Source organism: Gopherus flavomarginatus, chromosome 4 (genome assembly GCF_025201925.1).
Source record: "Gopherus flavomarginatus isolate rGopFla2 chromosome 4, rGopFla2.mat.asm, whole genome shotgun sequence".
NCBI lineage: Eukaryota > Metazoa > Chordata > Testudines > Testudinidae > Gopherus > Gopherus flavomarginatus.
In genome coordinates this window covers 167,030,720-167,173,193 of record NC_066620.1, presented here as the reverse complement: position 1 = coordinate 167,173,193, position 142,474 = coordinate 167,030,720, and the positions used below count along the sequence as shown (strand labels likewise).

Here is a 142,474-nt window from a genome sequence, read left to right as displayed (position 1 = left end):
ACATTGACAAGGTTGACACTGTGCTCCAAATAGAATGTACCCCACAAATATTTCAGAACTGGAACCTGCTTAAATGTAGGTTTCCAAAATGAGTGTGGTGATATAGATAGCATCCTGATGAGAAGCTGGAAGCTCTTGCCAGTAGTAAATTTTGGGCACCTGAGTTAGTGTCTGACAGTAGCCTTCGGTGTATGTCCCCATTTCTCCCTGTTGTTGGCTTTAAAAAAGAAGTGCGTAATTTATTTTTGCATGCATTACTTCTGCTGCACAATTAAAGCACTGATCAAACTTGGTATGTATTCTGCATTTTAATAAAGGAAGAAAATCAGAACATTTAGATGTACATAAAGTGGGTGTGTCAGCAATTTCTTACCAATTTTTGCCATGCTACAGCGACCTCTGAAAGATTTCATTGAGGAAGGGGTTAGTCCCTATATAATCAAAGTAGTTAACACAGAATAACTTTAAGAAAATTAACTGAGTTCTAAAAAGTACCACATATACTTGTCCATAAGCTGAATATTTTTGGTAAAAAAGTGACGCATCAGAGAGCGGGGGTTGGCTTATAAATGGGTCTACACTAAAATTTGATGATTTTTAAACTCTATGGAATCATTGAATATCTAATACAGGGATCAGCAACCTTTGCCACACGGCCCGCCAGGTGGGAAGCTGCAGCCAGCACATCTCTCAGCCCGCACCTCTTCCCGCTGCTGCCATTGGCTTGGAGCAGCGAACTGCAGCTAGTGGGAGCTGCAATCAGCTGAAACTTCAGATGCGGCAGGTAAACTAGTCCCTGGTGGGCCGTGGGCCAAAGGTTGCCGATCCCTGATCTAATACATTGTGGTTTGTTTACTTGGAGCATCTGCAGGCATGGAATGGCGAACCGTGGCCACAGGGAGCAGAGGGGCTCCATGCCTGCGAACACTCCAAGTAAACAAAACATCGTGACCCACCAGTGGCTTACCCTGACGATTCAGGAGCCAAAGTTTTCCAATCCCTGAAGTATATGGTCGGCTTATGAAAGGGTCACAGTTTTTTTTGCTATTTTTACCTGTCCATTTTGGGGGGGTAGGCTTATAAATGAACAGGCTAATGAACGAGTATATATGGTAAGTGATTTTAACATGGCATTGTCAGGAAAGACAAGATGCTTTCAAGAACAAAGAAAGCATTACTGAGGTAGGAACCTGGTGGTCATAGGGAAGGAGGACTGGGAAGGCTGGAACTGGTTGGGCTATAACCTTTTAACCATCATTGCCTCATGACTACTGGTTAGTAAAGGGCCATTCCAGGACACAAGTGGATCAACAGGTCAGCTTGATAAGACCCTCATTGGACAGACTGGGTCTCCTGTTAAACACTCATAAGTCAACGCTCACCCACATTCAGAGAATAGAGTTCATGGTGTGGTGTTAGACTCAAGGCAAGCCAGAGCATTCCTACTTAGGTTACTGTGGGGGAAAGGATCTGCGGTCAGACAAGGAGCTAGGCCGAGGCAAGGGGAAGACTGGGAAGCAGTAGGGATGAGCAGGGGATATGGAGACTGATCGGACTAGGAGCTGGGGTGTGAGGAGACAACAGAAGCTGTCTGGGCAAAGAGACTAATGACAAGGGGCCCTGGAAGAGAGGTAATGGGGGGGATGACTGGAGGTTGGAGTGGGAAGGGGAGAGACAGCTCAAATGAGCATAGGGGAGCTGGGACTGGCTGTGCAAGGAGTCAGTGTGGGTGGGGAACTGAGAGCGGGGGGGAAAGTGGGTCTTGGAGGGAGAGCCCAGACTGGGAGATAAGGGCTGGTTGGGCAAGAAGACTGGAACTGGTTTGAGAAGCTTGAGGAGTGCACCCTGGGACTAGTTAGATGAGGAGAAGGGAAATGGAACCAGGAGCCAGTTGTGGGTAAGAGACAGGACTAGGAGAAGGATAGGTTGGAGGGGCCATGCTTGCAGGGATCAGGCAGAAATGATTTGTGACTGCTAGAGAACATCCCCTCCAGAACCTGAAACAGAACCCAAGCTTCCCAAGGGCTTGTCTACACTGGCCCACTAAATCAGTACTGCTGCAATTGATGCAGCAGCATCTATTTAGTTCTTCTTCGAGTGATTGCTCACATCCATTCCAGTTAGGTGTGCACACCGTGCGTGCACGTTCGTCGGAAACTTTTTACCCTAGCAACTCCAGTGGGCCGGCAGGTCGCCCCCTAGAGTGGCGCCGCCATGGCGCTCGATATATACCCCTGCCGGCCCACCCGCTCCTCAGTTCCTTCTTACCGCCGTGTCGGTCGTTGGAACTGTGGAGCGCGGCATTGCTGTCCTCCACGTCCCTAGCTCTCCTTGTTACTACCGTTATTACTACAGTTGTTAGTTAGTCGTTAAGTATAGTTAGTTAATTAGTTGTAGTGTAAATAGTATTTGTATATAGTTGTTCGCCGGTCTGGGCTGTAGCCCTTCCCGGCACCCGGCACCGGGCTCATGCCTGGTTCGCCGGGCTTTAAGCAATGTGCGGCCTGTAAAAAGCCTATGCCAACCAGCGACCCTCACGACGCGTGTCTAAAGTGCCTGGGGGAATCGCACAGGTCGGACAAGTGCCGCATTTGCAAGGCTTTTAAGCCCAGAACAAAGAAGGAGAGAGACCAGAGACTCAGGACTCTCCTAATGGAAGCGGCACTTGACCCAGCAGCTTCGCAGGCCATGATCTCGACGCCGGCACCGGATCGCACCGGCACCGGAAAGACTCCCCGGCACCGACCTTCCCCGGCACCGGGTGCAGAAGCGAGACCATCAACGTCTGCTACTCCAGCCAGGCAGACTCGAATGGAGCGCCCGGCATCGACATCGGCCGCGGCACTACCGGCACCGTCGACTCCGGGCCCGGTGGGTCCGTCGAGTCCGGTACCGCCAAGCTCCCCCATAAGATCTGGGGTTGAGCTATTGGTCCCATCTACTCCGGAGACCTTCGCCTCGGCACGGGACCTTATCGCCCTGACTGAGTCGACTCAGCCGCCACCCCCGGTACCTCCGGTGCGGGTAGCATCTAGGGGCAAGCCCATGATGACGGCACCATCTCGGGACTCACGCTCGCGATCGAGGTCCCGACGCCACGGTCGCTCGAGATCCCGCCGCCGCTCGCAGTCCCGGCACCGCTCCCCTCGGCGGTACCGGTCGCACTCGCGGCACCGATCGACCTCCAGACGGTCACGGTCTGACTCCAGCCGTCGATACCGGCACCGTGACTCTAGGAGCCAGTCTCGCCGTCATTCACCGCGCCGGTCGACCTCCCGGCACCGAGCTGGTGGCAGGTCCCGGTCCTGGTCGACCTCCCGGCACCACGTCGGTGGCAGGTCCCGATCCCGGCACCGAAGCAGCGGCCGGTACCGGTCCAGATCCCGGCACCGAGACAGAACCCGGTCCCGATCCCGGCGCCGCTATGACTCCCGGTACCGATCCCCGGCACCGAGAAGATCTTCGGTGCCGAACCACGCAGACTCTTATCAGCCGCGGTCGGCCCCGCCATGGCCTTCTAGACAGCCGTCGGTGTCATCTCAAGCGGACAGCGTATATGCGCTGGGCACCGACAGACAGGCGGCATTATTCCAGGACCCTCCGCAACAGGACCAGGGTCCGCAGCAGTGGGGGTTTTGGACACCCTGGGTGTACCATCAAGCCCAGGGCCCCCAACAGCTTCCTGCTAGGCCTGCAACAGCGGAGCACAGGGTGCCAGAGGCTTCGTTGTCTCGCCCCCCTCCCTCCCCTGATGGAGAGGAAGGATCGAAGCAGCAAGACCCTGGTCTTGCTCCTGAGACAGAGGCGAGGGCTGAGGGGGACCCCCCACTGGACACTTTCTTGCCAGGGGTCTCCTCATCCTCCTCCCCCGACGAAGCGGTGGCTGGCACTTCCTCCAGTAGCCCTCCTCCGCTAGATCTCAGGGCACACCAAGACCTCCTTAGGCGAGTAGCACAGAATCTGAGCTTGCAAGCCGAGGAGGTCTCTGAGATCGAGGACCCCATCGTCACCATCCTCTCATCCGATGCTCCCACCAGGGTCGCCCTACCCTTCATTAGGACGATCCAGGCCAACGCCAATACAATCTGGCAGTCACCGGCCTCCATCCCCCCTATGGCGAGGGGCGTCGAGAGGAAGTACATGGCCCCCTCCAAGGGCTACGAGTACCTCCACGTTCACCCGACACCGTGTTCCCTGGTGGTGCAGTCGGTGAACGAGAGGGAGCGCCACGGACAGGAAGCCCCAGCCCCCAAATCCAAGGAGGCCAGGCGTATGGACCTCCTCGGCCGCAAGGTCTATTCGGCTGGGGCCCTTCAGCTCAGGGTTTCAAATCAGCAAGCCCTTCTTAGCAGATATGCTTTTAACTCATGGGTGGCAGCGGACAAATTCAAAGAGCTGCTGCCACAGGAGGCCCGCCAAGAATTTGCGGCCATTCTGGACGAGGGCAAGAAGGTTGCACGAACCTCGTTGCAGGCCTCTTTGGACGCTGCAGACTCGGCTGCCCGCACCCTCGCCTCGGGGGTAACGATGCGCCGCATCTCCTGGCTTCAGGTCTCTGGCCTTCCACCGGAGCTCCAATACACCATCCAGGACCTCCCGTTCGAAGGCCAGGGCCTGTTTTCAGAAAAGACAGACCCCAGACTCAAAAGTCTTAAAGACAATCGGGTCATTATGCGCTCCCTCGGGATGCACACGCCAGGAACGCAGCGCAGACCCTTCCGGCCACAGCAGCAACAGCAGCGTAGGCCATACCCCCAGTTCCGCCAATGGCAGGACCTTAATAGGCGCCGCGGCAGGAATGGAAGGCGTAGACATTCGGGGAACCAAGGGGGGCAGAATCAAAGCTCCTCTAAGCCCCCGCCTGGGCCCAAGCCTTCGTTTTGAAGGTGCGCCCGAGGGCGCAGTAACAGTTTCCCCCACGGATCCTTCCCCCCCCGTTTTCCAACCGCCTTTCGTTTTTCCTCCCGGCGTGGACCCAAATAACATCGGACGGCTGGGTCTTACGCACGGTGCAGACGGGATACCGCCTGCAGTTTATATCATTTCCTCCTTCCCGCCCCCCTTCCTCGTCCCTCTTCAGGGACCCCTCTCACGAGAAATTCCTTCGGCAGGAGGTACAGACGCTCCTCAACAAAGGAGCTATAGAGGCGGTTCCGGAAAACGAGAAAGGCAAGGGGTTTTATTCCCGCTACTTTCTGATCCCCAAGGCCAAGGGAGGCCTCAGGCCTATCCTCGACCTGTGAGAGCTCAACAAGTACCTAGTGAAGTTGAAGTTCCGCATGGTATCCCTGGGGACCATTATCCCATCCCTGGATCCGGGAGACTGGTACGCCGCCCTCGACATGCAGGACGCTTATTTTCACATTGCCATTTGGCCACACCACAGACGTTTCCTTCGATTCGTGGTGGGCCGCCTTCACTACCAATTTGCAGTCCTCCCATTTGGCCTTTCTACGGCTCCGAGGGTATTCACAAAATGCATGGCCGTCGTTGTGGCACATCTTCGGCGCAATCGTATCCACGTGTTCCCTTACCTAGACGATTGGTTAATTCGGGGCACGTCGGAGCTACAGGTTTGCAGCCACGTCCGCAGGATCACCGGCCTGTTTGCTACCTTGGGCCTCATGATCAACGTAGACAAGTCCACCCTGCTCCCCACGCAGAGGGTGGAGTTCATCGGGGCCGTCCTGGACTCCACCGTGGCCAGGGCTCTTCTGCCGTTACCAAGGTTCCAGGTGTTGTCAGCGATCGTTCAGCGATTGCGGGCAGCCCCCTTAACATCAATACGGACATGTCTAACCCTGTTGGGCCACATGGCAGCATGCACATTTGTGACCGGTTACGCTCGGCTCCGCATGAGGCCCCTCCAGTCGTGGCTCATCGCACATTACCGGCCGGCAAGGCAACCACTAGACATGCTGATCACAATCCCCCAGGGGGTGTTGGATTCTCTCAGCTGGTGGCTAGACCAGTCCGTAGTGTGTGCGGGGCTCCCATTCCACCCACCCCAGCCCTCGGTGTCCCTAACGACGGATGCCTCAGATCTTGGCTGGGGGGCCCACCTGGGATCCCTGAGAACACAAGGCCTGTGGTCCCCGCAGGAGGTGAAGCTGCACATCAACATGCGGGAGTTGAGAGCGGTCCGCCTTGCTTGTCAAACGTTCTCACCAGCTTCGGGGTCGTTGTGTTGCGGTGTTTACCGACAACTCGATGACCATGTACTATATCAACAAGCAGGGTGGCACCAGATCCTCTCCCCTATGTCACGAGGCGATGCAACTCTGGGACTTTTGCGTAGCCCACTCCATTCACCTCACGGCTTCCTTTCTCCCCGGAGTACGGAACACGCTGGCGGACTGCCTGAGCAGATCCTTCCTTTCACACGAGTGGTCCCTTCGCCCGGACGTCGCCCTCTCGATCTTCCAGAGGTGGGGTTATCCCCGTGTGGACCTCTTCGCGTCCGGGGGGAACAGGAAATGCCAGGCGTTCTGCTCTTTTCAGGGCAGGGAACCCGGGTCTATAGCGGATGCCTTCCTTATTCCGTGGACGACCCACTTGTACTACGCGTTTCCCCCGTTCCCGCTGGTCCACAGGGTCCTTCTGAAGGTGCGCAGGGACAGGGCCCGCGTGATCATGGTAGCCCCGGCATGGCCCAGGCAACATTGGTACCCCATGTTGCTGGACCTGGCCATAGCCGACCCAGTTCCCCTGCCCCTTCACCCGGACCTGATCACCCAGGAACACGGGACTCTCTGTCACCCGGACCTGCAGTCGCTGCACCTAGCGGCGTGGTTCCTGCGTGGCTGACCAGTTCTGAACTGCGCTGCTCCACCCCGGTACGGGAGGTACTCTTGGGCAGCAGGAAGCCTTCCACTAGAGCAACATACTCGGCCAAGTGGAAGCGTTTCTCCTGTTGGTGCGTGGAGAAAGGTCTCCGCCCGATGGAAGTTTCGGTGGCCAATATTTTAGACTATATTTGGTCCCTCAAACAACAGGGCCTGGCGATATCGTCCTTGCGGGTCCACCTGGCGGCTATCTCCACCTTTCACCCGGGTGGGGATGGCCGCTCCGTTTTTTCTCACCCGACGGTGACTAGATTCCTGAAGGGGCTGGAACGTCTATACCCTAACGTCCGACTCCCTGCTCCAACCTGGGATCTTAACCTGGTGTTGTCTCGGCTCATGGGGCCCCCCTTCGAGCCGTTAGCTACTTGCTCCCTACTCTATCTCTCTTGGAAGACTGCCTTTCTAGTAGCTATCACCTCAGCTAGACGGGTGTCGGAACTCCGGGCTCTCACGGTAGACCCCCCGTATACAGTCTTCCATAAAGATAAGGTGCAGCTGAGGCCACACCCTGCCTTTCTCCCCAAGGTGGTCTCAGCCTTCCACATCAACCAAGAGATATTCCTCCCGGTTTTTTTCCCGAAACCTCACTCGTCAGGCAGGGAGCAACAGCTCCACTCGCTTGATGTCCGTAGGGCTCTCGCGTTCTATGTGGAGAGGACCAAACCGTTCCGCAAATCCCCCCAGCTTTTCGTGGCAGTAGCGGACCGCATGAAAGGGCTTCCCATTTCTTCGCAGAGGTTATCCTCGTGGGTAACGTCCTGTATCAGGACATGCTATGACTTGGCCCACGTCCCTACGGGCCATGTGACTGCGCATTCTACCAGGGCGCAGGCGTCGTCGCTGGCTTTCCTCGCCCGTGTGCCCATCCAGGAAATCTGTCGGGCAGCGACCTGGTCATCGGTCCACACCTTTGCTTCCCACTACGCCCTGGTCCAGCAGTCAAGAGAGGATGCGGCCTTCGGATCTGCAGTGCTCCATGCCGCTACTTCTCACTCCGACCCCACCGCTTAGGTATGGCTTGGGATTCACCTAACTGGAATGGATGTGAGCAATCACTCGAAGAAGAAAAGACAGTTACTCACCTTTGTAACTGTTGTTCTTCGAGATGTGTTGCTCACATCCATTCCACACCCTTCCTCCTTCCCCACTGTCGGAGTAGCCGGCAAGAAGGAACTGAGGAGCGGGTGGGCCGGCAGGGGTATATATTGAGCGCCATGGCGGCGCCACTCTAGGGGGCGACCTGCCGGCCCACTGGAGTTGCTAGGGTAAAAAGTTTCCGACAAACGTGCACGCGCGGCGCGCACACCTAACTGGAATGGATGTGAGCAACACATCTCGAAGAACAACAGTTACAAAGGTGAGTAACCGTCTTTTCAGGTAAAGCGCTCTCCTGGCAACGTTAGTACTCACCTTTTGTCTGTTGGGGAGGTGAAGTCAGTGGGAGATGCTGTCCCGCTGACATAGCATGGAGTAGATACCTTGTTAGGTCGATGTAAGCTATGTTGCTCGGAGTGTGTGTGATTTTTTCACGCCCCTGAGTGATGTAACTTACATTGACTTAAGCAGCAGTGTAGACCAGACCTGAGTTTCACCATTCCTCTGCTGTCAGGAACGATCTGTGAAACCCTTTGGCGAAGTATGGGTTTCATCCCCATCTAATGCTGGTCCACACAGATGTGTAAGACTACATTTTAGTCAGAGGTATTTTTAGTAAAAGTCACAGGCAGTAAACAAAAATTCATGGCCTATGACCTATCCCTGACTTTTATTAAAAATACCTGAGACTAAAACTTGGGGGTGGGGCTGGGCAGCCAAAGGCCCTATGGGTGCTGTGGGAGGGTGGATAGTGCTGCACGGCCAGGGACCCCTGCAGATGCTGGAATGGGGGTGGCGGCAGCAGCATGCAGCCTGGGCCCCCCACTGGTGCTGGGGTGGGGAGGCAGGGCCAGTAGGCTCCCTACCTGCCTCCGCACCTACCCCCAGCAGCAGAGTTTGGGTGTGGGAAGGGGCAGAGAGTTGGAGCATGGGACAGGGTGAGGTGGGATCTGGGTGGCACTTACCTGGCTGGAGGGCTCCCCGAAAGTGACAACATCCCCCTTGTCCAGCTCCGTATGAGGTGGAGGCGTGGTCAGGCAGCTCTGCGAGCTGCCTCCGCCTGTAGGTACCACCCCCGAAGCAGTTCCTGGCCAATGGGAGCTGCAAAGCCAGCACTCTGGCCGGAAGCAGCATGCAGAGCTGCCTGGCCACACTTCTGCCTAGCTGTTGAGCGAGGGGGGATGTGTCTGCTTCTGGGGAGCAGCCCAGAGCCCAACTCACCCCATCCCATGCCCTTTCCCCCGCCCACACCCAAACTCTGCTGTTGAGGGTACGGTGGCCCAAGACTGCCCCTGAGCTAGGTGCACTGGCTGCTGCAGAAGTCACAGAGGTCATGAAAATCAGATTCCGTGACTTCCATGCAGGGCCGGCTCTAACTTTTTTTGTCACCCCAAGCCAAAAGAAAAAAAAAAAAAGCAAAGCCCCACTGTAACACCCCCCCCCCCCCTGAGTGCCACACTGGCCAAGCCCTCCGCCCCCCCCGAGCGCCACGCCGCCCAAGCACACCCCATCTCACCCCCCCCGAGCGCTGCCCAGCCGAAACAACAAACAAACAAACAAACAAAAACCCTCCAGTGCTGCCTAACAGAACCAAAACCCCCCCCAAAAAACCCGAACACCGCCCCACCCCAAGCACATGCTTGGTCGGCTGGTGCCTGGAGCTGGCCCTGCTTCCATGACCTCTGTGACAAACTCACAGCCTTAATGATGACAACCTACATTTACCCTGATAGCTCAATTGAACTGAGATCTGGATGGTGGATCTAAAGATTCCAATTCTGCTGATGAACTAAGTGGAGATCAATGTGATGCCACATGCTGCAATATCTGTTGAATCAGATATCTGTTTAATGCCATTGTTTTCCACTGGATGCATGCCTCATCCAATGCATAGCATGGACTTGCTCTGGGGATGAAGAGTGGTTGTATAGGATAGGAGGCTGTTGTCTCTGAAGAGAGAGGATACTCTCCTGATTAATGTGATTGAACGCTGCCCTAGAGAATTGAATTTGCTGCCACAGAGTTCCTATGTGATTGCAGGCAAGTTGCTTTGACCAAACATTTCACAGGTGGTCACTAGCTGTTTGTTCCTCATTTTCTAGGTGCCCAAATTGAGACTCTGGGATTGGCTCTGCAGAAATACTTAGCAATCAGAGCTGCAACGAAGTCAATGGGAGCGGTTCTTTGAACATAGAAAATGCTATAGAATGCTAAGCACTCTGAAAAATCAGGTCTCAGGTGTCTCAAATTGAGTGTCAAAAATTAGTGGACACTTCTGACATAAATCTCTGTGCCTCAGTTCCCTATCTGTAAAATGGGGATAATACAAACCTTCACTTAACAGGGGTGTTGTGAAGATAAAATAATGTTGTAAAGCAGTTGTTCTCAAAGCTGGTCTACCGCTTCGTCAGGGAAAGCCCCTGGCGGGCCAGGCCAGTTTGTTTACCTGCCACATCCGCAGGTTTGGCCGATTGCAGCTCCCGCTGGCCGCGGTTCATGGAGTCCCTCGGCCCATGCTGCTTTCCGCAGCCCCCATTAGCCTGGAGCGGGGAACCGCAGCCGGTGGGAGACGTGATCGGCCAAACCTGTGGACGTGGCAGGTAAACAAACCAGCCCGCCAGAATCTTTCCCTGAACAAGCGGCGGACCAGCTTTGAGAAGCACGGTTGTAAAGCACAGAGATACTGTACTGATGAACACAGTAGAAAAGCCGATGAGGAAATAAATAATTTGCATTCAGAGGAGAGTATTAATAGTGTATTGTAAATAAAGCATAGGGGCCAATCACTGAACAACAAGAAAATAAAATATTGAATAGCTGCTTATTAAGGGAGCACTGTTCATCTGGTGCACTGAATGAGGTAGGGAGCTTATGGAAAAAAATACTATGTGATCATATAAATAAAGAAAACTCAAAAAGGGGGTGAATTATTGCACAAGCATTTTCTAACTTTTGAGCACTTCACCATAGTATTGTTCTGTTAACATAGTTTTTGTGTGTGCAATATAAACATGGGTTAGGTTGTTTTAAACGGTTATTGAGTGACAATATTAACCTTTTGATTAGCAAAAGGAAATATTTTAGAAGAGTGAAACTGTTGGAGGTGTCATTTAATATTTAAACAAGCACTTTCTGTGACTGTTACCTTTCTTTTAAAACCTAAAATATTTAATCAGATGGTAAGCTGTTAGGGGTAGGGCCAGGACTCCAAATGTATTTGTAAGTGTTTAGTGCAATGGAATATGGATCCGCACTGGAGTTAACTATTGTAATAAAATAATAATTAGTAATTATCATTTGCAAATTTTAAATCAAGTATTGAAATGATTTTTATGGGTTATGTTGTGGACTGAAGCTGTTTTGAGGCATTGCTTTAAAAGATCAGGTAAAGAGAGTTTTTAAAGTTATGATTTAAAATTTTGATATGATGATTTGATTTTGTTAATTTCAAATTTATGATACAGGCAGATAAATCAAGCAGAGTTATCTTTTCCTTTTCAGGGATGCATGCATAACTACCACTAATACTGATCGTTATTCATGTGCACTGAGGGGAGAATGTACTGACAACCATTACATTTTGGATAGCTCAATAATAGCAACACATTACTTATCAGTGGGAAATATCTTCATGAGGCAATGATGGTTAAAAGGTTATAGCCTGACAAGAAAAGATAAGGACAGCGCCAACAGATCAAATAACCTGCTGTAATTTCTGATGTGAAGTAGAACAGTTTCAAAGTGTATCTGGAGAAAACCAGATACCATGATGCTCAGATACCACAGTGATGAGTTAAGATATATCCAGATAGTTAGTACAAACCTTTCAATCCATCTTCATTTTGCACTATCCTGGTCATTGTAACAAAGCTAAACAACAATTGTATGAAAAAAAAAAAGAGCTATAGAAAATCAATAAAGGGACAGAGGGAATTTTTCCATTATTATGTGACCTTCCTTTAACACAGCTGTAGAACCATTCAGGACATGAATGACATAGTTAAAAATACTTGACTTCCCCAAAAGGAAGTCAGAAAGCATACAGAAATGAACAATGCAATTTCTCCATTTCTAATCCTGCTGAAATGACATTACTGTACTGCAATTTTAATAGACATGGGAAAGATTTTGGTTTTAATGTCTTAATAGTCATTTATGTCAAACTAAGCACCATCCATTCCCCTCACCATTCACAGTGTGTGGTGTGCAGGGGAACCAATTCATGGAAAAATCTGCAGTGGAAAAAAAGTATAGAAAAAACAGATAAGACCAGGATGGTTAAGGAACTGTACTAAACAACTGACTTCTAGCCCACTGAGGAAAAAAATGCAGCTTATCATCTGCAGGGAAAGTCTGCAGAAAATGAATGCTGAGGTAGCATTAATTCCTACTACATTCTCTGTGATTCCCATCTTGAGAGGGAGGTGGGGGATAGTAACCACTGGGTATGTCTACACAGCAATAAAATCCTGGGCTCTGAGACTCAGAGCCATGGGTCTACTGACTCGGGCTCTCAGGGCTCATGCAATGGGGCTAAAAATAGCAGTGTAGATATTCCTGCTTAGGCTGGAGCCGGGTCTCTGAACCCCAGCGAGATGGGGGGGTCTTAGAGCCTGAGCAGGAATGTCTACACTGGTATTTTAAGCCTTGTAAACCTGAGCCCCTTGATCCAAGCTCTAAGATTAGCTACTAGGGGTCTTTTTTTGCTGTGTAGTCAAACCTTTATCAGCATAGCAACTGGTCCATCATGAGGACTGAAAGAAACATTGGGGAGAAGAGATGGAAATCCCCATCTGCAGCTGGCCAAGATTTACAAGCTGGATCCCTGTGAATCCTTAGATCTCTATTTCCTTTTCAGTCCTGCTCACGCTATATCCTTGCCATGGACTGAAAAGAAGTTCTTGGCACAAAAGTACCTTTGCAGAAGTGGGCCCTAATTCCTGCCCCCTTCCTATACATTTCACTCCTAGCTTTTTTAGATGGCTCATTGCTGGCTTCTGAAAATCTTTTTCTTATACATCTAACTCCCTGTACATTAGTTGAGGCTGTGAATTCCACTGGGTGGCAGAACACCTAGTAAATTAGCAACACCTACATTCTCTTTGTGAATCTGGCCAATACTGACTTCAATAGGGCCAATTCACCCACATATTCTTCACTCACATTTCATTTTGGTAAATTTAGAGCTATCTTAGAACTTTTCTATTGCAGTGACTGGAAGCACATTCATTTGGAAGCCCATTCCCTGGGGATGGGGAAGCTTTTTTGACCAGAATTTGGTAGGAAGATGTGATTTGTTGAGAGAGGAATGTGCAGTAGCAGTCTTTGCACTGAATAAAGCAGGAGTCCTTTACACTAGAGTAGAAAGTAGAGTTGAATTTGGGCTTATGGGGAAGATGATGTTGAGATCTGAATGTGGGACTGAGTTCCAGAGAAAAATATAAAGGCTCGGGCTTTGTCCAAAAGGTATAACAGTGGAGTGCAGTAAGATTTATTGCACTTTAATGTTTTATCTTATTACTTATTGTTTACTTAAGTGTTCAACAAATATTTTGATTCTGTATTTTGGATTAAGTTGGATGATACATTGACATTATAGAGAAAATGAAATACTTCTCATTTCAAAAGTAAATTGGGGGAGGCAATGCTACACAGCAAAAATTTAATGTTAGACATTTGTAAATCTGCAGGACCTGAAAAATTGTATTTTGGAGTCTTAAGTGAATTCTATGAACCACTAATGTTGACATTTAACAAACCTTGGTATACAGGAGAAGTCCTAGAGGATGAGGGAAGGGGGAATTAATGTTAGAAAGGGTAAATGGGTAATATAAGTGAATTAACTGACAATGATCCTGGGCAAACTCACAGAAAGGCTAAAATGGGATACAATCAGTAAACTATTAAAAGACGGTAGCATAATTTAATTCTAATTGGCATGGTTCGGGGGAAAATAGGTCTTGTCAACAAATTTGACAATTAACTGTAACCAGGGAAATGTCATTGAGCAGGTCTGTTTCCAGTGAGGTCCCACAAGGATCAGTTCTTCGCCCTATGCTATTTAACATTTGTATCAATGAGCTGGAAGAAAACATAAAATCATTAATAAAGTTTGCAGATGATTGCATACAAATTTGGGGCATGGTAAATAACAAAGAGGATGAGTCACAGATTCAGAGCAATCTAGATTGCTTGGTAAACTGGGCACAACCAAACAATATGCATTACAATATGGCTAAACATAAATATAGACACATCTAGGAACAAATAATGTAGGCCATACGTAACTGCCTTTGTGGGTCATAACTGCGAATATCAAATTCAGGACAAACTGTTGAGAAATAGGGATGATAACCACCAGTTTTGTTGTTGTCATGGTATAGTTCCCCAATCTGAACCTTAGAGTCCAAAAGTTGGGGTACCAGCATGAATGCCTCTAAGCTTAATTACCAGCTTAGATCTGATAAGCTGCCACCAATCAGGAATTCCAGTGCCTGATACACTCTGGTCCCCCCAAAACCTTCCCTGGGGACCCTCAAGACCCAGACCCCCCGGATCTTAACACAAGGAAAGTAAACCCCTTTCCTCACCGTTGCCTTTCCTAGGATTTCCCTCCTTGGGTTACCCTGGAAGATTACCGTGATTCAAACTCCTTGAATCTTAAAACAGGGAGGAATGTCCCTTCCCCCCCGCTCCCCTTTCTCCCTCACCCAGAGGCAAAACAGATTCAAGCTCCGTGAATCTAAAACAAAGGGATTCCACCCTTCTCCCTCCCTGTTAAGTACAGACTCAATTCCCTTGAGCCTCAACAAGGGAAAAAAATCAGACAGGTCTTAAAAGAAAAACTTTTAATAAAAGAAAAAAAGGAATAAAGAAAATCACTGTAAATTCAAGATGGAATATTACAAGGTCTGTCAGCTTCTAGAAACTGGAGAAAAAGCCTCCTCCAGCAGAAATACAATTTAAAATACTTCCAGCCAAATACACATTTGCAAATACAGAAACAATCAAAAGACTATAACCGCCTTTCTTACTAAATTACTCACTATTCTGAATATATAAGAGACTGTAGCAGGGAGATTGGCAAGAAACCTGGTTGCACATCCAGTCCCTTCCAGGACCCAGAGAGAACGAAGCCAAACCCCCAAAACACAAACAAAGGCTTCCCTCCACTGAGATTTGAAAGTATCTTGTCTCCTGATTGGTCCCCTGGTCAGGTGTTTGGTTCCCTGTTTGTTAACCCTTTACAGGTAAAAGAGACATTAACCCCTAACTATCCGTTTATGACAGCTGTGTATTTCCCCTACAAGATATACAAACCAGCAACAAAAGTAAACTTCAGTTTCACCACACTGGCTAACAAGAAGTCAGAGAAGCAGTTTTCTGAGGCATTCCAGTCCTTGCATCACCACCAAGGACACTGGATTTAAAGATGAGTGGTTCTTTAAAACCCATGTCAATATACAATTCAGATCTTACCCAAAAATCACGCTGATGCAAATCTTTTAGTACAGGGGAGGCAAGCTATGGCATGTGTGCCGAAGGCGGCACACAAGCTGATTTTCAGTGGCACTCACACTCACACTGCCTGGGTCCTTTTTAAAAACCTTATTTACTTTACATACAACAATAGTTTAGTTATACATTATAGACTTATAGAAAAAGACCTTCTAAAAACGTTAAAATGTATTACTGGCACCCGAAAGCTTAAATTGCAGTGAATAAATGAAGACTTGGCACAGCACTTCTGAAAGACAGAGAGATTGGAGAGAAACCTGGTTGCACGTCTGGTCCCCCTGAGCCCCCAGAGTGAACAACAACCAAACACTAACTGCACACACAAAAACTTCCCTCCCTCAAGATTTGAAAGTATCCTGTCCCCTGATTGGTCCTCTGGTCAGGTGACAGCCAGTCTCCTGATTTTGTTAACCCTTTATAAGCAAAAGAGATATAAAGTACTTCTGTTCTATTAACTCCTACTATCTGTTTATGACAAGTCCATTCAGTGTAGATGGGTGTTTCCCATGGTCCATTGTCAGTTGAGTGTTCCTTGATGAGCCACTTAATTTGAATAGTCCCTCCAAGATGTGCAGGCTAAATACCTTGTGGTCTTTACCCCAGTAGCAAACATTTAAAATCCAGGTATAGAGCCAATACTCATAACTTCAAATACAAAAATGATACATGCATACAAATAGCATAATCATATTCAGCAAACCATAACCTTCCACAGACACCTTATTTGACAACCTTTGTACAAGATTTGTTGCAAATATATAACAACAGTTGCAACAATGCTCTATAGGGTCATATTTTAATCAGATAACATCATACCATACTTATAGAACGGTGAACTCTATCCTGGGAAACAGTGACTCTGAAAAGGATTTGGGGGTCACAGTAGATAATCAGCTGACTTTGAATTCCCAATGTGACACCATGGCCAAAAGATCCTCGGAGGTATAAACGAGGGTGTCTCAAGTAGGAGTATTTTACCTCTGTGTTTGGCACTAACGTGACTGCTGCTGCAATACTTTGTTCAGTTCTGGTGCCCATAATTCAAGGATGTTGATAAATTGGAGTGGTCTCAGAGAAGGGCCACGAGAATGATTAAAGGGTTAAAATGCTTTATAGTAAATGATAAGACTCTAAGAAGGCAATCTATTTATCTTACCAAAAAAAAGGTTAATGGGTCACTTGATTATAGTCTATAAGTATGTACACAGGGAACAAATATTTAATAATGGACTCCTCAATCTATTAGAAGAAGGTATAATGTGATACAATGACTGGAAGGTTGGAGCTAGACAAATTCAGACTGGAAATAAGAAATGTTTAATGGTGAGAGTGATTAACTGTTAGAACAATTCACCAAAGGGCATGGTGGATCCTCCATCAGTGACAGTTTTTAAATCAAGATTGGATGTTCTAAAAGATAAGACATTATTTTGGGGAAGTTCTATGGTCTGTGCTATGCAGGAGGTTAGACTAAATGATCACAATCATCCCTTCTGGCCTTGGAATCTCTGAATTTGATTTTTTTTGTATGAGATTTTAAGTCTATCTGATGAGGGTAACTGACAACCTTTGCTAAGGTGTTGGAGTTAGTACTGCATGACATTATTACTAAAAAATTTAGCTTAACAGAAAATCAATACTGCACATATTAAGTGGATCAAAACTGACAGATCTTAGTCATTCTAAATGGAATGATCCACCAAAAGTGATTCTAGTGAGGTTCTACCAGGGTGTGGTTTTTTTTGACCCAGTGCTATTAAACATCTTTATCAATAATTCGAAAGAATACTGTTATGATGGAATCTGGATGAAACCTCCTTGAAGTTGGGGGGCATGACACCTGCCCTTCATTCAGGATAAATGTCAGAAGCAGTTGAGCTCCTTCTTGGAGTAAGATACCTTAAACAACAGAAGCCACCGCACAAACCACAGGCCACATGCAAGGCTGGTTAAAAACAGAGCTATGTGGGTGTAGCAGTTTTGATGAAGGGGTTTGTGTGTGTGAGCAGAAACAGCCAAGAAACAGAGAAGGCAGCGAGCCAAGGAGACTTCCTCCCTGAGTCATTTCTCTGGCCTGGTTTACACTATGATTTTAGGTCGAATTTACCAGCGTTACCTCGATTTAACCCTGTAGCCGTCCACACGATGAAGCCCTTTTTTTCTACTTAAAAGGCTCTTAAAATCGATTTCTTTACTCCACCCATGATAAGGGGATTAGCGCTGAAATCGGCCTTGCCGGGTCAAATTTGGGGTAGTGTGGATGCGATATGACGGTATTGGCCTTTGGGAGCTATCCCAGAGTGCTCCATTGTGACGGCTCTGGACAGCGCTCTCAACTCAGATGCACTGGCCAGGTAGACAGGAAGAGTCCTGCGAACTTTTGAATTTCATTTCCTGTTTGGCCAACGTGGCGATCTGATCAGCACAGGTGACCATGCAGAGCTCATCAGCAGAGGTGACCATGGAGTCCCAGAATCATTAAACAGCTCCAGCAAGGACCGAACGGGAGATATGGGATCTGATCGCTGTATGGGGAGATGAATCCATGCTAGCTGAACTCCATTCCAGTAAACGAAATGCCAAAACATTTGAAAAAATCTCCAAGGGCATGAAAGACAGAGGCTATAACAGGGACTAGCAGCAGTGCCGCGTGAAAATTAAGGAGCTCAGGCAAGCCTACCAAAAAACCAGAGAGGCAAATGTCCGCTCCAGGTCACAGCCCCAAACATGCCGCTTCTATGATGAGCTGCATGCCATTCTGGGGGTGCAACCACCACTACCCCAACCCTGTGGTTTGACTCCATCAATGGAGCAGAATGCAACACAGAAGTGGGTTTTGGGATGAGGAAGATGATGAGGAGGTTGAAGATACCTCACAGTAAGGAAGCAGAGAAACCAGTTTCCTCAACAGCCAGGATCTGTTTCTCACTGTGGACCTGGAGCCAGTACCCCCCGAACCCACCCAAGGTGGGTTCCCAGACCCTCAAGGCGGAGAAGGGACCTCTGGTGAGTGTACCTTTGTAAATATTATACATGGTTTAAAACAAAGCGTGTTTAATGATTAATTTGCCCTGGCAGTTGCGGCCAGTACAGCTGCTGGAAAAGTCTGTTAACGCGTGTGGAGATGGAGTGGAAATCCTCCAGGGACATCTTCATAAAGCTCTCCTGGATGTACTCCCTAAGCCTTTGCAAAAGGTTTTTGGGAAGGGCAGCCCTATTCTGTCCTCAATGGTAGGACACTTTATCACACTAGGCCAGTAGCATGTAGTCTGGAATCATTGCAGAAGAATTGCAGCGTATAGTCCCAGTGTTTGCTGGCATTCAAACAACATCTGTTCTTTATGTGTTATCCTCAGGAGAGTGATATCATTCATGGTCACCTGGCTGAAATAGGATGGCTTTATTAAGCGGACATTCAGAAGTGCCTGTTCCTGCTGGGCTGTTTGCCTATGGCTGAACAGAAATGTTCCCCACTGTTAGCCACATGGTGAGGAGGGGAAGGGACAGGGGGTGTTGGGTGTCATCCCAGAGAATTGGGTGTGTGTTGGGGGGTTAGTTGGGTTTGTGCTACACGTTAACCCGGAAACTGCAGCCCCTCCTTTTAAATTGCCAACCCATTTTAAATGGCCAACCCAACAGCTGCTTGGTATGGGAAATGAGGGCACTGCTATTTAAAACCATTCCCATGTTATGAAGCTTAAAGAAGCCAAAAAACTGTGGCTTACCATGGCTGCCTGCAAGCCGAATTCTGTTGCCTGGCCCTATGTGAGTGATCTCTCACACCAAACCGGCATACCCTCAATAAGAGGCAAAATACGACCTTGTAACAAAAGCACGTGTTATGTAATGTTAACAGCAAGGTTTACCGTGAAAGAGTGTACACATTGTTCTATAAAATGTGTCTTTTTAACTACCACTCTCCCATTTTTTCCCTCCACCAGCTGCATATGTTTCTCTAGCGAATATTAGAAGGCAAAAAAAATGCACTTGGGATGAAATGTTCTCTGAGCTCATGCTGTCCTCTCACACTGACAGAGCACAGCATAATGAGTGGAGGGAGACAATGTCAGAGTGCAGGAAAGCACAATATGAACGTGAGGAGAGGTGGCGGGCTGAAGATGATTGGTGGCGTAAGCTTGCTGACAGAAGGCAGGAGTCAATGCTCAGGCTGCTGGAGCATGAAACTCATATGCTCCAGCGTATGGTTGAGCTGCAGGAAAGGCAGCAGGAGCACAGACTGCCGCTACAGGCCCTGTGTAGCCAACAGCCCTCCTCCCAAAGTTCCATAGCCTCCTCACCCAGACGCCCAAGAATGCGATGGGCCGCCTCCGGCCAACCAGCCACTCCACCCTAGAGGATTGCCCAAGCAACAGAAGGCTGGCATTCAATAAATTTTGAAGTTTTAAAGTGCAGTGTGCCCTTGTCCTTCTCTCCTTCCCTAGCCCTCCTGGGCTACCTTGGCAGTTATCCCTCTGTTTGTGTGATGAATTAATAAAGAATGCATGAATGTGAAGGAACAATGACTTTATTGGCTCAGCAAGCGGTGATTGAAGGGGGAGGAGAGGGTGGTTAGCTTACAGGGAAGTAGAGTGAACCAAGTGGTGGTGGTCGGGGGGAGAGGGTTCATCAAGAAGAAACTAACAGAACTTTCACACTGTAGCCTGGCCAGTCATGAAACTGGTATTCAAAGCTTCTCTGATGTGCAGCACGCTCTCCTGTACTCTGCTAACTGCCCTGGTGTCTGGCTGCACGTAATCGGTAGCCAGGCGATTTGCCTCAACCTCCCACCCCACCATAAACATTTTCCCCTTACTCTCATAGATATTGTGGAGCGCACAGCAAGCAATAATAACAATGGGAATATTGGTTTCACTGAGGTCTATCTGAGTCAGTAAACTGCACCAGCATGCTTTTAAACGTCCAAATGCACATTCTACCACCATTCTGCACTTGATCAGCATATGGTTGAACAGCTCATGACTACTGTCCAGGCTGCCTGTGTATGGCTTCATGAGCCATGGCATTAAGAGATAGGCTGGGTCCCCAAGGAAAACTATAGGCATTTCAACACCCCCAATGTTTATTTTCTGGTCTGGGAAGAAAGTCCCCTCCCACAGCTTTTGAAACAGACCAGAGTTCCTGAAGATGCGAGTGTCATGTACCTTTCCTGGCCATCCCACGTTGATATTGGTGAAACATCCCTTGTGATCCACCAGTGCTTGCAACACCATTGAAAAGTATCCCTTTTGATTTATGTACTCACTGGCTTGGTGCTCCAGTGCAAAGATAGGGATATGGGTTCCGTCTATCGTCCCACCACAGTTAGGGAATCCCATTGCAGCAAAGCCATCCCCTATGGCCTGCACATTTCCCAGAGTCACTACCCTGGATATTAACAGCTCTTTGATTGCATTGGTTACTTGCATCACAGCAGCCCCCACAGTAGATTTTCCCACTCCAAATTGATGCCCGACTGTTAGCTGTCTGCCGTTGCAAGCTTCCACAGGACTATCGCCACTCACTTCTCAACTGTGAGGGCTGCTCTCATCTTGGTATCCTGGCACTTCAAGGCAGGGGAAAGCAAGTCACAAAGTTCCATGAAAGTGCCCTTACGCAAGTGAGAGTTTCACAGTCACTGGGAATCGTCCCAGACCTGCAATACTATGCGGTCCCACCAGTCTGTGCTTGTTTCCAGGGCCCAGAATCAGCATTCCACGTCATGAACCTCCCCAATTAACATCATGATGTGTACATTGCCGGGGCCCATACTTTGTGAGAAGTCTATGCCTATGTCCTCATCACTCTCGTCACCGCGCTGCTGTTGCCTCCTCGCCTGGTTTTGCTTTTGCAGGTTCTGGTTCTGCATATCCTGCTGGATAATGTGCGTAGTGTTTATAGCGCTCATAATTGCTGCAGTGATCTGAGCGGGCTCCGTGTTCCCAGTGCTATGACCTTTGTGCTGAAAAAAGGCGCAAAACCATTGTCTGCCGTTGCTCTGACGGAGGGAGGGGCAACTGAGGACATGACTTACAGGGTTGGCTTATAGGGAATTAAAATCAACAAAGGGAGTGGCTTTGCATCAAGGAGAAACACAAACAACTGTCACAAAGAATGGCCCCCTCAAGGATTGAACTCAAAACCCTGGGTTTAGCAGGCTGTTGATTTCACAAAGGAAGGGAGGAAGAGGGGAGCAAATGAATACAAAACAAATCTGGTTTATTTCTTGTTTTGATCCACTCCATCTATCTTATACATCCTAGGCTGGCAGCAGACGGTGCAGTACGACTGCTAGCCATCGTCATCTCCTGGGTGCTCGGCAGAAGACGGTGCAGTATGACTGCCAGCAGGACTGAGTCTCCATGACATGAAACTTGAAAAGGGAATGACCTGGCTGAGTCACTCCCATGTCTGCCCAGGTGCCCCCGACCAACCTCACTGAGGTCAGCTAAAAGAGCACCCAGGACTACAACGACAACCACTACCAATTGTAATACACCATCTGCTGCCAAAAGGCAATGAGCTGCCGCTGTGTAGCAATGCAGTACCACGTCTGCCAGCACCCAGGAGACATATGGTGATGGTGAGCTGAGTGGGCTCCATGCTTGCCATGGGATGGTGTCTGCACAGGTAATCCAGGAAAAAAGGCATGAAAATTGTCTGCCGTTGCTTTCACGAAGGGAGAGGGGGCCTGACGACATACCCAGAACCACCCATGATACTGTTTTTGCCCCATCAGGCACTCATAGGGATCTCAACCCAAAATTCCAATGGGCGGCGGAGACTGCAGGAACTGTGGGATAGCTATCCACAGTGCAACGCTCCGGAAGTTGATGCTAGCCTTGGTACTGCGGACAGTCTGCCGACTGAATGCACTTAAAGCATTGTGTGTGAGGACACACATAATTGACTGTATAAAAACAATTTCTAAAAAAACAACTTCTATAAATTCAACCTAATTTCATAGTGTAGACATACCCTCTGGCTCAGCTAGGTTTATGGGGGAAAGATAGTACCCACAGAGTGGAAGCCCTGTAGAAATTCAGAGAATGGATTATTCTCTAGACTTCACATTTCAAAACTTGTAACAATGCAGCAACAGACAAGACTCATATTATACCAGACAAACTAAGAGCAAATCCTCCTCTAGCTCACTACAAAAGCAATTTTCCCTCTCTTAGTAGTGACACCTCCTCATCAATTATTGAGAGTGGACCACATCCACCCTGACTGAATTGGCCCTGTCAACACTGGTTCTCCACTTGTAAGGTAATTCCGTTCTCTTCATGTGTCAGTATATTTATGCCTGCATCTATAATTTTCACTCCATGCATCTGAAGAAGTGGGTTTTTTACCCATGAAAGCTTATGGTCAAATAAATGTTAGTCTTAAGGTGCCACCGGACTCCTCGTTGTTTTTGTGGATACAGGCTAACACAGCTACTCCTCTGATATTTGATGCCTTTGCAGATGAGCGTGCTGGTGGCTTAAATGATTCACAAACCAACTCTTCTGTATTTAAATGGCAGATTTTTCTGGTCTACTAGCTAAGACTGCAGTTTTACTTATCACATGCTATCTACCTGGTGAATAACTTGTTTCTGGAGAAGATTAACATGGGAAGAAGAACATGTGCTACAACAAAAGTGTAAATATCCTGCTGAAACTACACCTGCAATGTAGATGTTGTGTTACCAACTCTTATGAATTATATCACAAGTCTTATGATACTTGGTGTTTTTTCTGTTTAAATATCCAGGTTCTAGTACAATGAGATCATGTGAGAACTTTAGCTTTAATTTACTTATCAAAGTAAAGCACATATCTAGCTTATATGGTGGCAGAGAAAAGCTTGGGGAACATGAATCTTCAGGACTCCATCACCAGAAGAGAACCCCAAAATTACTTAAAAAAATGTCATGATTTTGATCACTTGGGTTTGATAACATTGTTCAGTGTAAAAATCTGTATTGGCAGGATTATTCTTTGGCAGGTAATTTGAATGCCAATTAGTTATTTATAAAAGCTTTTCAGATTCATCTTAAACAGTTTAAAATCTCTTGTATTTAACATGAATCTGTTTACCAAGTCACTGTGTAGTGCTTCTCTTTTTGAGTGTCTGGCAGCTGAACAATACCTAAATTAATGCTTTAAAGAAGCCCTTAGTTTGACTGCATAATGCTGTCTGGGTTCTAGTAAAACATGCATCCCTTTACATAAGAAAAACTTGCACAAGTGTAATTATCTGTGTCAGTCCCTGCTAGTCATGTGGCACTGTATAACCTGGCCCAGTACCACTCCATACATACACCAGTCTGCCCTGACGAGATTCAATCGCTAAGTTCTATCTACATGCTTTCCTTCCAAGCCATCTGGCTCAGGTAGAGGTCAGTCAGTTTCTTGCTCTTGGTCTATAGGGCACAGCCACTGGCTCAGTCCTTTTGTTTTAGCCCTTCTGTGGGATGCTATTGCACTAGGAAGAAATCTGTGTCACTGAGACCTCCTGTGCCTCCCAGCGGCTTGCATGCACGGTGCAGAGCTCCACCTAGGCTGTTTTGGGTGGCTAGTTTAACCCCTTTGGGGCTAACGTGGCAGGAAAGCAGAAGACACAGGCTTAGCAAAGAAGTTTCTTAACCACAGTTACTTTACTGTTAAAACATTCAAACGTTCAAAGTTCTTTGCAAACAAAAGGCTGAAACTAGGCCCGCCCCGAGACGGACTTTGCACCTGTTGTGACTGATCAGTGTATCCAAGATGTGAAGGGTCGCGACACTGCCCCTTGCATGCGCGGTCACCGACCTGGGCTGAGCTACCCTCTCCCCCAGTTCTCACATAGAGTCTCACTACTAGCAAGGCCCGGAGCTATCTTCCCCTCTTCCCTAGGGGCCTCTGCGCGGAAAGCCCGCGAGTCCACGGGGAGGGACCGGGGCTCAGTGCCCTCGGGGACAGTCGGCAGCGGCCGAGCCCCTCGCCCGGCCAGGGCAGCCCGGCCCCACTGCTCAGGCGGCGCCCGGAGACGAGGCGGGGCTCGCAGCGGGATCCCGCTGGGTTGTGCGGCGGGAGCTGGGCGCCGCTGACCCGCCCAGGGGGAGCCGGAGGGTTACGTGCGAAGCTGCACACCCGGGCTGCAGCGAAGCGGGCGCCGAGACAGCTCAGTTCGGCAGCTCTACCCTCTCGCGGAGCCCGACGCGTTCCTTCGGTGCTCGACCCCTGAGACTGTTACGCATGCGCCTCGTACCCTGCCTCTAGTAAACACTGCGGTCACGTGAGCTGGCCTGCGCAGCTCCGCTCGCCTCGCGCACGCGGCGAGCGCGTACACGGGCACGCGGCTGTCGGCAGCGAGCGCCAGGCCGAGCGGGAGGGACTACCTGAGGCAAGGGTCGGCCGGGGGGAGGGTGGGCACCTGCGCGCACCCCCAGCAAGGAGCGAGGCGCGCGCGGGCGCGCGCTGCCACCGCCTCCTCCCGCGCGGCCGTCGCCGTCCTCCTCCCGGACCTGGGCCGCGGGGCAGCGCTGGGCGGCGGAGCAAGGGTGAGTTACCATCGCCGGGCCACAAGGGCGAAGGGCGGCTGGGCGGCCGCGTCGGGCCCCTCCGCCGTCGCCTTCTGGGCCGCCTAGGCCCGAAGCAGCGGCGCGGCCTGGCGCAAGGGCCTCTGCGTTGGCTGCCATGGGCCTCTATCAGCTCCGGCGTGAGGCCTCCGCCCCGCCACCACGCTGGCGCTGGCCAGGGGGAGCCCGGGGCCGCTGGGCACCGAGCTAGAGTCGCCTCCACCCCTTTCTCGGGGGCGGCCCCGGGACGTACTGCTCGCCCCGCACCAAGCTGGAGCCGGCCCTGGCTACCCTCCCGCCTCGGCCTTCTCCTGCCCCGTGCTTCTCCTACCTTCCCTGGGCCTTCTCCTACCTTCCCCGGGCCTTCTCCTACCCCCCGGGGGGGCGGGGCATCTCCTACCCTGTGGTTCTCCTACCTTCCCCGGGCCTTCCCCTCCCCGCCCCCCGGGGGGCATCTCCTGTCCTGTGGTTCTTCTGTCTTCCCCTCCCCGCCCCCATGGGCTTCTCCTGCCCCGTGGTTCTCCTATTTCTCCCCCCACACCTCTGCCCCAGGCCATCTCCTACCCTGGGACTGCTGCTCTTTCCCCTACCTCTCCTGGGCCTTCTCCTTGTGGTCCTCGCCCCTGTCCCGGGCCTGATGCCTTCCCCCCTCCGGACCTTCCCCTGCCCTGGGCCTGCTGCCTTTCTCCCTCCCCCACCACAGATCTGTGCCTGCTACTCTGCCCTCACATCTGTCCTCTGAGGTCTACTACACACACTTCCTCTTGGGCCTGTTACTGACCTGGGCCTCTTATCCTTGCCTCACTCCTTGCCCTCATGTCCTACACTCTTCTCTCTATCCTTCTCCCCCTACTACTGACCTGGGCCTACTATACACTCCTCCGTGCTGCTGACTTGGGCCTGCTAGACCCAATCCAACATCTATTGCTGTTTCTCCTCCTCCCAATACACACACTATACCAGCACCCATTACTGTACTTCCCCAGTACACACTATGCTGCCAATCTGGATGCTGCTATACCCTTCCGCAGGACCAATTGCTGTACCTCCCACTCCTCCATACACACACCACCCATACTGATCTGAGCCCCTTTTCTAGCACCTGCCTCTACACCACTGCTGTCAGAAATCCTGCTGCAGTTATCTTTTGCCACATACATTCCTATTCCCATCAATCCCAGATGAGTGATGATTGGACCTTCTGCAGCTCCTCTCACTCCCCACAGTGCTTGCTCAACCACCCCTTGCTATTCCATTCTGCCCCTCCCCCAAAAAAAAGACAACCTCCAGTGACTCAGACCCTGTTATTTGCCCCCTGACCTCCACTGATTTATTTCTCCCCACCATACTCCTAAACCTGACATCAGAACAGACAAAAATCTCTGCATTAAGCATCTGTGTACAGTACTTCTTGTGGGGGTTACAAGTAAAAGAGATAAGGGAAAATAACCCACCTTTACTGCCCAGATGAATGGAGTTTGTCAAAATGTCATACACATTATGGTAGCCATTCCCAAATTAGCATATATACCATGTGACCCTTCCTCACTGTCTGTATTCTGAAAGACACCTTGGACCTTGGAGTGAGGTATTTGGAAATGGAGTTGCTCTATTTATGGGTAACTCTGATGAAGTGTTCTGCAGAATGAAAGCTGTAGAGGGTCAGCACATAATGCAATATTTATACAGAATAGAGTATTCAAAGTTTAATTCTTGTACCTGTGTTTGTATGTTTTATAAATAGATTATTTGATTTCTGGACACTACAGATTTTCTCCCTCTTTTTGTGGCTTTTAAAAATTAATACAAATTCACTGAAACTAATAAATGTTTTTTGTGCAAGTGTAAGTATTACAATAGACTTTAAAGAGGGTAAATAAATGTGTAACTCCTCCCAATTAAAATAGTAGATTTGCACTTGAATTGGTTTAATAAATATATTAAACATACTAATAAAATTATTTTATGTAGTTAAGCATTTTATATATAGGATCATTTTAAAATGTTGGGTTGGGTTTTATATTACTTGGAATAATTATTAAACTGCCCAATAAATGGGTGAGGATGTTATGTTTTACATTTACCTGTAATAGTATTCCCACAGCCATGTATGCCGTCTCTCAGCCATCCTTTTCTTGAGAAGCTGTAACTCTATTTTCTGTACAAATTACTTTAGATACATTCTAAATCTGGATTCAAAACCCATTCTATTTATTAGCAATCATTACCATTTAGATTGGGGAAAAAAGCCTGGATGACTTCACCTATATGAGCTACAATATATTGCCCAGTCAATTAACCTTGCAAGTGCTCGTTACCTCTAGAGGTTAACAGGTGTAACATATCAGTACTTGTAGGATATTGGATAGATTTAACACAGCACAGTCACTCGCTGGACTGTAACTTGTTGAATTACTGTCTCAAAATAATCTTAATTGAAAACTTCTGTTTTGAGATCTTTAGTTATAGCCTAGATCTATTATATCCATTACATTCCCATTATTTCCTAATTATTAATTTAAATTGGCATTGGCTTCAGCAGTAGACTGAAACTGACTTAGACTGTAAATAAAGGGTAAACTGGAACAGTCCAGTTTGGTGCCATATAGAATTATTTTAGCCCTGTTTTTAGTTTAAATAGGTGAAGAAATGAAAACTAATGCAAATATTCAGTTTACAAACTATACTTAATCAAGGTGTGGCACACACCGGTAAGGAAAGGAATATGTGCAGGAGATACAAAACGTATTAACTTGCATTTGGGAAAATTGATCTTATTCATATGGGAAAGTTTTGGAAATCAATGAGGTCATAAAACATTCTGTTGCAATGCAAAGCAGTTTGGATATGAGTTTACATTGTGATCTGATCACAAAACTAATTTAAAAAAATGGATGAAATATAAAAGAGGCATGGGATAATACCCTTGTTTGTATTGCACTAGAGAAACATCATCATACAGGGGAACTTACATAGGAGCTTTTGAAAATTCCAGTAGGCTGCATCTTCAGGTGCCTAAATATTTTTAAAAATCTGGCTCTGTGTAGTTCAGAACAACTGTTTATCAGAATGATGTTGAGAAGTTTAAAGGAATTTCTGAACAAAATTATTATGGGGCTGGATGGATTGACCTATTAGCACTAAAAGAAATATGTACAGTTTGACATGTTATGACTAATACTTAGCATTTACAGCATGTACAGTTTTTAAAAGCTTTATCACAAGTTTTTGACAATTTTGGTGTAAAACCCAAGGAGAATAGCTATTTAGTATGGTTAAGGAGTATAATGAGTAATATGATAAAAAATTAATATAGAATACTTTAAAATGGATGTAATTGTACATCATCTTGCTGCAAAAAAAGGGAAAGAGTCATTTTGTTGAGTAGGGAATGGGTGGTAGCAGGGGCTAATCTGTTCAAGGTAGAACATTGCTGGTGGGATCTTGTAAGTGATTTTGAAAGGTTCCACTTTTGTGAGTACAGTCTTTCTCCTTTCTTTCTTCCTCTCCAGCTCCTTGCTATTGTTAAAAACATTATATCTCCCTTCTGACTGAAACCTTTACCTAGGTCTGGTTTATTAACATAATTATCTTGGATCATGCTTACTGGATCTCTTTGTTAACGAAATACCCTAAAATACCTTTTTGACTGCCTAGGTGCTTCCTTTGAAGTACTGAGGAAGCTAGTGCTAAGGGGTCTGCTGTCCATCAGTGATGAAAGGCTGGATGTTCAAGATGGTCATATAAAGAATTCTATCCACTTTAATTAGTTTTAAATGACTTAATTATGGAGTCATAGAGTTTAAGGTCAGAAGGGACACACATCACCTAGTCTGATCTCCTGTATATCACAGGCCACCAATGCCATCCAGCCCCACATACTAAACCCAGCACCCAACAACCAAAATTAAACCAAAGTATAGCAGCCCACAGAAGATTAGATTATTATGTGCCACAGGGAGAACAGGCAGGATTAAGGTGAACCAATGCCCAAGGCCCCTGCAGTGACATGGCAATGAGTAAGTGAGAGATACCAGGTAATCCTGGCAAGTGACCTGCACAAGAAGGCAAAACCTCTCCAAGATCACATCCAATGTAACCTGGGGGATTTTCCTGTGGGGAAGTTCCTCCCTGACCCAACATGTGGTGAACAGTTAGACCCTCAGCAGGTGAGAAAGAACCAGCCAGCGAGTACTTGATAAAGGATGCTTGGTGCCCACCTTAGAGCACTGGTCCAACCTATCCAGTGCTCTAGTTCCAGCTGTGACCACCTCTGATGCTTCAGAGGAAGGAGACAAAACAAACAAACAAAATCAGAATAATACTGGGGGATAGATAGGGTGGGGGAAGGAATCCCTTCATGACCCCTGCAAGTGGATGGCTGAAGCATGAGCATTTTAGGAACATAAAACTGGGACGCAGACTGGAAGTTAGCTCCCGGAGCTGCTGAGCACTGCCCCTTCCCATTACAAGCAACTGTGTCATACAATAGCACTCATAAATTTGTCCAGTTCTTTCTTAAAACTAATTAAATTGTTTGTCCCAAAAATATCTGTTGGGAAGCCGTTCCAGAAACTCTGACTTGTCAGGCTGTTGACATTTCAACAGCTCTACCATTAGCAGATGCTTCTGGTAGACTGATTTATAAAGAACTTCAAGGTAGGGGGAAGAAAGAGAAGAGCAGGTTAGGAGAGTCAGAAAACAATGTGATGAAGAGTAAAGTCCAGTAATACTTGATGCTAAAATAAGGCTAATTTCCCAAAGCTAAAAACAATTGAGTGAAATCAGCATGTAAGAATTTAATTAGAAAAAATGTGAATGGTCATTGGGAATAATTTAAGAACACCTCACTAGATGTCCAAAAAGACACAATTGAAGAAGCAGGTGCACAGGTTGCAAAACTGATCTGGTTTAGAGGGAAAGTGAAGGCAGCTGTAAAATAATAATATATAACAAATGGAAGAAAGGAGAAATTGATGGTAATGAATATAAATCAGGTGCTAGGAGTTGTAGAAAACTGATAAGTGAAGCAAAGGGACACCGAGAAATCTGTGGTCAGCAGAATTAAGGACAATAAGGAGTTTTCAAAATATATTAGGAACACAAAGAATTCTAACAATGATGTTGGTCCAGTGCTAGATGGAAATGGTAAAATTATAATGATGCAGAAAAGGCAGAAATGTTCAATAAATATTTCAGTTCTGTATTGGAGGGTGGGGGGGAACAGAAGCTATAGTCTTATCATATGGTAATACTCTTTCCATTCCACTGGTATCTCTGGAGGATGGTAAATGGAAGTTACTGAAGTTAGCCATTTTAAAATCAGCAGGTCAAGATAATTTGCATCTAATAGTTTAAAAAGATCTTGCTGAGGCACATATTGGACCATTAATGTTGATTTTCAATAAGTCTTGGAGTATTGAGGAAGTTCGGGAGACTGGAGGAAAGCTAATGTGCCAGTTTTTAATAGGATGACGCAGCTACTTATAGGCCTGTCAGCCTGACACCAATCCCAGGCAAGATAATGGAGTGGCTGAGACAGGACTCACGTAAGAAAGAATTAAAGGAAGATAATGTAATTAATGGAAATCAACATGGGTTTATTTGAAATAGAGCCTGTCAAATTACTTGATATCTTTTTATGTTGAGATTTCAAGTTTGATTGATAAAAGCAAGCAGGGCTTTGGAGTGGAGCCCGGAGCTGGAGCCCGGAGCAACTCCGGAGCAGTGGAGCGGCAGGTTTTTGCCTGGAGCTGGAGTGGAGCCAGAGCACAGCTCCAAAGCTCTGGCTAAAAGTAATAATCTTGATGTAATTTACTTAGACTTCAGTAAGGTATTTTACTGGGTACTGCATGACATTTTGATAAAAAAAACATGAAATAATATGAAATGAACATGACATGAACATGGCATGCATTAAAGGGGTTAAAACTGGCAGGCTAACTGATAGGTATCTAACTGTAAATGGGGAATTGTCATGGAGCGGGTGTGTTTCCAGTGGGGTCCTGCAGGAAGTGGTTTTTGGCCATATACTGTTTAATATCTTTATCAGTAACCTGGAAGAAAACATAAAATAGTTACTGATAAAGTTTGCAGATGACAGATGATGCACAAAATGGGGGCGTGGTAAATAATGAAGAGAACGGTCATTAATTCAGAGTGATCTGGATTGTTTGGTAATATGGGCACAAGCAAACAATATGTGTTTTAATATGGCTAAATATATACAAATATAGGCAATACTTAACAGGATGGGGAAGCATCTATCCTGGGAAGCAGTGACTGTGAAGAGGATTTTGGTGGTGTGTTGGACAGTCAGCCTAACATGAGCTCCTAGTGTGGTGTTATGGCCAGAAGAGGTAATGTGATCGTGGGATGAATAAACGGGAATCTTGAGTAAGAAGAGAGGTCATTTTACCTCTGTATTTGAGCACTGGTTATCTGCTGCTGGAATACCGTGTCCAGTTCTGGTGCCCATAATTCAAGAAGGATGTTGATAAATTGGAGAGGGTTCAGTGAAGATCCATGAGACTAATTAAAGGGTTAAAAACATGCCTTACACTGATGCAAGGAGCTCAATATATTTAGCTTACCAAAGAGAAGGTTAAGGGGTGACATGATTATAGTCTATAAGTATGTACACAGGGAACAAATATTTAATAATGGACTCTTTGGTCTACCACGGAAAGGAATTAACGCAATCCAATGGTTGGAAGTAGAAGCTAGACAAATTCAGACTGGCATACGTTCTTATTGGTGAGAACAGTTAACTGTTCATGATATGCTCTAGGAATTATTTTGGGAAAGTTCTGTGGTCTTTATTGTACAGGATTTCAGACTAGATGATTACAGTTGTCCATTCTGTCTTGGGATCTATGAATGAAAGTAAGGGACTAAGTGCTGGGCAAACTTCTCCCATACAGTGCGGCCAATGTGCCTTAGACCTGACCTACAACTATACTAGTATTGATGGTAATCTTTTGAGTAGAGACTACTATTAGGCACATTTTTTTGATGACTTTGTGATTGGAATAAAATTGAAGAACAACTGGAAAGAGACCACATTCAGCCATGTTTCCACCTAGCTTTGTATCTTTTTTTTTTTTTTTTAAAGGACACTGCCAAGGTAAATTTTATAACTTTAAAACTGTTTTCCTGTAGTTTATGTAGGAATTCAGATGCTTAACATAAATTGGTGGTCATACCAAATATTTTTTTCTCTGTGATGTGAATTAGTTGCTCTTGATTATTGGACTTGAGGCAGAGTGGTCCAGTGGATAAGGCACATTGGCCATGGAGTCATGAGACCTGAGTGGTGTTATCCATTCTGACACTAACTAAAGCTTTGTGACCTCAAGCAAGTCACTTCACATTTCTATACCTCTGTTCCCCATCAAACATTTTGTTTCTCGTCTGTTTAGATTGTAAACACTGTGGGGGCATAGACACTTGCTGTGTGTCAGTCCAGTGCCTGGTACAATTAGGCTTTCTCTCAGTTTGGGCCTCAGAGCACTACTGTAATACTAATAATAGCTTCTAGCATTAAAATACAAACCAACAATAACTTGAATCAGAGGAGTGTCAAACCCAAATTATCTTTTTGTTTGCTTTGATTATAAAAGGACAGGTGGTTTTAAAACTTACTTATTTCTACTGAGTGTCTCCTCTCTGAAATGAAATTTGTTGGTGGATGTGATGTAACCAAGGTCTCCCAGGTTGCCATCAATCTGTGGTAGCTCTGGACATTTATAATCCTGGGGGTGGGGTAGGGGGGAAGGTAAACTAAATTTAATGTGATAATTACTTCTTCCACTTGGCTTATTTAAGGTACAGTATGCAGCATAAGGTTTAAAAGGATTTTTCTGTTTGGATGTAGTTAATTTCATACCAGCTATGATGGAGCTTTCTTCTTTTGCCTCCCAGTCTAACATTTTATCATAGTAGGACTATATGCCATTTGATAACATTTTCTGGCCTTTATTGTGGAGTCTGCATATAGGGTCCAATTCGTTTCCCATGATTGCGTACAGACGTTTTCTAAAACTGTGGTCATTGACCAGTCTCAAGGCCAACAAAGTCCTTGTTGAAGAGGCTGCATTGCTTAGTGTATGAGACTTAGGCCCTGGTGCCGCTATTGACTACATATGGGCACATGGATCTACCCCATCCAGTGACTGGGCCTTAGTACAATCATATACTCTACACAAAATATGCACACTTGTTCCAGGGGACTTCATTAACACGATGCAGAAAAATATTTAAAAATAATAGAACTAGTTATATCTTATCCTTAATACATTAGGAGTCCACAGCAGCAAAAGACTTAGTTGATTAGCTCAGCTAATACTATTGTCAACATTTAGCATTATAATTAGCAGTTACGTAAGGAACATCTTAAACCTCTGTAAATTTTGCTTTTTCCTTCAGTTTAGGTTCTGCCAGTTTCCATTAGTCATAGCCTGAGTTAAATTTGTTATACATTAAAAAAAATGAACTCGATTCTCTGTTTTCCTCTGAGACCACTTGACTTCAAGTTTCATACAATCAAACTTCTGCTAATATAAATTTAGGAATATAAAATGAGTGTTGTGAACAAATATATGCAGAGCAGTCGCAGGTTAAAAAATGTTTTAAGAAAGGTAAATTATAGTTAATATCAACTAAGAAAAATATGAAACCTGATTTACATAATAAGCTAACAGTAAGTGGAAGTAGACTTTTAAAAAAAAAAAGCTCACACTTAAAGAAAAAGGCAACTAAAGAATACGTTACAGTTAAATGTATCCAAAGAAAATCCAGAATATGTAAACGGAAAGTATAATTAAAGACAATAGTGTAATTTGAGGAGGACTATTGTAATCTATAACGTTCCTTGCAGACAAATACACTTAAGTGGAGTTTGTGTGGACACCACCTTCCTTCGATATTATGCTTTTTTTAAGCTGCCTTGAAGGAGAAGAAATTCCTTTCTCTTGGAAATCATAATCATTATGGACTACTTTTAATGTAATTCTGGATGGAAGCTGTGCAGTATCAATCTTTGCCACACTGAATAATACTATAACAGTATTTTAGTCAAGCACTCTTTGGGATACAGAGACCTCAATTATGCTTATTTTGTGGCAGAAAAAAATGAATTTTACAAGCTGGAAATAGGGAAAATGGGAAAGGACAGGTTAAAGCAATGAGACAGAGTGAGCATTGGCCTGCGAAACCCAGGGTTGTGAGTTCAATCCTTGAGGGGGGCATTTAGGGATTTGGGGCTTGGTCCTGCTTTGAACGAGGGGTTGGACTAGATGATCTCTTGAGGTCCCTTCCAACCCTAATAATCTAAGATTCCTAGATTTTAAGTTAGCTGAAACTGTGGAAGATTAACAGGTTCCTACAATAAATATTTGTGGACCTGGAAATACATTTTTTCCCCTAAAGATAACCTAGAAATTAAGGTTGAAAATTAAAAAAAAAACAAAAACAAAAACAGTGATGTTAAAAACAGCCATTAACCCCTAGGAGCAGAAAATTGCCTTGTTTAGAACAGAAGTATAACTCCTAATTTTGCTAATGCATGGAATATACTCTCATTGGAAGAATGTTAAAAGTAAAACAAAAAACTTCTTCAAAATTCATATTCCTTAGGTGCTGTGTGCAGGGTAACTTATCTGCAGTAGATGTTTCTATATAATATTTGTACAGTGTGGAATATAGATTCTGAAGGACACTGACAATGAGATATACAGGTATAGCAGAAAAGTTCAAAACTTCTATTACTGGAACAAATGACAGTGAGTCAGAGTTGAATCATACTTTCATGCCTGTTTTCCACCCCTTCTCCCCCAAGGGTCTATGACCTATAATCTTAATTGTTGATCTTGCTTTTGAGGACATAGGTTTTTGAATGTTAAGAATATTCTGTCCGTATGTTTTTGTTACAAACAGGATCTGTAGCTGAAGAACTTGATGTAGAATTGCACTCCAAAATAGAAGCTTTTGTGTGTGAAAATTAAGACTAGCCTGGTTTTTCTGACCAGTTAGTGTCGTTGGCTGTAAACATGGCTTGTGTCCACAAACGTAATTAGCTATTGTGGCAGCTAATCATGTTTGAATCCTTTTAAGAGACCTAGACTGGTGCACGGTTCTTCAGCATTATCTACACCAAGTTGTTTTTTTTTTTAACCCCATGGTTGAATTCGTAGTTTGTTCAACTTCTTTAGTGTTGGCAACATTGCTAGGATAGGGTGTCCAGTTTGCCATCTTTTTTAACAATGTGCCATTTAAAACTACTCCATGTGCAGTATGTTAACAATGGTTCAACTGTATTAGCAGTTACCATGTTGTGAACAACCATGTCACTTGACTGGTGCGAACAGCTAGGGGAAACTTAGAAAACTTCCTTAGTGTGGAAAAGGCATAGTGGATTTCAGTGTTGTAAGTGAATTCTAAATCCTTAACGCTTTTGAGCACTTTGTGTCTGCACATGCACAACTATTTGTAATAATGTATGAGCAATTCCATTGCAGTTACACATTCAGGGCAAATTTCACAACCATTGTGTCCTGTATCTGTTGTTAGGTATCTTTTCAGTACTAGTTTATAAAGGGCTGGTATTACAGGAGTAGCATATTCATTAGTCTTCTAAGTAGAGTTCCACGATGCTATACTCCCAATTATTTTCTTTCTTTGAGCTATTGGAGCTTTTTTAGTTTTATGCATATAAATTATTTTATAAGGTGCTATGTAGATACAATCATAAGGCTTTTTCTTGTTTTAAAAATTAAAAAATATTTTAATAGCATGACTGTGCTGTGTGTAGTAAGATGAGGCCCTGAAACATAAACCCTTATTAGAGGCCCAGTATGAGGCCTGAGGCCTGAACTAAAGTAATGGTCAAGACTTTGCTAACATAAAGCAAAGTTAAGCTGTGAGCCAGAAGCTGGTAAGGCAAGGGCTGATGCTGCAAAAAGAGACATATCTAAAAGGTACTGGACACCAGATATCAGAACATTCACATACTTGTACGCTCCACACAGATAGCAAGGAACAAGCTGACGCATCCCAATGACAGGGCCAAAAGAGTAATGTAATGGATAGAGTTGTTTTGTTCGAACCAACATGTACAAGGTGAGAGGTGGCAGCTTACTACATAGAGGGGTTGCACCTCAGTACGTCAGGAGTGATGTGTAACTTGTTTGTACCTCCGTATAAGAATGCACCTCTGAGTGGATGTCTTTGTCCGGCCTAGGGGGCAGTGGAAAGTCCCGCCACTGACTGAGCCGAGTCCATTGTCAGGGAGCACATAAGTACTAGCTAGCCGCACCTCAGCAGCACCTTGGACTTGGTTTTCCGGGGAGCTGGAGACTGTTTCTCTTCGAAAATAAACCTGGCCGACGTGCCTTCATACCTTACTAGAGTCTGTGGTCATTGGGGGTTCTCTCGGGATCTGCTGTGTCAGCTATCTGCGCAGAGCTGGGGCAGCACGCAGAGGAAACATGCACACGCAGCTGATTGATATCAACGTTGAACAGAGCAGAGCACCACACTGGTAACATCTGACAACACTGTTTAAAATGATAAAATACAGACTCATTTCTAGATTGCAAAAGGCTGATTTAAACAGCTCAGATTTTAAAAACATTTTACTACACAGCATCTCCAGTTGTTTGCTACTTCCTCAAATGCCTGTTTTGAGGCTTCTACTGGGAATTGGAACAACAGTAGGGAATACTAAAAGTGGACGTACTGCAGCATTGTTTATTACTAGCCAAAATAGTTAGTGTAGACACGCCACTTCGTTAACAAATTACTGTTGTGTAATTCTCTAAATAGACAAGACTTCTATATCAGATTATAACACAGATTTTTTTTATTGTAGGGCTGGTATTGCCTAATTCTTTCTGGGTGCCTGGTTTGGCTGGTCTTCCTTATTTCCAGCTCTCTGGTCAATAGTACATCCAGAGTGTGTTGTCTTTGTGCTGCTTTGTGTGCATATCCTCTGGGTTCTCCTTCCTCTGCTGAGGCACTATGGGATAACTCCCCAGATTTTTCCCAGACTGCACAGAAAAAAGCAGGGATTGTGGTAGGTATGGACTCAGAGTAGATTGACATAGTTATATTATAGGGTAAAAGCAGTTTTTTGGACACATTCCACATTGTATGTGTGTCAGATTAAAGTATTATGAATTTGTTACAAAACGTGGTTGAATTTGTAGTGACGTTGATCCGTACCTGAATATGGCTAAATACTGTAGTGTTGATCATTCTAACAGAAATGTGCAATGTGCTTAACTATTGCTGTAAGCAGGAGTAAGTACTGGGTTGAGGCAGGTGCTTAGTGTCAAGGGTTGCTGGAATGAAGGGCTGGGAAAGAGCTAAGTCTCCACATCCACACAGTCTTGTTACCCCACCTTAATTAAAAACAATAATCTCTGATCTTGGTTATGAGGTGAGGAGAGAATGAGAGGATATGCATCTTCTTCCCTTTTCCAAAAGCCTCAACTACTTTCTGGCTGCCAAAACCTATAGTCTACCAAAATCTTACTGTGTACCAACTTTCCGCTACCCATCTATTGTATATAGCCTTCTCTGTATCCCTGTCTACTTGTACAATGCAGTTATCTGTCTTTGCTCCAAAAACGTGGAGCATACTGACAATATGAGGACAATATAACATTAACATTATATTAACTGTTCATTTTTAATATTTAGTTAAATATTTACTTCACTTTTTTATCAATTACTGAATCTGCAGCAGAATTTTCAATTTGTCATACTGAAGTATTACAGAAACCAGGACAAGTCTTGTCACATAATATAGGTGTAGTTGCTAGTAGGTGCAGCTTGCTAGTAGAATACACTGGGGCTTGCTTGTACAACATAGCAACTTAAAGTTAGTAACAGATAGTGAAATCAGTGACAAAATTCTCATTGACTTAAGTGGGGCCAGAATTTCATCCAAAGAGCTTTTGTTTGTAGTTTACTGTTGAACATAATAGGTGAAATATCTAAGGTAAGCTTTTTTATATATATATCTTAAAAATATAGCCAGGTGTACTCTTCCATGGCAGCTTTTTGCGTGGACTAGAATGAAGTTCTTCTCCCTCCAGTTTTGGGCCCAGTCTTGTTAGCTGCTGAGCTCCCTCTGGTCTGTTGTTTTCAGTGGGAATTGAGGATAATCAGATCTTTAGTTTTCAGGGTGAAGAGATGTTGCTTCAAGACAGTTGGCACAGATTTGGTTGGTCTTGATTTTTTTCCCCCTTATTTAGTTGAGGTCCAGCTAGTCTTTCTTAAAGAGAATCTTTCCGTTCACTGTATGTGTATATAAATGCCAGTACTTCAGTGCTGATAGATGAGCCTGCAATAACAACCTAGTCTGTATGTGCTGATGGAAGGAAAGAAAAAAAAATTTTGTTAGGTTTCCAAGGAGTCCATTCTAAGCAATACACAGAAATTTGTGACAATTCTAAAGTATCTTAAGCATTCTTTAGAAAACACAACCACCAGAACAGCTTGTTGGTTTCTTAGGTTATTTACAATTTGTAGCTTATTTTCTTATGGTATTTTTCTTATCTTTCTATAGGGCTGAAAGACACACAGGAGTCTTCATGGATATAGTTGATACATTTAACCATTTAATTCCTACTGAACACTTAGATGATGCCCTATTTCTAGGATCCAACCTGGAGAATGAAGTCTGTGAGGATTTTAGTACAAGTCAGAATCTCTTAGAGGATTCGCTGAAGAACATGCTCAGCGATAAGGATCCTATGCTAGGATCTGCAAGTGCCCAGTTCTGTTTGCCTGTTTTGGATAGCAATGATCCCAATTTCCAGATGCCTTGTTCAACAGGTAAATCTTACAATTTTTTAAGATTACAATTTAAAATACTTAGTGCCATCCCTTTTTGCTAATGTAGAAAATGGTGAGTTGGGGTTTTTCCCCTTCTATTTTATGACTTAGGCCCCAGGCACTAAACACAGGCTGTTCTTTATTTCATATGAAGGCATCTGTAATATTTATCTAGGAAGACTCTGTTTTGGTGATGGGGGGGATGTCCAGTCTGGATCACAGTTTTCTTAGGCTTGTCTTCAATATGTGTGTTTTTTCCCCCGACTGAAGCAGTGTTAAGCTTTGCATAAGTACTACACCTAAAAGTAGCAAAAGTAGCCAGCTGCCTTCAGAATTGCAACTATGCTGACTTAGCAGTAGGAGTGCTTGAATGATGCAAACTATTCCTGAGAGCTCTGAGATACTCTGATAATTCTACACTTTCTAGTACTCAGGTGATACCGGATCCCAAGGTTTTCTGCTTTGATTGGTTTCAAACCAAGCCATTGCCATCGCTAACAGTGTTCTTTGTAATAGTTGGGATATATTTGAATTAGAACCAGTTCACAGCAATTTTTAAAAGAGGAATACCATTGTTTAATGGTTATTGAAAAGTGTATTGCAACATTTTTGAAAGTTATTAAAAGCCACTAGTCCAGTTTTTAATCACATTTACATTGACAGAATATTTACATTGAATTTATTGTAAATCTAGCCCACTATTCATGCATCCTTATGATTAAAGGTTCAAAGATTTCGTGTTTGATTGATACTACAAATAGAATCTTCAGATGGGTAACATTACTGAAATTTCAGTAGTGCTTTGCAGTGTTTGAGCTATAGATATTATTTCATTATATCAGCATTTTCAGATGTTCAAGTACTTTAATCAGTTTTTTCCAACCTCCTTTCCTCCCCCCTAAAAAACATAAAACCATTTCCTCATCACAGTGAGGAAGTGAATTATGTTACTGCAGAACCTAGAATAGACTCTCATCTTAACTCAATTTTCTGTTTTATAGCTCCAGCTAACAGATCAGGGAAAGTAACAAGGGCATTTCTAGAAATCAACTGTAAAGCAAAAACTAAATATTTTGACCTTTACTGCGTCTTCGTGACTAAAGACAGCCTCAGATAATATCTTCCCCCACACCCTTCTTCCTTCTCCACTCCCCCATAGTCCCTCAACCTACAACGCTATCCCCCCCCACCCCCAAAAAAAAAAATCCTCACTGTTTTTCACATTAGACATATGAAATCCTCACTATCCTCCCTTTTATCTCATGGGCTTTGACAAAATTTGGATCATATGAATAGTAATGATGTGCAAGTCTGTTATCTGAGTTACTGCTCCATTTCCTCCAGATATTGCTGGGAATGCTGAATCTTATCCTAAGAGATGTCAATATTGCACATCCTCTTGGGTACACGTGTTCTGCATAGCCATGTGTATATAAGTGTATACACAGGCTATACCTATCTTGTAAAGATGTGAGGAAACCTAGTTGTAGAAAGATTAGTAATATGGGCAGACTTCATCAAAACATCAGTATGCAAAAAATTCATTTCAGGATGAAGGCTTCAGTTCTTCTAATCCAAGTAGTAGTCCCTTCCTCTCCCCCCTGCACAAAGATTTCTTATGCTCATGTTCCCATGTACTTCATAGCAAGCTGAAGCTAAATTCTTTAGTATCATCCCTGGATTCTGTGGCACTATAGTGGAAATTCTGTGACAGCTGTTTTTTTAATTTATAAGTGGAGTTTTTAATGAATGAAATGTGAAAATGAATAATACAATAAGGACAGAAGAACTTATTTATATTAAAGTCCATTTGTTTTGTGCTGTTCCTACACTTGTATTTCTCAAGTATTCCAAATATTTTTGTTTTAACAACTTGCATTGTAGAAATTCAGGACAAAGCTGGAGGATTTGGCAGCTGCATGGAGAGGAGTTGGGGCTTTTGGCACAGTAGCTGGATGTTTTTGCTATAATGGTCAGAAGTGGTAATTAACACGGATATTTAAATTTCAAGCCTACCATGCCATTGAAAAAAATGACTCAATTCACCCTTTTGACAGCTATTGTTTCAGGCTGTCTGTAGATTTGAGTTGCATTGGTTTATACTCGGTTCACATTTTCATGGTTTTCTTTCAAACCCTAAAGGCTAGAAACATACTTCAAAAAAAAAAGAAAACTTAAATTTTGGGGTGCAGTTCTGTCATGCATTGAGGCTTCAATGGGATAATGGTATGCAGCCAGTCTTGTTTTTTCTTTATTGATCTCATGGAAGGCGTATCATATTCTAAAAGTGATCTTACACCAGCAGTTGCTATGCTTTGCAGTTGAAACAGCCAGTATCATTTCCAAGCAATGTTTTTCTGCTAGTCCCCACTCACTGAGTGTTCATGTAGCTGATGGCAGATTTGGTAGTCTGTGTGAGAGACTATGCAGCTCTACTGTAACCTGGACTAGCTATTGGAGAAAGTAAAGTCATGCAAATTGACAAGTTTCAATGTGCTCTGCACCATCAAGGTCCTGGGGAACACTGAGAGTCCATAGTGAACCATCAGAAGAGTTCCCTTAACACATCACAGAAACGCTTGTATCTGGGAGTTCTATTCAAAATTAACATGGTCTCGTAGTATTGGCTGAGGAGAAATAAAACAAAATTTAGGCCTTTTATTGAACAATTCCTCACACCCTTTTAGGTATCGGCATACCAGTGTCTTCTACTGCTCATTGTGATGGTGGTTTGTGTAGAACAATCTCTATACTCCACCTCTGCCTCCTTCTAAACTTCCTGATTAGGCACTGAAACTACCAGATACAGGATATTGGATCATCCGTTGAGAGTGCCTCTAAACTTTCAGAGGTCCATTAGAAATGATCATCTCATCATCTCTTCAAGGGAAAATTTATAATAGATATTCCAGCAATCTATAAATTTATTGAGAGATTCCAATCTGAACTCCCACCCCATGACTCAGTCTCCTTTCTTGTCATTCATGTGGAGAGTAGCCAACGCCACAATGACTTATCTCAACCATCAAGACAGGAAAAAATTGAAGCCAAAACAGAGGCTAGAAAGATTCCTGCATTTGGGTCTGCACCATATTGCCACATATACCTGCTGTAAGACCAACAGTAATCTGATGAGGGAAAATGAGAGCTAACCAAGCAAGTTTTTGAGCAGATTTCATTGAGATGGTTCCTTCCATGTGTATGCCACTTCACAACTCAGTCCAACAGAAAGATAATTACATTCTCCTTCTCGCATTGACAGCCATAGGCATGAAAAGAACACCCTATTATTCTTCTGTGTCTCCATTAATATTACCAGCTTTTCTCTTCACATCCAGTGTAGGCCGAAACATCAGTGCAAACTTCAGTGATCCTGATCCAACTTTCCTAAGATAGTGCCCGTGCATATATCAGTATGTCTACCATGGCTACTTCCAGTCTCTCAGGACCTCATTCACCATAACAGCTAGACTCACCCACACCTTAAGTGTCTAATGCTTACTTCATGGAACCTGTACGGTCATACTTCTTAAAACATAGTTACTCTTGAGCTGGTTGATTCCCTCCTGAAATTCAGAAAAACTTCCTCCCAAGCAAGTTTTTAGGAGCATGTGGGGGATCTGGTATTTATGGTACATGAGGAGGAAGACGAGAGTCAGTCTACAAAAGATATTCCAGACTTCTTCTTAGGTGGTATTTTCATAAGGGTCGCTACTTGGAAAGTGAAAGTGTCTGTACTGAGTGCGGTACATCTGACCCCTTCCCATTCTGTCCAGCTGATTCATCCTCCATTCTAAAAGGAGGATCACTTCAAGGACTATTGAATATAATGGAAACATAATCTAGTATTGTGGTCACTTACTAAATCTTGTTTGGAACCACTGAATGAAATGTATTTATGGTTTCTGACTAAAGTTTGCCTTCTTTTGAGCAACACATTGGCTAGATATTTTAGCACTATTTGACTGTTTCCATTAAAAGCAACCTTACCTTCATTTTCCCACGGATACGGTGGTTCTGAGGCTAGTTTGGTTCTTTAGAGAAATTGGGTCCGTCAGTTAACCAGTCAGTTTTCTTTCCCTAAATTTTCTCATGTCCTGGCAAAACAAAAATGCTTTATGTGTTTTCAAGGTAATAAAATTTGGGTTTGCCAAAAGTAAATGATGGAGGAAGTGTCTGCTGTATTGATTTTGATTGGTATTACATCTGGGACATTGAGGATTTTGATGCTTTGCTGTACCCATTTCTATCTCTAGTTGACAGTTGACCTTCTTTTCAACTTTGATTGAACCTCCTTTTGAAGGTTTAAATGCTTACTCTTATGGAGTACAACTTGGTGGGCGGAGAAACATGAAACATCGAGATTTCAGGGCAGTTCCATTGATGTGTGTATCATTCATTCATGAAGCACTAAAAAAATGATATTCTTCATTTTTTTTTTGCCTCGGCATATAGTCTTTTGTTCTTCCTGTGTTGCTCTCATTTGAAGGCCTTCTGTTTTAAGAATAAAATACATGGTAATGAATTCAGTTTCTTTGTACCATTTGGCTTAATATTTCTACTTCAGACTGTTTTAACTTTTTTACTTGAAATTGTTGGAGGATGTTCTTTATTGTTTGCTACTTCCAAACTCAACAGAACAGCAGATTACCATGACTGACAATTGTGAAGTCAGTTTCCGTATTGTAGAACTGCCTTTTCTAAATGGGAATTCAATGTTCCATCAAGCCCCACACTGGATTATTACTTTGGCTACTTCTGAATGTTTGGCTGTACAGTGATGGTAATTTGATCCTTCTCTTAAGATTTTCTGCTATGAGAGAGCAAGAAGATGGCAAATCTTACATTTAATACTTTTTTTGGGGTGAAGGAGAGGAACAAGTGTCCAACCCGATGTGTTAAGATCTAAATGGTTTTTCTCTTTTAGTTTTTTTCTTCCTTAGTTTTGGCAATGTTGACTGGGGGACATCGTTAGCACTGTTCATTGAGTGTCTCTACAGGGTGTTGACAGGCAGATCATCTTTGATCTCAACGAATATACTTTAAAACAGAGTGGAGGATAAATTAATATATGGAATTTGGATTGTTGGTGTAAATTATATAAGTAGTGACTTAATTTGAAGATCTATGGAAAACTGATTTCTTTCTCTAGCAGTTAAAGAATAATCTTAATTCAGATTCTTGCATCTTGGTATTGCAGATCACTCTAAGAAATGGCACACTAGTATAGGAAGATCCACTTTCATTTGCATAACTTCAAGTTAATGAAAGCTTTATTCACTTGAACATTAATTATTCCCTGCTTTACAAATCTTTCACCCAACTCTAAGGCTTGCACAGGCGCATGGTACAATAGTTGCTGCTTTCCCTATTAGATCCCCTCACTTTCTATGTTGATGGCCTATTGCATCAAATCAAAATATATAACATGGTAAAAATATTAAAAGTGCAGCTGCTTGTGCAGCATTTATAGCATATGTTGAAGTCAAACTTGGAGCAACTTAGATATGTTTAGTATCAGAGGGTAGCCGTGTTAGTCTGGATCTGTAAAAGCAGCAAAGAATCCTGTGGCACCTTATAGACTAACAGACGTTTTGGAGCATGAGCTTTCGTGGATGAATACCCACTTCCTCAGATGCATGTAATGGAAATATCCAGGGGCAGGTATATATATGTGTGCTAGCAAGCAAGCTAGAGATAACGAGGTCAGTTCAATCATGGAGGATGAGGCCCTGTTCTAGCAGTTGAGGTGTGAAAACCAAGAGAGGAGAAACTGGTTCTGTAATTGGCAAGCCATTCACAGTCTTTGTTCAATCCTGAGCTGATGGTGTCAAATTTGCAGATGAACTGAAGCTCAGCAGTTTCTCTTTGAAGTCTGGTCCTGAAGTTTTTTTGCTGCAGGATGGCCACCTTAAGGTCTGCTATAGTGTGGCCAGGGAGGTTGAAGTGCTCTCCTACAGGTTTTTGTATATTGCCATTCCTAATGTCTGATTTGTGTCCATTTATCCTTTTCCGTAGAGACTGTCCAGTTTGGCCGATGTACATAGCAGAGGGGCATTGCTGGCATATGATGGCGTATATTACATTGGTGGATGTGCAGGTGAATGAACCAGTGATGGTGTGGCTGATCTGGTTAGGTCCTGTGATGGTGTCGCTGGTGTAGATATGTGGGCAGAGTTGGCATCGAGGTTTGTTGCATGGATTGGTTCCTGAGCTAGAGTTATTATGGTGTGGTGTGCAGTTGCTGGTGAGAATATGTTTCAGGTTGGCAGGTTGTCTGTGGGCAAGGATTGGCCTGCCACCCAAGGCCTGTGAAAGTGTGGGATCATTGTCCAGGATGGGTTGTAGATCCTTGATGACTTCAGGACCAGACTTCAAAGAGAAACTGCTGAGCTTCAGTTCATCTGCAAATTTGACACCATCAGCTCAGGATTGAACAAAGACTGTGAATGGCTTGCCAATTACAGAACCAGTTTCTCCTCTCTTGGTTTTCACACCTCAACTGCTAGAACAGGGCCTCATCCTCCCTGATTGAACTGACCTCGTTATCTCTAGCTTGCTTGCTAGCACACATATATATACCTGCCCCTGGATATTTCCATTACATGCATCTGAGGAAGTGGGTATTCATCCACGAAAGCTCATGCTCCAAAACGTCTGTTAGTCTATAAGGTGCCACAGGATTCTTTGCTGCTTTTAGATATGTTTGCTCCTGCTGTTACCATGAGTTAACAGAGATGGAGGAAGCAGACAAGAACAGTATAAAGCAGCAATAATGGTGTTTTGTTCCTAATAATCAGCACCTTTCCCCCCCAAAAAAAACAACAAAAAAAACTGAGGTAAGAAAAAATCAAACCTGCTATGGAGATGTTGGAACCACAGTTTGGAATTATCTTGTCTCGTGTCAAAAGGTATAACCATCTCCATTTAGTCTAAGTAATTTTTTTAATATAATGGAGGAAAGAATTATTTTACTGAACATATAAACCAGTGAAGATGTGTACATTTTATAGTTCAGTTCAGAGTTTTGAACGTAATTTGCTTTTTCCCTCTCAGGATACTGTGGAAGTCTTGGTTTTTTAAATATTCCATTAATGAAGGAATAGCAAATAGCTGTAATTCTTTATTTTTGTAGAAAATGATTTTTTTTGAAAGTTGTAAGTAAAAATAAATAGTTACATCTGTATGGTTCAATTAACCACTAATATGAGACATAAATACATTACTGTTGTAGTTTTAAAAATTCTTAAATCTCAGTAATCCAAAGTATTTTAAAATATTAAATTGATTGCCGGTATTACATCTTTCTGTATGTTCTATTCTACATCTTACTCAGATTTTTTCCCCTTGTCTTTCCATTTTATTCAAATTGCCCATCCCCGTATAACCCACTTGTCTTTCAGACATGAAAAAAAACCTTGTTTTTTTGGTTTGGAAAAAACAAGTGTTATGTTCTCTTCAGTGATTTTCACTTTCCTCCTCTTGCTTATTTAGTGTTGTTGATCTCTCCATCCTTACTACTTCTCTTGCCTTGCTTAGTATCAGTTTGTGTCTGTACTGTAGCCCTTTGTTTCTTCATTTATTTCTGTTACTTGTTGCTATCTTTGCCCTTTTCTCAGGTCTCTGTCTTTCTCAATATGCATTTCTACTCTGTCACTTTTTTCTCATCACTTTCCCAGCAAGATTCTGTGTTGAATGCTCCTCATTCAGTCTCAGACAGTTGAAATAGTTGCATTGCAGCTCAAGTGGCTTGAAATTAACAAGGTTCTATGGTGCTGATTCCCCTATAAGATGGAAATTGCAGCACAGAATCTTTTAGCATGTTTTAGTTCCTATGCTCCAATTGAGGGTCTCTAGTATCTCGCAGCAGCAGTTGCATATTTCCCCTTGCCTCTAGTAATAAGAAGGGCATTAATTCTGAACATGATACATACATCCTGAGCACAAGTATCAGAAAACCTGGGACATTAATGCAAGCTCTGAGAAGCACTCCAAAAGTATGTTTCAGAAGTTATTTGACTAAGCAGTTTTCATTCATCATCTCATCTTTGGGGAAGGAAATGTAATTCCACATGGAAGAGAGAGTACTTTACATGTAAGATTAATCTGAAAATAATTGGGTATATTATAAACCAAGTGCAGAATTATTTGTATAACATTTATTCAACTGAGCATGATGTAACTACTATTATCAGTTTTGTGGCATACATAAGTGTATAAAAAAGCTTTACTGAACAGAGTCAAAATATTGTTGGGTATATGAATTTATATTTGAAAGCTGATACTGATTTGCACAAAGACATGTCTTCCAGCAATCTTAGGCATGCAATGCCAAAAGATTGTCAAAATACAAATTGAATAAAAGCCAATAGAAGTAAATTACTGTTGGTTCTGGAAACTCTTAACTCTAGCTTCCTGATTGATTATCCATTGTCCAGAATTAAGTTCAAATAGCAAATTCAAGTGTAAATCTTCTCAAGAGTCACATTTATTGTTTGCACTTTACCAGGGTCAATCGGTGTAATCAGGCTGCATAAAAACTGTCAAATATTTTGTTAAAATATTAATTTTTTCTCCCTTCATGGTAGAAAAATCAAGGGTGGGTGACCTCCTGCTGTTAAAGCTTGTCTATTGACCATTGTTCGGTTAGCTATATCAGTGTCTTGCAGTTTATGCCTTTTACTTTTGGAGTATCTCAAGAGAATACTCAACATTGAACAACTTTCACAGATTTAATTAAGTCTTTTTTTCCCCTTGTGAATTTTGCAAAAACAGAGTTGAAAAAAGATAGTTGATACTTTCTGATGGGACAGTCTACAAATTTTAATGGTTATTTAAGTCCCTTTAACAGCTGCTTTCTCTAATTTTCAAGACAAATATATTGTGTTATGTCACAGTTTCAAATAACCATTTTTAACCATTTATCAGAATTTTGTAAAGATCCTATTTGTCATATAAATTAGTCTGCCTTGAAATGCTTCTAGATAGCTTTCTACTGTTCAGGCAGTTGTATCAGTTATCTGGAGTCTGTGCTGTATTTGTTATACCCTGCTACTTGTTCTGCAAAATCACTTGGGTATTTGGATTGATCTCACAGATTTCGCATCCCACAGGGACCAGGATTCATTAATCACACATAGGATCTTGGGATAGGAGAGGCTACCATTGCAGAACCATACTTAGAGAAAGTGAGGAGAGTGACTGGTACAGTGGCTTGTCTGCCTCTTAGGAAACCTATGTTCAGGAGCAACCTCTGGGATCCTTCTCAGGTTAGTGGAGGCTAGGAATGTGACAGACTATGTTCTCAGTTTCTGGCTGGAAGACTAGTGCATGCTGTGCTCAGTGCTTTTCCTAGTGGCATTAGCGACTCTCAGATGCAGATACATGTGATTGGAATTTAAAAATTAAAAACTGTGTCCTGGAACAACAATGTGGCTTAAACTGTCTGCATTTTTGGATCAACCCTTTCTACTGTTCTCCTTTTCTTCACTTAGGTGGGAATGGATAGCAAGGGACAGCTGATCCTATAAGGCTTGGGTACCTTCTCATGTTGTTGTTTTTTTAATAAAATTAAAATAAAATAAAAGTGAGTCCACTGCAGGTGGCATGACTCTTTGACAAGGACCTCGTCAGAAATGATAAGCTTTGGGTGATAGCTTTTTCTACACTGAAACTGCCTCATATGAGAATTTTCTATCTCATGTCCTCATTTTTCATTTTGATTGTTCTCAAATGCCCCCGCTTATTTCATTTTATTTTTTTTTAATCTGGCCATCCCCCTTTTCTGGCCCCCACCCTTCCCAACCTCTTACAACTAGATACTTTTAAGTTTTAGGCTTTTTTTTGTTTTTATTTTTTTCAGTTATTGGTCTTGATGATATTATGGATGAAGAAGGAGTTAAAGAAAGTGGTAACGATACCATTGATGAAGATGACGTAATTTTACCTAACAGGAATTTAAAGGACCAATTGGATGACACTTCAGTCAAGTCACCAAGAAAATCACCACGTTTAATGGCACAAGGTGATCATTCAAATAATGCAAAGATTTGCATCTCTGGGGACATTTGGGGGGCTTACAACTTTTTTTCTCTATTTTAAACTTTAGGTCAATGTTGTTAATCACTTGGTTGTATGAAGGATAATATAAATATTTTGAAATTATTTTTCATCAGAACTATTTTAACAGCATAAATGTTGTAAACATTTAATGATTTTGAAAATATGGACCTATTGCTAAAGGTTCCAAATAACTCAGTTTTGGGGCATAATTTTAGTGAAGGAGGTGATGATGCCATTAACCTGACCCACTTAGAGAGGTTAGAAAGATCTGAATTATGACCCAGGTAAAGAGGTAAGGTACTAATTATTAGAGCCATTTTATATACTCAAACAACATTGAAGTAAACCATTGACTTCAAAATTAGTGTTTTTAGGCAATCTGACCAATATCAGGCTGTGTCTCTGTATAGTTCAGTATTCTATTAAAACTTAGAATTTTTGGAAGTACATTATTTCGTGTAAGTGTTATGAGTGGGAGGGTGAGGGAGATAAGAAAATACATCAGAGTTGAAGCGGTATAGATTGAACTGCATTTTAAAACTACTTATGAGATTTGGAAATGCCTGATTTATAATATACACAAAGTAATTTTCACAGTTTTCTTTAAATAAAAAAATTTGATTTGAAATTCAATACATTCTGTAGGTCATTATTTTCAATGTTTTTGCTGTTTCCTTTTGTGGATTTTAAGTAAGGTTGTTATCTTAATAATAGTTTGATCTTGTATAAAAGTCATTCATCCAAAGATCTCAACGTGCTTTACAAATGATTAACTTCTAAAGTATAAGAGTTCACATCAAATACGAACTTTAATGGATGTTAGATTATTACTTTAAGAATCCCAAGCGTAACTACTGTGTTTTTGTTTTAGTAACAAGGTGCCAAAACTTTATTTGTATGATAGTTTCTTCATAAAGAGGTTAAAAAGACAATTAAATACTCTTCCTATTTCAGTGATATTACAACTTTTTAGATTTAAGAAATTCTGGTTTCTTGCTTGCTATCCATCTCGCTTGCATGGCCATTTACATTTGTCTAAACAGTGACAATGTCAAATTGAAATACAAATATTTTGTATTAGTTTTAAATTTTAATAATGTTTCTTGAAATCAATAAACAATTAGTGATCTAACATTTTGTCAGTTAATATTGTAAATTAAATATTTTGTAAGTTAAATTTTGTTGAGTCATAAATTATTTTCACTGTAGTCTAATCTTGTGTTTGCCAGCAAAAGAGTGAAATATACCTAAGAGATTCTTTTTTTTCTTTAATAGAACCAGTACGAAGTTTGCGGCAAAGTACTATAGCCAAGCGTTCAAACACCGCACCTCTTGCTAATAGCAAGAAAGCAGCTGTAAAGTCTGGATGTGCCCAAAAGGGAGGACCAAAACAGCAAGACAAGAGTCAAACTAAACAGGAAGACATTAGTACGCCAATGAAACTAGAACATCTTAAAGAGGTTAGGCGTAGTAGTAGACTATCTGGTCAGACAGAGGAAACAGAAGAAGCATTACCACTTTCTCCAAATAGTTCAAAACAATCTGTTTGTCATGAAAAGATGGATGAAGTAAAATCTGAAACTTTCAAGCAAGGAAAATCAGATGAAACGTTCCATGAATTAAGAGGTGGTTCTCTTTCAACAGACACTTGTTCTTCTACTGAAGAAGCAGAAAGCAAAACAGAGACTGTTACAAAAACTGGGCTGGATTTTGTAACCTCTGCAAATAATGAAGCTAATAAAGTAAAAAATATCGATATATTTAAAAATAAAGTGGATGAAACTGTGGTTGGTGAAATAGGTTCTGATACATCCTCAGAAGAAAAGACTGAATACAAAATCAAGGAAACAGAGGAGAAACCTAAAGAAAATGACCAAAGGAAGATAAGTGGAATGACTACCATTTCATCTATTACAACAGTTTGCATGAATTCAAGTGACATCCGTGAGACCACTTCAGTTCTGTCGAGAGCAGTAGAAGAGAAGACAAAATGTAGATTAGATCCACTGACTACTGTGGAAGCTTCTGGTAAAAATGTTATGTCATTAAAAGACTGTAAAACAGAGTCTTTAGATGACCCTAAAGAGGCCGATAAAAGTGTTAATCCTTCTAGCAAACACTTGGACAGTACAGAATTTGATAAAACAGCCTTGAAAAGTACTATTTCTGCTGAAGCAGGAAGCAATATTTTAGAAAGCAGTATTGATCATGATTGTCCAAGCCAGAATGTACAGCAGCAGGACAGCTATATTAAAATGGAAAGATATGAGGCAACAAAAATGCAGGATGATGATAGAATTTCAACAAAAAGTCCCAAAACTGTGAAGTCCAAACACATTAAATCTATGTTACAGATTAAACAAAATTTGACTGCAGGTGCAGGACGAAAATTACTCACAACTAAACAACAAATAAGCCATTCAAAAACAAGAGTTGGTGTTAGTGTTTCAAGTTTTCACAGTGCATCTTCAATAAGTCTGAAAAGGAGTGCAGATGAACAAGAGAGGTGGCAGCATTTTCACAAAACAGTTAAAGTTAGGAAAAAACAAATGGATAAAGATGTGAAAGCACAGAGCTTTGATATGGGGGTCACAGTGAAGAAGCAGACCCATACGTTGGTGAAAAAAGTGTCACGCATCCAAACACCTGTGCAAAAGAAATCAGTTCAGAATGTGAGTGACAAGTCTCTTAGTCACCAGGGATGTTCAAAAGAAACCCACCATACTGTCTCAGCGTCTGTACATCCACTGTCAGGTCATTTGCTACATCAAAATCAGAAACAAACACAGAAACAACAACTTGCAATTGCACTTAAAACAAATAGTTATGTAAAAGAAGAAAGAGAGACAAAAGAACCCACAGGTTTAGAATATTTGAAGGAGGATGAAAAAGAAAAACTGAAATTGAAAAAGATGGAGAAGAATCTTCAGCCTCGCCAGAGAAGAAGCAGTAAAAGCCTTTCACTTGATGAACCTCCCTTGTTCATTCCAGATAACATTTCTACTGTAAAACGTGAAGGCTCAGAACATACCTCTCCAAGCGAAAGCAAACATGTGTGGGTTCCCACCAAGCAGTGCGGTTTTTGCAGAAAGCCGCATGGCAACAGGTGTGTGTGGTTTGGGATATACAGTGTTTTTGTTGGTTTCAAAAGATAAAAGTGCTCTTTTTATGTTCAGGTTTCTGCTGCTGTTCGTGTCGTAGTTCATCTTTGTCACATCAAACAAAAAAGCAGGCACAACCTTTCTAATGGAAATCTGTATCAGTCATACTATGAATTGCCTACCTGTGTACCGCCGCACCCTTTCGCTCCAACTTTTAAAACAAGCACAGTAAAGGCTGTCTTGGTCAAAAGAAAATATTACTAGAAGAAGTCTGTCTTTTTTTATTATATGAATATATAATATCTGCTTTAGCAGGATATGCAATTCTGCTAAACTATGTTAGGTAGAATAGAGACATCTTAAAACTCACCGCCTTGGAAAAGATCAAACCAAGGCTTAAGTGTTTCAGAGTGATTTGTAATACTTATTTTACCTGAAAACTGGTAAAAGTGAATGTTACACTCTAAGCTAAAAGGGTCACGATCAACTTAAAAGTCAAACAATAGTTTGAAAGTGTTTTTTTGTTATAACTGTTTACTATGCTTAAAAGATTAGGGAGAATATTTTTTCTCTTTTTAGTTTGCTTTGTTTGTTAGTCAATATCATTGTTTTTGTGAGTCTTTCATACAACAGTGGGGGAAGAAAACATTTAAAAAAATGACAAAGCCACAGTTTTTTTAATAGGACTTGCATGCAGGTGTGATATTTGAAATTGTATTTAGCTCACTTAAAAAAAATGGATAACATCTAATGCTAACGGTGTCCTCCTTTCACTGAATAAAATGTTCATTTTCAGCATATTATGGATGGAGTGAAACAAGGCATTATGTTCTAATGAGACAGAAGTGTTAGTTCAATAACATGAGTCATTTTGTCTCATTTTTTTACAATATTGCCACAATTATATTTATGAAGAATTGTTCTTATTTCTGACTTTAAAAGTAGTTTTGCCTATCTACCTTTTGAACTAAATGGAGCATGAAGTGCTATCACTACCAATCAGATGAGTGTCGAATCAGCCCTTATCTGTTCACTTTATAGAAATTCCTATTATTCTACGAATACTATAGAACTCCATTTTTCTGACTGAAACAAATATGTAATTTCGTTGATTAAAGGTTATATCATATTTAAGCATTTGAAGGACCATACTATATATAAATTCAACATTTGGATCCAAGAAATGACCTTCATGTTCCAGAATTTCATGATTACTTGTCAGAACATTCATGAAGTGTATGTGTATTTTAATATTTACAGTGCAGCTAGAGTAATCTGCAAATTAGTAGTTCATGTGAGGATGCAACATATAAAAGAATAAAATAATAGAAAACTAAATAGTATTGTAAGGATTTTAAGATTATTGTGGAATACTTGATTGAAGGGATACTGTCATGCTTTAACGTATTTTTTTAACAATCTTTTTACTATTAATTTTGTTGACTTAATATTTTTGTTGGGATAATCTGGACTCCTTTTTGCCATTTATGCTTTTTGTGTTTATTGTTATTTCACTCAGATTGGACAATGAATGTAGATTCTACTCAGTTTCACGTTCGCTTTATTATCGGGTTCTTATTCACTAGCACATGGTGCAAGTGTTTGGATTGCAAATAAACTCAGTAGAATGTTTAAACTTAATCAAATTGCTTTAAATACATAAATTGAAATGTTCTGTAAACACTTTTAATGCAAAATACAAATTTTTGGCCTAAATTATTTTGACAGCGTCCCTTCAATTGATACTGAATTGAAACGTTTCTGTGTTTCTTATCTTTTTTGTGGATGTTTAAATTTTTTTCTTACTATTCTGAATGTCTAGTTAGTAAGAGACCTTCAAAACACGTTGTTTTAAAATTAAGCTGGTGAAGTTCAGTTGTGGCTAGCGAATCTGATCACTAATGGGCAGTGAGGGGGCTGGCACTTAAGGTGGAATGAATTTGATACATTTCTACTTTGATTCAGAGCTTTCAGTTTAAAATCAAAGTTACAAATGTTTAAAACTTAACTAGGAACAGGATGTCGCAGGGAATTGTAATGGGATAGGAAACATTTAATTTAGACAGTATGTTTATATACTGCGTGTTGGTACATTATGTAGTGCAATGGGGAGCCATTTTTATTTGGAGGCCTTTAGGTGTTACATTGTACAAATAATATATTCTCTAGTTCAATCACCATTCAGGTTGGCAGGACACAGGAGTTGCTACCATCTGATAGCTGTTCAGTGTCATGAGTTTTGTGGTGTCAGTCCATTTCTTTTGGACAGATTCCTGTATCAGTGAATTGTTACTACAGTTGGCACAAATCGAAACATTCAACAGTATTAGCAGAAAGGTCCAGGATCAAATTGATGCACTGTTGCCCATGCTTGGTGTTTTTTACACACACACACACACACACACACACACACACACACACACACACACACACACACACACACACACACACACACACACACACACACACACACACACACACTCTCTCTCTCTCTCTCTCTCTCTCTCTCAGTAGTTTTTACAAAGTGAAAAAACAAAACTATTAGAGCATTTATGTTTTTGTTTTTTGAATTACTTTATACTTCATTTTGGACTTGCATGTTTAATTTTAACATACATCCTTAAAGTTTTCATCTCAAAAACTAGGTTGAGCTTAGAATAGAAGAGGAAGCAAAACTCCTCTTTAATATCTTCCTAAGCAGAGACTGTGTGGTGTTACATTATTTGTGCTTGTTACTGCAGCAGTAATTAAACCTGCTTTTAAAAGGGACAGCAGCTTAAGAACTGTACCTCTCTGAAACGTTTTTACTGAATATTGTTAAAAGTATAACACACAAGTAGTAAAACTGAGAAGGCTCCAAAAATTGTTTACTTTGCATTTAATGACATTTGTTTATTCAGTTTCTCCATTTTCCCTGTATAAGCAGCTAGTTTAGCCAGTTTTCCCTCTTTTATGTGTGACTCATCGCATAGGAAAAGGGAGAAATGGAAAAAACACTTCAAGTTGGGAACTTAACTAATTTTTTTAAACTGACTAGATTTTAAGTTCATGGTGTTGCCATGGTGTTGCTTTTTACAATTCTCTAAATATTGTTAGATGTTGCTTGTCAATTCTATGTTGTAGATGGTATGAAAAACAAGAAATGGAACTGAAGTGGAGTCCCAAATTAGGAAAATGTGTGCCAAGAGCTTTCTAATTTAGGACTAGCAAGTTTGGTTTCATGTTAATGAAATACAACTTGAATTAAGGTTGGAAAAGTTTTCATTTTAACATACTATGCAGACTGAAATTGCCCCCCTGTACCAGAAGTGCAAAACTAAGGTTGCAAAAATTAATCAGTTAAGTCAAAAAATACCAAATGTTGAGGTTTCTCCTTCAGTGTTAATTTGGGATTCTCTTGCAAGTACAAGGATCACATTTTGAGGTATTGTAATATGGGCTCTCACAATCATATGCTAAGCTGGCTGTGTCTGCTAAAATACAATATATCCTCAGAGTTACGGATATCTCAGGAATGGAGGCTGTTTGGAACTCTGAAATTAATGCATCTGGCAAAGTGGGTATTCACCCGTGAAAGCTCATGCTCCAAAACGTCTGTTAGTCTATAAGGTGCCACAGGACTCTGCTGCTTTTACAGATCCAGACTAACACGACTACCCCTCCGATATCTAAAATGTTCCTAACTTTGAACAAAACGTTATGATTCTTTCAAAAGTTTATAACTGAACATTGGCTTTATACAGCTTTGAAACTTTACTGTGCAGAAGAAAAATGCTGCTTTTAACCAACTTAAAAGAAACAAGCACAGAAACGGTTTCCTTACCTTGTCAAATCTTTTTTTAAACTTTCCCTTTATTTTTTAGTAGTTTTAATTTAACACAGTACTGTACTGTATTTGCTTTTTTTTTTTTTTTTTTTGTCTCTGCTGCTGCCTGATTGCATACTCTTGATTCCAAATTACGTGTGTGGTTGACTGGTCAGTCTGTAACTCGGTTGTTCTTAACTCTGAGGTTCTACTGTAATAGTAATCAACTAGTTAACATTGTTCATCTTCAGGGTCAGTACCGTATTGAGATTACTGGACAGTTCACCTTTTAGGACAGAATGCTGTCATTCTGCTACCAAGTGCAAAGGTAAAATACGTGTACTTTACACAGGGGACCTAAAAGAAGTTGATTGGAATGTAGAACAGGAGTCCTTTCCCTCAGTGTGGATAGGCTTTATAAATATGAAAACTGTAGCAGGATCAGTAATAGAAATTGGAGCCCATGCGTATCTTCTGCTGGGGGTTGTGCCTGTTGGTTTTTTTTTTTTTTTTTTTTTTTAATAACACCTCTGCATAGTTTCTATACATGGTGTCTCTTCCTCTTACCTCACCACCCTCAGTGGAACCAAGGTAGTAGCAGCATGCTTTGGATCTACTTTATGGGGGGAGGGATAGCTCAGTGGTTTGAGCATTGGCCTGCTGAATCCAGGGTTGTGAGTTCAATCCTTGAGGGGGCCACCTAGGGATCTGGGGAAAAATCAGTACTTGGTCCTGCTAGTGAAGGCAGGGAGCTGGACTCGATGACTTTTCAAGGTCCCTTCCAGTTCTCGGAGATTGGTATATCTGTGAGGTGTGGAGTGGGGCAGTTTTTGGCATTAGTACTATTGTTTCATTTTGTCTGCTGACTGTATTTTATTGATTCTATTCAAAGTGATATCTGCAGTGTAACAACTAGATTTTTTTTTATAAATAAAAAATGAAGTTCTTCAGGATCTGAAGTGCTGCTTATGGTATTCTGCCATGTAGTTGCCCATTTCCACCACATATTTCCTATTTGTTTTCTTGGCTCAATGTAAACTGTGAGGTTTAATTTTTTTTAATACATATCATAATATGTATATGGGGTATTCCATGTGTCTGAGTTAGTTTTAATGAGAAACCATAACTTTTTGGATTTCCTAACTTGTTAGATTTTGCAACTTTAATCCTATATTAATGCTAAGGTGTCGTTCCCCGCCCCCGCCAATCAATAACATATCTTTATGTATGATTGGAGCATTTGTGTGAGGAATTCTTCCTTCCACTTTCTGTAAATGCTGTTGAAATGGTCTAGTTTCTGGATTTTGATCAAGTTGAATATACTTTCATGGCACTAACAGAATAGGAAAAATAATAAAGGGACAGTAGTTCCAAGTTTACTTTTTTTCTGAAGGTAGCTTGTATGTCTTGCAACTTATATAAGAAACAAAGTTTTGTTTTTCTTTATGTAGAACCGGATAAATCCTGGAATCTGCACACAGAAGGAATGCTATATTCATTCCTGTGCTTGTAGAAAACATAAGACCCTACACAGCATTCTCCCCCCTCCCCGTTATATTGTTTCCAGTGTCCCTGGCTTTTACATTAGTGCCTAAGATCTACAGGCTTTGGGGTTTGAACTCTCTGCCTTTTTTACAGGCTGGCAAATCCTAACCATATATTACAAATCTGCTGGAAGCTTCACAAGGGAAACATTGCAAACTGTCCTCTCTTCTGGCCCCCTTGATTTTTTTCCTTAATGGATCAGGGCTCACCAAATGCCTAGTTAATAAATTAAATTACCTACTGTATGTTGTTTTTACATAAGGAGAACCTTGATTGGAAGAACTCTTATCATTGTAATGAAATTGCAACATCAGTGCTAGATTTTAAAAATGTGTCTTTCAATTCTTTTAATTTTTTTTCACATGACTTTCATTTCCTTTGGTTTGAATGTTATGTATTATATTTATTTACTTTTTTAAATCTCTGCTGATACACTTGGTATCTGATCTTGTAGTTTATGTTTGGACAGATTGCTGTTCCAATGCAGAGCCAAATGAAAGTAATTAGGATTATGTGCAGCAATCTACCTGTATGTAACAAATTGCAGAATCAGGGCTTTAGCTGGATTTTAAAATAAAATAAGTACAAATCTTAAAGTTGCACAGGAAGGCAATTTGAAAATGCAGACGTTAAGGTTTAGTAAACATCTGATGAAGTGGGTTTTATCCCACGAAAGCTTATGCTCAAATAAATTTGTTAGTCTCTAAATTGCCACAAGTACTCTTGTTCTTTCTGCTGATACAGACTAACACGATTACCACTCTGAAACCTGTAACCTTCTAACTTCTTGTGAGTAAATATTCTATATAAGTGGTCTCATAATATTCCGCTAATAGATTTTTTTCGAAAACAGTAAGGAAGACTAGTCTTCTGTCTAGTTTATTGTGAAGTTGGAAAAATATTTAGGCTTAAATTTTTCCTTGAGAAATTACACAGTTTTCACTTAAAACAATCGCATCCATTACTGTGCGGAAATAATATTTAAACTGTATTGATACTTTGAGGTTAGGGGATATGAAGCATATAATGCATGCATACATACATAGTAAAGAAAGAGAACAGGGGTGGCCAAACTGCAGGTTGTGAGGTTCATGCTGCTCTTTTACAGTTAAAAGTGTGGCTCGCAGAGCCTATCTAATCCCCCTCCATTCTCTGCCTGCCAGACTTGAGAGAGGGGGGAGCTCAGGGCTTCTGCGCTACGTCAGGGTGTTGGAGATAGGAGTTTCTGTGAGAGACAACTGGTGCCTGCTGAGAGTAGGGAGGGGGCACAATTTAAAGGATCAGCCCCCTCTCTCACCCCCAACATCTTGAGTCATGCCTTACTCTGTGTTCTCTCCCTGCAGCTCCCAGGCATTAGCTCCCTGTGAAGAGGTGGCAGCAAACAGCTGAGTGCTGCAGGGAGGGGCTGCTGCTTTAGCTCCATGGGGAGAGGCAGCAGCTCTCCCTGCAGCTCCCAGCTGTTTGCTGCTGCCTCTCCCCATGGCCACAGCTTCAAGCTTGCTGAGCATGGCAGCATCATGTGACCAAGCGGGGCCAGCAAACCCTTGCAAAAATTGGGTAGGGGGGAGCATGAGACCCCATGTGCCTGCCCCCACGTGTTACCTCTGGTAGCGGTGTGTGTGTGTGTGTGTGTGTCTCTCTCTCTCTCTCTCTCTAAGGGCTTCTGCCCCACGGAGCATACTTGCCGGGGCTCAGGGCTGAAGTCCCGAGCCCTATTAGGTGCACTACTTCTTTCGAACTTCTGAAGATTGTCATATGCAGCTTGGAGGGTCGGTAAGTTTGGCCACCCCTGAAATAGAATATTTATACACATAATGCAGCACCATAAGGGCTTTTCTCTGAGAGATCATTATGGCAGTGGATCAGAAATAAGTTCTAGGTTCCTGTAGGGAAGGAAAGAGATGAAGACCCTGCAAACACTTTTTAAAGTTAAGCATACGTATAAGTTTTCAGAATTGGGCCTAAATAGTTAAATGAATGAGTGTGATGACCAGAACTTAAAACAAGCATGACACACAAGATATGATTTATATTTGTTAATTGAGCACAAGTATACAAATGTTACTCATGTATAGCTATTATGGAAAATCTGTTTAATATGATAGTATAATTTAAAAACAGTGTTGTAATGCATAATCACCAGTTGGCAGAGTTCTATACGGTACACACTGAATATTCTGACACTATAGTTTTTTGTATGGGCACATACATTATTTGTGCTAGTTTAGATCAGTAGGAAATAAAATTAGAGACACTATTAAAGTTGGTATTCGTAGGCCTACAAAGTAAAGGAACATCAATTTGAAAATCAAATTTGTCTGAAATATTTTTTTTGCTTTTTTAGTTATATGTAACACCTAAGGCCCTGATCTTGTCATCGTAGTTCTGCTCGCCGGATTGGTGTCTAACATTACTGAAAAATTAGAGAATATATTTTTGTTTTCAGTTTCATTACTTTTTGCATTTGACTTCACTTTATTTGGTTAGGTTCATCGTTTTGTTGATGGTGCTGTCTCTCTCACTATGCTTTTTTGTTTTTTGCTCTTGACCCTGCCCTTTCTTCCTTGCTGAAAAGTTCTTTGTAACATTTGACATTCAGAAGGAAGATTTTCTTCTGATTTTTCTTCCTTTAAAAAAAAAAATAATAAAAGTCAAACTACTTAAAGGTTGTTCTGTTGAAACTTGGTGTAAAAAAATAATAAATTGACATTGCTCTTTTGCCTTGCTATGAGTGCCATCCAGAAGATCAGATGACACATTTTTAAAAGCCAAGTTGTTCCTGCTGCTACAAAATAAAAAATTCCATACCTAGACTTGCAATGAACAAACCAATGCAGGCACATAGATGCTTTGATGACAAGAGAACATGTACTGATTTATTTACTGGGGGGTCTCCTCAAAAGTGAACTATCTTTTCAGTTAGTCTGAATCAGAGCCCACTGAAGTCAGTAGTCTTTCCATTGGCTATAGTTGCTTGTTAGAGTGGAACATGCAGACTCCTCTAAAGCTCCTGTGAAGATCTCTGAAAATGTGTGTGTATCAAGGGGATGGTTGACTAAGAGTGCAGTCATTCACCATTAGTTAATTCTTCACCTAGCTAGATCTCTATTAATTCAGGAAAAAATAATATAAAAATTGCTTTCCATCCTGTCTCCTGCTGAGCTGTGCAATGTGATTCAGATATAACACAACTGAGCCAGTGATAGACAAATTGTTTCATAAAATAAATTTCCAGAAGGTGAATGAATCTTTATACTGAGACTATTTTTAAAATAGGACTGTTAAAATATTTCTTTCATTATGTACACATGGAAAATAATGATGGTTATAAAAGTTTGGAGTGGTTTTTAAATATTTTTAAATTAACTAATTACACTTTACTGCTGTTTTATTTTCCTTTTTTTTCTTTCCAAGTAAGCCCCCAATTCTGCAAACATGCATGTGCTTAATTTTACACACTTGAGTAGTACCTTGATTTGTGTAAATTTTTGAGATTGGGGCCTTGTTCCCATTAATAGAGAGAATGCTGGAATGAAACACTGTTGCAAGACAGCAGTAGTGATTTGTTGTCCGTGATCTCCTGTTGCTATATACTGCAAATATAAAATGCTAAGCAGATGACTTCCAGTAATAATAATGTACTTATTACATTTATTAACTGTATCAAATGATGCTGAACACTGACCATTATTGATCTTCATTTTGACTGATTTATAGAACCGTTTCTGGTGTGTGTGTGGTTTTATTAATGAGTACAGTTTCTAAAGCAAATGATTTATGAATAAACTGACTTCTGGCTGATGTATTTTTAAACCCTTATTCCTCAATAATTGTCAGCCATTCAGCAATCTGCTTTGGCTTGAACACATTCCATTTGTTATAACTAATGTTAGAAAAATTACAGCCCAGACATTTTTATCTTTGAAATGAATCGTTAAGCATGAGCTTTCCTTCCTCTAAATCAATGTGTATGCCAAGAGATTTGAAAAGATGTGCTAATCCTGAAGGAGATAATGGAAGGTTTTCATTACTCTCGATCTTTTCTTAGTATAATCCAATTCCTTTCTAATATTAGATACTTCAAGTGACTGTATCTCTTCATTTTGGTATATGGAGACAGGCAGGCATCCCTCTCTGAGAGGAATGAGATCTAACTTTTTTTTTCCACTCAGAAGTTCTATTGAATTAAAGGAAGTGACTTCCGGGGACATGAATATTTCTATATACCATCAGCTATTTTGTGGTGATTCTTATTTATTACTGAACTTTTAAATTAAAATACAAGCAGTTCTGACCATTTGAGATGGGATGATTTAGTTCGTGTTGGTCCTGCTTTGAGCAGGGGGTTGGACTAGATGACCTGAGGTCTCTTCCAACCCTAATCTTCTGATTGTTCTGTGATTTACTCAATATGTTGGTGTGAATTAATATTTCAAAAAATATTTCTTTCTCTTTCAGCTTTACATCTTCCAGTCCAGCCTTACAACATGGGTAAAGTCCTCACACTTCAAACTATGGAGCAGTCTACGGTCATAATTTTTGGTGTTAATAGTCCAGGATATCAGAACATCTTCAATCACAAGTCTGTGACAACTGTGCAAGAAGAAATCCTTGATCCTTCACACCAGGCCTCAACCCTCTTTGACTCCTTTATTAATCTTTGTGCATTATCTAGCTTCTGTATTATCCAACCATAACTCCTATTACCTAAACTAATTTTGTTGGTGCAGAAAAACACCCATAATGTGCATAAAGATTAGAAAAAGATGGAAAATCAGATTATTCCCATTCTAGTGCTCAAATAGGAACCTTTATTCCCTTTCTGTCAACCCTTGTGACTATATGGGAAATAGCTAGGTCATCTGTGTGCCAGAGTTGAAATTTCTAGTGAATTTTTTTTCTGATTTGCAAATAAATAAATGCATTGAAAAAATAATTTAAAATGAGTAGCAAATTTAAGACTTGTCTACACTAGGAAAATAAGGAGCTGCAGTTTACCAGTGGTGCAGATTCACTGGTAGAAGGAGTAGAAGTTCTAGTGTAGGTAGAACACAAATATATTTATTACAATTCCATCTCTGAGTAAGATTAGACAAAACAGTTGTAAATGTAAATTCCTGAGGTACAGCCTGCATAATTGCTACTAAGAGTGGAGAGTTACGAGGTACCAGATTTCCTGTTTTGGGCACAACCTTATAGCCTTAATTAGTTTATAGGATTCTTTTTTGTGCAATCTTAAATGCACTAAAAGTTGGGTCGTCTCATCAAGTTCTCAAAAAAACTAATTAAGGGTACCTCTGTCACCAGATAGTTGTTTCTTTTGATAGTTCACTTCACTCCAGACAGTTCAGAGTGAGATCATAACAGAAGTATACAACATTCATCCTGATTTGAGAATGCTGTAGGCTCTTGTCTGAAGAGAGAGAGTCTTATTTTGTCTGTATTGATCTTTAACCAATAGAAAATATGCCACTGACAGCATATATTTCTCCAATAAACCACAAATATCTGGGGCTTTGAGGAACAGTTTCTCTTTTGAAAACTGCCTAGGCCCTTGGATGTATTTCATGGTTTGAAATTATCCTAATTAGATATAAAAACAATGAGGAGTCCAGTGGCACCTTAAAGACTAACAGATTTATTTGGGCTTAAGCTTTCGTGGTTAAAAAAACCCACTTCTTCAGGTGCACCATGCATCTGAAGAAGCTGATTTTTTACCCACGAAAGCTTAAGCCCAAATAAATCTGTTAGTCTTTAAGGTGCCACCAGACTCCTTGTTTTTGTGGATACAGACTGACATGGCTACCTCTCTGATAACAGTTTAGATATAGTTAGAAAAATTAAAGATTCACTTGAAATGTGAAACTTGCCTTATTTTCAGTATTGTTAAAGAGTGTTCTAGATTTTACTAGTGTAGGTTTCAGACAGGCCAAATCAAAGTTATAGCCCTCGTTTTACAGAATAAGCTCTTTCAGATTAACAAAGCTGCCAGTATTCAAGGCTCTGAAAAATAAGACATCATACTGAATGACCTAGCTCTTAGACCTGTCCACCACTCTACTTTTGAAAATAGGTAGCCTGTTAGAACCTCAGAGGACCAGGTCCTGAGAGCCTTAACTCCAGAGTTGAGGGTGCTCAATAGCTTTTTGTGTTTAGGACCTTGGTATTCCTCCTGGGAAAGGAACAGTGCTGACCACATATCAGTCCAAATAATATTCAAATATCAGTCTTTGGAAATCCTTTCTCCATGCTTGATCATCTTAATCTGTTTTCTTCATGTAAAAAGTAATTAAAATGTTTGGTTATTTTCTTAGTATCTCAAAAAACTTAACGGCCATTAGTTGCAGAAAAATTCTCAGATATAAAGCCTGTAGTTTCCTTGTTCCTTTAAAAAATCTGAAGTTGTCTGGTCTTGCATTTAACATGCCTGCATTTCCATATCAAACTAAAAGAGCCTTAAACAGTGTCTAAATTTAATTCCACTTCAAGGCGAGTCACTGCTGCTGGACATTACAATCCTTGTTTCCTTCAAATTTTAACTGAAATGAATTAATAGTGCCTTGGTACACCAAAAATGGATATAAACATCTTTATTTAAACATAAGGAAAATTAAAAATTTGGATGTTTGCTTTAAAAAGTCTTTTTTTCAATTACAGTGGAAACATTACATTGTTTTCTTATATAGTGCGGGGGGAGTTTTTGTATCCATTTTTGGTGTCCCAGATCTTGACCAATATTTTCTTATGTGAGGCAGATGTCTGTTGTCTAAGTGGAACATATTCCTGTGGATCATTGAATTGTAAAACAGAAATTCATATTATGTATACTCCCATCAGGTCTGTGCCCTAGGATTGACAGTAAAGAACAATAATTTTCAGGATTTTAACTTCCCTTCAATCTCTGTCTGACTCTGAGTATGCTCATGAATATTTTGGTTGTGGTTGGGATGAGGCTCTGAAAAGTGATTACCTCCAAGCCTAACCAACTTTCTCCTGAAATCTTCATTTTGCCAGAACGTAGATCTGAAAATACTCATAGTAAACTTTCAGAAACTTGTAGCTTTATGATTGGAACCGAACACATCAATGAGTGCTACTTGCCAGCATGTTTTAGGCAAAATAAGTGTTCATGAACTAAGTATACACAAACAATAGTGAAAAGATTGCTTTTCCGACTCACAAACCAGATAACTGGATTATTTGCAACAGGAAAACAGTCATGTCAAATAAAGTTGGAATCTCAGAGAAATTAGGTAGTTGGAAGTAATTTTTTTTCTCCTAAAACTTCTGGACCTAATTCTCCTCTTAAACCAATTTCACGCCTGTATAACTCCATTTATACTGATATAAGAGTGATCAGAACCAAGACAACCCTATTGACTAACTTCCTACTCTAGGGTCTCAATTTTCTAGTATTAGACAAGCTTTCAGGTTTTTTGGTCTTTTGAGGTTCCTGTAGTTTCTTAGACCAACTGCCAGTGTCTCATAGCCATCTGGAATGTTTACCTTCAGTTTCCTAGTGAATGGGAACCAAAGAATTTCCAAACCTCTCAGCATAATTTGTGATAGAAATATGTTCTTGCAAAGTAGGTGAGTCATCAAATAGCTTCAGCATCGCAACTGTGATTGGAAGGCAGGTATGTGAATAGGAATCTGGTTGAGGGGGCCACTTAGGGATCGGGGGCAAAATGAGTACTTGATCCTGGTAGTGAAGGTAGGGGGCTGGACTTGATGACCTTTCGGGGTCCCTTCGAGTTCTATGAGATAGGTATATCTCCATATTTCTTTCTTCTTCCTTTCTGGTTCCTTGGGATCTTTTGACAAAAGGGAGTTGGTAGAACTCGGGTCTTTCTGGTTAGAGCAGATTAGGGTTCGCAAATCATTATATTTATCTTCTAAAGCACTTGCCTTAAAACCATTTGAGCTGATGGTCAGCTTTGCACTGTATTACTTTAAAATTAATGTTGTCTTCTATTTAATTAGTACAGATTCCCTGATCAAGGTGCTCAGCATTAAAGAACCCATCTGCACTTATAAGGGTATTCTTGTGACCAGTATAGATTTAATTCATTGAAAATTTAACTCCATTTTTGTTTTCTAGACTCTTAAAAAACAAAATAGAAAAAAGCTTAGAAGGGAAGGGAAAGATGGCTTCAGACATGAGAACTCTGAAATTTCATATCAGTTGAATAATGGTCCTTAGAGTTAGCCTGTCTCAGTGTTAAGGCAAGGGGTTATTTAAAAAAAATTAAAATAAAACCAAAAAAGAACCACTACATGCGTTCATGTATTAAGTCTCTGTAGCTTAGGGAGAGATTGTTTTCTACATTCTTCAAAAATAATTTGACTTGAGTATTGCACCAGATGGGCGGAGAATGGAGGACTTCACAATATACCAAAATACTTGCAAAATCATAACCTTGTTAGATACCCATGGTCTTTGTAGACATTAGAAAATTGATGTTATTAACTTTAACTAAAGTTATCTCTGCACACAAAATACAAAAGCAGATCTATGAGAAGATCAAATGAGATGATGTACATTTTTAGCAGTCTACATTTCAGGTGTTGAAAAGTTTTCTCAAATGTCCACTGACTTGGGTGAGTAAATGTACAAAGTTTTGCAATGTAGTGGAAAAACATAGCATGTCCATGAAAATGATGGCCAAATGAGCCGTGGTTTGAATCTGATGAGCCTGTGCCCCATAAATCTACAGAAGAATAAAGCAAAATGTAACAATTTGCTGACATGAGTCATACATAGTTTATTCTATCAGATTTTTAATGGCTTGAGGTTTAAGTAGTGGATTTAGCTGAGTTCATTGTCAAAATTTTTGAACATTTTCTTTATGCTTTGGTAGCTTATGCTAGTTCAGTATTTGAGACATTGCCTATTGCCAGGATGGATTCCTTGATGCCAGTGCAGAGTTAACTTTTTCTCATCTGAGCATATTATCTTTTTAAGTCTTGTGTTCATCAGTCTTGAGAGCCTTCTTTTACTTTCCTATGACTTTTTCTCTAAACTGTATTCCTAAGGAGGATTTCTTTGTCTGTGTGGAGTTATGGGTGGGAATTCATGTTGAGGTTGTGATCTCCTGGACTATTATGCCACACTTGCTCAGTTTCGAAGATCTAACCATGTTTAAGGCTGGAGTAATGGATGTAAAGCTTAAAATGAAAATAATTTATCAGGTAAGAACAAATTGCTCTGTTTTGATAAATTATTTAACAAGTAGGCTATAGTTAATATGAAATTCTACCTCCCCCTGTGCATTGATTGATACTGTTTTGTTTTATTTTCAGGTTTATGGTAGGCTGTGGTAGGTGTGATGATTGGTTTCATGGTGACTGTGTTGGGCTGAGTCTTTCTCAAGCACAACGAATGGGAGAAGAAGATAAAGAATATGTGTGTGTGAAATGTTGTGCTGAAGAAGATAAAAAAACAGAATCTTGTGATCAAAATATACTGGACACTCAACTGAAACTTGAAGCATATAGAGAAGATAGAACAATGGAATGTGAAAAACCTGGGATGTCAAAGCAAACTCCCACTGGTAATCCCAGTGTAACAAATGAGAAAGCTAAGCAGACAGATGATACAGTCAAGCACAAAGTCAAAATTTTTAGACGGGTAAGGCTTATTTAAGATGGTTAAAGTTCCTTTAAAAATATTCTTTACTATTTGAAATACTGTAGTACTCATTCCTTTCAATTAAAATAATTCCCCCCAGGTTTATAACTCTTCATAAAACTTCAGTTTAGGCTAAAACTTGTCATCTAATGTTCTGCTGTAGGCATACTGTTCCAAGTAGTTCCTTTAAATTGGTTTGGCTATTTTGAAGTGAGTACTATTGCTAAACTGCCATTACCTTGTTTTTTGTGTGTGTGCGCGCGCGCACACATTGAAAAATATGATCTTGCAAACCCTCCCCCATCTTAACCACTATCCTGTAATAACCATTATCTTGCATGGCAGCTTCTGGAGAGGAGGAAGAGCCAGCTTGCTTCCCGGAAGCAAGCTGGCTACTTAACAGAGATGAAGGGGCAGTATAGTTCTGCAAGAGGGAAAATTCCTGGAGATGTTCTCGCTCCCAAAGAGGGTCAGAGCTCTCCCAGTGAATACATGTCCAAAGTTTGGTGGTGAAGGGTGATATTTCTAAAAACTTTTTCAGTTCATAATAATAAAGATCTTATTTAAATTTCCCTTCTGTTTAGTTGCCAACTCCATCTATCTCAGTACATTTATGTACCTATGCACCAGGGCTTTAAACACTTGATCAGAATACTTCATGATCTTTCCTTACTACTTTTTGTTTTTTGTGTCTTGTAAACCAACTTCCCAGTTAACTTTTTTCTGGATGTAATTAGTTTAGTCACCTCTCTCAATGCAGTCATTCTTATATAGCTATCTAGAGCTCATGGATTTCACTGCCCTTTGATATAATACTCAATTAAAACTGATGGGGCTTTTTTTTTTTTTTTTTTTTCTCCACCCAAAGGATACTATTACCTTCTCATTCTGTGTCCTGTTTTTTAAATTAGGTCATATTCCTTATTAGGAATTTGCCTAATACCAGGTGACATTGTTTAACTGATCACCCCAGAACTAGTCCCATACTACTTAGGAGGATCAGTGTTGGGTTTGTATGTCATGTTGTATTACTTTGGAGAATTGGGTTAGTGGTTCAGCAAGTATGTAGCCCAGTTTGCTATATTATACAATGCACACATCTTTTAAATGTCAACGTGACGGAGACATCAAATGAAAGCAACACTTTAGTTTTGTTTGTTTAAGCAATTTAAGTTTTTTTTTCAGCATTGTGGATTAAATCATAAATTTAATAGCAGAAGGGAAAAAAGCAGTTTCCAGTTATTTTCTGTATCTCATTTTGACCAATCAATACCTAATGTTTAAAGCAATTAAATGGCTTAGTTTAATTAGAGTTATTCAGACTCTTTATTTTTAGTATATGATTAAAATTATGAATGTGATAGTTAACATTTAGTTAAAAAAAACCAACCCTAATTTATATTCATTGTAATCTGTATATACATTATATTAATTAGAATTCAGCTAAAGATCACCAAAACCAGCATGTAAAATTAACTAAGTGGAAATAAAACTACCTCAACTTTTAAGGCATGTTTCATGAATCCTTCTGTGATGCCCATTCTAAAAATGTACATTATATATTCCACAGATTACACTGATTTGGTTTGACAAGGGGAGTGAGGTGATATCTTTTATATTTCCTCACCCATTTTGTCTCTCATATTCTGGAACCAAAATGGCTGTAACAGTACAAATAGCAACTGATTTGGTTTGGTCAGTTTTAAAGATTAGAATCCTTAGTTCTTTAAACAGAAGATTACAAATTCAAGTTTTTAACTAGTCTGAATTAAAATGTTTTTAAAATGCTTTTTCCAAGTATATTTTACTTTTATTCACCTTTTCTTTTTATAATGTAGCTATTGAGAAAGTTTTATGCGTTCTTTATATGCCCATCTTCATCTTATCGTTTTACAGTTCACTTGGTGGATTTAAAAAACAATAAGGTTATTCAACAGAATAATAATAATAATAATAATAATAAAAAAAAACCTCTTTGAGCCCTTCTCTGGGATCTTAAATGGGAATTAGACCTTTTAACATCCCCCTGCACTCATACTAACTGAATTGAAGTCAGTGGAAGTCTTTAAATTGAGATTTAGAGAATACTTTTGTTTTTCCTTTTGAGTAATATTTATTTCCTTTCTAACTAGGTCTTATTTGTTGTGCACATTTGCCAGGTTTATTTCACATGAGTTATTTCGGTGACAGGTGTAATCTATTTCCACATATGATATACTTAAAAAAATTTTAAACAGTTAACTGAGAAAATACAGCTGCTTTTACCTAGGAACTTACTGCATGTTCTCTGGGATTCTACCCTGGTAATACAACGGTTAAACACTGCTTCGTGGTAAATTGTGACATCTTTTCAATAGCTTTTTAAGGAGCATGTCTTTATCATCCCAGTTTGAGATTTTTATTATACAACATTCTTATTTTTAAAATATACTTTGGGGAAGATTTGTAGCAGTTAGTTCATCTTCACATTTGTTACCATACTAATATGTTAAAGTATTTGTTTCAGGAATCAGGTGATGTGAGGAATTTGTCAGAATGCAGAGATTCTGATAGTAAAAAAGGGCAAGTTCCTATTCGGAAGATGGGACAAGCAGTTATACTTCCTCGTCGATGCCCTGAAGAGAAAAGTGAAAAAATAAATAAAGATTCTCTTAGTGTTTCTTGCTCAAGTGAAAAGACTGCAAAATCAGGTAATAAGACTCCAAACAGCAACTATAGTCAGCAAGACATGAAAGTTCTTTGTATAGCAGCGCTGCTTACATTTTGGGCCATGGAACACTTGCTTGTGGTCTGCAGAGAGCAGGCTGTTCATGTCGTGCTGAATCTTTTTTTTTTTTTTTTTTGATTCTTTTAAATGTTCTTTACCAGTTGAAAAAAGCATGAAAAACTTTCCTAATGTTACTTTTCCATTTAAGCAGCTTTTATAATTGCTGCACAAGTATTATATGATTGTGAATGGAAGGAGAGGTGGTCTATGCTAGCAAGAATGGGAGAGGAAATGCTCATAGGGCTTGGCTACACTTGTAGTTGTGCAGCGCTGGGAGTTACAGCTGTCTTCGTACAGCTGTGTAGGGAAAGCGCTGCACTGTGGCCACATGCGCAGCATTTGCAGCGCTGTTGGGAGTGGTGCATTGTGGGCAGCTATCCCACAGAGCACCTCTTCCCATTTTGATGTTGTGGGGAGGGGACGGAAGGGTGCGGGTCATTCTGCTTCCTGTCCCAACGCCCCGTGGTGCATCGCTTCACATCCCAGCAGTCACTGTTTTTCTGTCCACGTTTGGCGCCATTATAAGTCTCCCAGCGGTTTCTGTGCAGCGCGATTTCTGTGGGAAATGGAACCCGGAGCTGCTGAGGACTTTGCTGATGAGTGTCACCAGCACATCACGTTTGGCAGTTGAACCATTCCTTCAGCTCCAAAGTGACAGTGAGGAGTCCGGCGATGATATTGATTCGCCTGACGCGTATGACACTAAAGTGCTTTTGGCATTAACAGAAATGCTCAGCGCCATGGAATACCACTTCTGGGCTCGGGAAACAAGCACTGAGTGATGGAATCACATCGTCATGGAAGTCTGGGATGACGAGCAGTGGCTGCAGAACTTTCGGATGAGAAAAGCCACTTTCATGGGACTGTGTGAGGAGCTCGCCACCACCTTGTGGCGCAAGGACATGAGATTGAGAGCTGCCCTGTCAGTGGAGAAGCGAGTGGCTATTGCATTCTGGAAGCTGGCAACTCCAGACAGCTACCGATCAGTCGCGAACCAGTTTGGAGTGGGAAAGTCGACCGTTGGAATCGTGTTGATGCAAGTTTGCAGGGCCATTAATCGCATCCTGCTAAGAAGAACCGTGACTCTGGGGAACATGCAGGGCATTCTGTATGGCTTTGCACAAATGGGTTTCCCTAACTGTGGAGGGGCGATAGATGGGATGCATATTCCTGTTCTGGCACCACCCCACCTAGCATCCGAGTACATTAATCGGAAGGGGTATTTTTCTATGGTTCTCCAGGCACTTGTGGAGCACTGTGGGCGTTTCATTGACATTTACACAGGCTGGCCTGGAAAGGTGCATGATGCACGCATCTTTCGGAACAGTGGCCTGTTCAGGAAGCTGCAGGCCAGGACTTTTTTCCCAGACCAGAAGATCACAGTAGGGGACGTTGAAATGCCCATTGTGATCCTTGGAGACCCTGCTTACCTGTTAATGCCTTGGCTCATGAAACCGCATACAGGGAAGCTTGACAGGAGCAAGGACCGGTTCAACTACAGGCTGAGCCGGTGCAGAATGACTGTGGAGTGTGCTTTTGGCCGTTTAAAAGGGCGCTGGCGATCTCTTTATGGGAAGATAGACTTGGGGGAAAGCAGCATCCCTGCAGTTATATCCGCGTGCTGTACCCTCCATAATATTTGTGAAGGGAAGGGTGAAACATTCAGTGAGGAATGGACCTCCGAGGTTCAACGCCTGGAGGCTGAATTTGCACAGCCAGAGAGCAGGGCTACTAGAGAGGCCCAGCACAGGGCTATAAGGATTAGGGATGCCTTGAGGGAGGAATTTGAGGCTGAAAGCCAACTGTAATGTTTGGTGCCTTGCACTGGAGTGAAGTGCAGTGGTTACAATGATTTGCAGTGCCTGTTTTTTTCCTGGGCTACGGTATCTTACACTTTCTGCAATAAAGAAAACTGTTTTGAAAGCCACGAATTCATTTATTGAAAAGAAAATAACTGAAAGGGCAGTGGGGTGGGGTGGGGAACTGTACAGTCAGAGGTTTGAATATGTCCTGTCTGGAGTGCTGTGCAATGACTGCTGCACTTCAGGATGAAAATGCTGCACGGTGATGGGGATTGAGTGCAGAGGGTAAAGGTCATAGTTTTCAGGGCTGGTAGGTGAACGTACAGGTGTTGGGGGCAGCTGCTGGTGGTAATAACCTGGATACTGGAGAAGGGGGTTTTGAGCTGACATTGGGGCACAAGGGAAAGAGCTTTGGGACTGGGAGGGGGGCCGCACGGTAGTGCTCTGCCTGCATGGCTATGAGTGATTGGATACAGTCCGTTTGGCGCGCCACGATGCTTATCAGCTGCTTCGTGCTTTTTTTCTTAGCTACTGCCTTTCTCCTGCTTTCTCTTTCCCTCCACTGCTGCATTTTTTCCCTCCAGTCCTGGAGTTTTTTACTCTCTCTGGTAGACTGATTCATAATTGCTTTCACCATATCTTCTTTGCTTTTTCGTGGCTTCTTTCTCAGATTTTGTAGCCTTTCAGCGGTCTATGATCCAGCCAGTGAGGTATTCAAGGACACTGTTGTTAGGAAGACAAAAATTGAAACATTTAACAGAGAGGCAGCATTGTGTATAATCACAGTGAAGGAGTTTACAGTCTCACTTTAGCATACTTTCCACATACCAACCAGAGCACAGAGAACACACAGCAGCGAAGACACACAGCAGCCAAGAAATGGTGAGTAATGGGGAATGAGTGCAGGAGTTAATTAATCCTGGAAGATATCTCGCTGCTTCCCAGGTGGGGGAAGATATCATGGAAGATATCTTCCCCCACCTGGGAAGGGGGACTTATTGGATCAGGGCTGTACTGGGGTTTCATTGCTTTGGGGAAAGCAAACTGCTGCAGGGGGACCTACACTGAACACTATCCCAACATTTTTCACAGGAGTTAATCCTGGAAGATATCTCGCTGCTGCGGGTCGCCTGGGAAGAGCGGGAGGGTCTTCTACAGCAATGTGGATTCCGCCCTGGCCCCTATGCAGCTTGCCTGTGTGCAGCAATGGTCCCCCCACCCCTCGCGGCACAGTGGCGCGGACACATTATCCTGACTGGGACAAGGACCACAGTGGCTCTCCCTATAAACTTGCGCAAGCGCATTACCCACGCTCTGGCAGAAACTTTTGAAGAGATTACTGAGGCCGATTACCGCGACGTGATAGACTACATCAATGGGCTGTTCCACATCTAGGCATGCATGCATGCAGCCATAACCCCTCCTCCTCTCCCGAAACATTTTCATCCTGAAAATAAAAGCTGCTTACCGGGAACCTGCTGCTCTGCTTCTCCTTCACCAAGTTCCAGCTGCTGCGACTGGCTACCTTCCTCCTGGCTTGAGAAGAGCTCCTGGCTGCATGCTTCCTGGGACTCCGGGGTGTCTCCCCCCACCCCAGTACCCTCACTCTCGGTTTCCTCCCCCCCTCCTCTCCCCGCTCTGAACTCTCCATCGTGGTCCTCAGATTGGCAGTGGGGTCACCCCCAAGTATCGCATCTAGCTCATTGTAAAAATGGCAGGTTGTAGGGGCAGAACCTGAGCGGCAGTTTCCCTCACGGGCTTTGCAGTAGGCACTGCGCAGCTCCTTTACTTTAACCCTGCACTGCACCGTGTCCCGGTCATGGCCCCTTTCCATCATGGCCTTTGATATCTGCCCATAGGTATCATAATTCCTACGGCTGGAGCGCAGCTGGGACTGCACAGCTTCCTCCCCCCAAACACTGATGAGGTCCATCAACTCGCCATTACTCCATGCTGGGGCTCGTTAGGCGCATGGAGGCATGGTCACCTGGAAAGATTCACTGATTGATTGCACTCCACACCTTGCTGAGCAAACAGGAAGGGGTTTTTTAAAATTACCGGGGCATTTAAAGGGTGGGTCACCTGAGGCCAGGGCAGTAGAGTGCGAACTGATGAGCAGCGTGTCTGAACAGGCATTCTGGGATACCTCCGAATACCCCGGAGGCCAATTGCAGCACTTTTGGTGGCCACACTTAAGGAGCAGCGCTGCATCATTGGCACTGCAATCCTTATACCGAGGCAGAGCAGGAGTAAAACCAGCGCTGCAGCCAGGGAGATGCAGTGCTGTATGTGCCCCGCAAGTGTGGACGATGAGTAAGTTGCAGCTCTGGTGGTGGGTTTACAGTGCTGCAACTCTCCAGTGTAGCCAAGCCCATAGTCTGTGAAATTTGGACTACATTGAAAAACATTAAGAATCACTGCTCTAGAAAAATATGAAATAGTATGTGTATGAGTTTACATGTTATGGTTGTTGTAAGGTATAATATTTACTTTGAAATTCTTCTGCATCGAAAATATCACCTGGGTCCCCCCAAATTTCTTTGGAAAAGGGAGGAGAGGGAGAGTGTTCTTATCCAAACTCCCCATAAAATTTTGTTTCTAAATGGCATGAAAACTTGTAAGAGGCATATTTTCCAACTCCAATTAAGGTACAAACTAATGTGTCAGAAATCTTACACACAGAATAATCTTACGAGATTATTATTTTGTGAAATTTACAAAATTTGGGACAGAAATCTTCTGAGAGAAACTCATGAAATTTTGATGCCATATAGCTACAACTGACTGGTTAATCCTTGAACACAAACTCTCAACCTAGCCCACGTATAATGTTGAGCTAATTGCAAGAATTGTTTCTTGGACTGTCTCTAACACTGACATTCTAGTAATTATGTTTTTGGTTGGAAAAATATATTTGAAACCTTACAAATAAGTTTTCATTTAAAATATGCATTTATCTGTTAAATAGTACCAGTAAAGTTTAAAAATTCTTCCTTCCTAATCCCGGAGAAATCCTTATAATTCTTGGTTTGCTAAAAATGTCAGCTTGCAGGATTCTTGGACATCCTTGACACCATGAATTGCAGGGATAAGAATGAGACTTCTGGTAGGTGTTATATCACTGATACATTCTGGAATACTTCCAGTGAATCAGGAAGTAGCAAGAGGATTTTAAAGTAAAGAAAAGAAAAACATATTAAAAAGTTGTTAAATTATATTCCTATGCTGTATTCCTCTAACATCGGAGTTATTGGTGAGGTCCTTTAGCACATAAATGGTTAAACATAGAACTTTTTAGGTTGGCAGTTAGGCCCAGATTTTTAAAAGATATTTTGGTGTTGCCGTGCTTAGCATTGCAATGCCTAAGCCTCATTTTCAGGAGGGATTTAGGCACTTAGAAGCTTAAATCCCATTGTCAGTGATTTAGGCACTTAAGAGCCCTTTTGAAAAATGAGACTTAGGCTCCTAAATCGGTTGTTTGTGCAGTGCTGAGCACAACAATGCCTAAATACTTTTATTAAATGAATCCTTAATCTTTAACTGGCTATTAATTAAGGTTTTATTTTTTCTTATAGATTATAGGAGCTCATAGCATTGTTTGTTCTTAAGATTGCTTGACACTTTCCATTATAGGACCTGGTTTTCAGCTCCATATTTCTCCTAAACTTCATGCAGAAATTTTCCATGGTTCCTGCCTCAGTTTGAATTATTTTTAAGTTTCAGCAAAAATAGTTCAGTCATATTCAGGGCTTTGGAGCTCCGCTCCAGCTCCAGCTCCAGCTCCAGGCAAAAAGCTACAACTCCACTGCTCTGGAGCTTCTCCACACTCCAGCTCCGCTCCAAAGCCTGGTCATATTTCGATAAAGGAGATTAGAGATTAAAAAAAAGTGTGTGTGTGTGTGTTAAATCTTCTGACTGTTTTGCTGAGAAGCTTTAGTGCCTTCATGCTTTGGAGCAGGAACTTGAACTTTGGCAGGCAAGTTGCTACTGTGTCATGGATGTGTCAGTTTTGGGGAGAAGGGAGGGAGTTTGTGATTTTCCCGGAGTCAGGTAGGTATTCGGGGGAGCTGAGGACACAACCACAGAGTACTCCTAATGGTTAGATGGGGGGGTTGTCTCCATAAATGACCTAAAAAGAACATACTAAATCTCTTATGAATGTGACTCATTAATTAATGTAAGTAAAATGTTTTGAAATCATATGAAAGTGTCGCTAAAAAGACAAGTATTGTAACTATTACAAAAACACATGCAACTAGTGCTTCAATTCTGAATTGTTGATTCCTTATCTGAAAAATAAAACCGAAAATAAATAGTTTTATTCTTTTTCTCCTCATAAATTCCTACAGGGAAAAGAGTGCCAATTTAATTCACTGCTGCTGTTTGAAATTTCATATGCTTAGAAACAGAAATAACCTACAAGTTGTATAATTAAAAGGATTGCAACTGAAATTATTTTTTCCACCATGCTGGAGGTGGCAGTTTAATTGAAAAATGACATAATTTGTGACAGTAGGTTTAAAGACGTTTAGTGTAAGAGCGTGTTTATAATCTTCCATGCCTCTGTCACACAGGTTTAACAGCTGAAAGAAATTTAGGGTTAATGAGCTCAGAAATGCCAATTTCAGTGGGAAAGTTTACTTTAGATTAAAATGAAATTTTATGCAGAGAGAAGTGCTTTCCACTATGTTAATTTTCAGTTTACTTCACTGAACAAATAAATGTGCATTTTTAGAGAGATTCATGAACATCTGAATTAAAAAGTCAAACTAATAAAAGCTGGCCTATTTTCTTTTTGGTTGGTTACATGTAGAAGAAAAAATCCGTAAACCGATGGGCTGCAGAAGCCCAGGAATATTGTTGTTTATCAAAAGTGACAGTAACTCAGAGCTGTTGTTCTGGAAGTCTTAGGGTATGGCTACACTTGAAATTTCAAAGCGCTGCCGCGGCAGCGCTGCGAAGTGTGAGTGTGGTCGGAGCGCCAGCGCTGGGAAAGAGCTCTCCCAGCGCTGCACGTACTCCACATCCTCTACAGGTGTAGCTTGCAGCGCTGCGGCACTGATTACATTGAGACTTTACAGCGCTGTATCTTGCAGCGCTCAGGGGGCTGTTTTTTCACACCCCTGAGCGCGAAAGTTGCAGCGCTGTGAAGTGCCAGTGTAGCCAAGGCCTTAGAAAATTTTCTTGGGATTCTGATGATTTACATGGTTTCTTACAATAATTAATTTTTAAGGACATTTTTCTTCAGTACACTTTATAAAGTGTATATATATGAAAGGAGTGAACATGTTTATTCTATATAAAATATAACACAATTCATTTTTCTAGATAGTAAAGTTGATACTTTAAAATAAATATTGTTTCTCATTGCATACTAGTCTTCTTTGGACATAAGGCAAAGTCTTCTGATGTGGATTCTCTGCTGTAAATTAATATACGTAATAACATCAGTTCTTTTTGGAGCATCTATCTGAAATAGTGATAGGCATTTCAATAGTAACAATACAGAAATTGCGTTATTAGAACAGACCTGCAGTAGTTGATATAACAAATACCCAAAGCACAACAGGGAACTAACTATTTTTCTGCTCTTGTTTACTGATGTCATTAAGTCTTTGAAGGGGTGAGATGTTTAAAAACCTTAACAAAGACTCTCTTTCTCCAGACATTTGTTGGATGTTGGTGTTAATAGAAGCCAACAGCTTCCCCCAGAGTTTTAAGACTGACTGAATAAAGATCTTTCCATTAATTTGCTGGTTATCCCTAATGTTCTAAGATAGATAAGATCTGAATTTCCTGTATTTTAAAAACAAGCAGAAACACCTCTTATCCCTCAATATTTTTTTTTTGTAAAGAAATCTTTGAAGTTTTATCCGTACAATTTAAAATATGGCCCACAAATCTATTGTCCACTCTTTTTAGGTCACCTTTATGTAATTTTTTTTGGTTGTAGTTTTAATCTGTTCAGGCCCTTGGGGAAGGGAGCGGGAACCATTCAAGTTACTGTAAAATTGTCTTTAAGATTTTAATTTTTAGCATATTTTGATTTAGGTGTTCACGAGAAACAAGAATTCAAGAAAAAGAAAACTGAGAAAGGGGGATCAACTGGTAATATACCTCCACCAGCTGTGCCAGCTTCTAAACCTTCTGCTGATCAGATAAGACAAAGTGTCAGACAATCTCTTAAAGAAATTCTGATGAAAAGGTATAGGTACATTACCGGATGAATTGTCTGTTTTCATATATAGTTATTTATTTTTAAAAATCTATACTCTTTTTTTTTTTTTTCCCAGACTTGCAGACTCCAGTTTGAAGATTCCTGAGGAAAGAGCAGCAAAAGTTGCCACAAGGATTGAAAAAGAACTGTTTTCTTTTTTTCGGGACACAGATTCTAAATATAAGAACAAATACAGAAGTTTGATGTTCAATCTAAAGGATCCCAAAAATAATGTATGTCTTCTTCATCTATACTTCTTTCAAAGAAAGAAATCCTTTAGCTGATTAACTGTTTCACATCCTGGTCGCCACTTTCTTTTCCTTTCACTTATTCTACAGAAGTCATCTCCTTCCATCTTTCTCCATTTTGTTTCCTCTTTTCCCAGTTCAGTAAAGACCTTTGAGTCTCCAGTGTCCACATTTCCCCATGACTGCGCATGCTGCTATACTCCTTCCATTGTCCAACCCTTGTAACCTGTTTCTCTCCTTTCACTGTCTGTCTTTCAGCCACTGCTTTGCACATAATCCCATTTTACGCATGTCCACTTTCAGTTCTGTCCAGCAGCCTATTCTTCCATTTCACCTTTATTCCATTCATTTCAGAATTATCAATCCCCTAATCCACACCACTACTATAATAACATTTTCCTGTGAAGACATTCCATTAGGCTGCATCACCTCCCTTCCCTCCCACCCACCCATTACCGACCATCATTCTTCTTGTCTTCAAGATCAGGATTTTTAACAAGAAAATTGTCCTGGTTCATAGAACTCTATGCGTTCCTCTGTTCTTCACCATTTTCTGTTTCACCATTCTTGTATCTCCTCGATAACTACGTGTCCCTGTCTTGATATATAGATCCCTATATAAGTCCAATGCTCGTGACAAGATGCAACCTTGAGCTCACTGTTCAGTGAGTAATAAACAAAGTTCTACAGATCCTACTTCTGGAGTACAAACAACTAGTTTTTCTTCTCTGCTTTACGCAGCTACCCAAGTAGATTGCACCCATTTAATTAAAGTGATTTAAATTGGTATAAAAACTGTGTGCAGACTAGCTCCTATAGTTCTTTTCCGACCCTATTTCTGCTGAGTACTGTATGGAATTTTTAAAGATCTGAAAAATATCTTTCATGAAATCACTGCTGCATTGGGTCTAAGCTAATTTTCCCTTTAAACATCAACTTATGTGTTTCCGTAACTGTAAGTACAAAATGTTTAAAGAAAAACAGTTTAACCAATTTCCGGCTTTGCTGTGGGGAAAACAATTAATGGCTTACAGAATTGTTTCCCTCCACAAAACCCATTAATGCTTTCCACAATAATAACTCTTAAGGTATGAAATTGCTGTAAAGTAACTTGTATTCCCAGGAATAATGGGTTATAGATAAGAATGTATAGTGCTGGCATTAAGTATAGAATATATTACCAAAGGTTATTCTGCTACTCTAGTTTTAATTTGCTGCTCATTGATTTGTTGTTAGAAATCAACTTTTTTTTTTACATCACTAATTAATGTTTGTCCTTCTTCCAGATATTATTTAAGAGAGTACTGAAAGGAGAGGTTACCCCTGATCATCTCATAAGAATGAGCCCAGAAGAGCTGGCTTCTAAAGAGCTAGCTGCTTGGAGACAAAGAGAAAATAGACACGTAAGATTTGTCAGCTACAGCTGTAGAGTGAGATGTGTAATAATATTTCAGTTTTATTTGGTTTTCAAGTTACCTGTACACTTTCAGAAATTCGGAATAGTAATTGAAAAAAATCCAGTTGGATAGCACTTGACTTGGCTAAGGAGAGGAAGGAAGGGTAGAGACTGTACTCCCATCTGCTAAGCCCAGAGAGGTGAATGCAGTACAGTGGAGTTGCATCATAAGCACATTTAACTTACACGACTTTAACTATACTCACTTGGCAAAACAAAAAAAATGGAGAAAAATAGCAATAATACTGTACCTGTAGTGCAGACGATTCCACCTGCCATTCCACTCAATGAGCATTTGACTATATGCGATTTTTGCCTTACGTGCTGACTTCAGAACCTAACCCCCGTGTAAGATGTGACCCCCCTGTAACTGTTACATTCAAAGGTATATAAAGCTTTTGATATGGTCTCCCACAGTATACTTGCCGGCAAGTTAAAGAAGTATGGGCTGGATGAATGGACTATAAGGTGGATAGAAAGATGGCTAGATTGTCGGGCTCAACGGGTAGTGATCAATGACTCGATATCTAGTTGGCATCCAATATCAAGCGGAGTGCCCCAAGGGTTGGTCCTGGGGCCAGTTCTTCATTAACGATCTGGAGGATGGCGTGGACTGCACTCTCAGCAAGTTTACAGATGACACTAAACTGGGAAGCGTGGTAGATACGCTGGAGGGTAGGGATAGATACAGAGGGATTTAGACAAATTAGAGGATTGGGCCAAAATAAATCTGATGAGGTTCAACCAGGACAAGTACAGAGTCCTGCACTTAGGACGGATGAATCCTATGGACTGCTACAGACTAGGGACCGAATGGCTAGCCAGCAGTTCTGCAAAAAAGGACCTAAGGGGGATGTTTACAATGGACAAGAAGCTGGATATGAGTCGACAGTGTGCCCTTGTTGCCAAGAAGGCTAATGGCATTTTGGGCTGTATAAGTAGGGGCATTGCCATTAGATCGAGGGACGTGATCGTTCCCCTCTATTTGCCATTGGTGAGGCCTCATCTGGAGTAGTGTGTCCAGTTTTGGGCCCCACACTATAAGAAGGATGTGGAAAAATTGGAAAGAGTCCATTGGAGGGCAACAAAAATGATTAGGGGACGAGCAAATGACTTATGAGGAGATGCTGAGGGAATTGGAATTGTTTAGTCTGCAGAAGAGAAGGATGAGGGGGGATTTGATAGCTGCTTTCAACTACCTGAAAGGGGGTTCCAAAGAGGATGGATCTAGACTGTTCTCAGTGGTACCTGATGACAGAGCAAGGAGTAATGGTCTCAAATTGCAGTGGGGGAGATTTAGGGTGACCAGATAAAAAGTGTGAAAAATCGGGATGGGAGTGGGTGGTAATAGGAGCCTATATAAGCAAAAGACCCAAAAATTGGGACTGTCCCTATAAAATTGGGACATCTGGTCACCGTAGAGAGGTTTAGGTTGGATATTAGGAAAAACTTTTTCATTAGGAGGGTGGTGAAGCACTGGAATGGGTTACCTAGGGAGGTGGTGGAATCTTCATCCTTAAAGGTTTTTAAGGTCAGGCTTGACAAAGCCCTGTCTGGGATGATGTAGTTGGTGATTGGTCCTGCTTTGAGCAGGGGTTGGACTAGATGACCTCCTTAGGTCCCTTCCAACCCTTATATTCTATGATTCTGTGATATGAAAAGAAGAGTGAAGAGGTGGATTATGAGATCATTTCAGTCATTTTGTGGTGACAGAGGTTTAAAGTAGATGAACCAACTATTTGATGTTACTGATTGGTGGTCCAAGAAGTCCCACCTAGTGAGAGATGCAGACAGTTGCTGCTTTGAAAGGGAACATGAGTTGGTGAGCAGGGTTCACTGAACTGTAGTGTCAGTGAAGTAAGGGGGTAGCTCCTGGATCCAAACCAGGAATCGGATATTTTCCCCTTCCTGGTACAGATGCTTCTACTGCTCTCCTTTTGCTCTGTCTTAAGATTGATGCCTTCCTCCTCACCCTCATTTAGTAGCAAGATTCTGGGGTCATGCCAACACTTATACAGACTTCCTCAGAGGGGAGATGCTTTTCATATCTGACAGCCCTAGCTTAGACGTCTTATATTGATATCTAACACATTAGAGCAGTCCCCTGCACCAACAAAAAAGTAAATAGAGGCTAAAAATCTGACTTGGCAGTTTTAAGAGAATGATCTACAGTGAAATAATTTCTTCAAACTATAGGGAGTTTAATAGTTTAGTTTGAAAAGCATTGGGGATCTCAAAATAGACATCCACATTTAAGTCTCCTGCAGCGACGTTACTCTGGCCATAGGTTGAAAGGGGGAACGAGATTACAGATGGTCCTCTTTTATTGGGAAGACACCTATTAAATGCCACGCAGGCGCTCAGGGCTGTGGTGGGGAGAGATGCCCCTCCCTACTAACCAACAGACTAAACCCAGGAGTGCTTAGACCCATATTGATCAGCTCCAACTTAATCAGGCAGGTATTAGCAATGAACCTTCTAAGAGTTCATCTTTGTATGTCCTTTAACAAACAAATGATGTCATGTTCTATTGCTGACTTCAGTAAAATCAGATTTTGGCCAATTTGCAGTTAGTATTGATTGAACATGCACAATCTTTTCTTATTAACTATCTTTAATAATTGGGGCATCTACTTCTATCTTATCAGTTATCTTTCTGGTCCATTTTTTCCAAATAAGTGATTTTTTCCCCAAGGCCTCCCAATGAGTTGTAACAAACTTGAACTATAAAATGATTAGGTCTAAATTAACTGTTATCACTCAAAGAGATCTTGGACTCATTGTGGATAGTTCTCTGAAAATATCCATTCAATGTGCAGTGGCTGTCAAAATAAAAACAAAAAAAAAACCCAAAACAAAAAAAAAAACCCCAACAAAAAACAGAATTTTGGGAATCATTAAGAAAGGGATAGATAAGAAGACAGAAAATATCATCTTGTCCTTATATAAATCCATGATGTGCCCATATCTTGAATACTGCATGCAGATGTGTTCACCCCATCTCAAAAAAGATATATTGGAATTGGAAAAGGTTCACAAAAGGGCAGCAAAAATGATTAAGGTTATGGAACAGCTTCCTTATGAGAAGAGTTTAATAAGACTTTGGCTTTTCAGCTTGGAAACGAGATGACTGAGGGGGGATCTGATAAAGGCCTACAAAATCATGACTGATCTGGAGAAAGTAAATAAGAAAGTGTTGTTATTTATTCCTCATAACACAAGAAATAGGGGTCACAAAATGAAACCAATAGGCAGCAGGTTTAAAACAAAAGGAAGTATTTCTTCATACCATGCACAGTCAACCTGTGGAACTCTTTGCCAGAGGATGTTGTGAAGGCCAAGACTATAACAATGTTCAAAAAAAGAACTAGCCAAGGGGTAGTCCATCCTGGCTAATAGCGCTAAGTCCATCAATCGCTATTAGCCAGGATGGACGGGAACAGTGTCCCTAGCCTCTGTTTGCCAGAAGCTGAGAATGGGCAGCAGGAGACAGATCACTTGACAATTACCCATTCTGTTCATTCTTTCTCAAGTATCTGGCATTGGCCACTGTCAGAAGACAGGATACTGGGCTAGATGGACGATTAGTCTGACCCAAAATGACCGTTCTTATGTTCTTAAGTTCTTATAACGTACAGAACTATGTATTTTTTTTAATTTAATTTAACCCTTTATATCCTACAGCTAAGACTACGATTTAGTCATAGCAGTTGTGGAGCTCCTGGGCGGCAAGGGAACTCCCAGGCAGAGGTGGTGGCACCCCCAAGGTCGTGGACAGTAGTGACACCCCCAAGCTCCCTGCCGCAGCAGGCCCCCAGAGCCGTAGGTGATGGGGGGTACCCTGCAACACCCAGCCCCCATGGACAGCAGGGACAGGGACCCCTGGAGCTGCAGGCAGCAGGTTTACGTTGCAGCCTCCAGCTGCTGCAGGGGGCTCTGAGCCCCTGCACAGTTGCCCCCCTTCAAACAGTGTAGGGATCTGCAGGTCCCCATTTTTTCCAGGATATTTTTAGTAAAATTCAGGAACAGGTCACGACGTCCATTAATTTCTTTTTTGCCCGTGACTTGCCCCTGACTTTTACTAAAGATATGCATGACAAAATCTTAGCCTTGCCTACAGTTCCTGACAAATCTGAAGCAGTTGGAGTAACTTAGGGTATGTCTACACTACAAAATTAGGTCTATTTTATAGAAGTTGGTTTTTAGAAACTGATTTTATACAGTCGATTGCGTATGTCCACACTAAGTGCATTAAGTCAGCAGAGTGCGTCCTCATTACTGTGGCTAGCGTCGACTTACAGAGCAGTGTACTGTGGGTAGCTATCCCACACTTCCCACGGTCTCCGCTGCCCATTGGAATTCTGGATTAAGCTTCCAATGCCTGATGGGACAAAAACATTGTCGCAGGTGGTTTTGGGTACCTGTCGTCAGGCCTCCCCTCTCTCCCTCTCTTTGTGAAAGCAATGGCAGACAATCGTTTCGCACCTGTTTTCCTGGGTTACCCGTGCAGTCTCCATACCACAGCAATCACGGAACTCGCTCAGCTCACCGTCACCGTACGTCTCCTGGGTGCTTCTCGCGACGCAGTACCACATTGCTACACAGCAGCAGCTCCTTGCCTTCGCGGCAGATGGTGCAGTAGGACTGATAGCTGTCGTACGTCTCCTGGGTGCTCCTGGCAGACCTCAGTGAGGTTGATCAGGGGCGCCTGGACAGACATGGCTATCTTCCTCCTAGAGCACCAAGTGGGAGCCAGAGACTACAGGTCATTCTCTTCTTTACGTTTTGTCTCATGGAGATTCAGTCCTGCCTGGAATATCATGTGAGCTGGAGGCTTCTGCCTCAGGCTGCTCTCCCAGGCGCAGCAGTGCGCGGTCACACCTACCTCTTGCTCCCATGGCTCATGAAGCCTGGACAGTAGTAAAGAGCAGTTCAACTATAGGCTGAGCAAGTGCAGAATGGTGGTAGAATGTGCCTTTGGACTTTTAAAAGCTCATTGGTGCTGTTTGCTGACTAGGTCAGACCTCAGAGCAACCAACATTCCCATTGTTATTGCTGCTTGCTATGTGCTCCATAATATCTGAGAGAGTAAGGGGGAGACATTTATGGCGGGGTGGGAGGTTGAGGCAAATTGCCTGGTGTCCGATTTTTGAGCAGCCAGACAGCAGGGCGATTAGAAGAGCACAGCAAGGCATGCAGCGCATCAGAGAGGCTTTGAAAACCAGTTTCGTGACTGGCCAGGCTTCAGTGTGACAGTTGTGTGTGTTTCTCCTTGATGCAAACCCGCCTCCTTTGTTGATTTTAATTCCCTGTAAGCCAACCACCCTCCCTCTTTTGAAATAAAGTAACTATTGTTTTGAAACCATGCATTCTTTCTTTATTAATTAAAAAAAAAAAGTTAGATAAGGGACAAGGTAGCCTGGGTGGGGTGGGGGAGGAGGTAAGGAAAAGGCCACATTGCTTATTGTAGCCACCCTAAAAATCAAGCTGTTTGAATGACAGCCTTCTGTTGCTTTGGCCATCCTCTGGAGTGGAGTGGCTGGGTGCCTGCGTTCTTGGGCGTCTGGGTGAGGAGGCTATTGAACATGGGGAGGAGGATAGGCGGTTATACAGTGGATGCTGTGGGGAGGCTGTGCTTTTGTTGGCTTTCCTGTAGCTCCAACAGATGCTTCGTCATGTCTGTTTGCTCCCCCATTAGCCTCAACATTGCATCCTGCCTCTGCTATTCATGCTCACTTAATTCTTTCCGGGCCTCTGTCACTGAATGCTTCCATTCATTAATCTATGCCCTATCAGTGCAGGAGGACTGCATGAGGTCGGAAAACGTGTCATCACATGTGTTTTTTTTTCACCTTCTAATCTGTGATAATCTCAGGGACGGAGATGATAGGAGGAGCGTAGAAACATTCTATGCTCTATGATTCTGGGGGACTGCCTGGTCACCTGTGCTGATGAGTTTGCCATGCTGGCCAAAGAGGAAATGAAATTCAAAAGTTCCTTGGGGCTTTTCCTGGATAGTGCATCTGAGGTCAAAGTGCAGTCCAGAGCGGTCACAATGGAGCTGTCTGGGATAGCTCCCGGAGGCCGGTACCGTCAATTTGCGTCTGCACTACCCCAAATTCAACCCAGCAAGGTTGATTTTAGTGCTACTCCCCTCGCTGGGGAGTAGTACAGAAGTCGATTTTGAGCCCTTTAAGTCAACAGAGCGGAGTTGGTTGACCTAACGGGACTAAATTCGACGTAACCATGTAGTGTAAACCAGGGCTTAGACTGCTGACTTCAATACTGCTACATTATTTCACACTAGCTGAAGCAGTAGCTCCCCATAGTGTTTGTTGTAAAGTTGTAAGACAGTTTTGCATGTGTGTGAATCCAGATAAACTTGGCCCTCATGAGTTGAATCACTATATGGATAATTTGTACTGTTGCTTGCATTTTAGGCACTTATAATTCTAGTGACTCCTCCTGATTGGCTGGTTGGTCAGGATGCCTATAGTCAGACTTTTTCAGGACAGGGTCCACAGGCAGCAGTGGTTTTATCATGAATAGTCTGTGGAGAATGCTGAGAATTTAATCTTAATACAGAGGGCAAACGTGTTGAAGAGGCAGTTTTGTGAGCACAGGATTTTTGTAACTGATGTATGCCACCTGAGTGTACCTGTAGTAAGCTTGACAGGTACATAAGTTAAACAGTGTAAATTAACTTGTATTTTGTACCCTTAGGCTAGTAGCTGTTTCAGATATAATCAAACCTTGATCACCTGACATCTCAATTTTTAAAATATCTCTTCTTCGCAGTAAACTGAAATCAGACTCTGGTTCCTGTGTTTGATTGTGACTGCAAGCCCACCTTTTGCTGCAGAGTTGTGCACCAGAATCTAAGCTTGTGAAGAAAATGTTCCAGCTCAGAATTGGTGTAAGCCAACTAAATGCTGTTTGGCTGAGTTTGCAGTCACAATGAAGCCTTGGAGAAGTGTGAGCAACCCTTGTTCTGCACAATGGGATGCTTACTCTGAAACTCGATGATGATTTAAATTTCAAGGTTAAATATTTAAGTTTTTGTTGGTTGTACTGCAGTAGTGCTTTGGAGTCTGTCATGTTGCCAATTGTGTAAGGCATTATACAAACAAAAACAAGTTCCCTGCCCCAAAGAATCAATATACTTCTTCCTGTGCCTTTCCAATAACCGTGGATATTGCACTGATTTAATTTTATGAGGCTGCCACAGAATTTCTGATCTGCTACGCCAGAGGCCGTCCTGGAGAATTTAGACCTAGCGTGTTCTGCCATACACCAGAGAAACTAGGGGCTTTTTTGTTATAGTAGCAAATTACCTGTGCAAACAAGCTGATGTGTTTTTTTAAGTAGGAGTGATGCTGCCTCTATAAGAGTTTGTGAGGAAATAAGTAGATATAGTGAGAAAATGAAAATTTTTATTATTTATTGTGGCAGCTTCTAGAAGCCCCAGCCCCCTTGTGCTAGTTACTGTACAGATGCAACTGGAAACACCTTAGTTGTAAAGCCCTCATGTGTAAAGCTTTTCAGTCTTGCCATTATAATTGTTAAATATTCTGTCTCATGTACTGGGCAACAGAATTATCTTAGAGCAAATATAATGATTCATTCTCTTTAAAAATAGAGCTTATTGAATTCTTTGACTCAGTAGAGGGGCAAGGCAAGTTATCCTATTCTTGAAATATGTTCCTGGTAGAGAAACAGTGGTTGTCTATCATATGGAATGTGTTTCATAACATAATTGTCTGCGTTTTGACTCTGTGATGGAACCTGTTGCAAAATTCATGAAGTGATCCTTAACAGAATTGTTTGGCAGATAGATACTGGTTTTGTAGATAACACATGAAATCTGTTAACCAGATTGGGACTATGTGATTAAAAAAGAAACAACGGAAAGATGCTACATCTCGTAGTTTGTCCTCTAAGGTGTATTTATATAGATAAACACACACATCTTCTGTGGGGAAAGGGCTAGCAAAATTTTCTTTAGCTATTGAAAAGTTAAAGTAGCATGTCCTAAAATGTGTGGAGAGGGACTTGCTTGTAATTTATTTTGATACATGGATATATGATAAGCAGTCATTGGCATGGCAGGTGAAGATTTGACACACTATAGTGGGTATGTATCTCATAAAACTACTTGCCTTCGTTAAAATTACCTGTGAACTTGAATGTTTTGTACTTTTTCAGTATTTCAGATTCCAAGCATTCATTTCTAATGCCATATCATGTCTAATGTAGTGTAAATATATGTAATATTACTGTTTTATAGACAATTGAAATGATTGAGAAAGAACAGAGGGAAGTCGAAAGGCGACCAATAACAAAAATTACTCACAAAGGAGAAATAGAAATTGAGAGTGATGCTCCAATAAAAGAACAAGAAGTAGCTATGGAAATTCAGGTGAATAAGTGGTACTTTATTTTAATTCTAAGAGAAGGTTGATTTTGTTTGTTAAAAAAAAAAAGCAGTAGAATTATCGTGCATAAATAATACAGATGGTTTATATATAATTTTGTTTTAAAAGGATATTAAAATAACTGAATTTAATTTTGTTCTTTATACAGAGGGTTTTAGTAGTGGTTTTTTAAGTCCTAAATTTTAAGGGCTTTTTGTTGTGTTCTTTATCTTGTGATTCTCTGGCAATAGTCAGGTTTTAAATCGTACCTTAATTTATTGCTGTGGAGAAATCATGACATTTGATATCCTAACTTTTCTTAAATCTTTTGAAATGCTTGTGATGCATGGTGTTTTTTAAAATAATAATAAACTGTAATCAAAGCAAAAGTCTATCACTTGAGAAGATGAAAGTGTTGAAAGTTCCCAAGTGTTTGACTCTGAAATAATTGAAATAACATTACAATTAAGAATTTCTGATAGAGCATAAATGTTACTGTCTTCTATTAACTGAAATTGATTGCTTGACCTTTCACAGGAACCTACTATGATAAAGCTAGTGGAGAAGACAGAAGAGATTGAAAAAGAAAAAGAAGTAGATGAATCTTCATTTCCAGATACAACAAGTCAACACAAAAATCATCTCTTTGATCTTAACTGTAAAATCTGCATAGGTAATTTATAGTAAAAATGTATTAAAATTAACAACACTTACCACATAGGTAATGCTTTCCAAACATATATCTTAAAAGTTAAAGAAAAAAAAAAAAGGCGGGGGGAGAAGGGATAAACCTCATTATCCTCCCAATTTGCCGATAAGGAAGGAGCATCATCTTACTTTTCTAGTAAACTTTAAAGAGACAGAGCTATTAATTCTGCTTTCTGTCTGTGCTGCTCTTATGCTGTTCATGGAGCACTGGTGTTGGTGATGAAGGCTTGACTAGGTTTATTGTCAGCAAAGCACAATATTAGCACCCTGTCCAGCAGGTCACAGGGACACTTAACACATACGTGCCCATGACAGGGTAATGTTACAGTCAATATAGTGTTGTCTGCTAAACTGGTGCAAAGCTGTTCCTCCTCCTGTGACTTCTCCTTTTATACATTGATACAAACTGGTTATGTTTTACTTTCCGTATGTTACTAGTGACCATCCTTGAATTTGTACTCTGTAGTTTGAACGAAACATCCTCATCTATTATCCTGTCATTCCCTCCTTATTTTATGAGGAATCTGTGTGCTCCTGTACCATCCATGCAGGTCAGGAATGCGCTTACTCGGTTAGCTGGTATTCTGTCAAGTCCTGCACTGGTTCACCTCCGGACTTCAGTTAGTCATTGTCCAGCAAGGCCTACAGACAGTATGGAAGTTGATAGTCCGGCATAGTCAATGAAGGAGCTCCCATAGGAACTGTGCCTGTCTCGTTGCTGCTCTAGCTTTTCTTTAGCTCTTCCAGCTTTGATAGTGTTTGGTATCTTTTCCCTATTTTCAGACGAAGACCAATTCTTTATTAGTAGAAAATAATTTTTTTAATTCCCTTTCTCAAGGTCGAATGGCACCACCTACTGATGACCTTTCTGCAAAAAATGTGAAAGTGTCTGTAGGAGTTGCACGTAAACAGTCAGACAATGAAGCAGAAAACATAGCAGATGCACTTTCTGCAACGTCAAATATTTTAGCCTCAGAATTATTAGAAGATGATAAACAAGAATTGTCAAAGCCAGCATTCTCATCTGTCCCAAGGTAACAATAAACTTCTTGTGATATCCGTATAAAAAAACCCTTATGATTGTTCTGTCAAGCTAAGATTAATGTAAGTAGTATAAGTAAAAACATGAGATATGATTAATTATAAATAGAGAATGCTGTGTGACTAGGGGGCACACTCACCTCTCGCGAGCACTCCCTAGTCAAGTGTGTGTACGTGTGCGCCTTCATTTTCTCTCCCTGTGGCCCTCCTTGGGCTCAGGTCTTTAATTAGTCCTGTAGTCAGTGATCTCAGCTCTAGTATTGAGCCGTACTTCCGGGCTTCCCCTGGGAGGCAATGTCCTCACCCTATCTGGGTGGTTCAGGCCTCGGGTCTTTTGCTGGGCCACTAAAGAGTTCAGTTCCCCTTCTGAGGTGCCTCAAAATCCAGGCCACTTCCCCCAGTGGCTAATGGGGGTGGAGGGGATCCTGTCCTGCACACTACTTTAGGCCCCAGCTCAGGGACCCTGTATATAGCAGCTGTCTGCCATGTCCCTTTAAGCTGCGCCACTGCTCTAATTCCCCGGGCCACTTCCCTGCAGCCCTGCACCTTCTTCACTATTACTTCAGGGCTTTGTCCTGATGGAGTCCTAGCAACCAGCCCAGAGCTCTTTCTCGCTTTCCCTGGCTTCTGCCAGCACTGTCTTGTCCGAAGTCTTGTAGCTCCCTCAGCCAGCTACACACCATTCATGCCCATCCAACTTCAGTAGGGAACTGAACTCACTCTGGCCCTGCAGCTCCTCTTTATACTAGCCTGTTGGATCCTGATTGGCTGCTCCCTGCAGCCCCTTTCTGATTGTCCGTGTCCCACATAGCCACTCTAGGCAGCTTGGAGGACCCTGTCCACTGCCCTTTTCTGGGGTGGGATGTGGCAGGGCCAGGAGGCCTCCAGCAGGTGGCCTCAGAGGGTCTGGTACACCTCATCACAGTGATCAAACTGTCTAAATGCTTCTTTAAGTAACTGGCTTTTTGTGCCTCTTATAGTGTAAAGTGGCATTACTTTGACAGACCAGTTGCAGTACTGAAATATTTCAAAGTAATAGAAAAAATGCAGTTTTCCAAAAGCGGTGTTTGTTTCTTTGAGAATTTTCAATGAAATCTCCCCTTCCAACCTTCAAAGAATCTAAACTTCAATTTCCCATGTTCTTTTTCTTTATTCATTAAATTGATCCACCATACATTTTCTGATGATGGATACAGAACATGGCTATAAATGACATAGCAAAGTGTAAAGGTAAAGCTTTTTGTTAGAGATTGCATTGGTTTTGATATATAAAACTAAATATGGTTTCTACTTTTAATGTATAAAGCTAAATATGGGGATTCTAGCTGTCCTGGAGATGGTTCCTCCTCCTCCTCTCTCCCCCCCCCGAACCCCCCCACCATATCTGTCTGTCTGCCCTGACAGTAATGATCAGCTGGGGACTCTCTTGTTCAAAGTCCCTAATCTAGAGGATCTGGGGATTCCCATTGACCCTAGGATTCATATAAACTTCTCCTAATCAAATAAAGCCTAAATATGTTAATATTTTTGAATGCATTCATTCAGGGCCTAATTTTCAGAAATGCCGATTACCTGAAGCTTTAGTTGATGTTAAGGGGTTTTGAGGATACTCAGTACCTTTGAAAATCAGGCCCTCAGGATTTTGTTTGATTGAGATTAGTTTGTGGGGTTTGAGATTCTATTGTTTACAAATTTCTTCATCGTTAGCATTGTCTCTGATTAGTATACTTTAACTTTATATGGCTGTTTATAATTCATGAATTTGTGCATAGATGAGATTGTAATTTTTTTGTTAGGTGTGGGCTATCTCTGTAAAACATGATATACTCTTGTAATAAATAATAACATTGCATAGGTTGCAGTGATTACAAACATTAATTCCATCCTTACATTTTCTCATCGGAAAATAATGCATTGTACAGTTCACCAGTGCAGGGATGCTTAGAAGACATGTATGTTGATGTTGCTAAGGTTGGAATTGAGATTTTGTGTTCTAGTGCAGTGATGAGGAATGTGGTGTGAATTGTTACTGTACATGTTGGGCATTTATATAATTTAATGGAGGTGGAGTTGGTCAGCAAAACTGGTGAATGTGATGTGTAAGTAGGAGAATTACGAGAGGCCAGAGTCATGGAAGCCAAGAAAGGACAAGTTTTCAAGGAAAAGAATATGGTCAGCTGCATCAAAAGCAACTGACCAGGTCAAGGAGAATGAGGATGGAGTCCTGGTTCTGAGATTTAGATACGAAGAGGTCATTAATAGACTTTGGTGAGAGTAGAAGCCAAATTATAGAGGATCTGGGAATTAAATTGGAGGAGAACTCCAGACAGTGATTGTAAACAGAACATTCAGTGAGCTTAGAGATAGAAGGGAGAGGGTGCAGTAGTTAGAGAGGCAAATGAGGTCAAGAGTGGGCTTTTTTTAAGATTGTAGAGACAAAAGCAGGTTAGTCTTAAGAGAGGAAGGAACCAGAGGAGAGGGACAATTTAAGGAGAAGAGAAGGGATGAGAGAAGTGGTGAGGGAGATCAGGAGATGGGTTGGTCATTGGGGCAAGTGGAGTGATTAGAGGAGGAGAGCAAGGAAACTTGCAGCTAAGGGGTTGATGGGTTATAAATGTGGAATTTGAAGTCATTGAGGATCAGTGTAGAAAATTGTGTGGCGAGAAGGAGAGCAAGCCAGGAGTTGAAATCAGAGTGGAAGGCTGATGGGGAGGATTTGGGCCGTTAGTAGGTGACAGCAACGTGGAGGAGGAGAGGAGTCAGTGCTCTTCAAAAGATGAGGCCATGAGAAGTGACAGGAGGGGGAGGGGGTTGGAATTGGCGGGACTTGGAGAGGAGAGGCTGAACGCCCCCACCACTGTCAGATTCAGGGAGGAGAATGTGAGAGGAGAGGCTTCTGTGAGAGAGGGCAACTGCAAAGTAGAGTCAGATGAAGGGATCCAGATCTCTTTGAGCCAGAAGTGGGAGCAATATATTAATAGATGGTTCTGATTATAGATGGCTCTGATGTTTTTAAAGATGGAGCGGGTGCCCCAGAGAAAGTGAGAGAAGGAGAGTGGAGAATGAAGGGGATGTGTGTGAGGTTAGGAATGGTGAATTGAGAGGGGTGGGGCTGGTTGTGGGAGGTCGAGGCGTTGGGAATAAAAAGAGGGTGGGGGTTGAGTAAATGTCACCAAAGATAGAGGGGTTTGCGGATGTGGGATCTTTGTGTGTGCTGGGGTGGAGATTGGGATGGAGGAGGAGAGGATCAGGTAGAGCTGATGAAAATTGTAGAGGGGAGAGGATACCAGGATGGGGACATGGAGTCAGTGGAGAGAAGGGATGGGGAAGGACAGATGGTGTGATACAGAAGAGAGTTGTGGTGATAACGATGGGGAGTGGCAGACAGACAAGATTTGAAAAAACCTGTGAAGGTACACTTGTAGCTCTCTGTTAAATATCTTCTCAATCTGGAGAAATTGAGTAGCCTTAGAAGAGAGACTGGCAAAATAAGGTACTATATGTTACCTGACAACCCTTCATGTAATTTTTAGAAACCGCTCTGGAAGCTCAGAAATCTGGCTGTCTACCCCTTTCCCTTATGATCAACTACACAAGTTCCTCAGCAAAATAACTGAAAATTCAATATCCCGCGACAGACTTAATATGACCCTTTTGGTCCCTTCTAGCTCTACGATTCTAAGCGTGCTACAGATCTTACTTTCATATAGCTACTTTTAGTGAGGTAGATTTCAAGTATTGTCCTAATTTTCCTGATCACGTATAATTATAAAGGGAACCGTCTAATCATTTTTTTAACCCCTGTTTTCTTTAGATCAGAGACACCTGGTACTGTTGAAAGTGAAACTCTGTTCCTGGCTCGACTGAACTTCATCTGGAAAGGTTTTATCAATATGCCCTCTGTAGCAAAGTTTGTTATCAAGGCCTACCCAGTCTCTGGCTCCTTTGACTATTTAACTGAGGTACTATATGTTTGTTCAAACATTTATATTTACCATGAAGAATGAAAATTTAATTTAAACTATTTATTCATTTGCTTTGTCACTTATTTGGGATCAGATAAAGGGATCATAGTTGTACTGAGCTGAAAAGTGAAGTCTGATCATTATGTTAAATACTGTACTGGCAGGTTGACTTAGATAAGTATTTATTTAACGGTAAGTATATTTAAGCTTGCCTCAAAGGATCCCATGGTTTACTAAGATGTAAGCTTTTTTGGAGTGTTTCAGGACATTCCTCTCCTATTTGGTGTTTCTTGAAATACCTTTCCAAATACAGGAGTAGTCGTAAAGCCAATCAAAGCAAGTGAACCCAAGTAATCAGAGGATTGAGGAATCAACTAGACATGTTAAGACACGTTTGCTAAGCATACATTTGTTTTTCCTTAAATTTTAAACTTATGTGAACTGTCTATTAAAATGATTGCCATACCAATCTGAGCAATAACACTTCCAGGGCTTCTCTTGGGAAGATTAAACTATCCTTACCTTGCATTGGTGCTCTTTCTTCTTCTCCGTAATGTTCATCACTCTCTCTACAGAGTGCAGGATAGAGGCAAGACAAAACTGGCCATTGAAAGAACAGCCTCAGTGGTGTTAATGTTCCGGTTAGCAGTGAGGAAGTGCTCGGTCAGTTTTACATTAAACAACTTTTTCTTTAAGCAAGCAAAAACCTTGATATAGGGAGGAAGAATGCCCACTGTGATTCCTGCTGAATATGCAGGCAATCACAATTCGTATAACACAAACTGCATCCTTTGTTCTAAGTCTGTCTGCAGTTATGGTCCGAATTCTTATAATAATATAAATTGATGTTTTGTACATTTTTATAGATTAAATTTTGTCATTTTTCATTATTTGTTATATTCTCTTCACAGTCTGAGACAGGGAAGATGATGATGGGGTTATAAAATGTTTATAATGGTAATCTTTGGGAATAAAAATATGATCAAAGGTATCACAATGCTCTGTATTTGTGCAAGCTGAATCAGATACAGTACCCTTTTCAGCTTTCTAATCAGAGTTAGATTCTCTGTTAGCATGATTACATTTACTTAGTGCAATGCAAAGCATGCAATACACTTCAGCATTATAGGAAGATATGTTATAAAACCCTTACACAGTTTATGGCATATTAACTCCTGTGTCTCAATTTCATTTATTTTTTCATGTTCATTTTCATTATCTGAGTCAGATGCCACCAGCAGATGGTTGATTTTGTGTTTTGGTGGTTCAGATTCTGTAGTTTCCTCATCGGAGTGTTGCTCTTTTGAGACTTTTGAAAGCATGCTCCACATTTCGTCCCTCTCATATTTTGAAAGGCACTTCAGATTCTTAAACCTTGTGTCAAGTGCTGTAGCTATCTTTAGAAATCTCACATTGGTACTTTCTTTGCACTTTGTCAAATCTGCAGTGAAATTGTTCTTAGAATGACCACCACATTCTGGGACATCATCTGAGACTGCTTATAATATGCAATATATGGCAGAATGCAGGTAAAACAGCAGAGGACATACAGTTCTCCCCCAAGGAATTCAGTCACAAATTTAATTAATGCATTATTTTTTAACGAGCGTCATCAGCATGGAAGCATGTCCTTCAGAATGGTGGCCGAAGCATGAAGGGGCATACGGATATTTAGCATATGTGGCACATAAATACTTTGCAATGCTGGCTACAAAAGTGCCATGCAAATGCCTGTTCTCACTTTTCTGGTGACATTGTAAATAAGAAGAGGGCAGCATTATCTCCTGTATATGTGAGCAAACTTGTTTGTCTTAGCGATTGGCTGAACAAATACTGAGTGGACTTGTAGGCTCTGAAGTTCTACATTGTTTTGTTTTTGAGTGCAGTTACGTAACAAAAAAAAATCTACAGGTCTTCGAGTGCTTGCTCATATCAATTCCAGTTAGGTGTGTGCGTGCCGCGTACATGCTCGTCGGCTGGGTGCCCCTTGGAGTGCACCACCATGGCGCTGGATATATACCCCTGCCGACCCAATGGCCCTTCAGTTCCTTCTTACCGCCCGTGTCGGTCGTTGGAACAGTGGAGCACAGCTTAGCTGACCTCCACTTCCCTAGCTACTCGTAGTTTTTCTCGTTATTCTTGTTTATATAGTTGAAATTTCTATACTCAGTTATTTTTTAGTAGTTCTTTACTTAGTGTATATAGAGGGGTATTAGCCCCTTCCCCGCACCATGCCCGATTCACCGGGTTTCAAATTGTGCTCGGCCTGTCACAAGCCGATGCCAACAGGAGATCCTCACGACTCCTGCCTTAAGTGCCTCGAGGAATCTCACCTCGCCGATAAGTGCTGCGTTTGCAAGGCCTTCAAGCTGAGGACAAAAAAGGAGCGAGACTTTTGTCTCAAACAGCTCCTGATGGAGGCAGCTCTTACTCCTCCGCCCTCGGCATCGAGCGCTGGACAATCTACGGCCAGAAGCGCCTCTTTGGCACCGGATCCCGCTGGCACCGCTAAGACCCTTCGGCACCGACCATCTCCGGCACCGGTGCCTCGTTGGCACCGTTCTTTCCCTGAGAGTGAAGAGGCCTAAGACTCCCGCTGCTTCTGTGCCCTCTGCACCACAGCCGAAGCACCCGGGTAGATCGGACCGGCTGGCACCAACACCTGTCCCGGCACCGACTACCTTGGCACCATCGATTACGGTCCCGCAAGGGCCGTCGAATCCGGTCCCTGAAAGCTCCCTGCCAAGAGCAGTGGTTGAGCTCACGATTCCTTCCACGCCTGAGACATTCTCCACGGCTAGGGATCTCATCGCAATGACTGAGACTGCGCTACCTCAACCCCTGGCACCACCGGTGCGGGTCATACAGTCTGTGGGCAAGCCTGCCCTGATAAGACCACCTTCTATTGGCACCGCAGAACGGCACCGCTCGCGATCGCGATTCTGCCGGCGTTCCCGGTCCCGTCACCGATCCCAGTCCCGACGCCGCTTGCAGTCCCGGCACTGATCACCTCTTCGGTACCGGTCGTACTCGTGGCACAGATCAGCGTCCCGTTCGCCAGCCCGGTACTCTCGGTACTGATCCAGCTCCAGGCACCGTGACTCTCGCAGCCGATCCAAACACCGAGCTTTGAGATCCCGGTCGACCTCCCGGCACCGCTCCGGTCGTAGGTCCCGATCTCGTTCCCGGTACTGATATAGCTCCCGGTACCGATCCCCGAGGCCTCATAAAGCAAAAACAAGCAGAGAGGGTTTTTCAGCTCCTCCTTGGCCATCCTGCCACCCATCCGTGTCGTCCCAGGTGGACAGTTCATATACACAGGACCAGGACCCCGATGTGCCCACTATGATCTTCCAGGAGACCCAGGCCCAAGATCAAGGCCCCCATCAGTGGTCATTCTCGACGCCTTGGGCATATCACCAGGCCCAAGGTGTACCTCCAGCCCCATCTCGCTCTGCCGCATTGGAGCACTGGGTGCCAGAGGCGACCATCAGCCACCCCCCTCCTCCCACTATGGAGAAAGTGCCAGCTCCCCCACCAGAGTCTGAGTTACCAAGGGAACCAGAGGGCGTCCAGGTCCACGAGGCCACACAGGACTCACTTGTCCCTGGCCTTTCATCTTTGTCCTCTCCTGATGAGGTGGTGGCAGGGACATCCTCCACGGGCCCTCCTCCAATTGACCTGAGAGCTCACCAGGACCTCCTGAGACATGTGGCGCTCAATATGAATCTCCAGACAGAGGAGGTTCCGGAGATAGAGGACCCAGTGGTGGATATTCTGTCAGCTGACACCCCCACAAGAGTGGCCTTACCATTTATCTGGATGATCCAGGCCAATGCTGATACCATCTGGCAGTCTCCAGCCTCCATTCAACCCGCTGCCAGGGGAGTTGAGCGCAAGTACATGGTGCCCTCCAAGGGGTGTGAGTACTTGTACGTCCATCCTGCTCCCTTGTTGTATAATCAGTCAACGAGAGGGAACGCCATGGCCAGCAAGCTTCGGCGCCAAAATCGAAGGAGGCTAGGCGTATGGACTTACTGGGCCGTAAGGTGTACTCTGCAGGGGTCCTCCAACTCCGGGTGGCGAATCAGCAAGCCTTGCTTAGCCTCTACAGCTACAACACCTGGGCGGCAGTGGACAAGTTTACGGAGCTAGTTCCCCAGGACTCCCGTCCGGAATTTGCAGCCCTCTTGGAGGAGGGGAAAAAGGTGGCGAGAACTTCCCTCCATGCCTTGTTGGATGCAGCTGACGCTGCAGCCAGGACTCTGGCCTCGGGAGTCACCATGAGGCGTATTTCATGGCTCCAAGTGTCAGGCCTCCCACCAGAACTTCAGTATACGATACAGGACCTGCCCTTTGACAGTCGAGGCCTGTTTTCCGAAAAGACGGACCCTAGGCTACAAAGCCTGAAGGACAGCAGGGTTACCATGCGCTCTCTTGGCATGCACACGCTGGTGACTCAGCGTGGGCCTTTCCATCCCCAGCCTCACCACCCGTACCCTCCACCTAGACAAAGGCAGGACTGTGGTAGAAGGCGGGGTAGGGCCGACTGTAGATGACAGTGAGGATCCCAAGGGGTCCAAAATCAAGGTCCCTCTAAACCACCTACGGGGCCAAAACCTAACTTTTGAAGTTACGCCCGAGGGTGGCGTACCAGTTACGTTCCAGGATCCTTTCCCTCCTTTTTCCAACCGCCTCTCCTTTTTCCTCTCTTCGTGGTCCCTCCTAACTTCAGATCATTGGTTCCTACACACGGTGGAACTTGGGTACCACCTCCAGTTTATTTCGCCCCCCTTCCACTCCCCCATCCTTGTCCCTCTTCAGGGACCCCTCTCACGAGCAACTCCTCTTACAAGAGGTGCAGTCGCTTCTTGCCATGTGAGCCATAGAGGAAGTGCCAAACGACAAAAGGGGCAAGGGGTTTTACTCCTGCTATTTCCTAATCCCCAAGGCAAAGGGAGGTCTCAGACCTATCCTAGACCTGCAAGAACTCAACAAGTTCGTGATAAAGTTGAAGTTCCACATGGTATCCCTGGGGGCCATCATCCCGTCCTTAGATCCCGGAGACTGGTATGCTACCCTCGACATGAAGGATGCGTATTTTCACATCGCCATTTATCCTCCTCACAGGCGGTACCTCCGGTTTGTGGCCAACTGTCAGCATTTCCAGTTTACAGTCCTACCGTTTGGCCTCTCTGCAGCCCCAGGAGTATTCACAAAGTGCATGGCTGTAGTTGCTGCCGCCCTCCGCTGCCGTCGGATACACGTTTTTCCGTATCTGGACGATTGGCTCATCGAGGGACCTCAGAGTCACAAGTCTCCTATCATGTGGGCATCGTCAAGGACCTATTCATTCGTCTAGGCCTGATGATCAACACAGAGAAATCTACTCTGGTTCCCACACAGAGGATAGACTTCATTAGGGCCATTCTGGACTCCAGTCTCACCAGAGCCTGCTTACCTGAGCCTCGGTTTCAGGCGATGGTAACAATTATCCGAGGCCTACAGAACTTCCTGACGACTTCGGCTTGCACGTGTCTCGGTCTCCTGGGTCACATCGCTGCCTGCACCTTTGTGACCAGACACGCCAGGCTACGCCTCCATCCCCTCCAATCTTGGCTCAACTCGGTATACCACCCGAGCAGAGACGCCATAGACATGATAGTCACCATTCCCCTGAGCATCATAAGCTCCCTCGACTGGTGGCTGATGCCCTCCCTGATGTGTGCAGGGATGCCGTTCCATCCGCCCCAGCATTCTATGTCCCTGACAACGGACGCATCATCTCTCGGCTGGGGTTCTCACCTCGGACATCTTCGCACTCAAGGCCTTTGGTCATCTCAGGAGCTGGCCTTGCACATCAATGTCCGAGAGCTGAAAGCAGTCCGCCTTGCGTGCCAGGCATTTCAGCAGCATTTGTAAGGCGGTTGTGCCTCAGTGTTCACAGACAACACAACGGCCATGTATTACATAAACAAGCAGGGAAGGACACAGTCTTCCCCCCTTTGTCAGGAAGCCATCCAACTCTGGGACTTTTGTATAGCCCACTCGATAGACCTGGTAGTGTCCTTCTTCCCAGGCGTTTGGAACACTCTGGCAGATCATCTCAGCAGATCCTGTCTTATGAGTGGTCGATTCATCCGGAAGTTATCCATTCTGTTTTCCGGAAGTGGGGATTTCCCTGCATAGACCTCTTCGCTTCCCGCGAGAACAGGAAATGCCAGATGTTCTGCTCCTTTCAAGGTCTCTCCTCGGGTTCCATCTCGGACGCCTTCCTGATACTGTGGATGGGCCAATTGCTTTATGCCTTTCCACCGTTCCCGCTGGTTCACAGGGTTCTGCTAAAGCTCCACAGAGACAGAGCTCGATTAATCATGATCGCTCCAGCTTGGCCCAGGCAGCACTGGTACACCATGTTGCTCAGCCTGTTGATAGCCAACCCAATTATCCTGCCTCTTCGCCCAGACCTCATAACTCAGGACCACGGCAGACTTCACCACCCAGACCTGCAGTCCCTTCACCTCACGGGCATGGCTGCTGCATGGTTAAGCCAATCAGAATTACGTTGCTCTGCCTCAGTACAACAAGTACTCCTGGGTAGCAGAAAACCTTCCACTCAGGCCACGTATCTGGCCACGTGGAAGCGCTTCTCCTGCTGGTGTGAAACGGAAAACGTTACTCCCACCGAGGTCCCGATCCCCACCATCTTGGACTACCTCTGGTCTCTCAAACAGCAGGGCCTAGCAATATCATCATTGAGGGTGCACTTGGCCGCTATCTCTAACTTCCACCCAGGGGAGAGTAGCCACTCAGTGTTCTCGCACCCTATGGTTTCTAGGTTCCTCAAAGGCTTTAAGTGCCTATACCCCCAGGTACGCCGCCCCGCCTTAACCTGGGACCTCAATCTGGTTCTATCCAGACTTATGTCTGCCCCATTCGAGCCACTAGCAACCTGCTCACTACTATAACTATCCTGGAAAACAGCTTTCCTCGTAGCCATTACATCAGCTAGATGAGTCTACAAGCTTCGGGCTCTCACGGTGGACCTACCGTATACTGTGTTTCACAAGGACAAGGTGCAGTTGTGACCGCACCCGGCGTTCCTCCCTAAGATGGTATCGGCCTTTCATGTCAACCAGGATATTTTCCTTCCGGTCTTCTTCCCGAAACCACACTCAACACAAAGGGAGCAACAACTGTAGTCCCTAGATGTTCGTAGAGCGCTTGCATTTTATATCGAGCGGACAAAACCCTTTCGTAGAACGCCCCCACTCTTTGTCGCGGTGGCGGACCGAATGAAGGGCCTACCTGTCTCCTCCCAGAGGATTTCATCTTGGGTGATGGCCTGCATCTGTACTTGTTATGACTTGGCTAATGTTCCCTCGAGCCGCCTCACCGCACATTCTGCCAGGGCCCAGGCTTCATCTGCTGCCTTCCTGGCTCATGTACCCATCCAGGAGATATGCCGTGCAGCTACCTGGTCTTCGGTACATACCTTTGCCTCTCATTACGCTCTGGTTCAACAGTCCAGAGATGACGCAGCCTTTGACTCAGCAGTTTTGCATTCTGCAACATCTCACTCCGACCCCACCACCTAGGTAAGGCTTGGGAAACACCTAATTGGAATCGATATGAGCAAGCACTCGAAGAAAAGACGGTTACTCACCTTTGTAACTGTTGTTCTTCGAGATGTGTTGCTCATATCCATTCCAAACCCGCCCTCCTTCCCCTCTGTCGGAGTAGCCAGCAAGAAGGAACTGAAGGGCCGTTGGGTCGGCAGGGGTATATATCTAGCGCCATGGCGGTGCCACTCCAGGGGGCGCCCATCAGACCCACTGAGTGTTGCTAGGGTAAAAATCTTCCGACGAGCGTGCATGCGGCGCGCACACACCTAATTGAAATGGATATGAGCAACACATCTCGATGAACAACAGTTACAAAGATGAGTAACTGTCTTTTGTATGTTGCACTTTCACAACAAAGAGATTGCACTACAGTACTTATGCGGTGAATTGAAAAATACTATTTCTTTTGCTTATCATTTTACAGTGCAAATATTTATAATAAAAAATAATATGCACTTTTATTTGAATTATAACACCGAATACAATATATATGAAAATGTAGTAAAACATCCAAAATGTTTAATAAATTTCAATTGGTATTCTGTTTAACATTGTGATTAAAACTGATTAATTTTTTTGAGTTAACTGCGATCAATAGACAGCCCTACTGAAAATCTTTTATTTATACCTGTTGTTAGTGATGTATAATTACAGGTGTAGAAGTGTGCAAGAGGTACTTTGGATTCCATTACACATTACTGGTTTTATATTGAAAAACCCAACTCCGTGGTTTAATGCAAACTAGTTTGTTTCCCTGAAGTAGCATAACTTCTGCTGATAAACTAAATCATATGTATTATAAGCGTTTAGGAGCTAAGTTCCTCTATTATTTTTGAAATCTATTTCAGTATGTACAGTGGGTTCAAATTGTGTATCTGCTTTTCTGACAGGACTTGCCAGATAGTATCCAAGTAGGTGGCAGGATATCACCTCACACTGTTTGGGAATATGTGGAAAAAATAAAAGCTTCAGGGACCAAGGTAAGGAAGAAACTTATACTTTAAATTAGAAGACCTTAAATGTCTGCTGCAGTGCCAATATTGTGTATATATAATGTTTTCAAACAGTTCTCTGTTGAAAATAGTATGACTTTATGTACACAGCAAAAATTGATACATAAGGCTGCTATCCTTTCATTGCTCAAATCCCTCTTGAAGACCCATTTCTACTGTGATGCTTAAATATAAATAAATCCAGTTTGAGGGTAGTTGATATTTTTGTTGGGACCTAAGGTTTGGAGTTGATAGCGTATCTTATCCCTCCTTCCTACTGTTCATTTCTGGCTTGTCACTCCTCCGTTCCCCTCTCTCCAGTTTTCACCCAGCTGAAGTCAATACAGACATTAGTCAGGCGGTTCTGATTTGCCCTTGTGTGTGAGAAGAGACAAAGAGTTCCTCCCTCTTCTTCCCCTTTCCTACGGTTCTTGCCTTTCCACTGTAGCAATTAATGATATATCTTAAACACTAAAAATAATGTAGAATACATATTCTTCTTCAAGTGATTGCTCATGTGTATTCCACATTAGGTGTGCTTGCTCGCCACGTGCACCGGTGCTGGAAGCTTTTCCTTTAGCAGTACCCATAGTGAGGGAGCCCCTCTGCGACCCCTGGAGTGGCGCCTCTATATCACGCCATAAAGGGGGCTGCGCACTCCACCTCCACCCTCGGTCCCTTCTTGCCGCCAATGAAGATAGTCGGAACTTGTGCTCCAGCTTTGCTGTAGTGTCTTCCTTAGTAGTACGATCTTCAACTGTTACTAGTTTCTCCAGTTAGTAGCCTGGCTTGGGGCATGCCCCGAGCCCCAAGCTTTAAGTCGTGCGACTCCTGTCACAATTCCATGCCTAGAAGCGATCCACACTCCGAGTGTCTTCACTGTCTGGGCAAGGCTCATATAAGTGAAAAATCTGTAAGTCCTTCAATTCCCGGACTAAACGCGAACGTGAGATCCAACTCTGGACTCTGCTTATGGAGTCGGCTCTGGCCCTGGCACTGGCGTGCTGACCCGACCCGGCGCCGGGCACCGCGTCCTCGGTGCGGAGCGAAGCCCCATCCACCAGTCGGCACCGCTCCTCTGCCAAGAAGCAAGGCAAGACCCAGCGGTGCCAAGACAAGGACAGGGGTAAGACTGGACCCGAGTTGGGCAACACGCGATCCGCCTTGGGACCCAGACCTCCGACTCGTGCAGAGTGGAGTACTCCGGCCCCGTCAGCATGTGCCTTCCTGACAATGAGGATTCCGTCGATGCCAGAGACAGCTCAGGCAGCGCGCGACATCCTCGTCATGCCAGTACCAAGTGGGCCGCCCGAGTTGGGGCCCTGGTCCTGAGGAAAGCCACTGCCGGGCGCCCACAAGCCCTCACCGGCCAGGTCGGAGGTTGAGGTTCCTGCTTGATCCGCGGGACCTTCCTGTAGCCCACTTCAGGTTTCCACTCCATTGTCGGGGTTGCCTGGGAGTGAGTCGCTGGAGTATTCCTCGGCCCCCAGGGGACGCAGGCACCGGGACAGAAAGTGTTGATGCTCCTCGTCCAACCACAGTGATAGCAGGTCGTGACGCCATCGGCACTGCCGATCATACCACGGTGCGTGCCATGCTCGGAGTGCATTCTGACAGTCACCAGCACCGCCGCGTTGTAGCCGCGGTCGCCAACGGGAGTCCAGAGAGAGTACCTCTGACATTTACGTCTCGTCATTGAGGTCTAAATCCTGGGGCTGGACCCGACATAGGTCTGCACGGGATGAAAGACTCCCACACCACCCTACAGACTCTTGGCCTGTATGTCTCGCAAGCCAAGGACAAACCCAGGCCGCAACCCTCGGCTCCCCCCATAAGGGGCAGATACGAGCCCCTGCCTAAAAGGCCTAGGGACCAGAGGCGCAGGTCACAGCGCCAGTCCCGTTTGGCCCCATGTCCCGGCCCCTCGAAGGGCAAGAGGCAAGGGAAGAGGCGTTTTTGACTCTTTGCGGGGAGCCACATGGCCTGTTGCCAGGGAAACCCCCCTGTTAATAAAGTTAGTTTTTGGCAACTGTTTATCGGCCTTCAGAGTGCACTGGTCCTGTATAATGTCGGACCAGTGGGTCCTCCGTACCATCTCCGAGGGGTACAGGCTGCAGTTCAATGCAATCCCACCACATCATTCTCCGTCCGGGGGTGTCCCTGGGGACCCGGAACATACCCTCCTTTTGAATCAGGAGGTGATGTGCCTTCTCGCCCTAGGCGCGGTGGAGAGGGTACCTCGGGAATTCCAGGACAAAAGGTTTTACTCCCAGTATTTCCTGATCCCGAAGGCGGGCTTAGGCCCATCCTCGACCTGCGGAATCTCAACCAGTTTCTGGTTTGCTACAAATTCCGTATGGTGCCCCTGACCTCTATTATTCCGTCCCTGGACCTGGGGGATTGGTTCGCATCCCTGGACCTCTAAGATATGTACTTCCATATCCACATTTTCAAGGGTCACAGGCGCTTCCTGGTAGGGACAGACCATTACCAGTTTATGGTCCTTCCCTTTGGCCTTTCCACAGCCCCCAGGGTTTTTGCCAAATGCATGGCTGTGGTGGCAGCCCACCTCAGGAGGAACGGGCTGCAGATATTCCCTTACCTGGATGACTGGCTGCTCAAGGGCAAGTCTCGGTCCCAAGTGCAGGCGCAGATGGAATTCCTGCTAGATACCTGCACGAGTCTAGGCCTAGTGATAAACAAGGAAAGTCCACGTTAGTCCCAGTTCAGTGCATACACTTCATAGGGGCGCTGTTAGACTCCCTGGTAGCCATGGCTTCCCTTCCCCGGGACAGGTTCAAGATGCTCAAAGGTCTCATCACCTCGGTCACGGCCTTTCCGGTGATGACAACACGGGTGTGCCTTCTAATCCTAGGCCATATGGCAGCGTGCACATCCGTGGTGCGACATGCCAGACTCAGGATGAGGCCTCTCCAACTCTGGCTGGCCTCTCTGTATTCCCAGGCCAGGGACGACCTGGACAAGGTTGTCACATTGCCACCCAATGTAGTAGCCGACCTGCAGTGGTGGTCCCTCCCAAGCAACATGCTTCAGGGTATCCCCTTCCGGGAACCCCCTCCCTCACTAGATCTGGTGTCAGACACCTTGGACTTGGAATGGGGAGCCCAAGTGGGGAGCTTCAAAACCCAGGGCAGACGGTCGCCCTCAGAATTGCACCTGCACATAAATGTCAGGGAGCTCAGAGCGGTGCGCCTGGCGTGTGTAGCCTTCAGCCGGCACCTAGGGGGGAAGGTAGTCAGAGTTCTCATGGACAATACGACCATGATGTATTATATCAACAGACAAGGGGACATGCGTTCCATGGCCTTGTGCCAGGAAGCCCAGCGCCTGTGGGAGTTCTGTATAGCCCGCAACATCCTTCTGAGGTCTTTTCACCTGCCCAGCAGGCGCAATACGCTTGCAGATCACCTTAGCAGGTTCTTCTCCCAACAACATGAGTGGTCACTAAACAGGGAGGTGTCCAGGCAGCTTTTCCTAGAGTGGGGCACTCCCCAGGTAGATCTGTTCGCCACCATCCAGAATCGCCTATGCCCACAATTCTGCTCCAGGGCGAGAGAGGGTGAAGGGGCGATATCAGACGCGTTCCTAATCCCATGGTTGGGCCGCCTGTTCTTCCCGCCCTTCCCCCTGATAGGCAGAGTCCTACAGAAGGTAGAGGCAGATGGGGCTCGGATTATCCTCATAGCCGCAGATTGAGCCCGTCAACATTGATACAGGACCCTCCTTCAGCTTTTAGTGGACCCCCCCCCCCCCCCGTGCAGGCTGCCTCTCCGACCGGACCTCCTCTCCCATGTCTCCTCCACTCCAACCTGGCCACGCTCCACTTGACAGCGTGGCTGCTCCGTGCTTGAATGAGGAGGTGTTCTGAGGATGTTAGACAGATCCTGCTCAAGAGCAGGAAACCGTCCACACATCGAACTTACCTGGCCAAATGGTATCAGTTCCCCAGGTGGGCAAGGGAGAGGGGTTCTTCCCCCGCCTCCGCATCTATCCAGCTTATCCTTGATTACCTCCTGTCCCTTAGGACCCAAGGGCTGATGCCCTCCTCTGTCAGGGTGCACTTTGCGGCCATTTTGGCTTTCCACCCCCCGGTGCAGGGCCACGCGTTGTTTTCACACTACATGGTCTCCCAATTCCTGAAAGGGCTGGATCGGGCATTCCCTTATGCTAGACGCCCGGTCCCGCTCTGGGACTTGAACGTAGTGCTGTCCCGCCTCACAGGGCCTCCATTTGAGCCCTTGGCCACATGTTCTTGGTCCCACTTATCGTGTAAAGTGGCGTTTCTGGTAGCTATCACCTCAGCCCGCCGGATCTCGGAGCTTAGGGCCCTGACCTCCGAACCCCTGTATACGGTCTTCCATAGGGATAAGGTCCAGCTCCGCCTGCACCCAGCTTTTCTGCCGAAGGTAGTCTTGGGTTTTCACATGGATCGTGACATCTTCCTCCTCGTCCTCTGTCCTAAGCCCTATGGCTCTAATGAGGAGCGACGCCTGCACATGCTAGATGTGCGTAGAGCACTGGCTTTTTACTTAGACTGAACCAGGCCATTCCTTAAATTCCCTTAGCTTTTCATTTCTTCTGCCGAGCACATGAGAGGGCGACCTTTATCCACCCAGCGGATCTCCTGCTGGATCACCTCATGCATACGCACTTGTTACGACCTGGCAGAGTTTCCCCTGCCTCCTATAGTGAAGGCTCATTCAATGAGAGCTCAGGCCTCGTCCGCTGTCTGTGTGGATCATGTCCCTATTCAGGACATTTGCAGGGCTGCTACGTGGTCCTCTGTCCATACCTTTTCATCGCACTATGCGATCATCTCCCAAACGCAGGGTGATGTCGGATTTGGTAGGGTGGTGCTCTGCCCTTGTAACCCTTAAACTCCTACCTGCCTCCATCAGGTACAGCTTGGAGTCACCTACTGTGGCATGCACATGAGCAATCACTCAAAGGACAGTTACCTGTTCCGTAACTGGCGTTCTTCGAGATGTGGTGTTCAGGTGTATTCCACATCCCGCCCTCCTTCCCCTCTGTCGGAGTTGTCTAGCAAGAAGGAATGAGGGTGGGGAGGAAGCGCGCAGCCCCCTTTATGGCATGATATAGAGGCGCGACTTCAGGGGTCGCAGTGGGGCCCCCCACTACGGGAAAGGAAAAACTAAGGGAAAAACTTGCAGCACCGGTGCTCGTGGTGAGCCCGCACACCTACTGTGGAATACACCTTAGCAACACATCTCGAAGAACGCTAGTTACGGAACAGGTAACTGTCCTTTGCTAAGGAGTGTTGGTAGAATAAAATATGAAATGTTCAAAATTTGGCATGCCTTCTGAAAAAGCTGGTATACAAGAATCAGCAGACAGAGAAAATATTTTATTTTTTTGTCATGTACAATCAGTAATTTTTTTTTCTGGAAGCTTCTCATTCTGTTTTCTCTTAATGCTTCAGAGAGACTTTCCTCTGCTGTCTCCTAATCTTGTGTCTCTATTTTGTCATCTCTTTTTCTAGTCAGTTGTTTCCCCTTTTCTGTGGATTGTATATTTACTTGAAGACCAATCACTATTAAAATTTACTTTAAAAAACACAATTTGTAAACACTTCACACTACCTTTTTTCCTTTTTTAAACAGGAAATTTGTGTAGTTCGCTTCACCCCGGTAACTGAAGAGGATCAGATTTCCTATGCTTTGCTGTTTGCGTACTTCAGCAGCAGGAAGCGTTATGGTGTAGCTGCCAATAACATGAAGCAAGTGAAGGATTTGTATCTTATCCCTTTAGGTGCCTCAGACAAAATTCCACATCATCTTGTACCTTTTGATGGACCTGGTAAGTACAATACAGAGCTTGGAAATTTACATATAGTGGCACCTCCCCCATGAATGAAATATGAAATGTACCTGAAAATTAAAGTTTAACTTTTTAAGTTATAGCAGTGCTTTTGAGCAAACTGTGTATTGTGCATCTTATTCGAATAAAACATTACTGATCATCCTGGTGTTATGAGAATGCTCTGTAACAGATTGGAAACCAGTTTCCAACCCATAAAATTATTTGGATTAATGTGTTTAAATATTTAATCCGAAAAAAAGGCTTGTGATTAATGTTTAACCCACACTGCCATGTGGCAGGGGATAGAGGGAAAGGTGAGAGAAAGTCTGATATTTATTTAGTACAGCTCAGTGAATAGAGTGGTGCAAGTGACTTCTGGAAGAGGTTTATTCACATTCACTCTGATTTATTTTCGTGGATGCTGTCATGTAGTTAAACCCTATATTGAGTCAAAAAAAACCCTTTTTAGTTAAACCAGGTCTAGTTTCTTGTTTAGACAAAGGCTTTAGGTGAGGGAAGGGCAGCTTGAAGAAGTGAACCCATAATGTTTAGGCATTGTGAAGTCATGTCTGTGGTTCCTTGGTCCTGCTTGGGGCCAACAGTAGTGTGAGTCTGAGGCAGCTTTTATAGATACTGAGGGTTCTGGATTGTGGGGAGGAAGACTCACCTGTATGTGCAGCTTTGGTGCCCAAGTCCGCTGCAGCGGTGGTCTGTTAAGTCTTGTTGAAAGTCTCTGGGTAAGGATAAAATGGGTAAAAAAACAAGGGTGATGTCATGGTAGAACAAGAGGTGGATGAGGCTTTAAAAAAAAATATTGTAACAAAATCATCCAAAGCACAGGACTTGGTGGTGATGCGGAACTTCAGCTACCCAGACATCTGTTGGAAAAGTAACACAGCAGGGCACAGATTATCCAATAAATTCTTGGAATATATTGGAGACAATTTTTTATTTCAGAAGGTGGAGAAAGCTCCTAGGTGAGAGGCTGTTCTAGATTTGATTTTGACAAATAGAGAGGAACTGGTGGACAATTTGAAAGTGGAAGGCAGCTTGGGTGAAAGTGATCATGAAATGATAGAATTCATGATTCTAAGAGGAAAAACAGTGCAATAAAGACAATGGATTTCAAGAAGGCAGCCTTCAGCAAACTCAGGTAGTTCGTAGGTAGGATCCCATGGGAAGGAGGTCTAAGGGGAAAAACAGTTAAAGAGAGTTGACAGTTGTTCAAAGAGACATTTTTAAGGGCACAAGAGCAAACTATCCCATTGCATACGAAAGATAGGATGTATGGCAAGAGACCACCGTGGCTTAACCAGGATATCTTCAGTGATCTGAAACTCAGTAAGAGACCTACAAAAAGTGGAAACTAGGCTAAATTCTAATGGATGAATATAAACAAACAACACAAGCATGTAGGGACAAAATTAGAGAGACCAAGGCACAAAATAACATTAAACTAGCTAGAGACATAAAAGGTAACGAGAAAACATTAGAAGCAAGAGGAAAACAGAGGACAGGGTAGGCCCATTACTTGATGTGGGGGGGAAACAATAACAGAAAATGTGGAAATGGCAGAAGTGCTAAATGACTTTTTTGTTTGTTTTCACCAAAAAGGTTAGTAGCGATTGGACATCTAATATAGTGAACGCCAATGAAAATAAGGTAGGATCTGAGGCTAAAATAGGGAAAGAACAAGTTAAAAATTACTTAGATACGTGTCTTCAAGTTGGCAGGGCCTGATGAAATACATCTTAGAATACTCAAGGAGCTGACTGAGGCGATACTTGAGCCATTAGTGATTATCTTCGAAAACTAATGGAAGACGGGATAGATTCCAGAGGACTGTAAAAGGGCAACTATAGTGCCAATCTGTAAAGAGAGAAATGAGGACAACCTGGGAAATTACAGATTAGTCAGCTTAACTTCAGTACCCGGAAAGGTAATGGAGCAAATAATTAACCATTTTGCAGACATCTAGAAGATAATAAGGTGATAGGTAACAATCAGCATAGATTTGTCAAGAACAAATTGTGTCATACCAACCTAGTAGCTTTCTTTGACAAGGTAACAAGCCTTGTGGATAGGGGGAAAGCAGTAGATGTGGTCTATCTTGACTTTAGTAAGGCTTTTGATACTGTCTCACATGCTCTTCTCATAAACAAACTAGGGAAATACAACCTGGATGGAACTACTACAAGGTGGGTGCATAACTGGTTGGAAAAGTGTTCTAGAGAATAATCATCAGTGATTCACAGTCCAGCTGGAAGGGCATATTGAGTGGGGTCCTGCAGGAATCAGTCCTGGGTTTGGTTCTGTTTAATAGCTTCATCAATTACTTAGATAACAGCAGAGAGAAGACACTTATAAAGTTTGTGGATGGTACTGCGCTAGAAAAGGTTGCAAGTGCTTTGGAGGATAGGATTCAAATTCAAACTGATCTGGACAAACTGGAGAAATGGTCTGAAGTAAATAGGATGAAATTTAGTAAGGACAAATGCAAAATACTCCACTTAGACGGGAACAATCAGTTGTGCGCACACAAAATGGGAAATGACTGCATAGGAAGGAGTACTGAAGAAAGTGATCTAGGGGTCATAGTGGATCACAAGCTAATTGAGAGTCAACAGTGTAGTACTGTTGCAAAAAATTCTGTAAACATAATTCTGGGAAGTATTAGCAGGAGTGTTGTAAGCATGATGTGATAAGTAATTCTTCTGCTCTACTCTGTGCTGATAAGGCCTCACCCGGGAGTATTATGTTCTGAGCACCACATTTTAGGAAAGATGTGGACACATTGGAGAAAATCCAGAGGAAAGCAGCAAAAATTATTAAAGCTCTAGAAAACATGACCCATGAGGAAAGATTGAAAAAAAAATGGGTTTGTTTAGTCTGGAGAAGAGAAGACTGAGTGGAGACATAACAGTTTTCAAGTACATAAAAGGTTTTTACAAGGAGGAGGGAGAAATATTTTTTCTCTTTAACCTCTGAGGATAGGACAAGAAGCAATGGGTGTAAATTACAAGGGAGGTTTAGGTTGGACATTAGGAAAAACTTCCTAACTATCAAGGTAGTTAAGCACTGGAATAAATTGCCTAGGGAATCACTGTCATTGGAGCTTTTTAGGAGCAGGTTAGACAAATACCTGTCGGGGTTGTCTAGATAATACTTAGTTCTGCCATGAGTGCAGGGCACTGAACTAAAAGACCTCTCGAGGTCCATTCTAGTCCTACGATTCTATGATTCTCTGTTCCCATTTCTGGGAAATGATTGTGGGTGTAGAATGTTCAGTAGAACAGCTGGCACTCTTCCCTTTAATGTCTATTTGTTTCAGTTCTTTATTCTGGCAGTTAATATTGTGAATCCCTACACATACAAAAATCTGAATAAACCTCAGTTGAATCGTTATTATTTTAAGTGAAACTTATGAGAAATTATATGCTAAAAAATCACAGTTGTCATCTGTAACTAATATTCATGTATACAAGTGCTAAGCTGTATACTTAGATTTTGCATTCCAAGTCAGGCATTTGAAATTTTTACTCTTTTACATAGCAGCAAGGCTTAGCCAACCTAAAAATATATACTTATATTCTTTATGGTAAGACTTGTTTGTGTAGAGCTGGTTTTTTAGGCTGAACAACCTTGACATTGACCCTTTGAAAATAATGTATTTGTTATGCTATTTTTATATTCAGTTTTCTTCTTAATGAAAACATGGATGCTCCAACCAGACCTGCTTTTGCTTGGCCATTTTGATTATGCTGGAGCCCTGGAAAGGGGAGTTTGTGCCACCAAAGGGTTTCCCTGGGCTAAATTTATTTAAATATGAGGGCAAGAAATTGACAGTGTTTGTGTTTTGATTGTGAAATAGCCATTACCTATATTTAAGCCAGTCCTTCTGGATATCAAGATTACTTATGCTCATTTTAGGTATATTTAAAAATATCCCAAATTAAACCTTTTGCTATGTTTTAATATGATGCATTGTTCTGCAGAGTTGATGGTAAGCTTGCATTATCATTGCCTATATGGTTGACTCAGATCGCTAAAAGGAGACCTCCATTTTTAAGGGAACCTAAGTTATCCCAAACAAACTACCTGATGGGCAGAATTTGCCTCCTATGAGGCAATGGCATGAAAATGAAGTGCACTGCTTGAGCAGCTGTCTGGTTGCCTTATGCCTTTGAAACACACAGTACCTTTAGATACGGGAGAGAGCTTACTGGGAAGCAGTCCTTGCTATGTCGTTGAAGAAGTGTAACTAATTTTTCACATAGAACAGCTCTCTTGGGTGAAGGGGGCTGATGGGACCCAAAGAATGCTATAGACATATGATAGGTTATTCTTTTATTAAAATGATTCTCCAAATAAATGTATTTCATTTATTAATTGCTTTTATGATTTTACATAGGGATTGAAATACATCGACCGAATCTGTTGCTGGGTTTGATAATTCGCCAAAAAATGAAGAGACAGATTAGTGCTAGCACTAGCCTTGTGGATGAAATCCCTGAAAATGCCCCGAGTAACTTGCCGCCAGAAAAAAAAAGCAAACTGAGCAAACCTGAAGTCTCTAGTACTGAAGTAGTAGTAGAAGAAGAGGAGGAAGAAAATGATTTTTTTAATTCCTTCACAACTGTGTTACATAAGCAGAGAAATAAGCCTCAACAATCTAATACAGAAGAAATGCCAGCAGTTATTGAACCTGTAGTAGAAAGCATCAAACATGAGCCACCAAAGCCACTGAGATTTCTTCCTGGAGTTCTCGTTGGATGGGAAAATCAGTCTTCTACTCTTGAACTAGCAAATAAACCACTGCCTGTAGATGATATTCTTCAAAGTCTTTTGGGTACTACTGGACAGATATATGAACACCATCAGTCAGTGGTGGACCAGTGTGCTAGTCAAGAAATACCTTTATTTGCTGAACAGACAAGCTTAGAAGAAGAAAAAATGAATGTTGCTGAAGAAACTGCTGATGAAGTTATAGAAACTAAGACTAAACTAGATGATTTACAAGAATCCGCTGATGTTACAGTAACAATGGACACACCAGTTGCAGAGACCTCATGTTCTGCGGGAACTGTAGGAACTCTGATAAGTTTAAGTCTTAAGGGAAAACCACCAGATGTTTCTACAGAAGCATTTTTAGCAAACTTATCTGTTCAGTCACAGAGCAAGGAAACTGAGGAGTGTAAAGAAAATGATCCAAAGTGGCAGCTGTATGACACAGAGAATGTTTTGCAAGAAAGCAAAAGGACCACAAATTCTAGTTTCTCCTCTTCCTCATCAAATGCAGGTAAAGGAAGTGGTGATAACAGTGTTAACATAGGTTCTTCTGAAAGTATGATTGCTAATACTTCCAAATCTCCACAGTTTATTAATCTTAAAAGGGACCCAAGACAAGCAGCTGGACGAAGCCAACAGATTAATGCTTCAGAAAATAAGGAGGGGGATACTAACAGAGATGAAGAAAGACAAAATATACAGTCAGACATCGCTGGAAGTGAGCAAATGGAGATAGAGAATAAACAGTCAGGAGAAAAGGGCTTAAACGTGTTTCAGAGTGGTAGTCAGACATCTGAGATGCAGTGTACCTCTGCTCCAACTAAAACAGATAATGTATGTGCTTCACAAACGGAAGAGACAAAACACTTACAGGAAGATACACCGATGAAAAATATTGAAACAGTACACTCATTTAGAAGAGGACCAGCAACAACCTCATCTCATTTTGAAAAAGAAAATTCTTCTCATTCTGAATTCACTTCCAAAGTCCCCAGTCCAGTTATGAGTGGAAACTTCCCACCAGTTAGACCTCAGCAGCACAATTTTCAGCATCTTAAATCTAATCTACCAGGATTTCAGTTTCAAACACTTTCACCTCCTAACTTCCCCCCCCAGAACAGCCCCATGTTTGGATTTCCTCCTCATCTGCCACCTCCACTTCTTCCTCCTCCAGGTTTTGGTTTCGCTCAGAATCCTATGATGCCATGGCCACCTGTTGTTCATTTGTCAGGTCAGCCACCACATTATGTTGGACCCATTGTGCAAGGGCCATTGCTGGCTCATAAACAATCAAGATTTCCAGGGCCAGAAAACTTTTATCAGAGTAAAGACAATAAGAGACCAGAAAGACGTCATAGTGACCCTTGGGGCAGACAAGAACAACATTTAGAGAGAGGGTTCAGTAGGGGAAAAAGTGATCAGCATAGACAAAGGTTTTATAGTGAATCCCACCACCTAAAGAAAGACAGACATGAAAAAGAGTGGAACAGTGAAAAATACTGGGAACAGGATTCTGAAAGGAATAGACGGAAAGACAGAAACCAGGAAAAAGAGAGAGAGAAAAAAAGCAGAGAGGAAGGACATAGAGACAAAGAGAGGTTACGACTGTCACACAGTGATAGGGGATCTGATGGAAAATCCTCCAGGGAGAGTAGAAATCCAGAAAAAAAGATAGATAAACCTAAAAGTGAAGAACATTCTCATGAAAAGGATAAAGAGAGGGAGAAAAGCAGGGAGAGACATAGAGAACGAGAAAGTGAAAAGAACAGAGACAGACATCACAAAGACAGGGACCACAATGACAGAGCTAAAAGCAAAAGGTAAAAAGAGCAGGCAGTCTTTCAAAATCCTATTTAAATAATTGTTAGTTGTGTCCTAAAGTTTTGTAAAAATGCCTGCTAGGATTGTGCCATCTTTTTTTATTCATTGTTGGTGTTTTGCAAAAACAAGTCTGTGTTTTGGTACAAAGCTGTGTACCAATACTCATCTTATTTTACATTATACCAACTATCCCTAGAAATAGGAGTTTAATATTTTTCAGAATTTTACATTGCTGTATATTCAAAATTTTAAAGATTTCTTTTATTAATATGCAATAAAGGCTTAGAAATTTCTTAGTTGATGAAGTTGGCTTTAGTCAAGTATGCATTATAGTTGCTGCCTTTGGTAATTTGTGCTCTCTTCTGTTTTAAGATGCTCCAGTAAATTTAAAAATGAATTTCAAATAATAGCCTTGTTTTTAAATTGCACTGTTTTTGAGGACTGTAGCAGAGTCTTAGTAACCCTTATACATTACAACACAAAATACAACATATGTTGAGTGGTGTGAAGTTTTTTTAATGATTCAGTAATACAATAAAAGAATTGAGCAGTATCTCCAGTAGTTATCAAGTATTTCTCAAGCATCTGAAGCAGTCTGTGACCAGAAATTAGAAGGCTGAGCTGTCCAAATGTTATTGCTTTAAACTGCACTTGTTTTAATAAGAACATTTTTTAAACTATATTCTTTAAACTATGATTTGTTACTAGTCAGTTAATTTTCCCATAATTTTTCATGCTTCAAAAACTTGAATACCTAAGCTTGTACATTATCTTGTGTTTTGCTATCCTTTTTACTGTAAAATGTAAATATTTTAAGGGATATTTTGATTCTAAAAATGATAAAACTTTCTCACATACTTTGTGTGTTTGATTTCATAGGTATGAAGCAGTAGACTAAAACAATATAACAAACAAGATGTAGAATGACTCTTGTAGCTTTGTTTTACACTTCATAACTAGTGATTTTTTTTGACCATGTCAGGGCTTTTAATAAACAGAGCAGTTCAGATTTTATGGTGACTGGCATCCACTGATACTTTTTTTTAAAACCAAAATATTACTCTCTCTCATACTTCCTGGAAAAAAAAATACAGTATATTGCTCATTTTGTTGAATCTGCTTTTGAAAAACAAATACTCTACCATTACATTATTCTGTCCATCACACTATTTTGCAGAATTTGGTCTAATTATTTTTACTTAAGAATATTGTGTATAAAGAAGTTTGAATACATTGCCTTACCTATGAACATAGCTTTTTGCACTTTGGTGTAGAATAAACCTCTTCTTTCCAATAACAGATATGTGATTAAAAGACAATAATTGTTAACTTTTTAAATTGGTCATATTTAAAAGTAGCTTATTTGCAGACATTGCACATAGCTTTACAGACAAATTAAATAAGGTTAAAATTAAAAATGTTTTATACCAAATAAAGGTGGTGGTAGCTTTTATTGTATAATTATTCCTAGGCCAATAGTCTGAAGATTCACAAAATAATTTCTCAACTACATTAGGAACTGAAAGCCATAGTTAGAACCTTAATTTAAAAATCCTACATGGCCTATGGTCTACAGGACTCAAACCATTCTGTTCAAAATTGGTTCAATAACTGAAGTGGTGGTTGGGCTGTTAATTCCATGGGTGGTAATGAATTGCAATCATTGTGATGATGCTTAGCATTTCAGCAAATTTGGGTTCTCTCAGCAAAGATATCTAAGTTTAAATATCCTTTTCCTTTGAGGGTCTATCTGCATAATACCATTCCTTTATATTCATTTTTGAAGTAGGTAATGTGCTTATTAGATTTATATTCTGATTTAAAGTGGTGACGTTTATGAGATTGCGATTTACACAATTTCAATATCTGTACTAGATGTCTGTTCTATAGGCTTTCTTTTAATCTGCCTATTAGTAGTCTTCTTCCCAATCTGCTGGTACTAACAAGCCACCTCGTATTCTGTTTGTATCATAAAAATAATTCAGTACCAGTGAAACTGAACTGCTACTCTTAAAAAAAAAAAAAAAAAAAATTAGCATACCTAATTATGTTAGGATCGTTTGCTTGAAAAGGTAATTTGTGGACATGATAGTTTGGCCCATGCTGCATCACATTGTCAAAAACTTGCTAAGTGGATATAGCGTAACAGTGGTGTCCAACATGTAGCTCTCAGCTGTGGCTTTCAAAGACGCCTGTGTTAAGAACATTTTTAGTTGATGACAACTGGGAAATCTGTTCCCGGAGTCCTGCCCTTCAGTTACTAAACTGAAGTGTTTGAATAGATCTCATCACTATAGAGCCGTACTATAGAGTGCTGCCTCCCCAGTTTGCCTCCCATATTCTCCCCTGTAGCCATGGGAGTTCCTCGGGTGTGAGCTGGGGGTGTTGTGAGCAGCTGTTAACTGTTCCCCTGCTGCATCACATGGTGGGAGAAGGGGAAAGAGTAACTGGTTACTCCATTGTCTGGCTAGCTGCTAGGCGGTGAGAAGAGAGCAGGATAGATGGCTCCCTTCCCCTCCCACCAAGAGGTAGCCTGGGAAAGGGAGGAAAAAGGAATAGCTGAGAACCAATAACCTTCCTAATATACCTGTTACTCCTCCCTGCTTCTTGGCACCAGTTATCCTAGTAGACTTCTTTAACTTGCTAAATGGCAACAGTTCATTGGGGGGTAGCTGGAAGGCAGTATTCTTTAGCTACTCTATTTCTGATATGTCTACTGGGAAGAGCGAGGCATAGGAACCTCTGTGCTCATTGAGGACAATCTTACACTGGAGAAATCTCCAGCAAAGGACTTGTGAGCAGTTTCCGCTTCCTTTGCATTGTCTGAACAGCATAAAGATATGGACCAAGCAAGTGTCTGTCCCACAGTATTGACTGTTGTCCCTTAATATTTAAGAAATAGTTTGATGAACTAGGGGAGAGATTGCTGCTTTATATGTATCCTGAAATGGGCCTGGAATTTTGATGTTTCACTGGGTACTTCAGATAGATTTAAATTATTTATATTATCTCCTTAGAAGGCATCCAGCCTTTTACTTACTTGATTCTTGCTGAGTAGCCGGTTTTGTATCTTGAAATAAATCCATGTAATTTCTCTTCTCTGCAGTTGAGTACACTGTGTATATATGTATGTGTGTATATATAGTTAATTCCTAATATGAGAAGAGAGCTTGAGCTTGAGCTGTAATAACAGGGAAGAAGGTAGAAATCCACCACTTTTGTTTTGATGTAAACATTTTATTTATACAGTAAATTAATAGCAGTTGATTGAAATGAAAAATTTAAATAGCATTGGAGGCCATATTATAACTAAGCACATTAAATATACCACAAGTATCTTTGTTTTATTTCTTGTTTGTTAAAGTACTGATCATTAAAGTAATGATAACTAGGCATTTGCAAAATAAATTAAACTTGTTTACTTTCCATAAAAGGGTTTTATCTGTGGTTGAGGTTTTAAGCTGACTCAAGGATTGAACTTCAGTGGGAGATCTGTGGCTATATCCCCTAGACATCTTGGAAAATCTCAATCTACACTGAAGGAAAACTCCAGTGTTTTCCTATGAAACACTGTATGTGCATGAGGTTATTCCACAAATGCTGACTTTTTCATGCTTTACAAGCAATTTGTAAGAGAAACTAAGACTTGGATAAACTTTTTGGTATTAAAATAAATGAGAAAAGTACTGGATTCTGGATGATAGTAGTAGACAGATTTGTGTGTGTAAATAAAACTCAGGCAAATGTAGTTAATTTTCTATATACTATTGCCAGTTGATTTCCAGGAATTCCAGGTAAAACTAGGCAACCTGTACTCCATCACCCTCCCTGAGAACTGGTTTCTGATGTCTGCCTTTCTATTTCTTTACTAATACAGTGTACTTGAGAATGCTAGGCTAAAGAAGCTGGAAAAGAGGCCATTAATTTAAGCATTTCTCAGGGCATTTATTCTTGTAAATTATCACTTTCAGAGTACAAAACTGTTTCAGGCAAAATAAATCTATAAAATCAAAGTTTCCTGTTTTCAAAACAGTATCTAGAAATGAGATTAGTATCATAAGTAAATTTGACCATTTTTCATCTGTGGTATTCATCCAACTATATAAAAAGTTTGGTAGTTTGTAGTAGCAAGCAAGTAGTTACAGTGTGTGCATAATACTACTAAGCATGTTACTAAAAAGGAGTCTCATTCTAATATTACTAGCCAATAGAGTGGAGTATAAACCTACTCATCTGTTCATTTGGGGGTTTTTTTAACCCTAATTTTTTCAGTTAATCCCTATCTCCATCATAAACATTGTAGCCTTCTGCCTTAATTAATTGGATTGTTTTAGAATCTTGAAAGAGTACAACATCTTTAATTTTACCAACTAGCTGCTGACTAAAAAGCCCTGAAGTGACTGTGTTTACTTTTCTGCCAAGTTCAAATCCACCAAAATAGCAAATGCCTCCATAGTTTAGAGCAATGTATTTTCTTTGTGGATCAATATCTTCAAAGAGAACCAGATATTCATCAAGGTACACTTTAACAGAAGTCTGCTTTTGAGCTATGGTGACAAAATGCCATCTCTTGCAACAAAGGGAATGTTTACTGTGAATTAAAGGGACAGAGATTTTCTCTCCAAGATTAACCACAACTTTTAAGGTCCCATTAGTAAGACCAACTGCAAGGAAATCATTGTCTTCATTTTCAGCTTTTCCCATCCATAAAATTAAGCCTTCACTCTGACTGGTAGTAAAATTTAGAGATACACTAGTAAATCTGAGGTCTCTCTGTCCATAATGAGGATCCATGTATTTGATGTATGAATTACCTGCAAATTTTGCAGTAGAAAATGAGATTTCATTGTCACAGTATCTACCCGACCATCCTAGTGTACATGCACAACTGTATGAAAATAAAATGGGATCAGGAATACACAGAGCCTGGTGCAGACAACCATTATGTGAACAGTAAACAGATTGTTCACACGTGTTCCCTGTCCAGGGTTGAGGACAAAAGCAAGAAAAGCCTGAGTTTTGAACTTGACATTTACCATTATTTTTGCACACTGTGTACCCGCAGACAGTTCCATCACAGTCACCTACATTGGAACCATCTTTAGGGTCTGCCTCGGTGAGTTTTAGTTCTCTGTGGTTTATAATAATTTCTCGTATACACCCACTGAAACCTATAGGTTCATTCTCTATTGCCATTGAATTGACAAGATTTAAGGATGACACTCCTCCGACATAGAAATCTGTGTTTATGTCGAGGGCAGTCATTCCAGCACTGGCTTTCCGGGTAATGTTGATGCCATCCAGTTCCAGGTAACCTTCATTACCTATTCTTCCTGCTTTAAGGAAATGCCATGTACTTCCATTTGTACATACGTTTTGAAGAGACTGTAAGATGACTATCTTGTCGCCAAGGCTGTAGCGTAGTTGTACAAATCCATTTACTAAGGATATACATAGAAAGTCACCTGTGGGAATAAATTAACTTGATGTCAGATAGATTTTACTTTGAGATGGTTTAGGTAGCAACTCATATAGTTAGTGCCTTACACTTCATTTTAATATCCTCTTTTCAGTTGCTTGTAACTTTACCAGACTCAAACTATTCAAGCTGAAGTTTTCCATGTTGGGTGTGTGCCTTAGTCAGCATTTTAAAAAAAATACATGTATTTCAGCTATTTCTGAGAATGAGATTAGGGAAAATGTATTTTTTTCCTGTGTTAAAGTCTTACAACTGCTTGAGAAGCTCTGTTGCCACACTCTGGAGCAGGAATTTGAAATTTGGCAAGGCGGAAGGGGGTTTGGAAAAAGATTGCCCTCTTATCCACAATACATGTTGTGCAGTCCCTGAAAAACTGTCCAAGTTAGAAGTCCCAGAAAAATTTGAATTTAAAAGTGTTCAGCAGAGGCTTGCTAGAATTTAGTAGCTAAATTCCCTGAAGATTCTGTCTTCACTGACTGAACTTGCCTTAGCCCTTCCTGTCTGCAACCAGGTTGTGCATGTACTATCCCCGGCACACCTGAACATGCCTCATCCAAGGGGTTCAAGTCCCTTACAGTTGCTTCTCCCTGGGATGCTGTGGCACCAGGCATAGGAACTGAGGAGGGAGACATGCTCCCCCATGTTTCTGCTACATCCAGGCAGCATGGAGGAGGAGGAAAAGAAACAGCCTGAGTTGAAAGCAGAGGGGTGAAGAACAGGTGTAGAGTAGGGTGAAGACATGGAAAACAGCAGTTGTGTTAGCAGCTGGAGCCAGGACTGGGAGGACAGAGGCAGAAGACAGGAGTGGGGCATAGTTGCTAAGGTAAGGAGCTGGAGATGGGGACGGGGGAATAGAAGTAGGAAGGGGAGAACATGGGCAGGAACTGAGGTGAGGGACAAGAGAAGAAACAGCAGCACTGCTTATTCTGTTTGTGGGATGAGGCAGGAAAATAGTATGTGGTCATGAAATTAAGGACTATCATGCATGCCATGAGGGCAGGGGACTGAACTCGATGACCTCTCGAGGTCCCTTCCAGTCCTAGAGTCTATGAGTCTATGCACACAATGGGGGGCAAATTAAGGCTGGAAAGGTAACCTTAACACTTGCATTTCCTAACATTTGAGTGCTTGACTTTGCAACTGAATTTTCTTTTAATGTAGTTTTTCTTGTCTGTAATAGATATAAATGACAGTGCTATCAAACAGGCGCTTTCCCCCTCCGTAATCTTATCAGTAAAACTGACATTAAAATGTAAGAAAACTAAATATGGTATTTTTTTATTGTGATTCATCGTGCTTAAAAGTGAAATCACCTGCCAGTGGTGAGTTCATTAGGATTAAATTAATGAATGACAAATTTCTCAGGGAAACTCAGTCTGACTCTTTGTTTATTTTGAGTAGATCACATGCATCCCAGAACTACTGTATTGACTTTAATAGAGTTACAATGGGGCTGAATTTGGTTTTATAAGTCTTCAGCAAATGAGGCAGAGTTTCACCATCTCAGTCATGGAACAGTTCATATAGCTGGGAGTGTGCAGGACATGTCATACAAGTGCAGTTTGAAAGAGAGGTGAATTACTTTACTTACCATGTGCAAGAATAGAATGATCTGTTTAAATCTAATGGTTCATTGTATGTTGATTGATACCGGTCTCACTAAATCTTTCCCATAAACACACGTCATTTTAAATCAAATGTGAGAGTATGGCTTTATAGTTCGATATTTTTTATTTACTGGACCTGTTACCTTGCATAACTTGTACTATGCAAATACCCTCTAATCTTTAGGTTGAAGTAAGTGGAATACACATTTTGAAAAGCCTTGCATGAAAATTGCACAATAATATAGGAAACAAAAGTACAAAACCAGGATGTGCATCCATTTTACATCTGCTGTTTCCACAGTAAGTCTGGCATAATATATTGCAGCTCAGCATGCATGACAATTCTGGCTGTCTGGGCTGCTCTCTGCAGTTCAGGGAGATGGATCCATGTTTTGCGCCGTATAGTTTGGCCATGCCCCTTCTGCTCTGGCTTGCTGCCAGATTATCTGCCTCCACTGCAGCAAACAGTGGTGGTTTATTTTGCCACCACCTTTACTCCTTTCTGTTTTTCTGTCTAGTGTTTTGGGCAGTGGGGACGAGTATTCTTCCTCCTCTACTGATCAGTTAACTCCTCAGGGGTTAACTGATCAGTAGAGCCTCCACTGCAGTATCTCCCTGCCAGCTCCTCTGCCCCTTAAAGGCCTAGCGGAGTGATCAGAAAAGCACCAAGTGGTTTTCTATATATAAGGCAGCTTTCCTAGGCTCAGCAGATGGTGAGTTGTATCCAGCCATCTGTCCATAACTCTTAAATCCCAGAACTACAAGTCGGACAGGAGGGTGTGGTACTTGACCTACTGAAGCAGCTGCCACACCAGCAGGGGAAAAATGGATCAGGCACGCCAGTGCAGAGCTGAGTAAGGCTCCAGAAGCAAGGAGGACCCTGAGCATTTGAGTTGATGGATAAGTCCCAGGGGATCCCTTCAAAACTGAGCCCTCCTTCCCCCAGTTTTAAAGTGGGTCCTGAACACACTGGGTAAAGAAACGGGGCTTCTAATCAACCTCCCTCCTTCCCAAGGTGACTAGGAGGGCGCTGATTATTGAGTTCTCTCCTCCCAGGGGGAATGGGACCCAGTGTGGAAGGATTCAGAGACAGACCTCTCAAGAGGACTACAGGCCTTAAAGAAGATAAGTCGTATAAAACTTCATGAAAGCTATGCTCCCAAAGCCTGCAAAAAGAGTTAAATAAAAAAAGGCTAAATATTGAAAGAAAAAGCAGAAAAACTCCAGGAGCTGAGTTCTCTTCCCTCATCCACTGAGGAGGGTGAGTTGTCTGGCTCTGAAACTTGAGAAAGTTCCTGAGAATGAGTCTCAGAGTAAATTTCTCCCCTCAAAATCCTCTCATCAGGCTGTAGTTACCCCTTTATTCCTCATTTGATGAAGTGATTAGGGATGAATGGAACAAGTCTGACAAGGGAAAGCACATTAACAAGAGTGTCCTCAGGCTTTGTGACATGCAAGAACCAAAGGGCTCTATTGCTGAGCTACCGAAGATGGATGCTGCTGCGGCATCCCTCACCAGGGTTATGGTTATGGTTATTCCCTCAGAAGGATACCCTGTGGGTAGAAAGATGCAGGCCACTCTCAAGAAAGGGCTCCAAAGCCGCCTCAGCCACTTTCCAAGCATCCCTGGCTGTTATCTGGATATGGGAATGATAGTGTTCCTTCAGATGAAAGTTCTCTGGGTTCCCTTCCATCTTTTTCATTTTACAGAAGTTCATGGGGGGATATTAGAGCCATTTGCAATCTCAGAAGGCTCAAGTGGATGAAGAAAATGAAGTTTTGGAAGGAGACCCTGGCATCTGAGATGTCTTCTCTGTCATGGGGGTACTTCAGTAGATTTAGCAGATGCATATCTCCTTATCCCTATCAGACTGTGCCGCCACAGACTTCTGAGGTTCACGTACAGCAGGAAACCTTATTAGTAACCTAACATTCCCATTTGGCCTGCCTCTGGCCCCCCAGGGTATTTACTAAAATGCTGGTGGTGATAATAGCCAGACTTGAGTAGCAGGGAGCTCACCTTCAGTCCTTCCTGCACAACATCCCGATCGGAGCTCCATCACAGTCAGCACTGCATAGGGCCATGTCTTGAACATTGAATCTCCTTCAGATTCATGGTTTCTTCATTAGCGGGAAGAAAAGTTCTCTGGTTCCATTCAGGAATTTATTTTCTTGCTCCTGAGCTGCCTTCAACTTCTGGTACTGCTGATATCATGATTAGAGATTACTCCATGGACACAGTGACACATCACAAATCTTCAAGCATTCACACTAAAGGTGTGGGACCACTTCTTGGAACACATGAAAGATCCAGTACTGGTTCTGACACAGAACTCCTTACAAGGGCAGTCAGCCCATGAATATAACTGCAAAGTCATGCTCATCTGCCTTCCAGATCCTTTAGTCCTTGCAGCTGACACCAGCTTGGAGGGCTGGAGAACTTGCTTGGAGACCCAAACAGCTCAGGACCTCTGGAGTGAGGATGAAAAGGCTCTCAGCCTAAGCTGCTGAGAGCAGTCAAGCCAGCTCTACAAAAGTGCCAGCCCATCCAAGGGGAAACCATGTCCTGGTTCAATATGCCAATATGACAGTGGTCACAAATTTAAACAACCAAGGGACAATAAGGAGTCCGGCATTGTGTGTGGAAGCAACGGAGATAATAAAGTGGGCAGAACAGTTCCTCCTCTTTCCCAGAGCAAGCCACATCATATGGAATCTGAATGAAAAGACAGGCTCAGCTGGTGCAGGGTCAACAACTCCATGTGGTGCCCAACTGTGGAGACTTTCAGTTTCATCTTTTAGTCTCCCTTCAACCAATCTGTTCGCAAATCATATAAATGCGAAGAGGCCAAAATACTTCACAAGGGAGGCATAGCACAGATCCATGGGAACAGATACCTTATCACCCAGTTGGCCTCAGGGCCTACTTTACATGATTCCACTCTTTGTTACTTGGGAAAGGTGGTCCAGAAAAAAGAACAGGCAACAGTAATACTGATAACTTCCCATTTGCCAAGGAGACCTTGATTCTCAAACTTGATAGATCTAGCACCGGAGCCGCCACTCCACCATCCATGGAGACCAGACAGCCTCTCACAAAGTCCTCTTCTTCATCCAGACCCCAAACAATTTTAACTAACAGCCTGACTATTGAGAAGGAGGCACTAAAAGGTCTCAGTCTGTCCTTCATAGTCATTAAGAGATTATTTTAATCTAGGAGAGTATCAACACTAAAAGGGTACTACTATGTGTGATCCAGATTCAACAAGTGGTACCAACAGCACAATGCAAATTCAGGAATGCCAACATAAGAACGGCCGTACCAGGTCAGACCAAAGGTCCATCTAGCACAGTATCTGTCTACCAACAGTGGCCAATGCCAGGTGCCCCAGAGGGAGTGAAGCTAACAGGCAATGATCAAGTGATCCCTCTCCTGCCATCCATCTCCATCCTCTGATGAATAGAGGCTAGGGACACCATTCTGTACCCTTCCTGGCTAATAGCCATTTATGGACTTAGCCACCATGAATTTATCCAGTTCCCTTTTAAACATTGTTACAGTCCCAGCCTTCACAACCATTCTGCACTTTCTCCAAAAAGGCACAGACAGAGGCCTTCAGCCCAGTACCATTGCGCATCAGTTGTCTGCTCTTAGTAGTGTGCTATTCATAGGATCCTAAGGCTCCTTGGAAGACAATCCACAGGTAGCATTCCTTGGGGCCGTCTGATTAACCAGACTGGCAGTCAGGCAACTCTTTCCAAAATGGAACCTACTGCTAGTTTTTAGGGCTCTGACAAGCCATCATTTTGAGCCTCTGACTTTTGTGTCAGACTTTTATTTATCCATTGACTTGTTTCTTAACTGTCACATGTGAATGCCAGAGCTGTGACAGCCTTATCTATTCAGGAACCTTAATTAATTGATTAGCCTTGTTAGAGTTGGTATGGCAACACCCATTTTTTCATGTTTTCTGTGTATATATAGATCTTCCTACTATATTTTCCACTGCGTGCATCTGATGAAGTGGGTTTTAGCCCACGAAAGCTTATACCCAAATACATTTGTTAGTTTCTAAGGTGCCACAAGTACTTCTGTTCTTTTTGCTGATACAGACTAACACAGCTATCACTCTGAAACCTGAGACTTGTGGGAGACACTGCTGCAGAAGGAAAATTTCTGCTAATAATCTATTATTTTTAATACTTCTATTTGAGAAGAGTCCCTTCCTCTCAAAAGAGTTAAAAAATGTGAGGACATTTAATTTTAGTTGCTTGGCACAAAAGTAGTAATTTTATAAAATAAATACATATGCTTGTATCTTGCAGCAGACTTTTTGATTCTGCTTTATTCAAGTGGCTGCTCGGGATTTATTTAGGGTAAAATCCTCCAGCCCTGCACTGAACCTGTTTTCAGACTTTACAGTCTTGTCAGAGAGAAGACACAGAAGCCCGTCTCCAAATGGCTGTGCAACCTCTCCTCTGTGACTACAGCAGCACCTCTGCAACTATGGTAACTACACCCCTTTTCACACTGGTGTTCAACAGCTAGATCTATGGTGTTATGCAGAAACAGGCCACAACCTCACCCAAGAGCCACCATCCATAATATTAGATCCTTATGGAGCACAGTTCAAGGAAGTTGGGGGACCCATCTCTTTCCCCACACTGTCTGCACTGATTCGATTGCCTTTTGGGCCTTGTATACCCAAGGAGTGAAGGTGGTGAGGAGTGGTATTTAGGCTTAAAATAATTTGTTGCACTGCAAAGTTATTATTGATTAGCGTGTAACATGGTTATCATTGCTGTAGTATAAGTGATGGAGCATTGAACGGCTTAAGATAATGTTCTCCCGCTGAATATATGTAATTCAAATTAACAAAAATAATTTTGTGAGTGTATAGAGGAGAGGATTGATGTCTCAGGAAGCAACTTAAGGGAGTGGGAATGATCACATTTCTAAAAATAAATCCTGATTGTAAATTAAAGCAGTTTCTTTAATACACTTTTTGCTGTGGCCATCATAGTAATTGCCCACAAGACTGATCTCAGCACCCAACATATGGGAGACAGGTGGGTTCTTCACCAGCTCAGAACATGATAGCACAGAGGGAAATATTAAGGGGGAAATGGAGAAAGGCTACTGGCTCAGCACTTCTGTGGATGCATCCAATATCCTGGAAATTAAAATGGAGAGAATAGCAGAACTGTGACCAGTGCAGCAGCTGTAAAGGGACATGAAGAGCTTGCCCTGAAGCCTTAAGATCCCAGATTGATGAGCAAATTGTGCCTTCAGCTTTCTGTAGTACAGCTGTATAAAGCCTGATTGCTTTGGCTTTATGTGGGATTTGTAAATGTCACCACACGCATAAGGGATTGAACACCGTAAATATATTTTGATTACAATTTGGGCAAGACTTGGGTACATCATATTTCAGGCTGACAAGTACAGTAGTGATACTTAAACTTAGATAATTTAGTGTCTACTGTTAGATAACTATTTGTAATACTCATGGTACCCTGTAGTAACTAAAGAATACACATTACCATATCTATTGATGTGCGGGAAAAGTGCTTAAGTACTGGAGATTTTCTGGCCTGTATTTACTGGCCTTCAAAATTTTTAATTGTATTATGAAAAGTACAGGTAGAAGTTGATTTATTTGTTATACAGTGTGAACACCTAACTGCTGCTACAATAACATAATCTTGAAAATTAGCTTTCCTAAATCTTTTAAAACTGCATAAGCTCTAGCAAAAATTCAGCTGTGACTGACAAATTAATTTTTTTTTTACTTTAAACAATAATATAATAATGGTGTGGGTGGTAGCTGGGATTGTCACATTGAACTACACTGAGCTAGAGGTAAGCCTATTCAGAAAGTTTGCAGGTCGCATATTTAGGTGAATATAAAAATTGTATTTGACCTGCCACTAGCTTTCATTTGGCCATTTGTTCCTTTACTGGGGTTCAAGTATTTGGGGAATGGTGTGAGGACTGAAAGAAAGTGAAGCAAAGAGTGCATTCCAAGAGCTACCCTAGTTCATGGGTCTTAAGCCTGCTAGGATTACTTCTAAGAGTGTCTGCACTGCAAGCTGGGGTGTGATTCCCAGCGCAAAGAGACATACTTGCACGAGCAGGGGGCCAGGCTAGCTGTTCCCAGGATGTTACTACGGTCTCAATGGCCGTGTAGTTGAGGTGGCTAGCTTGTTTCTCATCCAGAGCTTCATTCCACTTCCACAGCTGCATTCTGTTTTTAGCTTGTTAACTTGAGAGCTAGCACAAGTATGACTATGTAAGGTGGGAATCACATCGCCCAACTCAAAGCGTACATACCCTAAGGCTGCAAAGGTAGGACTATCTCCACATGCCTACTCAATCTTTGCCCTCTGCTGACTACTACTCTGGTTATTGTAACATACATACAGAGAAAATCAGATTAGGATAACAAAACTTTATTTCATGTTATCATGAGGCAATGACATTTATCCCTCCTGCCTTAGACTGGATTCAAACCAGTGGCCTACAAGAGACAAACTGTAAACTGGTATTTTTAACTATTGAATGAAGAGCCCACCTAGAACAAAGTTAAATTTTAGAGTAGACTGTTGTGAAAATATAAATCAATCAGGGTGGGCAGTGGGCACTTATGGAAGGACTATCTATGGTTTCAGTGCACCCTAGACAAGCATATAGTGTGTTCTGTGTGTATACAAAAGCACACAGAGTTAATGCTCAGTTTCTAAAAATCCTTAAAGTAAAGTAAGAATATCCCACAGCTTGATTGTGAATAGCCCCCTGCCACATGGAGCTGTTCTCTCAGAGGGATTTGTGCAGGGGCGAGAAGGCTGGACCAATGGTGCAGTAAGGAAGGATGATATCTTCCTATCAGCTTTGCAATCTTCCCCTAGCATGACAGTTCAGCTCCTCACGCTGTATTAAATATCTACTGCCAGGCATGGTGGAATGGGGAGGGGCAATGGGAGCTAGCATGCCTACATTGGAAATATTGTGTAGGTTGATCTATATTCTTGCCCTCTTAGTTGTTCCACTATACATAGTGGGACCCAATGTTACCTATAAACTGTATGTAGAGACAGAAGCAAGAGCGTTATCCAGAGGGGCTGAAGTGGCTGTCACAGGGCTGGGATTTGGTCTACAGAGGAAGCAGGAACTAGGGTGATTGGAGTAAGAGGGGGACCAACTACCCTTGCAGCTGGTGAGAGAGAAACAAACAGCCAGGCCCCCACCTTCCAGTTTGGAGCTGGCACTTCCTACTCTCCTCCAACTTGGTCCCAGTAACAGCCTCTGCAGACCACCCACCCTGCTATTCCTTAGTTCCTCCATTAAAACTGAGCTTCCACCATCTCTGGCTGCAGCCCACCATCTCTTGCAGTTCTGCATCTGAGCTGTCCCCTTCTCTCTGCTATTTCTGGAAGCAGTTCACCATTGCAGCTTGGAGTCAATACTTGACCATGCCCTCTCATGGAGCCTGCCAGAAAATCTGGCTTTGCAGCACCAGTCAGTGGCAGTTTGCTTTGATTCCAACTGCTTTCTGGCCAACTTTGATTTTTTAAAAGCCTTTCAGGCAGCAGCAAGTACTTCAAGCTCTACCCTCCTTTTCCCGTAAGTTGGCAGCATGTTGGTTTCAATGACCTGGATCTGCTGCTGCAATGCCTCCCGTGGGGGACTCTTCTGTTCCCTCTCAGGTATAGCACAGCAGACCTGCAAATGCTAGACTAAATCACAGTAGTGCTCTACATATGAGGCAGCTTTTGCAGGCTCAGAAAAGGGTCATTTATCCGCTGGCTTGAGGCCTGGGGTTCAAGGTCAGACCAGCATCTGAGGGCATCCCTTCTCTCATGTAGTCACCACACCTCCACTGCAGAAAGGTGTGAGCTGATAACCTCATGGAGAGGGTCTGGGGGGATGCTCTTCAACCAAATCCCTAGGGGGCGAATTCTGCAGCAACCCACATCTGCAAGAAAAAGCCTCGTAAATCCCCTTTGCTTCCCACCACACTTACATAGTTTTTTAGCACCCTCAGGAAAGAAACAGGGCTCCTAAACGCCCCTTCTTCCCAAGATGAGTTAGGGATTCTTATGAAAAGACACCCACACAAAATGTAGACATTAGATCCAGAGGAGGTTGCAGAGAAAGAGAGAGCCAAAGAGATTAAGGTTTTTGGTATAAAGGCCAAAAGAGACCCTGCTCTGGCCACAGCTATATTTGAACTTTGTGAAAAAGAGCCCACAAATCTTGGAAACACACAAAGGGAAAGAAAATATTAAAAGGCTGAGCAATACTTGTCCATGTGCTCATTTTTTACCTTCTTTAGTGAGGGAGGACAGCTTTCTGATTTGGGCTCAGAATATGGCAAACGGGAAAAAAACAGGAAAGAATTCTCCCTACCCCACCCCATTTCCACCCAGCTCCCCTCAAAATTTGTTTCTGGGTGCAGGAAAATAGCATCCACTGTTTAGATCCAGCCTGACAATGAGGTTTTAGATGAGAAGGCAAAGGGCAAAATCTCATCAGCTAAATCTCAGCCTAAACCAGCAATACTCCTTCACTCTTCCTTTGAATCAGAGATTAAAGGAAATGCCTTATAAGTAGCCATCCAATCAAATTTTAAAAGATGCAAGCACCAAAATAAATAAATAAATAAATACACCACCCTAAAATTACAGAGATACCAAAGGTAGATTCTGTGATGGCATCACTAGCAAAAGATATATTTGCTTCAGGAAGGGATTTTTTCCCCCTTTACAAGGACACAACAGACAGGAAGGTGGAAGACTCAGGAGGGATTTTAAGTCGTCTTCAGCAATTTTCAGTTGTCTGGGACAGTACCTCCTTTGCCAGAACCATGATGTCCTGGCTGGCTAACATAAAGGACCTAGACAACAGAGCCCATCTTGATTACAGGTCCATCCTTAGGAAAATATCCCTGGCAAAGATGATTGTTGCAGAGACCTCAATGGACAAGACGAGCTACTCAGATAGGGCCATGGCAACCATCTGAACAGCCAGGTGCCACATTTGGCCTAGGGTGACCAGATGTCCCAATTTTATAGGGACAGTCCTGACATTTGGGGCTTTTTAAAATATGGGATCCTATTACCCCGCATCCCAATTTTTCACACTTGTTGTCTAGTCACCCTAATTTGGCCACATACCCCTGGCCTGAAGACACCCACACCAAACAAATCCTGAGCACTTCTAAATTCATGAGTTCTGTCTTTAGAGAAAAATAAATAGACAACACATCCAAACTGAAGTATTCCCTTCCATCTCCACCCAGTGCTTCAAAAAAGGACTATAGGGATAACAGCAGATAGCAACATTTCTTTCATCCATCCTTGTTGTAGAAGTCCCAAAGGAAGGACAGCATACATGTCATAAGAAAACCCTAAGACTGTAGCAGCAACATCACAGGTGGCAGCAATGCCTCTAGGAGCTCAGTATGACAACAAAAACCTGTGTCTCCAGCCCAGTCTGAAGCTCAGAAGCAGACTAGTAACAACCCCTGTATAACTGTGCCAGTGAAGACAGCCTATGTGTCACTAGCACCTCTAAATTAGTTATGAAGTCAGAGGTGATTTCTTTTCAAGAACAGTCCATTGTAGTGAGAGAGGAGAATAGAAAAGAGAAGCTTTTCAATTTTTCCCCATTAGACAAGGAATTTTCTAAAATTCCTTGTGCTTTGTGCAACCAATTCATTTATTAAATCTTACATAACTAGGTAAAAAGAACAGGCATTATATAAAGTGCTTTGTAAACTAATCTGCAGAAGAAAGCCCTTTCACATCTGTTGGCTGCTAAGAATACTTCTGAGTCTTTCATTAGTCTAATTCTGTCTGGAGTTGACGGGATTATCTGAAGGCATATGTAAAGAGCTTGGAAGATTAGCTTTTTCGAAACCCTTCAAAACTTCAGAGCAATGAGAATGAGGAGTATGAAAGCTGTAAAGCAATTAAATTACTCCATAGACAGCAACTTTTTTTAAGGGGAAGGGGAAGTATTTTTTGGGAAAAACATTTGAAATGAAATTTGTATGGCTCAGGATGATGGTTTTAAGAAATGTTCTCTCCTGAACAGACTAAATATTCTCACTAATAGCAATGGAAATAGAGCATATTCATGCTAACCAGTTGCAGCCTAACTTAAAAAGGCTGTAGAATCTCTTAGTGGACTCTTTTATCCCTCCAAAGGGGTGGCTACTTTCTGTCCGTATTAGCTACTATCACGGCCTTTGACTTTTTTTATTTCTTTTGAGCTAGATAAATTGTGGGGTTTTTTTCTTTTTCTCTATTTTTCTGAGATATCTTTTGACACGTGGAATTGTTTAGTTTGAATGGGAGGAAATTATTCATGTAGAATCCCAGACTGTTTGTTTTTTTTAATTATAAACCTACAAAAGATGCCTAGTAGAAAATAGGATTCTTAGCAAAAAATATATTTGTATTACACATTGTATCATCTATTTTCTTTGAAAATGCAGTTCTATATTGGGGTTATAATTTGAACAGGTGGTGCTGTTATTGTCTGATGCCCATATCAATCTCACCTGGCAGTAGCCCATTCAGACATCTGTATAGGGGATGAGAAGGTGGTAATATTTGTGCATGTGGCTGGGCATGTTTATTGAAAATTCTAAAATCCTTTAGGCTTTGAACAAAGGAATCTAAAAATATGACAAACTGTTTATTTATTTTCCAGTACATAAATCCCTATTTCTGCATAACTTAGTGTTTGACATCCAGTTGGGAAGTTTTTCACCAGTGTTTTAATGTTAATAATAGCTTATGCAATGATATGAAATGTTTCTGTCTAAAATCTTGAAAGACACTAGAGGAAGGTACTATAAAGTTAAGATATATAAATAAAGTAATTTTCCATATACAGTTAAAAGACTAGATTTGAAAATTTATATACATGGCTTGGCAAATAAGATTTTATGCCATACTGTTTTAATAACGTGATTGTAACTTACCAAGGTTTTAAAATATTTTATATATAGTAAGACAGTTGTACTTGTCTACCTCTAATTGTATCATTCTGCCTGTCTAGCAAGTACAGGACTCAGATGTTTTACTGAGGTAAATATTTTTCTAGCAACAGCAAACTTGTCAGCATTGATCCATCTTTAGGTATAATAAATACGTAAACTCTCCATGAACTTCACGAGCTCTCTGTATTCCATTTACTTTCTCTGAGCTTCAGTTCAGCTAACTTCTGCATTTCCTTATTTTTGGTGTCTTAAAAATATGGGATGTGACAGACCCAGACCAGTAGGGTACAGGAGTCTGGTAGAGGGCAAATATACTGGTCACTGGATGAGTAGTTTTCTGTTCCCTGAGTGACCAGAACAGGGGCTGCACTAGAGTAATCAGGAACCTGTTAGAACCAATTAAGGCAGACAGGCTGATTAGAACACCTGCAGCCAATCAAGGCAGGCTAATCAGGGCACCTGAGTTTAAAAAGGAGCTCACTCCAGTCAGGTGAGGGGGAGCCAGAGGAGAAGAAGTGTGTGTGAGGACCTGGGAGCAAGAGGCACAAGGAGCTGAGAGTGAGAGGGTGTACTGCTGGAGGACTAAGGAGTACAAGCGTTATCAGACACCAGGAGGAAGATCCTGTGGTGAGAATAAAGAAGGTGTTTGGAGGAGGCCATGGAGAAGTAGCCCAGGCTGGGTTAGCTGTCATGCAGCTGTTACAGGAGGTATTATAGATAGCTGCAATCCACAGGGCCCTGGGCTGGAACCCGGAGTAGAGGGCGGGCCCGGGTTCCCCCCAAACCTCTCAACTCCTGATCAGACACAGGAGGAGTAGATCCAGACTGTGGGGAAGATCACTGAGGTGAGCAAATCTGCCAATAAGCGCAGGACCCACCAAGATAGAGGAGGAACTTTGTCACAGGGCCAAATCTTCAGTTGATGTAAATTGGCATAACTTCATTTTTGCCTATGGAGCTATGCAAGAGTACAGCAGCTGAGGGCTGGCTCCAATGTCTATATTTGAATCCTTCAATGTATATTTGTTGGTCCATCTCCATTAAGACAAAAAAAAGTACATGCTTGCTTTGGATCCACCCAAAACTTGTTACATTATGCCACTTTTTAATAGCCTTGTTGAAAAGTTCAAAAGCCACTGGCACTCAGATGGACATTGAACACTAATATGAAGACTGAACATTTGTACTGTTTACATTTATGTTTTTTGTTTCTTTTTAAAGAAAGCACCCTCCTGTATGATACAGACCTAGTGCTTGTGGACAGAGCCCTGAATGTCTTTACCTGATCGAGGGCTAAGGTGCTGGGCAGTATAAAAAAGGATACCATCTGCAGAAAGAGGCTGAAATTGTAGTTGGATGTGAGTCTTGTGTCGAATATGAAAGGAAGCAAATGACATCCACGATGATTCATTACTTCTGAAAGATGCATCGCTTATGGATAAGGCTGGAAAATACAAGAAGGAAAAATATCTTTTATAAAAAGGTTGGGTTTTATTTAGTGGAGGGGAATCTGTCATGGTAGAACTGATTCTCTCTAGCCTTTACATTGTTCATAAGTGCAATATTTTCACTTAGTCTCCTTCCACAAGACTAAACATAACCTTAGCAGAGATTTGAAATCAATAGCAAGAAGATCCCATGCCATTTTATGTTTTGGTACATTATTTTCATTAAGATGTCCAAGTCCATGGCCTTCGTGGTGATATTAATACATAATGGGAACTCTGTAGACTTCAGTGAAATTTAGGTATAATTTTAAAAATCTTTTAAAAGTTAAGTATTAAACTGTTTTTTCCAGGAATATAAACAAATAATGCCTTCTTCCATATGCAGAAGCAAATTTTAATATAGGAATTTTTCTGACAATTAAGAAGTACTTTTGGATAATTACACTGAACCACTCTGTAGCTCAAATTATTCTACATTATACTGGCATGGAGGAGTCTCAGACAATACGACAGGAGATCTGATGTAGACTTAAGGACTGTACACAGGTCTGTTATTCTGATTTGCTATTGTCCTTAGTAGTCATCTTCCCTATGCTCACAATAAACATGGCTGGATCAACCGCTTTCACCCTGTTCTGTTTATGCTGCTCTAAACTGTTTCAGCTTTTCTTCCAGTGAAAAGATAGCCATTATTAAAAATTTGAGACATAATTAGGTTAATCATTGGACAAATCAGCATAATAACTTGAGGATCCCTGCTGTACAGATAGTAACAATGATACCTTGCCTTGGCCTTTAGCTTCATACTTAGTTTTTTATAGGTTGTAGTTATTAACTTTGGGGAAATGCCCTCAATTTATCAACTAAATAATTCACATCTTTGTAATGATACAGAATAAATGTCAGGTTCTGATCCCAATTACACCAGAGTTACTTTGGATTTACATTGGTATAACTGATCAAAATCTGACCATCTCGGTTTAATACATATAAACATATTAAACAAATGAACATGCTCCAATGCACAGATACCATGGTGGTAGACCTAGTATAAAAATCTAGATAAAGTATATAGTTAGGAATATTTTTATGTCACAAATAAAAAGTTTCTGGCCACTATACTAGAAAGATGACACGTCAATGATGAAGACGTGCTCCCAAGAGTAGCAATTATTAGTTAATAATTAGCAGTAATAAAAGCTGCCAACCAGATCTAATATAATATATGCCATTAAAATACACCAGGAAAACAGAAACAACCAGGAATCTGGTGGCACCTTAAAGACTGACAGATTTATTTGGGCATAAGCTTTCATGGGTAAAAACCCTCACTTCTTCAGATGCATGGAGTGAAAGCTGCAGATGCAGGCATTATATAATAACACATGAAGAGAAGGGAGTACCTCACAAGTGGAGAACCATAATTGACAAGGCCAATTCAATCAGAGTGAATGTAGTTCACTCCCAATAATAGATGAGGAGGTATCAATTCCAGGAGAGGCAAAGCCACTCCCAGTTCCCATTCAAGCTCAAATTAATGGTGTTAAATTTGCAAATGAATTTTAGTTCTGCTGTTTTTCTTTGCAGTCTGTTTCTGAAGTTTTTTTGTTCAAGAATAGTGACTTTTAAATCTGTTATAGGATGTCCAGGGAGGTTGAAGTGTTCACCTACTGGCTTTTGTATGTTACCATTCCTGATGTCCGATTTGTGTCCGTTTACTCTTTTACGAAGGGACTGTTCATGTACATGGCAGAGGGGCACTGCTGGCACATGATGGCATATATCACATTGGTAGACATGCAGGTGAATGAGCCCTTGATGGTGTGGCTGATGTGGCTGGGTCCTCTGATGGTGTCGCCAGAGTAGATATGGGCACAGAGTAGGCAACGAGGTTTGCTACAGGGATTGGTTCCTGGGTTGGTGTTTCTGTGGTGTGGTATGTAGTTGCTGGTGAGTATTTGCTTCAGGTTGGGGGGCTGTCTGTAAGCGAGGACTGGCCTGGCTCCCAAGGTCTGTGAGAATGAGGGATTGTTTTCCAGGATACATTGTAGATCATTGATAATGCACTAGGGAGGTTTTAGCTGGGGGCTGTACGTGATGGCCAGTGGTGTTCTGTTGTTTTCCTTGTTGGGCTTGTCCTGTAGTAGGTGATTTCTGGGTACCCATCTCACTCTATCAATCTGTTTCCTCACTTCCCCAGGTGGGTATTGTAGTTTTAAGAATCCTTGATAAAAATCTTGTAGGTGTTTGTCTCTATCTGAGGGATTGGAGCAAATTTGGTTGTATCTTAGGGCTTGGCTGTAGACAATGGATCATGTGATGTGTCCTGGATGGAAGCTGGAGGCCTGTAGGTAAGTGGAGTGGTCAGTAGGTTTCCGGTATAGGGTGGTGGTTGTGTGACCATCACTTAGTTGCACTATAGTGTCCAGGAAGTGGATATCTTGTGTGGACTGGTCCAAGCTGAGGTTGATGGTGGGGTGGAAATAGTTGAAATCCAGGTGGAATTCTTCAAGGGCCTCCTTTCCGTGGGTCCATATGATGATGATGTCATCAATGTAGTGCAAGTAGAGGAGGGGCACTAGGGGACGAGAGCTGAGCTCAATGTTGGCATACTGTGGGGCCATGCAGGTACCCATAGCAGTGCCACTGACTTGAAGGTATAAGTTGTCCCCAAATTTGAAATGGTTGTGGGTGAGGAACTAAAATTCATTTGCAAATTTAACACCATTAATTTGGGCTTGAATAGGGACTGGGAGTGGCTAGCTCATTACAGAAGCAGCTTTGCCTCTCCTGGAATTGACACCTCCTCATCTATTATTGGGAGTGAACTACGTCCACCCTGATTGAATTGGCCCTGTCAGCACTGGTTCTCCACTTGTGAGGTACTCCCTTTTCTTCATGTGTCATTATATAATGGCTGCATCTGTAACTTTCACTCCATGCATCTAAAACTGAGGTTTTTACCCATGAAAGCTTATGCCCAAATAAATCTGTTAGTCTTTAAGGTGCCACCGGACTCCTTGTTGTTTTTGCGGATACAGACTAACACGGCTACCCCCGATACATGAAAACAGAGTGCAAAAGGTAGAATGAAAGACTATTAAAAAAAATCTCCCTGTTCTGGAATTTCCAGTCCTTGGTTTTACAATATGTAATAACTAGAAGTTTCCATTATCAGTTTAGTAAACAATCATCATGCTGGTTTTTGTTTAACAGTCACTCTTGTTTTTAAATATATGTTCTTTGCTTTCCCTAGGGTTTCAGAACTATTCTTTTGTTATAAAAAAATATTCACAGCCTGAATTATATGGAGAATGTCTATGTTGTAAGAGTCAACCCTATGTTTAAATATGTTGCTTTTCAAATGGAGACATTGGGGAAAGAGTACACAGATCAACTGTGTCTGGCTGTCAGCATGAGGGACCCAGTTTCACTTTGAGTTTAGTTCGGTCCGTCCTCCCTAGGGCGTCAGCAAGGACTGTGGAGACTGTGGATGCAAACGGCTCAACTCCAGGGGGTGGAGTGTTTCACTGCTATTTAGTATCCTCTTTTGGACAATAGGACATTGAAGGGCTCTGGAAGCTGAACACAGACAGACTATATTGAATAAAAATGGCTATGATACAGGGCCTTTGAGGAGAGAGTGTATAAAGATGGAAACGTAGTGATTTCAAAGGACCACACAAAGAACACCGAAGTTCCATGATTTTTTATTTTGCAAAAAAGGAGTATAATATCTCATTTTACATACCTTATGCTGACACTTCTAAGATAAGCATTTATTTCTATTAGTTGTAAAATAAATTCTTTCTAATACAGCTAATATCCAGTCTCAGAAAATAAGCCATTCATGTCATCACAATGCAATAGGACTAACTAGCTGAAGTATTGGAGTGCTTCGGACCAACCTAAATGCTTGTACATTATCCTGTAAAATGAGCTACTGCATGCATGAAAATTATGTGATTTGACATATACATGGAAATATGAACACATATTGCTAAGATCACATGGCTTTAAGTATATTTGAGAACAGAGATGCTCAGGTTAGAGCTTGATCACATTTTTCAGACAACTCATTTGCAAACTGCCAGCACACACACAAAAATCAGTTATTTGCACAGCTCTAGTTTAGAATGACATTTCAGCTTTATAATAACAGTATATTATAAAACTCTTAAGTCAAAAAATAAGACAATGTAGGTTCTTAAATTTATCTTAGGACAGGTATATGCAAAAGTATCATCATGTCAAATGCAGAACTGACTGACTGCTGTATGCTTAGCAATGCACTTCACCTATTTTTTTTTCTGAGCTTTGAAAATAAGATGTTTGACTGGTGGGACTTAGTGGTAGCAGGATGATTTTTGTACTCAGGATACACATTTGAGAGATATTTTAAACCAAAACAGCTGAGAAAAACGGACTTCTGTGTCCGTCCTTTCAGAAGCCAAGTTTCACAGGAATAGTGCTTTATCACAATATTGTTCTAATTAGGCCACCAAACATCTCATTATGCAGTTTAATTGCATTTAAAATTAGCACAATGGATATTTAAACAAACACTCCTGTTCTATACCAGACTATGTCTGTAGTTACCAGTAGATACCTACTTTTTGAGCTATCTAATGAAGCCAGCACATCTCTAAATGTTATAAAGAGAATTTAACTCTAAATCTCTCTAGACCAATTAGAGTTCCAGGAGCATGTTGTTGCTGCAACTCCTATTGCTGAAGCACATTCTTCTTTCCCTTTAGTACTCATTATTATCTGTTAGGTTCCTGTACTATGCCCTGTTGGCCAATCCTGCCATGCTCAGAAATCCTGTCCTGTCCATTGCTATCGTCATTGAGGTCTCTAGGTGATTCTTGCATCCCAATTTCCAGCAGGTGTAAACAGGGGGTGCTTAAGCACATTCCCAGCATGCTGCCTGTGCAGTTTCATTGCAATAGCTTCCTCTGACAGCTCTTTGCCTCAGAGCTATTAGCAAGGCCTCCTTTCACTAGAATCTTCTCCTGACTCTTGCAGCCTTTGAAGCGAGAAGTGTTGGAAGTGATATAATCATAAAAAAGATGGTCACACTGTGGAATCTTGTGTGAAATAAGACAAATAATTGGTAATGAGTTAGGCCCCATGCTCAAAAGAAGTGAACTGGAAAAAGACAGAGTTACCTTTTTCCGTAACATGTCCTTCAAGATGCATTGCTTATGTCCATGCAACTTAGGTGTGTGTGCTTGCCACATGCACCGGTGCCAGAAGTTTTTCCCCTCATCAGTATCCGTAGGGGACTGGCTCCAGTGCCCCCTGGAGTGGCGCTTGTATGCTGTGGTATATGGGGTGCTGCTGGCTCCCCTCACCCTTAGGTCCTTGTTGGCAGAAATTCTGACAGTGGAGAAAGAGGGTGGGTTGTGGAATGGACATGAGCAACACATCGCGAAGAACACCAGTTATGGAAAAAGATAAGTCTTTTCTTCTTAGAGTGCTTGCTGATGTCCATTCAACTTAGGTGACTCCCAAGCAGTACCACTTGGACGTAGGTAGGAGTTCACGGATGCATAGATTGCAACACAGCTCTGCTGAACCCAGCATCACCTCTGGCCCCCCAGTAAATGCTGGCAGAGTGGGCCACAAACATGTGCACTAAGGACCATATCATGGCTCGACAGCTGTACTGGATCAGGAAGTGTGCCAGGAAGGCCACCGAAGATGCCTGCACTCTGGTCAAGTGTGCTCTAACGATCAGTGGCGGAGGGACTCCTGCCAACTCACAGCAGGTGCAAATACAAGAGGAGATCCAGTTAGAAATCCTGTGTGTGGATGCCAGGAGGCCCTTCATTCTATCAGCTGTAGAAATGAAAAGCTGAGTCAACTTACAGTAAGGCTTTGTCCGATCTATGTAAACAGCCAGGGTCCTTCTTACATCCAAAGCATGAAGGTGCCTCTCTTCACCAGTCTCATGGTTCTTGGGGTAGAAGACCAGAAGGAAGATGTCCTGGCTCATGTGGAAAGTAGACACCACTTTGGGAAGGAAGGCTGGTGGGGCTGGAGCTGGACCTTGTCCTTATAGAAGACCATGTATGGCGATGCTGAGGTCAGGGCTCGCAGCTCAGAGACTCACCTTGCCAACGTCACCACCACCAGGAAAGCTACCTTCCATGATAGGTGAGATGGAGCACGATGTCAAAGGCTCAAAGAGCAGGCACGTGAGCCAGGACAGAACCAAGTTGAGATCCTACTGAGGGACTGAACTTGTGGAAAAAGTCTCTCAATGCCTCTGAGGAACCTGAACGTCAAGTCATGGGAGAACACTGTCTGCCCCTGGATTGGCAGATGAAAGGCAGAAATGGCCCCTAGATGTACCCTGATAGAAGAGTGTGCCAGGCCCTGGTTCCTCAAATGAAGCAAGTAGTCTAAGATTAACTACACCAAAGAATGAGAAGGGGAGATGCCCTGTTCGTCCGTTTAGCGGGAGGACCTCATCCACTTTGCCAGGTAAGTCTGTCTGGTCTAGGGCTTTCTATTCTCGAGGAGGACCTTCTGGACCTCTTCAAAACAGGCCCATTCCTCAGGGTTCAGCCACACAACATCCACACCATGAGGTGGAGGGACACGAGATTTGGGTGCAAGAGTCGACAGTGACAGCAGGTTTGGTCAGTTTGGCAGGGGCCATGGAGGGATTGCTGCCAGGCTCGACAGTGTCCAGGACCAGAGCAGGCAAGGCCACACCGGGGCGATCATGATAACCTGCTCCTTCTCTCTCTTGATTTTTGCTAGGACCTTGCTGATGAGCGGAATCAGAGGGAACATGTACATCAGGCTTTCTGTGCATGGCAGGAGGAAGGCATCAGAAAGGGAGCCCTGGCCCAGACCCCATTGGAGCAAAACTTGTGGCACCTCTTGTTCTGCCTAACAGGTGAGGAAGGAAGACCACATATGCCCTGTGCACTGCCCTGAGGTCTTTGACATTTGTGTAGTGTCATTTCCTCTGGGGAACATATCCTGGGTCTGGAGGGTGCCAAGGTGTGCCCCCCCAGCCAAGGTCCGAGGCATCCAAAACCAACTTGACTGAGTGAGGAGTGCTGATGAAGGGAACTCCTTCCATGACTTTCCCGGAGTTGGTCCACCATTGCAGTGAGGTAAGTACTGTCACGGGCATGGTAACAACCTTTTCCAGGTGATCCCTTGACTTGGAGTAGATCGTCGCCAGCCATTGCTTCAGGGGTTGCATCTGGAGCCTGGCGTGGTGCACCACATACGTGCACATTGCCACGTGACCTAGGAGGCACAGGCAAACCCTGGCAGTGGTCAGAGGAAACATGGAGACTTCCACGATGAGGTCTGTCAATGCCATGAATCTCTCCAGCGGCAGAAATGCCCTGGAGCAGGTCCAGTGGAGCATCGTTCTGATGAACTCTATCCTCCGTACCAGAACTAACGTGAATTTTTTGTTGTTTACCAACAGGCTGAGGAAATGGCAAGTGACTAACATCCCTTTGGACCTGGGACCTGGAGCCGCCTCTGGTGAGCCCGTTGTTGAGGTAAGGGTAGATCTGGACACCCTGATGTCCGAGGTAAGCAGCCACCACTGATATGCACTTTGTAAATACCGGTAGTGCTGTCGCTAGGCCAAATGGGAGGACCACAGACTGATAGTGGTTGGGACCTACTGTAAACCAAAGGAAGCGTCTGTGTCCCTCAAAGATAGCGATGTGAAAGCACACATCCTTCATGCTGAGGGCAGCGTATCACTCTTCTGAATCTAGGGAGGGGATGATAGAGGCCAGGGACACCATGGGGAACATCAGCTTCGTTAGGAAGCTGTTCAAATCTCGCAGGTCTAGGATACGTCGCACACCACCGTTGGCCTTGGGATTAAAAAGTAACAGGAATAGAACCCCTTGTTCCTGTACTCCGGAGGAATGACCTCCACTGCGCCTAGCTGCAGTAAACCCTCTACCTCCTGCATGAGGAGACTCTTGTGAGAAGGGTCCCTGAAGAGGGACGGGGAAAGGAGATGGGAAGGAGGGTAGAAAGTAACTGAAGGGTGTAACCCCATGCCACAGTACTGAGGATCCATCAGCCCGATGTTATAGATGCCCATGCAGGGAGGAAAGGAGAAAGGTGGTTGGCAAAAATAGGGGAGGAAGGATCCTGGGAACAGTCCAGTAGGTTGCCCTCAGGCATACCCTCAAAATGAGTACTTGCCAGCCAGCTTATTGCAAGCCGAGCTTGACTGAGAAGTCTGCGAAGGCGGG

General features: G+C 42.5%; 2 protein-coding genes across 8 annotated transcripts; one reads left to right on the top strand and one right to left on the bottom strand.

Moving 5' to 3' along the window:
- Nucleotides 1-24,801: 24,801 nt before the first annotated feature.
- On the top strand, nucleotides 24,802-115,693 carry PHF3 (PHD finger protein 3). 7 transcript variants are annotated; one of them, XM_050950518.1, is made up of 17 exons: nucleotides 24,802-24,984; nucleotides 38,576-38,844; nucleotides 48,707-48,868; nucleotides 50,182-52,012; nucleotides 66,661-66,988; nucleotides 69,495-69,678; nucleotides 77,609-77,762; nucleotides 77,851-78,007; nucleotides 79,309-79,425; nucleotides 87,766-87,897; nucleotides 88,430-88,565; nucleotides 89,439-89,634; nucleotides 93,456-93,603; nucleotides 102,122-102,211; nucleotides 107,866-108,061; nucleotides 112,476-113,363; nucleotides 113,441-113,533. In XM_050950518.1, the coding sequence occupies exons 2-17, from the start codon at nucleotides 38,601-38,603 to the stop codon at nucleotides 113,446-113,448; spliced, it is 4,971 nt and encodes a 1,656-aa protein (XP_050806475.1). In that variant the 5' UTR covers nucleotides 24,802-24,984; nucleotides 38,576-38,600; the 3' UTR covers nucleotides 113,449-113,533. The 7 variants fall into 7 exon arrangements, with proteins under 7 accessions (XP_050806475.1, XP_050806472.1, XP_050806473.1 ...); XM_050950515.1 differs by having other exon boundaries at nucleotides 24,826-24,984; nucleotides 112,476-115,693; XM_050950516.1 differs by lacking the exon at nucleotides 38,576-38,844 and having other exon boundaries at nucleotides 24,828-24,984; nucleotides 112,476-115,693.
- A 3,252-nt stretch (nucleotides 115,694-118,945) lies between these two features.
- Nucleotides 118,946-134,420, bottom strand: EYS (eyes shut homolog). Its single transcript, XM_050951632.1, has 2 exons — nucleotides 134,054-134,420; nucleotides 118,946-120,138 (listed from the first exon to the last, which is right to left on the bottom strand). Exons 1-2 carry the CDS (start codon nucleotides 134,286-134,288, stop codon nucleotides 118,946-118,948), a joined length of 1,428 nt encoding a protein of 475 aa, XP_050807589.1. The 5' UTR covers nucleotides 134,289-134,420.
- Nucleotides 134,421-142,474: the final 8,054 nt, after the last annotated feature.

Coding starts and splice junctions, on each gene's coding strand:
- PHF3 (XM_050950515.1), top strand. CDS start 38,601: ATGGATATAGTTGATACATTTAACCATTTAATTCCTACTGAACACTTA. Junction 77,763..77,850: donor AAAGAAATTCTGATGAAAAG/GTATAGGTACAT, acceptor TTTTTTTCCCAG/ACTTGCAGACTCCAGTTTGA. Junction 78,008..79,308: donor TAAAGGATCCCAAAAATAAT/GTATGTCTTCTT, acceptor TCCTTCTTCCAG/ATATTATTTAAGAGAGTACT.
- EYS (XM_050951632.1), bottom strand. CDS start 134,288: ATGACAGATTCCCCTCCACTAAATAAAACCCAACCTTTTTATAAAAGA. Junction 120,139..134,053: donor GCACCTTAGCCCTCGATCAG/GTAAAGACATTC, acceptor TTATTCCCACAG/GTGACTTTCTATGTATATCC.